The sequence below is a fragment of the Brassica napus genome, chromosome C3 (assembly GCF_020379485.1).
Source record: "Brassica napus cultivar Da-Ae chromosome C3, Da-Ae, whole genome shotgun sequence".
NCBI lineage: Eukaryota > Viridiplantae > Streptophyta > Magnoliopsida > Brassicales > Brassicaceae > Brassica > Brassica napus.
This window is the reverse complement of record NC_063446.1, coordinates 26126100-26247995: the sequence shown is the minus strand read 5'-3', so window position 1 is coordinate 26247995 and position 121896 is coordinate 26126100. Positions and strand designations below refer to the sequence as shown.

Genomic DNA, 121896 nt, shown 5'->3' with positions numbered 1-121896 from the left:
TAGTAGGGATTTATGGTTTATTGTATTGACCGATCCAACCGAATAAACCAAAAAATCGATTAATTAATATATTAGTATAGTCATATATAAATTTATAATAATTTATATTTGGATCAATATTTCTAATAAGAATCAAAGAAATTGGCTATAGTATTAGCCATTAAAATCATAAATATATAAGATAAACGTAATTATGATATTATCAGTAGATATTGTTAGCATAAATTGTTAATATCTATTTATTAATTAAATATTCAAAATATCATGATATTATATATTAACAATATCATGATAATTAAACTAATAAATTGTATTAAAATCATGGATAAGTTGACAAATTTATATATCATGTCTAACAAATATGAATATTTTCAAACATAATATTAAATAGATTAGATCATTTTATATAAAACACATATAATCTTGTCATTAAAAATAATAAAATTTTGAACTGAAATAAATTCGGCACTTTTAAAGTGCTGCTAAAAATCTAGTTATATATTAGAATTCATACTTATCAATAAATATTTGCTTAGTCTAAAAAGTAATAGTATCAGAGTGTCATTGACCAAAATATTATTTACCTAATTAAATATTTGTTGACCAAAATAATTTTTTTGACAATTCAGGCTTCTAATTAACCCCTTACAATAACCCCAAATATAAAAAGGGGGGGAGGTGTCTACTCCGTAAGAAACATACTCAAAACATAAAATTTCAAATGAATAAGAGAGAATATATGTTTTCAGTTTTAGATTTTGTTTTAGTACTGTTCTTGATCGCTACCGTTGATGCCCAGGTTCCTGGAGGTGGAGGGTTCGATGAAAACTATGTTGTTACGTGGGGAAATGTCTTGAAACTCAACCAAGGGAGAGAAGTCCAGCTCTCCATGGACAAAACTGCAGGTTGATTAATTGATTTTTTCATTTTTAATAACGCCGCGGTAAAAGGATGTGGGTGCATATGTATTGATTTCGGTAGATATTCTATATAAGGCACAATGTCGTCGATTTCAATTCAAACTTAATCTTCTAACATTTTCTAAAATTAATATAATTGAGGTTTATATTTATCTCTTTTAAAATATTACAACACACATATATCGATATAGACTAAGAAAATGATAATTTGTCATCTTTGTGGATTCAAATTATCAAGATGCATGTTAATGACAATAGAACTGAAACAATGAAGAAAAACTTACATTTTAAATTACAACAAGTATGAAAAGTCCTTCCAAATTTTTCTTTTTTTGATTTGCATATCTCCTGGTTTCAGAGTTTATAGTTTTTTTTTTCTTTTTCTCACTTTCATACATTTTAGATAATTTTAAAAACTGATTGTTTAGCTTATAATGCAAGAATTTGTCCTCATGATGTTATTTTGTATATCTAGTTCTTGGATATTTGAACTGATCATCATGTTTAAGCAAAATGTTAAGATTTTATGGTTTATGATGCAAGCTTTGGGGTTATATAGGTTTGGGATTTTCCAATTTAAATAGTTTACGTTGTTAAACTAGCTAGTATTGTAAGTGTGAATATAATTAACTATGATTTAGTATCTGAATTTATAATACAAACAGGTGCTGCTTTTGAGTCTAAACACAAATTCGGATCAGGATTCTTTCAAATGAGAATCAAGTTGCCTCCAAAAGATTCTGCTGGAGTTGTGACAGCTTTTTATGTACGTTCACGTTTTAGCTTCTTCATTACGTACATTGAACTTTCAACATAGTGAATATGTTTCTTTATACATTTTGTGTATTTTGGTTTCAGTTGACTTCGAAGGGAGATACCCACGACGAGGTAGACTTCGAGTTCCTGGGGAATAGAGATGGAAAACCGATACAAATTCAAACAAATGTCTTCAACAATGGTCAAGGAAATAGAGAACAAAAGTTTGTTCTTTGGTTCGATCCATCCACAGATTTCCACACTTATGGGATTCTCTGGAATCCTTATCAAATTGTGTATGTTTTTCTCTCTCTCTCTCTCTCCCTTTGTTCTATTTATATTTGTTTAATTTTTACACACAATTATCTAATGTGTGTCCAACCTTTCTGAATAGAAGAAACTTGAATACATACACGACTAAATTTCAATATACTCAATCACGAAAGAGTACGACATCTTTTCTTTTAAAGCTTACTAACAAGAACATGAAGCAAATAAATTGAAAATTAATTAGCGAATATTAGACTTTGTTTTGAACAGTTCTACAATATTGCTAAGTTTAAACCGTTTACCTATACATACAATGGAAAATTTGTTTTGTTTTTTCTAACATAGACGTTCCACCAACAACTTGAAACATCTAGCAATACAATTCACGTTTATATTTTCAATCACCATGATGATTTCATAATATACATTTTTTTGTTTCTCCTGATATGCTAGGTTTTACGTGGACAAAATTCCAATACGAATATTCAAAAATAACAAAAAATATGGCGTAGGATATCCATCAAAGCCGATGACAGTGATTGCTAGTCTGTGGAACGGTGAGGGATGGGCAACAGACGGTGGTAAGGCCAAAATTAATTGGTCATATGCTCCTTTTAAAGCCAATTTTCAAAGTTTTTCTGATTCTGGTTGTCACGCGGATGGTGGGAACATTAACGCGGAAGCATGTGGTTCAACAACCTACTACTGGAATACGATCCAATATAGTAGGTTAAGTGCAAATGAAACTACGGCATTCAAGAATGTGAGAGCGAAGTACGTGACATACGATTATTGTTCTGATAAGCGTAGGTTTCCTGTTCCTCCTACGGAATGTCGATTGAATCAGTGATGGGTATCTGAAAAAGATTATTAAAAAAAAGTATCAGACTAGTGCTTGCTATCTAATATATCTTTAGAATTTAAAATAATTTTCAATAAAAATGATATTACTAGTAATTATACATATTTATATTACATAGACAACTCATATATTCTTGATCTTAGTGAAGTCCTTAGACGTGTAACGCTTTATTCTTGCCAAAAGCCATATAAAAATTCACTTGTAACGTTTTATTCTTGCCAAGAACGTATCAAAATTCACTCCTACTCTAGAATATGGGGATCCCCTAGAATATGCAATGTTTAACCAGTTTTTTTTTTTGCTAAGAATGCTAATATCATATTAATTATTGTTATTACAACATGTGTAATCTAATGTCTACCCTAGAATGGTAAAAAAAGTTTAAAAAACAAGCTAGAGTAAAGGGAGGTAATAAACACAGATGATTAAGTGACCCAAGAGACATAAGGGAGCGGAAATGCTTCCTATATCTATAGGCAATGATCGTGTCCAGCACTTCTCAGTAGATGAGGCGAGCGATTTCATATGTGGTAGACCGTTCAATTATCTGCTAGTTTCCTTAGGATTGAGGGACAGACCGTTGAAGAAGTTCGGATCCAGGAGAGCAGCTTGTTCCAGTTGTGTAAAAGTCGGGTTAGAGGGTTAAGTCGAGAGAGTGAAAGGCACTAACTTCTTGGCAGTAATCACAGGTGAGCAGAAAATGGTCCCTAGTCTCAGAATCTGTGGAGCAGGAGCAACAAAGAGGGTGAAAGTTGGATGCCCTATAACAGGCAAGGCGCAGTCTGGTCATAGACGATCAGCATTTGCACCCACATTGGGAATGAATGTTTTGGAACTGATCCTTTGAACCAGACAGTATCAGCCCACTGCTTTTGCTGTTCCCTTGGTCTTAAATCTTCTCACGTGGGAGCTCCCACTGTTTTTGCTGTTCCCTTGGTCTTAAAGCTTCCCACGTGGGAGCTGGGGAGAGTGTTTTTTTTTTTTTTTGACGTCGAAAGACCATTCTATTACTCAAACTTGAGGTGGTCTGGGTACCCAGACCGGAATAGAACAACCAATAAAATGTAACTATCTATGGAAGGATCTAACAGTTTTAGCTAAAAAGTCTGAAATCTGATTGCGCGCTCGTGGAACATGAATAATGTTGAAATCCGGAAAGCATATCCGTAGCGTCTCTATCATTTCCAATTCCGTTGCAAAGGATCTGGGGAGAGTGTAGTAGACATACTTTAACTAGTAAAATGATGACTATTATATCTGGTAAATAGTGCACAACAATATATTATTCTATAAATTATTACGTTTAGATATACTTTCTAGAGGTCTTTTTTCACATTGACATACTTCCAACATGAGGCATACTTCTGATTGATGGAATGATAAAAACACCCTGCTCTGAACAAAACCTAAAACCAACTAGAATCCCTAAATCCACGATATCTTATCCCCTACGTTTTGTACGCCACCCTTCTAGAAAACTCTAAAATCCACAATGTCGTCGAAATTTTCCTCGCTGGAAAACATCTCAGCAGACACATCCCATTAAAGCTTGGCTCGTTAATCAACTTGCGATGTCTCAACCTCCACGATAATGAGCTTTCCGGTTCGATTCCGTCTCGCCTCTTCAAAGCGACGGCGCGTCACAGTCTCTTCCTCTACAAAACCAATCTCACTCCTCTCTTCCTTCCTCGATATGTACACTTCCAAGAATTCAAAACTTCCAAGGCTTCAAAACTTCATGCCTCTCTTCTACCGTCCGAGAACTCAGATCAATATCCAGTACACTGAATCTCTCATCTAACCCACAACCATCCCAGAAAAAAATTTGTCTACTCTAACCTCTGACTACATCCACTTCTAACTTGAGCCATGGCCATAACTGTCTTAAGGGGCACCAACTCACCAACTTACTATCCAAAAATCTTTCATCTAACCCACAACCAACATATTCCTATCCAACCAAACCCAACACACATGACTGGTGTCTATACATCCATTGACCACATAACCAATTCACTTACTCTAAACCCTGACCACAAAATGTCAACCTCTGACCTACTAGTCACTGCCCACAAGAATTCTTGACCATAACTCTTCATGTTGCTGCTGCCCCTGAGGAAGAGAACAAGGAAGGGTTATGGTCAGTGTTTACACTTTTGCAATATTGTGTGGTCAGTGCATATATGTTATGTGGTTAGAGGTTATTAGGTGATGGACATTTTAGAGAGAAGAAGGATTATGGTCAGTGTTCACACTTTTACAATATCACTCTCAATTTTACGATAGTTCTTTACGGAGATGAAAATATAAACAACGACGAAGAACTGGTTCATGAGGAAGAGAACAGAAAAGCTTCGTGGGGTAGAAATCAAAATACTTGTCTTTAACTTTCCTTCAGTCCACGCAAACACTGACCACATAACATCTACATCTGACCACACATTGTTTGACCCCAACACTCTACACGAGTCCTTGAACACAATCCAACGGTTATTACTGAAACCAAAAACAAAATAAACCTACCAAAAGTTAATTACAACCACAAACTTTAATCTAACAGTCCCCATCAATGCACCCTACACAATAAATCTACCAATTAATTGTAATAAAACAGTCTAACTAATGTTTACCTTTTACGACATATATAAGTCACTTTTACATCAAGGGCATTTTGAGAACATAAAATCAAAAAGCTAGTCACAAAGTACAGCTCAAGTGGAAAGTATGTTAGGATGTAAAGACAATAAGGCAAAGTACGTCAAAACATTAATTTCTCATTATTATATTTATGGACACAGTATAGTATATTACAACACTCTTCCTTCTCTATTGATATGCATAGGGTGTTTTACATTATTCCGTTAAAAAATAGTATAATATAGTTTGTCAGATAACTCGTTCTCTCCCAAGCACGGAGTTCGAGGCCGCCGCTCAGCAAGCTCCTCCACCAAAATGAAGACTTCACTCCGGCACATGTAAGGCCCCAACCCGACTGCCTAAGCCGCGGTCGATACCTCACGTCGCTCGGTCCACACACTGACCGAACCTCACAATTTTTTGCCCTTTATCTATATTATCGCCCATAGGCGAGGGCTAACTTAGACCTTAGCTTAAGACTACCTTAGTCATTCCCTAGCTTAGATCATTTCAAGTCATACGCAGCGGATATTCTCTACTTAACCATTGGTCTACAACCAATATATTACTTGTCTGGTCGAATCACCTCAGCTAATGGTTATTACACTCAACTACCAGCTAGCTCCAAGGTTGATCCTGAACCCAAATCAAGTCATACAAATCCGAGATTTCATTCCCCTAACCATTCTATCTAGATCTATGCAACATTGCTAGATCATACCTTTGCCACATCCACAGAGCTTGTTAGCTCATTGTCCCAGCTGACTTAGTTGTTTAGCTAGCTCATCCAGCTAGCTGAGCTGAACCACTTCACTTGAGGTTCCATCTACTCTCTTCCAGATGATAGAGCTGTGAGGTAGCTTCGACCAGCTCCCCGTCTACTCGTACAGTTCTCTTAGACCTGCATAAACTCTTCCCTTGGGTACATAGTTATTCAACCAACCATCCCCACATACCAAGTAACCTTTGGGAAGTTTTAGGTGCATTTCTGGCCACTTCCAAAAGTGCTCCAAAAATTAATTAAAATTTATGGAAACTCATGATAAATTCTAACTAAGAGATTTCCATAATCGGAATCCAATGAATCGACCATATCATATGGATCCCGATCATGATCAGTCCGGCCAATGCCATGGACATCATTCCTGAACCGGCCAAGGCCATGGTCCAGTGCTATCAAGTCTCAAGCGTATGCTCCCCTGGAGCCAAGTCCTCTCATGGACTAATAATGCCCATCAGATCCTAAGTCAATCAACCAACCACCCTACATGACTCAGAACTGATGAGTCTTCATACTTACCTAACCGGCCATGGAACCATGTCCCAATGAACCCGATCAATCTTGCTCTTACAACCGGTGCATCCTTTGATCAATCAGATCAGACACCTTGATCCATCACCTGTGGATCAGGTCGTCCATCCTTGCCCAAGATCAGATCACACACGGTCTTCCTTGAATAAATACACCAGCTCAATACTTGTGGTCCATGCCAACAAGTACTAGCCTTACTCATCTCCTTTGCTTGTTGTTGGTTCCAAACGAATTGGACTTTGCACTCCACATGGTTCCTCTAATACTAGGACCCCCATGTGTCTCCTCAATGAGCCGGATCAATGATTCACATCATGATCAGTCCCAACATCAATCCATAATCCATCATGGATAACTATCCAATGAATATCATCTAACCACCATCCTACATTGATGAGTTAGATCAACTAAGATCTGCCCCTTTCCTCAAGATCCTGGATCCTTAGTTTACATCACAATATATGGTCTTCAAGGGGAGTGCCATACTTGGCCTTAACCACACCACAAGAGACAGAAACATGAACTGGAAAGTAATTATAAAATCGGTTACCTTATACATGATCTGAATATATCATGTGCCTTCTTTATCATGAACGGCCATGATCATCCAAGCCACGCCTTTATCAAGCCCTTATCATATACTTCCAGTATTGATAAGATCCATTCATGGGTCGCACCCATCATCCCTTCCATGGAACTCCCATGAAACCACTTTCTACACTGCATCCACCTTTGAGGCTGTTCATGCCATTGAGAGTGAAGTCCGACCTTCTCCCTTCTTTCCTGGATATTTGCGTGTGTTCCCAAGACACAGAGGAAGCCTAGGACGTGTTCATCCATGATCAAACACCACCCAAGGGTCGTGCATCACTTCCCTCTTTGTTGCCCATGGAACTGCTTTTCCACACACATCTGCCTTCAAGGCTGTCTCAGCCATTGGAAGTGGGATCCGGCCTCCTATCTTCTTCCCTGACCATTTGCGTGTATTTTCAGGCCCTGGAGGATGCTTTGGGTGTTAATAACACAAATCAAAACCAATCAAAGGGTCGTTCATAACTTTCCCTTTGATCTCTCCCAAAACTGCCTCTTTATGGCCTTCAAACTATTCTTGAGGTTGGATGTTAAATCCGACCAACTCTCTGTGTTTTCTTTGATTTTCTTTGTGTTTCAGGGTGTATGAGGAAGCCCTGGAGTGCCTGCAAAGGCACAGACTTGCCTGCCTTTTATAGAAGAAGGGGCAGTTACCTTTCCAAAGGTTTCACCCTTTCGGTATCATTTTTGGCCAACGATTCAATCAATGGTCCAGATCACACTCATTCGCCTATGGCAGTTACCAGACGTCCTGGAACTGTCAAACCACTCCTGGACATGTCCAAAACCAGTCTACACGGATTGCCCATGCTTCTGGCTCAATCCCAAGAGCCCACCAGCCCATCGTCACACACGGGTCGCCCACATGGCCCGGCCACTGTCCGGACCCGGCCCAACTGCCCAAGACTTGAACACTCAGTTCAGCTAAGTTGAGCTGATCTCCAGCTGTCCCAGCTGACTAAGCTAGTAGTCCAGCTGCTGGAGCTGACCTACACTTCAGTGAGCTACACCGAGCTGCACTACACTTCACCTAGCTGGTCGAGCTTGCTTACCGCATCGCCCAGCTGTTATACACTACGTCTAGCTTGCTTCCTTTATCTTGTCCAATCCTTCTAAGTCCCTTAGTCTATTTCCAGACCTAAACTTAGTTTTCCCATGATCCATTATGATCATTCACTTCATCGAGCTTCACTCGGACCTCGTCCAGCTACCGGCTCGCTTGTCCAGCTCCTTTGAGCTTGCCTCTGCCTTATTTTGGTTAAGTTCCAGCTATCTAATTCCCTTAACCACGTTTTGGAACATGACATGCTTGTCTTTAGGTCGTATGACCTGGCTGGTGCGTCTCCTCGCACCATGGTCCATCCAGACGATCCTACCTAGGATCGGGGATGCTACAGCACAGCTCCTCCTTCTCGTAATCTCGAGCATCTTCCGTCGATGTCGCACACCATCCCGAAGGTCTCTCTTTCATCTTCTCCAATGGATATCCCTGTAGCTGGCGCATCTGTTCCTCCTTGCTTGCCCCCTAAACCACCAGATGCAGACCTTGACATGATGCTTCCGGTGGATCCGCCAGACCCTCCAGTTCCCCCGGACCCTCCTTCGCTGCCGGCTCTCTGGGTTTTTCACCGCCAGATCTTAACACTCTGCACCACCTTTCTCCATTACAGTGAAGAGAAAGGTCTCCAACTCCTTGAGAACTGCTCAGCTACATGGAATTTCAAGTCTAAATCCAAGAAATTAAGGGCTTTCTCGAGGAACCTAGAAGCCTATGTTCTCAGTCCAGAAAACCCACACATCAGCTCCAGCTTGATGGGATCCGATGACCAGCGGTTCAGACCCAGTTCCGTTAAAGCTTATTGGCTCCGGCACGGTAATGTCGGTGTCCAAAGCTTTGACTTAACCAAAGCCTACGCATTATCACTAAATCTCGTTCAGCTTACGTTTCTTGTGTGGTATGATGTCTTCAGTGGTACTTTAATGGTGCTTGTCCATCGTCTTGCTTCAGTCGACAGGGTTCACATAGCCCAAAGCAGTGATGGTGTGCTTAAATTTGTTCAATGGTTTGTTCAACTATCACAGGCCATTCGAGTCTACACAGTCTTTGCTCCATTTCTCATGAATATTAGTGTCAAATCTAGGCAAAGAAGGTATTTCCCAACCTCTCGTAGCTACGGTTCTCATCGTCGAATGGTTTTATCAGTTACATTCTTGTTCGTTGAAGTAAAGGAGAGTCCCCCAGGCCACGATCTAGAAGCTCCGGTCCATGGATCCCTGGGTCATTGCTACATTGGTTTTCCCCTACTCGCAAAGGCTACCGCGATACGATCGGCCCTTTGCTTGGAGCTAACCCTAGAGTTCCCAAAACTCAAGGCTTTCTCCGACAATTCAACGCTCATCAGAGCTATCTCCAGCAACCTCGAGTCTAAAGAAGTCAACGGAATTGTCTCCAACATCCGTTCGATCTTCTCTGGATTTGCATCAATCGGTTTCTCTCATCTCCCCGATCAAAGAACTCGATTGTTGATACTTTAGCCAAAAAAGCTCTTCATATTTTCTCTTCCGTGTAATGGACTCCTGAGTTTGGGCCATGTTTTGGGTCAATTCTCTATTTTTATTATTAATTAAATTTTTGTGACAGAAAAAAATATATAGTTTGTCAGATTCACATCCTGTCAACCGCATATACACCTGCGAGGAAAAGAAAATCTTGTCCAGTTTTGTGTGAAGTTTTCACATCCTATAGTTGGTTTGTCAATTTTGGTTCTCCATATTGTCATTATACAAATTCATTACCCATTACTTTAATTAACTTGAGCGTATTTCAGACATATGTAAAAGTCCTGATTAATCTCCAAAAAAAGGTGAAGCCCACGTATGGATTATTCAAATAGAATGTAGTAGTGTGTTTTTGAACCCATATTACTTAACAACCCAAAACTCTTCTGCCACCAGAGTAACATTGAGTGGTTTCACTACCCCTTATTAAAAAGTTGAAGTTGCTTTCACTAGCTAAAATAAAAATATATATGGTGATTATGTACCCATTCCAATACATACCCAACTACACGTAAAAGTTTTCATGATAATAATTTTCCAATGATATAGATGCACTCAATCATGAGAAGAAGTGAAATAAATTTTTCCACCAATCTTTTTCTCCAAATTTATTTTTTTGAATATGAAGAAGTTCAGGACCGAATCCTCTAATCTCTTCAAGCTCAAAACTATATCATGTTTGTCTCAGAAGTCACTCGAGTTAGTGACCTCTGACACAATGGTTATGATTCTTTCAAACTGAGCTAATGACCTCTTGTCTTCTCAAGACTTTATTTTTCTTGGCTTTGTTCTTGACATTGATGCTTTATAAAAATTTTGCCTTTTTTCTATTTCCATTTTATATTATTTCGTTGGACGTTGCAGTTTTAAGTCAAACTGAAGGAAACAACATATGATATGTTATGTCATTTGGTCCAAAAACACATGTTATGTTACGTTGCATGAGAAATCAATTTCACGTGGTAAGGTTACTGACCAATGACAATAGTTTGTTAAAATGAGTTAATGAATGGCTGGAAAGTCATAGAATGTGGAAATAAAAAATTTCTTGTCTGCTGGAAAGTATATAATATCTACAATTAAGACATAAACCATGCAAATTAAAATCAAACCATCCTCATTAGGTTTGCAAATCTAATAAAGACATAAAGTCCATATGTAACAATTTTTTCTATAAATAACGGGCGAGAATGCATAGAAAATTAAAGTGGTGAAGAGAGAGATGAGAGGTGTAATACCAAACTATCATCACTCTTACACCTTTATCTTTTTCGTTATATTGGTTCTGTTTCCTCATGTGTTCTCGACCAATACTTTGTCACCTAACGAAAATCTTACAATATCAAGCAACAAAACCCTTGTGTCTCCCGGTGATGTCTTCGAGCTTGGCTTCTTCAAAACCACCACAAGAAACTCTCCAGATGGTACTGATCGTTGGTATCTCGGTATTTGGTACAAGACAACCTCTGGTCATAGAACATATGTTTGGGTTGCCAACAGAGACAACGCTCTTCACAACTCCATGGGGACACTCAAAATCTCTCACGCTAGCCTCGTCCTCCTTGACCATTCTAATACTCCTGTATGGTCAACGAACTTTACGGGAGTTGCGCATTTACCAGTTACGGCAGAGCTTCTCGCTAACGGCAACTTCGTGCTTAGAGACTCCAAAACCAACGACCTAGACCGGTTCATATGGCAGAGCTTTGATTATCCGGTGGATACTTTGCTCCCGGAGATGAAACTTGGTCGGAACCTCATCGGTTCAGAAAACGAAAAAATCCTCACATCTTGGAAAAGCCCTACTGATCCATCAAGTGGAGATTATTCGTTCATACTCGAAACCGAAGGGTTTTTACATGAGTTTTATCTACTGAAGAATGAGTTCAAAGTGTACCGAACCGGTCCTTGGAACGGAGTCCGGTTTAACGGCATACCAAAAATGCAAAACTGGAGCTACATTGATAACAGTTTCATAGATAACAACGAGGAAGTCGCGTACAGTTTCCAAGTCAACAACAACCACAACATCCACACAAGATTTAGAATGAGTTCCACAGGGTACTTACAAGTAATCACATGGACTAAGACAGTACCGCAACGTAACATGTTTTGGTCGTTCCCGGAAGATACATGCGATCTGTACAAAGTTTGTGGTCCTTACGCTTACTGTGACATGCACACGTCGCCTACGTGTAACTGTATCAAAGGCTTCGTTCCCAAGAATGCTGGAAGATGGGATTTGAGAGATATGTCAGGTGGTTGTGTCAGGAGCTCGAAGCTAAGCTGTGGAGAGGGAGATAGGTTTCTGCGGATGAGTCAGATGAAGCTACCGGAGACAAGCGAAGCGGTTGTGGACAAGAGGATCGGGTTGAAGGAATGCAGGGAGAAGTGTGTTAGAGATTGTAACTGTACCGGGTATGCGAATATGGATATCATGAATGGTGGGTCGGGATGTGTGATGTGGACCGGAGAGCTCGATGATATGCGGAAGTACAATGCTGGAGGTCAAGATCTTTATGTCAAGGTAGCAGCTGCTAGTCTTGTCCCCTCGTAGACATGTATCCAATAATATGCGAGATTTTTAAAAATATTTGTATCGATTGAAAGTATCTAAAAATAAATAATATGAAACCCTTATTATTATCCATGTTTTATATAAACTAAACGTTTATTCACTCAATAATTTTATGTTATCATATCACATTTATATTAGAGCAATGAAAAATATATATATTGGGTTTTATGTATATACACAATGATACCGAGTCCTCTGCATTTAAAAAACATCTCAACTCTGTACATAGGAAAGTATGATCCTCTACAAAATGTCTGAGAGAGAGAAAGAGAACACATCTCAAGGATTAGTCGTTAAGACTCACTGCTCTCAAGAACACAAGGCAGCTCCTAAGACACTGGATAGTTTTCCAACTAACTCTTTGCATCCTATAAGCAATAATGTTGACAAGCTTGTAAGAATTCGCAGTTCACCACTTTTTACTACCACTTAGTTTTATAAATTCCATAGGCAGTTTCCAGCTGCTAAGAATTTGGACTCAGTTACGCACCACATCGAATCACTGAAGTCATGGAACTGGCGTGCTTTAGAATGCATGCTTGCAGTAGAAAGAGGGCTGATGTCCTAGTGCAGAGCGTAATGGACACGCTCGAGCAATTGTACAACTTGGTGCAGCATGAGAGGCGGAGAAGTACATTGTTTTGAACTTGCTTTTAATGAGCTTGGTGATGGCTGAGGTGTAGATAAAACTGACTCCTGCTGTCTATTTGTAAGCTCCAAGAACTGAGCAAGCATGTCACCGTCCAAAATCTTTGTCGCTTGGGACTGCAAACATTGTGAAAACAAATTATGTTTCATATTACTAATAATGGATACGAGATGATTCTTAGCAATATCTTCTACATATGTCCACGTCTACTCGCCCAATGCAGCCACTGAAGTGTGAATTCAAATCTTAGAAACACTAGAACTGCTTTTTGGTTCACTTACCGGACTCTCTCGACCTCGGAACTCCTTGTGATCATTACCAAGAACAGGAGCAGTCAGCGGATGAACCACAAGCTTTGCTTGGACGGCTTCTAGGAGCTCATATTCCTCCCTACAGAAACTTGTGGTCAGTCACTCAATTTCTGGTGCAAGCTTAACGGCAACTAAGTATAAAACAAGACCGTAAAGCTTCTACTTGGTGGAAAAAGGCCGTGAGAATGTATATTTTGCAAACACTAGTAATATATAGTCAATATATATTAAAATCATACCTTGAAATAGGAGCAAAGACGAATATACTTCCTAATAGTGTGCCAGCTATGATAGTATCATCAGCTGCTTCAGTGCTTTTACTAAGACCATAACTTCGCAGCACATCATCAGCTGGAAGTTTGTAAATGTTGCCACCCTGTTCACAATGTAGAGAGAGAGAGAGAGAGAGATATCATATTGAGAACAGAGATTGAACTTGCACCAACTTAAGCTCAAGGAATTGTTAGACATGGACCAATGCGCCAAGCAGTCGTTTTCTATAACCAAAGACTATAACATACTTATCTAAAGAAGATAAACAACATAAGATTAAGCTTTGTTATAATAACAGCACAAAACTACGTGAACAGAAAGCAATTCAGATAGAAGCACTAACTTTTCAAGTTATGGTAGTGGTTCAGTGAAATACTCACTGCAAAGTTTAGGATTTACCTTTTTGATAGCCATGGCCACCTCACCCATGTGATAAGCACAGTTCAGATTCAGGTTGGATTCCGGATTTGAATACTCTGCATCATCACAACGAGGTATTTTCAGTTCGCAAAATCTTCTAAGTCACATAACAAAGCCTCTATTAAGAGTATTTTCAAATCACAAGTTGCTCCATAGCATTTAGAAGAATCCTAAGAATAATCAGTGAAGACTAGATAATCAGCAAAGGTAAAGTGTTTCGTACCAAAGTCTGAATGGTCTTTGCAAGACAGGATAGCTATACTCCCCTTGCGATCAGATACAGCAACAGAATTGGCATCCATTAGAAAGCAATCAGCAACTAACCGCTGCGCTGGATCACAATATACTTGGTGAAGTTTCTTCACATCCTTCAATAGCATGAAAAAAAAAGAATATCAAATATTAACAGCCATTTAAGTAGGCAAACAAAGAAAAGAACGTATAAGAAAGGGACAAGATGCACAAACCTCATGGTAAGAATAAAACAGAACACCATCACGGCAATCCCCAACGACGATTCTAGTCAAGTACGTGCGCAGAGATGTTATCATGAAACGTGTCCTCCCCACCGCAAACCTCTTCATTTTATCAGGACGATCGTTCGGGAAACCGCATACATAGAACTATCGAAAAGCAGCAGATTAGCACGCTAAACAAGTGGCAAACAAAACTATATATTATCAAAAGTTAAGCTTACAGCATTGCCAGCAGACGCCAGGAAGAAACGATCAAGGTACGGACAGATCGCAAGTACCATACCCGGCCAAGTGGTTGCAGCTGCCAATTTTAAATGCCACGCTTCAGCTTCGTCAAGTTTGATATCATCATCGTAGCTGTTATCATCTGGACTGCTGCAGAGACTACTGCTTGATAGTTGTTCATCACGAAAAGGCGATGTACGTTGGGAAGTTGAACCGTCTTTTGAACAGATTGTCATCGAACCACTATCCGAGTTTTGAGTGTGTGCTAAGCAGAGAATGAGTATTCGCCCTTTTGTACTGTAAAATAAGCATTCAAAGGTATACACACAATCACTCAATGGTCAAATTAAAAAGTGGCTTAAAGAACTAGATTTTTTCAAACCTTTCTGCTTCACCGCTGGGTAGTATAGCAGGACCAGATGACAAACTCGTCCCAACCACAAGGACTTGCTCATTTCCCACGCGTACAAGCTCCATCGATTTTCCAGTTTCTCCAGGTTTGAGCTTGTAGGATGACAGCACTGATCCACTGAGCGGGTCCAAGCAGCATATATCAGACGTACCAGCATCACACAGATCAGTTCTCATCACAATCAATAGTTTGCTTTCACTATGGTAGATAACCTTTCGCGGAGTGCCTCCAAGGTGAAACTTTTGCGCATTAAGCCGTTTGCTATGCACCATCTCCACCTACAAACCAAGCTAATACGTCAGGCAACAACCATAGACGGATCAAAAATAATAGCTCCAACTGAATCCTACAAATGTCTATCGTGAATAAAACTAATAAACTATAGAAAGAACTAACTATTTTTTTGTTTGTTGCTAATAATATTTCAAGCAGACTACATCAGAAAATTAAACATTGACTGATAGAATTAGCTAGGCCTAGGTTAGTTCGGTAGGTTTTCTTAAAAACTTCGGTTTTCGGTTCAGTTGGGCAATCGGTTACCAAAACATACCAAAAACCCGAACCAAACTAACCAAGTACAGAACTGACCGAATTTATCCAAAATTTCAACAAAATTAAACAAAAATCTAACCAAAATCAAAACTTTGACAGGATTTTCACAAACTTTGATAAGATTTTCAAAAACTGAATACCAAACTTTATTTCGAGTTAGTTCGATAAGATTTATGTTAAACCGAACTTACCGAAAACCAAACTACCCGAACCGAGTAATAACTGAACTAACCAAATTTGCAGGCCTAGAATTAGCATATCGTTGTCCAAAGCACAGCGCAATAGTCAGTCTGGAACTAAAATTTGTAAAATAGAATATACTTACCAGATGTAAAGAGTTCTCTGCAACAAAAAGAATGCCTTGAGGGCATTCAGACGAGCATACAGGAGTTGCATGAGTAGAAGCTTGGAACGAGATGGAAGTGTAGGAAAGGCTCTGTCGAGCTGTGTGTAACAACCACGGCCTGTCACTAAGAGCTATGATATCTGAATCTAGTGAATCACTGAACGGAACCAGAAAAACAGGTGTGATGCCGATACGTCGTGTGGCAATTAACACAAGGTTGATGGGTAAATTCTCTCTTTCACCCACAACAATGTCCATCTCTTCTTTATTCAACCCGGATGAATGTGAAAAGGAAGGCCACTCAAAACGAAGTAGCATCCCATTCCTTAACCCAGAAAGGACATAGATTTGATCAACTAACACGAGTCTTACATCCTGAGGAATACATCCACGAATAGCCGTTCCCATTGTATTCGTTAGCGATACCATCCCAGAGGCAAGGACTCTAAGACCACCACCGTCATCTTCTGAGAAGGAGAGGACCTCAACAGAAGGCTTATGTGTGCCGATCAAAAACGTATAGCCTCGCTCCATACCAGAAGGAATTGCAGCTTTGCATCTCTTCTTCCCAGTAGATTTTTGAGGAATTGAGATGCAGGAGACTTCGTACTGCAACTCCACCCGTTGAATTTCGTAGATTTCGCAGCAGTGAGATGATACTGATCTGACCCCAAGAACAGAGAGGAAACAAGGGTTAGACGTAGACACAACTATCAGATTTTCAGCAACCGCCCCCAAGCTGATACTGACGTTTTCTGGAAACCAAGAGGAGACAAACGGTGAAGAACCATCCATGTTGGCCATGCACAGCCTTACTGCATCTTGGTGAATCTGCACCAACAAACCATCGGCAACAAGCCCACATGCCAAGGTGCAGACATCAGGCTGGAAACCAACCGAATCAGTGACATCTTTAAAACTTAATCCAACTGATAAAACCCTAGTCTCCTCAACAAAAGACAGAACAAGAAATGAATGGTACACATCAGGAAGCTTCATTTTAACAGTCCAAGTACCAGTTATTCCTTGATAAACAGGCGCGGTTTTCAGAAGCTTTTCTACATTAACGCCGCTGCGAATAATCCTTAAAGAGCCTTCAGGCGTTACGCCACAGCAAGCAAACATTTGGTCTCGTTTCTCGTTCTGGTCATCCACAACCGAGAAATCCAAGATCGGAGCAATGTTTTGAATGGAACTCATCCAATGTAACTTCTCTTTTCCCAATTTGAAAACCGTTCCATCCGCCATTTCGGCAAACGTGGCCAGGAACCCACCTTCCACCCATAATATTTCTTTGCACGGTAAGCCTTTGTACAAACACTCTGATATATTAATCTTGACACCATCATCGTCATATACGAGTCCAAACACGAAAAATTCACCATCATCTAAGCAAATAATCATCCGAGGATTATAGTTATGATCCGGTTCCCAAGTCCATGAAGAGACATGCTTAGAGCTCAACTTTCCAATCTCGCTTTCAGTATCTATGAACATTGGATCCCAATCGCTGAGCTTTAACAACGCAGATGCAGCAACGTTAGAAAGACCCTCATCGTCTCCATCTTGTACTCTACACGACTCTTCAACAAAATGTTCTTCCACTAATGAAGCAGGAGGAACAAGATCTAAGGATGTCCTAACCAAACAGCAAGGGTTTTGAGGATCTCTGAGATCCATTAAGAGAGCGTCACCAATTCTTAACAGAAAGGCGAATCCAGAGGAGTGAGGAACTTCAACAATACTATGTGCCAGAGGCCCAGCTTCAACATACTCTGATATTAAACATATGGATTCCTCTTTGATGTTCCATCTAAATAAAACCAATTCATTCAGGAGAGATCCTTTCCTATGCAATCAGAAAAAAATACTGAGGTCAGCAACTCTTGGGTCACAGACTCTTATGGAGAAAGCGCAATAACTAAAAACAAAGCTTTTTGAATTGCGAGGATTACATACCTATTAGAAACAATGGCAAGAACAGGATCATAACTCTTGGATTCATTAAAACCTTTGGAAATGAAACACATGCTCCAAATAGTACCAGATAATTCTTCTACAGAGCTAGTCTTTCCTCCGTCTTCAGAAGGATAGAAAATCCTCTAAAAGTTTTTTTCAAAAATATTGTATCACTCATGAGTCATGCCATGGTTAAAAGGATCAAATGAAGTTCCAAGATGCTCCCCAAGTTGGTGACAGAAACCAATACCTCGTGAATAATATCAGCCATAGACGATGTAGAGAGGGAAAATAGAGCGAAGCGATCATGATATGCACTGACAGCAAGAAAGAGACCACTGCAAAATGCATAATAGGACTCAATATTACTCGTTGCTATTTAAAATATATAAAATTTTATGTTCAACAATCAACATTAAGGAGTGGCTTAGAAAAGTGAACACTCCAACGAATTCAATTTTCTTGAAGAACCAATAGTGAGCACTTCAGCACTAGGCAAAATATACAAAAGAGATACAGCTAGTAACGATCCATAGGCATCAGCAGAGTCGTGTAAGTAACAAAACCATGGTTAAATAGAAACCGGCATGAAAAAACTTGCCTAGAATCTACAGTGAGCATTCTTCCAAGTTGAGTCGTCGAGTTGCCTGGACTAGAAAGTTGAACATGTTGTATGGGAGAGAACCTACACCAAATGGCAGAAAAAAAATGAGTAAGATGACAATGACATGATGTCTTCTTAGAGGAAAAACAAAGAGACAAGAAGAAGAAACCTGTGCATTTCATTGCTAAATGAGAGAAAAGAGAGCTTTCCAGAATCAGAAAGAACAGCCAAAAGGTCTTTTCCCATCTGAAAAAGATAACAAGATGAGTGACGAATCAAAACCAAAGCTAGCTTGTTACCTATTTGAAAAAAATCTTTGCACAAGTGAAACTCCTGATCACTAAAATAAACTATTCCCTGTCTAGATGTAAGAGATGCTGCTTACCTTACTCCGAGGTATAACAGCCAAATCCTTAATAGTTCCAAATGCATTCTGTTCACACACCGATTCAACAATCCCGTCTTCACCTATAACCACCAGCTCTAGGCAGGTCTCCTGATGTGAGGAAAAGAAAACAACATTCTAGTTACTGATTTTAATATAGCATTACACCCAAATTGCTCAAGACACAGAGACAGAGAATAATCCTGGATCCATGATGCCTAAGGCTTTAACTTATCCTAAATGCAAAAACATACAACTTTGTAACCTCAACACAGAAACCCAGTAAGAAGTTAAAACAAGTGGAGATTGAGGCATATCAAACTTCACAGAATCTCAATCCCTAAAAAGAGAAACATTTAAAGGAACGATTTTTCCAGATAAGTAAATCAGAATCCAAATCCTAAAAGTAGAGATAAGAGGAAGAAGGAGACACCTTTCCGAAAACGACGTCGCGGGAGGAAGGAGAGCGGAAGTAGCCATAAGCAACCTGGAGGACGACGCTGGGAGGGAGGACGCACTTAGCGAGGTAATGATCACCGGCGGAGGGAGGGGGAGGAGGAGTGGGAGCCGCAGTGGCGGCGGAAGATGATTGAGATTGAGCGGAAGATTCATCCTCCGGAGCTGCCATCATCAATCAAATCAAACACAAAAGGAAACGGCAAGGGACGTGCTTTGCTTGTTTAACTTTCTCTCTCTCTCTCTCTCTCTGGGGAGAGGAGATCTTTATCAGTGACCCTAACAAAATTCCCTGAGATAATTTTTTTTAGTTTATTCTTACAAAATTAGCAATGAATAAAATAACTAAAATAAATTTTATTAAAATTTTTATTCTAGATTTAACTAATTTATACTTATAGAATTAAGGATAGAGTTTTGGGATATAATTTTAAATTTTAAATTTTTAAAAAATAAAAAATAAATTTTAAAAATTTTAAAATAAAAAAAAGCTTTTCAATCATTTTTTTACTTAAAAATTATTTTTGTGACAAAAAATTAAAATAAAAAAACTATTTGAGAGAATTGTCCATAAAACTACCGTTCAGATTAATCATAATATTTTTCAGTGACTCTAATTTGTATTTTTCATGATATTTTCATATGTTCAGTTATCAAATTAATTATTTAATTTCGGTCAATAGAATTTGTCTACATCAAATTAATCATATATTTAGCCATAATAGTAAAGTTATTTAAATTTGTTTGATTTGGTAATTGGTACTCAATAAACCATCATTTTATATATAGAATATGATTTGGATATTAAAATGTAATTTGAAGTATTTTCAAAATAAATTATTAATTATAAAATTTATGATAATTTATCTAACCACAATCTATTATTATTAATTTAAATAACATTTAACATTTAGTGTTATTATTTGGAATTTAAACTGTTTTGTAAGTAAATTATTAAAACCAAATCTAAACTATATTAAATATTAAATATTGCAAGAAACAAATAAACCAGTTTTAAAAAATAAAAAACATTAGAAGAGACGACCAAAACGGTTCCGTGTTCGTTGCAGAATGTTCCGGTTGGTTGGGTTCAGTGTGAGTTTGCGATGGATTGGGCAAGCCGAGGTGAGAGCATGGGAGCTTCATGGATTGTAAAAGATGAGAAAGGTAAAGTTTTGGAGCATAGTAGGCGTGCATTTGTGGAGGTGGGATCATTGATAGAGGCTAAATTGCAATTGTGGTTTATGGGTTCTGGAAAGTATGAGAAGTTTGAAGAAAAGAAAGGTTAGGTTTGTCTCATCTTTTGGGGACCTGATAGAAGCAATTGAAAAACCTTCCTTCTGGCCTGCTTTGCAGTTTGAGGTGGGAGAGATCAAGAGAGAGCTGCAGGCGTTTGAAGCGTGGGAACTAAGGATTGGGTCTTGGAATACAATCAGATGTGCATCCTTCATTGCTCAGAGTGTTAGGAACTTAGGTCTCAATCAGTCTTATGTAGCTGCTGGTCATCCAAGATGGTTGGATCATATCTATGCGAATGACAGAAGTGCATCTGGTGGTAACTAATTAGTTTGCTGATTTTTTGGTATCCGCCTTTGTAGGCGTGGATGTGTAGTTGGATGAGTCTTTCTAACCCTTTTTTTGTAGTGATTGTGAAGCAAGTTGTGTTGTTTGGCTCTGTTGTTGTATGGAATCAATTTAGTATATGTATGATTTCAATTTGGGAAAAGAAAAAAAAAAGAAGAGACGACCAAAACAAAGTTGTGGTGAAAGAAAAAGAGACCGATTATTGCGCCAAAACCAAAGGTGTGTCCTCCCTCTCCCTCTCCATCTCCATCTCCATCTCCCCCTCTTCATCTTGATTCCCCTTACAGCCTCTCTACTCCTTCCCGCTGCGATCTCCTCACCGTCTCTTTCCAGCACCAATCCTAACGGTAAAGTTTGCCTTTTTAATCAATCCATCAGTTGAATTCGCTTGTAACGTGACTCAATTCCCAAACTTTCTGGATCCTGATGGTTCCTGTTGATCGAATCCAAGTCTGAATCGATCTCTCTTTCTAGGAAAAATTCAATAAAGTCTAGACCTTTTTGATCGTAGGGTGCTTAATTGAGAGCTCTTCATCTCTCTCTGTGTGTTTCATTCATCTGCAGAACACATCAATGGATCCACCAGTCTCGGATCTCGACAAAATCGACGACCAGAAAGAAAAAGCCGGACCTTCTTTCCACTGCCACCTCTACGACACGGAGCTAGTCCACAAGATGGCTCAAACCCTCCTCCCCGGACTAGCCACCGCCTGCGTAGACAACACGACCGGAGACATCTTCCGCAGCCCAGGCTCCGTAGCCGCCGACATCCGCAAAGAGATGATCGAGTACCTAACTAACAGAAGCCAAACCTTCGTCGCCGAGCACATAGTCGCTTCAGACACCGACTCTTCTCACCATCCTTTTGACATAGTCTCCGACTTCATCGACGACTTCGCAACTTCCAAGAGGAACCTCTTCAGCCGCGTCTCCGGGTGGCTCCTTAGCGAGAGGAGAGAAGACAACGTCGACGATTTCGCTCAGGAGATGGAGATTAGTGGGTTTTGGTTAACTGATCATAGGCAAGGACTCGCGGAGACGCTGCTTAAGAACGTGGACTTTAAAAACGGTTATCACTGCGAGATGAGGTTTCAGACCGAAGGGGAACTCGCTGAGCATGTCTTGACGTGTGGTTATAGGACGATGAATTGCGAGAATGAAGGTTGTAATGCTGTCTTCTGCAAGAGACAGATGGAGAATCATGATTCTGTTTGCCCGTTTAAGATGATACAGTGTGAGCAGAGCTGTGATGAGAGTATCATGAGGCGTGAGATGGATAGGCATTGTATTACTGTGTGTCCTATGAAACTTGTGAACTGTGCGTTTCGTGCTGTTGGTTGTTTGGATGATGTGCGTCAGTGTGAGATTCAGCAGCATCAGTTGGATAATGTGGGGTCTCATTTGGTGTGTGTTCTTAAGAGTATCTACAAGGAAGCTTCTCTGGATGATCTCAAACCTCGAGCTGAGCAGATACAGCAGGTGAGATATCAGCATAATACATTTAGCTTAAACATGAATTTTTGTTGCTTAAGACTTTTTGTGGTGTGTTGCAGTTGTCTACAAGGTTATCTGAAGCTCGGAATGCAAGATCGCTGACCAATCTCGTGAAGGAGATTGATGCAAAGCTGGGGCCTTTAGAGATCAAAACAAAGAGTATTGATAAAACCAAAAATGCGGAGAAGAAAGGTTTAGAAGAAGCTGAGATCAAAGGAAAGTCAGAGACAGCTGAAGTGGTTTTAAGAGAAGCAGAGCTTTTAGTAGATGATGTGAAGAAAGTTTCTGAAGCTGAGATAGCAGAGAATGTTAATGAAGAAGGGGAATTAAAAGCTCAAAAGCTTTTGGAGATAGGCGAGTTTATCAAAGAAGGGGATAACAGCTCTGGAGCTGATTTGTCAGAGAGAACTGAGACGAAAGCTCCAGAAGTTGTGGTGATGGATGAAGATAGAGAGGAGGATGAGAGTGGAGAGACAAAACAGTCGATAACAAATGGAACCAGAGGTTTAGAGACTGAAGTCAATGAGGTGATTGATGAAGAGGATAGAGAGACAAAGAAATCAGATGAACCCTCAAAAATAGTCATGGACAAGGAGGAGAATGAAGAGGGAGCAGAGACAATCAACGTAAGTGCTCGTGCTTCTGCTGAAGATAGAGAGGAGGAAGAGAGTGCTGAGACAAAACAGTCAAGAGCAAATGAAACCAGAGGTTTAGAGCAAGAGAATAGAGAGACAAAGAAATCAGATGAACCCTCAAGAATAGTCATGGAGAAGGAAGAGAATGAAGAGGGAGCAGAGACAATCAACTTAAGTGCTTGTGCTTCTGTTGAAGAAAGAGAGGAGGAAGAGAGTGCTGAGACAAAACAGTCGAAAACAAATGAAACCAGAGGTTTAGAGACTGAAGTCAATGAAGAGAATAGAGAGACAAAGAAATCAGATGAAACCAAAAGCGAAGCACTCTCAAGAATAGTTATGGAGAAGGAGGAGAATGAAGAGGGAGCAGAGACAATCAACTCAAGTGCTACTGCTTCTGATGAAGCTGAAGCGTTGTCAAAGAGCTCAGAAGGTTTTTCTAAAGCACAAGCTGAAAGCGAACCAAATCTTGCTTGACATCTTTTGTTAAGAGACAAAACTTAACATGGTGTGTGTGTGTTTCCCTTATGTTTTGTCTGTCTGAAAATATTAACCTCGGTGAATGCTATTTGAATTATCAGATGTAATCCAGTTTTGTATTTACTTAACTGATTCTTTTTACATACTTCATCAGTTGACCATGGTTTCAGCTTTTGTTCAATGTCTAATTTCTAAGCCAAATGAACAAAAAAATCGGATAATCTACAAAATAAAGTGATAAACAGAACCAGAAAGATGGAGGACAGTGGACACAAATACTTAAGAGCACCATTAATGCAGTAGCTTAGGGGAGTGCTTAGTGATTTTCGGATTTAAAAAAAAGAAAATAATGTATTAAGGGAAGCGGCGGTGCTTAATTAAGCTGCACAAGCGACGGTGCTTAATTATGCCTTCTTCTCTCCGAATCTCTCTCTCTCAACAGACATCTCTCTCTTGACGGACAACACCATTCAAACAAGGTGGCTTTGCAGCTTGTTGCCGTCGCATGTCCAGGTTCGTTGAACTTATTCAATTCCATAAACCTCGATTCCTTCTCCTTCTCCTACCCAACCAAACCCTCTCATCGTTCGCCTTCAGATCAGCCATAGAGGATGAGGTAATCGTTCTTATTTTCTTTATACAGCTATGTTTTCCGCCAGAGATTGTAAATGAGAACTTGGGAAAAAAATCTAAACTTTGGTTCTTAATATTCGACCTCGGTTCAAGATCTGATGCTTTATATGTTAATCGATTCTCATGAAAGTTAGCTTATTGGTTTTGCTGCTTGCGTGTGGTGTGTTCAATATGGTAGAGTTAGATTAGGAATCAAAAGGCAAAACAGATATGGAATCTTTGAATCCTAGAGACGTTTTTGTACATTGGAATCGCAAGGGAATAAAAGATGATGCTTTGATTTCGAAGTGTATCTCTGTTTCGAAATGGTAGAGTTAGATTAGGAATAAAAGATGATGCTTTGATGTGTGATTACCTCCTACCACATCGAGAAGTATGGTTGTTTAATCTTTTGCTTAAGATTCATAATAATGTATCTAAATGTTGGGATGATCTTTTTCTCTTTCTCTGTGAAAAAAAAAAAGAAAACTTGAAGAAACCTCCTCCGTCGTCATGAATCTGTAATGGTAACGACTAAGCTTGACGACTGCATTATCAAGAATCTGAAGGTGAAATCAAGTTATCAACGAGAGGGAGGCGACATTGTTGCTAAATAAAGTAAGGGAAGGTGTATAAATCACTTGTTTCCTGTCTCTGAAGAAGCTTATGTTTGTGTTTCCTGTCTTCGTTTATGATGAATCTAAATGCTTATGTTTGTGTTTCGGGTCAGAGTGGAGCATTGGGAGTGGAAGAATCACGGACTAGCGTTTGATCTCTCTGGTCTTCTCGATGTGGGACTGAACCGTTTGATGTAGTGTTGTGTCCTATTGTGTTGTGGTAAAAGCCCAAGATTAATCTTTTTGTTTTTGTTTTGTGGCCTGAGATGTGTATTAAAACATTGTCTTGTGTCCTTTGTTTCACAGCAATACATGGACTAGAGCAATAATGGCACAGTACATGCCACTGGACAACCAACCCGAGGTTCCAAACCACGTGAATGATGAGCGTGTCTGAGTGAGCGGAATGATGATCCATCTATTTATTCCTCGTTAAGGGCTCAAGGTGACATGTTCTTTTAACCGTTATGGCCCTTGATGCCTTTGTATCTCTGTAACTCCTTTACTAAATAGTGTGTTTGCTGAAACTTGATGTCTTTTACTTTAAATGGCTTATACTTTTTTTACTCGAATGTCTTTTACTTATGTTCATGGGACTTATGTAATAGGGAAAACTTGATTTAGATTTGGAGATTTAGAAAAGAAAGATGATAGAATCTAAAGTTTAGTTTGTTGGTTTTGTTTTTCAAGATTAGTCTTCCTGGCAAACATCCGATTCTTGTGAAAGTGGTTCTCTCTTTTAGTGCTTTAATTTGATAAATTTTATTTAAAATAAAACAATGTTTAATATTTTATTTTATTAAGCACCCTAAAATAAGCACTTTGCATTGAAGGTGCAAAATATAAAAGTTTCTTAATCAAATGCTTAACACATATTTAATACTAAAAAAATGATTAAGCACCCCATGGATAATGTTGCTCTAAGACTCCAGATGGGTCAAGTCTTCTTTTATTTATGAAAAATTAAGAGTTTTAGGCTATTACAGATAGATATTAAGAATATAGGGACCCGGATTGCAAAATTCAATCTAAGAAGGAAAAAAAAAAACTTGGTCCGTTGGTGGTGCAAGAGCCAAGTAGCAGGAGCAAAGAGTTTGTGTGGCTAGTGTCATCAATGGAGCTCTCGATCTCGCAATCGCCACGTCTTCGATTCTCGTCTGCATCGCCTCGTTTCTCAGCAGCTTCTCATCATCATCATCGAACCTCTGTGCATTTAACTGGGAAGCTTCTAATCCGTTCTAAAGATGCTGCCTTTACGAGCTTATCAAGTTCGTGTATGCGGTTGAAACTTGTTTCAACTAATTATAGAAAAATCTCGATCCGGGTATGGTTCCATTCTCTGTTTAACTTCGGTTCACAAGCATCTTAGCCGTTGCGTTGACTATTAGTCAATAAAGTTCAAACCTTTCTAGCATTTGTTCTGTTCCAATGGGGAATGTCTTCAACTCATTTGAACAATGTCTTATGTCGCAGTGTTAATTTCTATACTATTATTTAGATTTGATCAATGTTCAAAAAAATCACTACACACAGGTTAGGCACGGACCTTATAGAAGATTATTGTTTAGGCGGATGTCTATACCAATTTTTTTAGTTAAATCGTTCTAGAAATGTCGTGTTTCGTTTAGATCTAATTTGCCGACTAGGCACCAGTTTTTTAGAACACTGGTTTTGATTAATGTTTGCTTGTGTGTTTCTTTTCAATGGTACTCACAAGCTTTAGATACTACCAGGCATGTTCTCAGGTCGGTGCTGCTGGTTCCGATCCAGTTCTGGATAGAATCTCGCGTTTCCAGAACGCTTGCTGGAGATTTCTTAGGCCACATACGATCCGTGGAACAGCTTTAGGATCAACGTTAGTATATGTTTGCATACTGATTTTATTGAAAAAGGCTCTATATTTCATTTTGATTGAGTGTTGAAATTTTTTTGATGGCAGTGCCTTGGTGGCAAGAGCTTTGATAGAGAACACTCATCTCATCAAATGGAGTCTAGTACTAAAGGCACTTTCAGGTCTTCTTGCTCTTATATGTGGAAATGGTTATATTGTTGGCATCAATCAGATCTACGACATTGGTATTGACAAGTATGTGTCACCATTTGATGTACATTGGTCACTACTATTATCTAATGCAGCATCACTATGAAGCATCTTGTGTGCATATGAGTTGAATGCATATGATTAGTGTATCATCTAACTCATTTTTTTTGTGTTGCAGAGTGAACAAACCATACTTGCCAATAGCAGCAGGAGATCTCTCAGTGCAGTCTGCGTGGCTGTTAGTGATCTTTTTCGCAATTGCAGGGCTATTAGTTGTCGGATTCAACTTTGGTCCATTCATTACAAGCCTATACTCTCTTGGCCTCTTTCTTGGGACAATCTATTCTGTTCCACCATTAAGAATGAAACGATTTCCGGTTGCAGCGTTTCTCATTATCGCCACGGTAGGGGGGGGGGGGGGCTGTCTTATCCTTCTGTATCTTAATGATTCTACTACTAGTGGCTTGTGAACTTTGAAATTTCATTTAGTAACATGTCTTGTGTATCGATGTTTCCTTGTCAGGTACGAGGTTTCCTTCTTAATTTTGGTGTGTACCATGCTACAAGAGCTGCCCTTGGACTTTCGTTTCAGTGGAGGTTAGTCTTCATATAATATAATGGAGCATACATATATGTTACTCAATTTTCTATTGGGGATTTTGCAGTGCACCTGTGGCTTTCATAACGTCTTTTGTGACACTGTTCGCACTGGTCATTGCTATTACAAAAGATCTTCCTGATGTTGAAGGAGATCGCAAGTAAGTATAGCATTTTTCTTTACGGCCTTTCTTCAAAGCATGTTTGGTTAATCAAGCATGTTCCTTTGGATTTGATTTTGGAATAGGTTCCAAATATCAACGCTAGCAACAAAGCTTGGAGTTAGGAACATTGCATTCCTAGGTTCTGGACTTTTGCTAGTGAACTATATTTCTGCCATATCACTAGCTTTCTACATGCCTCAGGTAATAATAATCTGTCTGTTTCCACTTTTTTTTTGGGGTGTAATACTATCACTTGCTTAGTACGCAGCTTAATCCCATCCATCTTTTAACATTTGACAGGTTTTCAGAGGTAGCTTGATGATTCCTGCACATATGATCTTGGCTTCATGCTTGATTTTCCAGGTAATGCATCCCAAGATCACTCTTATATATATCTTACAAAGTAATGGTCAAGCTGAGATAATGTCAACTCCATATACATCAATCTCATCAGCTTATATATCTTGCAGTGTAATCTACTCTTTATAATATCACTGATGTTGGTTCTTTTTGTAGACATGGGTACTAGAAAAAGCAAACTACACAAAGGTAAAACATCAATTCCTTGTCACAAAATGATTTTAGAAGAAGATGATAATGATCAATGGAGTTGTAGCTAATGGAGTATAGAATTATTATTTTTAATTATTATTGCAGGAAGCTATTGCAGGATATTACCGGTTTATATGGAATCTTTTCTACGCAGAGTATCTGTTATTCCCCTTCTTCTAGCTTTTATGGTGAACACTTACAGTTTTCTTTGTATCTCTCTCTCTCTCTTCTTCTTTGTTGCTTGGAGTCGAAATCAGTTTGTTCATGTACATACTAAGAGGATACTTGTCCCTTTTTGAAATCTTGCAATAATAATTAACCAATACCAGTATGCAAAACATTGGTTAGCTTAAATCGTAAAAGAAAGAATAAATCAAAATATTTTGAACTCATGAATAGTTGTAGAATGGGTTTAGGATTATCATGAACATTGGTTAGCTGCAAATGTTCATGATTTCAAAATATGCCAGTGATAATTTTGTAAATATCTAGCTTTTCCTAAAAATAAAATTACCACAGAATACTGAGATATTAATTGGGAAATATTGTTCTCATGATTTTAACTTTGAAAAATATATTGTGAATTACCCTAAAATATAAGGATAACTGGGAAAATACTCTTAAATACTAGTATGTTCTTAAATGTATTAGAATATAGGTTGACATCAATTTTTCCTATGTATTACTAGCACCAACACCTAGTACACTTAAGACTTTTTTTCACAACAATTCAATTCACAATAACAATCGGTGAATGGATTATACATAGGTTTTCAGGGTTTTCAGACAATTGTTACTGAAAACTATGAACCAAGATTTAACAAACCAATGATAGAATAGATCAAACAAACTGTTTTTCTATTGGTCCAAACAGAGGACTTGATCTTTTTTGGTCTGAGATTAGTCCAACAATTATACAGGAAGTACAAACTTTTTTCGAAGCTGATTTTCTGGACAACCAGCATAACCACTTGAACATCTGCCTGATCCCAGATATATCTCCTCCAATCTCAATGACTGATTCCAGACTGAAAGCAATTTATGTACTGTCAGTTATGAAATCATTTCCAAGATTTGGTTAGCAGATGTGTGTATAGCTGTGGAATGAAGGCCCATGATAGGGTGGCAACAAAATTTCTATGAAATTTAATTTAATTAATTATGTATTTTTATTTAATCTGAAAATTTCAGTCTATAATTGATTAATTGATATCAGTTTAAAAAGAAACAAATCATAAATACTAAAATATTTAAAAGCAACATGATCTAATATATATTGTATACTAGGGTCGGACCCCCCCCCCCCTACGGGCGGGTAAACAAATGAAAATAAAATAAAAATATATTTTAAATTTTGATAAAAATTTTAGTTTACTTTTAATTAAAATTTCCTCTATTTTATTACATATTTTACTATTTATTTTTCTTTTAGAAATTATATATTTGTTACTATATTAAAACAAATATATCAATTTTACTGTGTTCACAATATTTACTTTTTTCATATTTAATAGATTTTTAATATACTTCTTCTTAAATTTTATAATTCTAACAATTAGAATAAGAAAAGCCAATTTATTATCTTTTTCTTTAAGAAATAAGCAAGTAGCATAAAATATGATATGAATTGTTGTTTTCTAATATTTATAAATAACATTTTATATTATATATTTATGAATTATTATATTCGAGAAAAAGTATTTTATGTTATTTTTATGTTTCTTAAAACTTACATCAACAAAAAAATGAAAAAAAAGAATTCTCTAATTGTTTTCCTTTTTTTTTCCCAGCTAAAAGATTTTATTAATTATTGTTAGCACGAATATTGTTGTACAAAAAAACTGGACAAGATCTAGGCTAGACTAATAAAAATAGAAAACCATAAACTATTTGATGTTTTGTTGGCTATGAAGATTAATAGTCATTGCAAAAGCAATATCAATAGAAAACCATAAACTATTTGATGTTTTATTTTGATATCCACAGATTGTTCGTCCAAAACGGTTGCCAGAGGTCCTGAAAGAAACAAATTAAATAATTAATAATGATCAATCTATCTATATATATAAAGTTGACTTTTTCCATTCTTATGACATGTGGAAGGGGGGTTTGTTGACATGTGTCCTCATGTTTTTTTTTTGTATTTAAATTCTTATTCTTTTAAATTGTTGCAATTTTCTCCATCAATTTCTAATTGTGTACTATCTAATACTTCTCACACTTATTGGTCTCTAAAATTCAAGAAATAAATAAAATAATATAAATATATTTTAAATATTTAATTTATTCACACCTAAAAATAGCAAGACTTTTCATCATTTTATTATTTTTACTAATTTTTATTATTTCATTTACAAATTATATTTATTTCATTATTAGTATCATAAGATAATCAAATTAAGAATAAGAAACTAGACAACCAACACATAAACTAAGAAAGCGGGCCAAAGGGAGAATAATAATCGAAAGGCCAAAGCCACCAAAAAACAGGAAAATATATGCCTAAAACACCGGAATCACAACCAGTAGCTAAAAAGTAAGAAACACCTCACAAACTAAACAAGAACATACAAGACGACATCCAACTGAAAAACCACAAAGCTCTGGATAGAAGGGACCAAAGCTCCAAGAGACTAACTCCGCACACCTATACCAAGGAAAACATGGAAAGAAAAGAAACAACTTGAGAGAGAGAGAATGGAAGACAACCACCAAAAATCAGAGACTAAACTTGAGATCAGAAATAACCTTCCAAGCCCACGTAGCATACACGAACGAAAACATTATCCAAATCTCGAGTGGCAAACATGGTGAAAGGGAGAGCCACCAGAGATGCGATGAAAGCTGCAAAGAGATGCAAGAATAGAGAGGGAAAGGGAGACATAGCGAAATCAGAAAACTATGGAGCCGTCCTCAAGCTATGAAATAGAGCAAAAACTAGATCTTGAAAACCAAAACGAGCAGAGACTATTGACGGTAAGCCAACGACGAGGAATACAAAATCAAAGACGAATAAACTCTGACCCAACCAAAGAGATGCAGTTCCTAACATCAGCTGAAATCTAAGGAAGAAGAGGAGCAATCAATATTGACTGGAACAACCTGCAATGCCGTGAGAAGCAACCGAACAACTGAAAACTCATAAACCCGTTCTGCAACAAATACCATATAATCTCATAGGTGAAGAAGGCAAGAAGAACAAGAGAAAATGTGAGTCTTTTTCCAGAAATGAGAACGAAATACATAGACGGTGAGGGCTCAAGTTTAAAATATGGGGAGAGGGCAAAAAACATCTTAAAATTGTAATTTTCAAAAATATGAAAAAAAATATAATACAATTTTGACGATGAAACCGTTAATCTTAGAATCAACAAATGCGTAGATGCAAAGTTATTGAAATTCAATATTAGTTTACGTTAGAGGCTCATTTGACTACTAACAAGTACTATACACACAACAACACATTATTAAAAAAAAAACAAACGCAAAATATATTAACTTATCACCTACTATATAACAAACTAAAAACATCAAATAATGATCTTAACAAATAAAAACGATAACATAATTACATTATCCAAAAAAAAATCATGCTCTTAACAATAATAAAACAATATTCCGCGCGAAGCGCGGACACCCCCCTAGTACCTAATAAAACTGACCGACATAACAACAAACAATAACTTAGACTTACAAGGGAAATTATGGGCATATACGACATCGAATTGCATATGGAGCTGTGGTGGTACAACCGTTCCCTCGGTCCATGCAGCTCCAAGCCATCAAATATTGTCTCACATACTTCATCATGCTTAATTCTTACCCAGAGGTAATTTAAGGTTCTCATAGTCCCACCAGCCTTCTATCTCGCTCACCTTAGGATCTTTCTCCTCTGCCTCCTCTGAGAGTCTTATAAGACTCAAGTTCATATGAAATATGATTTTGTGGATCCAGTTGCGAATTCAAAACTATTTGACAATAACTGAAAGAATATTCTCACCAAGTTTGGGGGTTATTGGTTTAAGAATTCTAAAAGAATTATAAAATTTTGAAAATCTATTGTTATTGGTTTAAGGAATTATAAAATTTTACCAAAATCCATTGTTATTTTTAAATTTCATTCAAATCTATTGTTATTCAAAAATTTTAGTTATCATTGATTTTGTAATTCTATTAAATTCTATTGTTATTGGAAGTTAAATTCTTTATATTTTTACTCATAATACTAAACTTTGAAAATATCACATATATATACTCGTAAAATTCTTGAAATCAATGTAGTAAAAAACATATACATACAAACTCAAAAACTAGAATGTTCTTTCAAAACTAACGATTCATGATCATCATTATTATAACAAAAAAAAACCAGACAATAATAACAAAACCGAAGAGAAAAATGTTTATTATAACGAAACAAACGTAAACACACAAGTTTTGAATGATACCGAGCAACAAAACTGATAAAAAGTCTGCCTCACCATAACACAAAAAACACACCATCGTCGTTGTGTTATGTTATTAGTATCAGATTTCCCAGATAAATGAGTACACCATACAATAACACAAAGAGCACACCATCATTGTCGTGTTATGTTATTGGTATCAGATTTTCCAGATAAATAAATACACCATCACGTAACACAAAGAACAATAACCAATAAAAATTATGCCTCACCATCATTGTTGACTTTCCATTTCTTATTGCATCTATCCATAATAATCAACTAGTTTAAGATCCGCGCGGGATCAACATTATATATAAAAATTATTTTATGTATTAAATATTTTTACATATTATGAAATAATAAATATATATTAAATAATTAAAAGTTAGTAACTATTAAAAATATAATTAAATTGGTGCGAACATATAAATCAATTTTATTAATCAAAAAAATATTTTTTTTTGTATTTGATAGGATATGTTATTAAATTTAAATGATACTAACATAGATAATATATTTTAGTATATTTTTAATCTTAATGACTTTTAAATGATGATTTCTACTCATATAGTTTTTTTGATCATTTGTATCTTTTATAAAAAAAATTTAAATTACTGATAACAAAATTTTCATTGTGGGATTAATAGTTAACTCTATTTAACTTTTAAAAGTCTGTCAACTATTAAAATCACTAAATCCCTTCCAAATTCTGATTCCAATAACCCCTCATGATTTATATAAAATTGAAAGAAATGTACACTTATTTTTAAAATCTCAAAAGTATATAAGTTTGACATACACAAAACGTTACAGTGACCCAGGCCAGAAACCCAGACATAAAAAAAAATGCTACAGTATTTCATAACTATTCTAAAACAAACCGTGGTAACACATTAACCCGGTTCTGTACTAAATAACCAAATAATACAGGCCCATATAGACAGCTCGTCCGTTAGAGCCCAAACCCATAGCCCAAATCTGTATATAAATATCTCTTAGGGTTTTGCCCGATCTCCCGAAGCTTTTTTGATCTCTCTCTCCGCCGTCACTCTCACCTGCGCGACGCTTAACGATCTCAGGTGATCATCCTCTTCCTCCGAATCCCCTCTTTACTCTCTTTCTCACATTTTTATTTGGATTTCCTCATACTCTGTTTCCACCACAGCCATGGCCGCCGCCGTAGAAATCGACGCAGAGATCCAGCAGCAGCTTACCAACGAGGTCAAGCTCTTCAACCGCTGGACCTACGATGACGTCTCGGTAACTTCCTCACCGTTTCACTCTCCTCTTCATTTCGCTCTATTTCGATTTCATTTGCTTGTCCCTGCGTGTTTCAGTCCTCGCTTCCGTCGTTTTTGATTGATCAGACTTAGCTGGAACCTAGCCTTTACTAATATGCAACTTTCTCTTTTGATTTGATGGATGTCACAATCACAATCACAATAGCTTTAGAGTATAAGTTTAAGATCAAATTGTATAACCTATGCTCCTTGTTTTGGCGGTAATACTTGTTCTAGTGATATTGATTCTTCTCATAGCTTGGTTCGAGTGTTGTATTGAGTTCTGCTGGAACCTGTTGTTTTTAAGTTCTTTATATTCATTTATGTTTCACCACGTCTGAAGTATTGCAAGTGACGTTTTTTGTATCTTTGATATCTTGTAGGTAGCTTAGTTTCAGAGTATAAGTTAAGATTGATTTATATAACCTATGCTCCTGTTTTGGTGGTTATACTTATTATGTGTATATAGATTCTTCTCCCAGCTTAGTTTGAGTGTTACATGAAGTTTTGAAATCTTGTTCTTTATATTCATTTTTGTGTCATGAGGTTTGAAGTGTTGTAAGTGACTTATCTTCTATATATGTTGTAGGTTGCAGATATCAGTCTTGTTGACTACATTGGAGTTCAAGCAGCCAAACACGCCACCTTTGTCCCCCACACTGCAGGAAGATACTCTGTGAAGAGATTCAGGAAGGCTCAGTGCCCAATTGTTGAGAGGCTCACAAACTCTCTCATGATGCACGGAAGAAACAATGGAAAGAAGTTGATGGCGGTGAGGATCATCAAGCACGCCATGGAGATCATCCACCTCTTGACTGACGCCAACCCGATTCAGATCATCATCGATGCCATTGTCAACAGGTACAAAAAGGCTTTTTGTGATTTGCAAAAGCTTTATGCTGTAACATCGTTTGCTAATATTGTTTTTGTTTTGCTTTGAGTCAGTGGTCCACGTGAAGATGCCACCAGAATTGGATCTGCTGGTGTCGTTAGGAGACAAGCTGTTGATATCTCTCCTTTGAGACGTGTTAACCAGGCCATCTTCTTACTCACAACCGGTGCTCGTGAGGCTGCTTTCAGAAACATTAAGACTATTGCTGAGTGCCTTGCTGATGAGTTAATCAACGCAGCCAAGGGCTCGTCCAACAGGTAGACACAGACTCATACACATCTCTTAGACATTGGCGTCTTTATGTATTATCGATGAAGCTAATGAACGTACAAAAAAAACTATTGCAGCTATGCCATCAAAAAGAAGGATGAGATTGAGAGAGTTGCCAAGGCTAATCGTTAAGGGAAAGTCTTCTTTTACCCTGATGGTTGTTACAATCTTATCAATGAAATTTATGTTTTGTTTCGACTAAGATTGGGAATATGTAACAGATGTTTTGCTCTTTTCGTCTTATGAAGCTTATTTCGTCTGAACTACTTTCAATAGATAAACATCAGTTTATTCAGTTTTGGTGCACTCAAGTGATAAACTTAAGTCACCGCACGAACTATACATACTGCATTTATTCGACTCGATTCATGTCACTGACATTAGTCTTCAACCACACGCTCATAAAAGCACAAAAACTTCAAACACGTACATACGACACACTTTTGCCCATACAGTAGTAGACCTTATTACTTAACTTGTTATCTCCTTTGGTGGCCTCACGATAAGGATGGGACATTTGGCGTGATGAGCACAGTAATCGCTAACGCTCCCAAGAAACGCTCTTCCAAAACGCACAAAAGGCGAACAAATTGAAACATAAGTCATAATTTTTTAGATTTGGAAGGTAAAAAATGGGAAAAAGTATTGTAATATACCTTTTGATCTTGCCAAGGCCACGACTACCGACAACAAGAAGATCAACGTGCATTTGCTCCACCGCCTGGCAAATCATGTCCTTCGCATCGCCTTCAAGCACCAGAGTTTCAGCACGTATCTGCATGTATCACACAAGATTTTATGCTTTCTTCGTATTGTATTTCTGTCACACAATTCAAAAATTAGTATAAAATTTAACATTTAAAAAAAAATGTATCACACAAGATCTGTATATATTTGTGTTTGATCCCAAATAGTGAAATCTAGTTAGTTAATGAAATAATACTTATTGTAGATCCTAAAATCTACGCTAAAAAATTTGATAGTGATCGGGAGTTCAATCTAGAGAAAAAATAATGTGAGCAACGATATCCTCAGAACGATATAATCAGGTCTGAATCGTCGAAAATGAACTATATTTGTAGGTCGAATATCATAGAGATATCGGGAGAAAGAAGGATCGTGACTAAACTCGGGATCGAACTGCCTACGTACACTCGACGAGGAATCAAGTCATAACATAGTTCGATTGTCATCATCCCGAAACAACATGATTCCGAGTCCATTATATCTTCGATGAGTTCGTGAAGTCGTTTGCCATCTTATGGCAAGATCGTGCAAGAAATATTGCATTGAGCGTTCGATCTTGGCGTTTTCGTGATCGATTGAAATATGACTTTGTCGCCACTAGATGAATTGAAGTTGTTTTAAGTTTCGTTTGATCACTGAGTGTTCGACTTCGTTTGTGTATATGGTTCCTGACGGGAGTTCGATGTAGTCTGTTTGAAATTGTTGCGGGAGAGACGAGAGTTGAATGGAGTTTCTGGCTGTATAGGTGGTGGGCCGAGCTCGCCAACATGGTTGCTGATCTTGAGAAGTGTGAAGAGTTCCCTTGATTCCTCGTGGTGGATTGGACTCGTATGATGAATATGTTTATCGAGTTTGTTTTTATTTGAATATGGTTATGTGGATTTAGGTTTATATAATTATTTTTTGTTTGTGTAATGGTGTTGGAAATATATATATAATCCCAACGAATCATCAAGTCAATGCAAAATGATTTGGTTACACATCGATAGTCGATTTTTTACTTTGGTTCGGTTATAGGAGCAATTTATATTGCTCGTCCTCGAAATGTTTGGCGAGATAGAAACTGATTAGGAATCTAACTCGTGGGGCAGTGGTGGCCTGAGGATGTGGTTTCATCGAAGTCGATAAGAACTTGGTCGTTTGAGATCGTGTGGTAAAACTTACTAAGTTTAAAGCCGAAAATAAAGTTAATGAGTTAATGAGGGTTCTAGCCGCTTGAGGCTGAAAAGTAAATTTTGATAATAGTATGAACTGTGGACAGTGCAAGAAGAGTGTATAAAACATCTTGTGGTTATACAAGTTTATGAAAGAAGCTGTGATGCGAATATAGTGACTCAATATGAACTTTGATAATTTAAAAGTCGTAAAAGTAGTGCAAGAATATATTTTCTGATGCAATATATTTATGTGTAAATTGATTGAAGATAATTGTTTACTGATTTGGGCGTGTTCTGGTTTTAATGACTGCGATCTAACGGAGAAGAAATGGTGTTGAATGTTTGATCGGTTTTTCCTTGTGTAGTTGATGAGAAGTTGATGCGGCTGTGAATTATTAACTTGATATGTGCACAACTCATAGTACGCCGTCGTGGACCATGTCGCGCTTACTGCCTCTTGCGGCTTTGCTTTTGTTTGAAAATATCATTTAGACAACAACATGTGATCTTAGAATATTTCTGCGTGGTTTGTCCATATTTATCGTTTTTCTTAACAGGAAATGGTTTCGTGGTCGGAGCCTTTTAGTGATGCTTTGGATTTTGTTCGTGATTTTCCACGATTCGTTATAGATAAAATCTATTTGCTTCTTCTACAGAAAGGGATATATTGACCCCTTAAGTAGTTCGAGATAAGTTGAAGTCAGGCGTTCGATGGCTCTTTTCATAATGAAGTGGATGGATTTGTCACTTAAGGAGTGTAGAATGCAAGGCTTGAGCTTTCTTCGCGCCTCTCCGGTATTTTTGTTTCGATCTGCTTGATATCATGCTCAATATATTTCTGGAGGCACGATAAAAGCTTGTTCAAAAGCTCACTATCGATCGGAGAGTGTAAAGTTTCATTGGCTCCTTGACTTCAGCTCTTTGGGAGTTGTGTTGGTCGAACTCGGCCACTGAGCTGCTAAGGTTCCTTAGACATATAGCTCATTGTTTTTGTGGAGCAAGATCCAGTTTCGGCTCCTCGAGCTTCAGCATCAGATTTCAAACTTGATGCCATTATTGGAGGGTTGGAGGAGGGCGACTTGTCGATCCTTCGTGTTTCACGAGCTCGTTAGAGGTCGAGTCTGTCTTATTTTTAACTCGGACGTAAGATCTGTATTTGCTTAATGATAGTGGTTATGTGTTTCATACGGTTCGTATCTGCATCATTAGGGTTTCGGGAGCTCGATAGCTCGAGGGATTTTTGCGTTGCCTTTGGTTGGTCAAATTGATTGGAGCGCGTAGTGGTAGGCTTTCGCGTTCGAGCCAGCTGATCCAGTCTTTGCCCTGCTATTGAGACTTTAGGCTGTGGTGGTTTGGTTTGGATCGTGGTGCTGTCGAGATGCTTCTACGGTCTAGAAAGGTCTAGAAATGTACGGATCGTAAAATTCAAAATTCGGGAGCACCTAGAGATTCTCTGTGGCTCGATCGTGTTACGTCGGTGGCGCTCAGATAAGACAATTCGTCGAGATGATATGACTGTAAATAATCTCTTTTTGATCTTTGGTCTTCGTAGTGGGACATTTGTCACGACCTCTGTTTGTTGGAAAAGTCTCTCGACTCTTTTCTTTCCTTTTAAACAAAACAACGGTTGAAGGTTGATGATAACCGGGTTTTTTTAATCCTTTGGCGGGATGTTGTCCCCCGTGAGGTGACGAGGTTGTAGAACGAAGAAGCCTTTAATCATGACTCCGAGCTCCTTTTTCTTTGATGAGAAGTTTTCCTCATTGGTCCTGAGCAAGCCGTCGGCTTCGTCGGTTTTGGTTAAGGAGTTCGACATCGTGATCGTGATAGAAGAACTTGTACCCTTGTTCCTCTATCATAGTTATAATATGATCTCGGCTTTTATTATAATGAATACAAAGATTTTCTTACGTTGCAGGAAGATCGTAACGAAATGGTGTGTCATCAACTTGAGATTTTGTTGGGCTATGTTTGTAATGGGAGAGAACCGCTTCCATCGAACACATGACTGTATTTGGCTCTCTTTAGCTAATGAAAGTTTCCTGGTCGTCTGTTTATAACACACATCCACTTCTCGTTTGCTTTTCGTGCGACGAATATCAATTATTGAATATCTTTCTTCTATAAACAATTAGAATCATTTAACGCCAACAATCACATAATGATAGGAGTATGGTGATCTTTTTAATTTTTTCTTTTGAGCGGTGAGAACTCTTCTTCGCTGGAAGGTGAGAGAGGGGTGCTTGTAGTCGTGGTTGCCCAACTTGTGAGCTTTCATTCATGGATGTCGCGTGGGTAGCAACCCTGGTTCAAGTCTCTTATGATTCGATTTATAATCATCTCGTTTGAGACATGCCTTGAGTCGGAAGCTTTCTTCATCGATCTTGAGTAAGATAAAAGCTTCATCGGTCTCGACTCTCGAGCAAGACATCGAGTTCATGTAAATATCATCATATGAAAACAAGCTCTTACACTCATTCATCAGTATGAGCAGGTTCGTTTTTCGTAACTTTTTTATCTTCAGCGAATAGAGAAAAACGTATTCTTTGTGAAGAGTAGAAAAGAAATGCATTTCGTTTTCTTTTCGTTGAGTGATCGAGTGGTAGGGAAAGCGTTTAACCATTATAAAAACATAATGTTTTAGTTACGTGGGAATGAAGTAATCATCAAAATCGCTGCTCTTGCTGAGCGAGAGGAATTCTCTTTAACTCACGCGCTCTTCAGCCTTGGGATGTTGTTTGCGGGAAGTCTCTCTTGTCAAACTTATTGTAATGGTGATTTACTTGTTCTTCCTTTTCTTATGAGAGCTCGTGCTCTTGTCTGGCAAGAAGGTGGAAGAAGATTCTTATTCTAAAGGTAGTAATATCGTTCTGCTAATATTTCTCTCCATTCTTGGTTTTGTCGACTTGCTTTGAAAAGTTCATGTCTTTGTTCATTGTTATAATGAAAATATGATTCGTTTCTCGTTGTAGTATGGAAACATTTTTACTTTGTGCATCATGCATAGAATCGAGTGTTCTCTTCTCAGATAGTCTGGATCATTTTGTTGTTAATAATCACGTCTAGGCATACATGGTTTAATGAATGATCAATCACACCATGTCGGGAGGACGATTTCATCAGTCTTGACCGAAACATTATTTCAGTCTCGAGCGAAGCGTTTCCCTTCATCGGTCTCGAGCAAGATGTCAGCCTTATCAGTTTCGTTGTCTCGAGCGAGACGTTGGCTTCATCAGTCTCCCAGTTTTTTTCAATTATTTCCTCGGACAATACGTTGGTTTCATTGGTCTCGAGCGACACCGATCAACATGAAACAGCTATATTCCTTCCTTGAGTTTTGTTGATAAACGTTAACCTTCTACGGCAATGTGTTTATACTGAAGGCTTGATAGAAATTTTTCTCCTTTTCATCCAGCCAATCACGTGGTGGAATAGGCTATTTGTTTATTTTATAATCCAATGAGAGAGACGTGTTACCTTCGGTGTTGTTTCTCTCGTTGAACCAAAGAAGTTTTTCGGGCTCGTGCTTCTTCTTTGGGAAGTGAAGAAGTCTTCATAGTGAAAGATGTCTACGGTTTTGGCTCCTTGAGGTCCAAGAATTCTCGTTTGTCACCTTTTCATCAAATGGTGGTGAGGATATTCCTTATTCCCTTGTCGGTGTTTTGCTCCAAGAGAGATATGGTGTAATCGTCATAAAAAGAGGAAGTCAAAACCAATTCACAGGGCATATAGGACTATCATTTTTTTGGTTGAAGAAGATCCTCATTATAATGAGATCATAATAATTTATTTCTGTTTGTTTACGATTTTCTCCATCCTTCAATGGAAAGTCTCGTTGAGCTGATTTGCTGGAGGAAAAATTTTGGTCTGGTCAAATACGTGACGTGAAGAAAATAACGAGCACTTTAGTGGTCTTTAAGATCTCGTACTCTTCTTCTTCGGAAAGTGGAGAACTTCGATCTCTAGACGTCTCTTCGATACAGATATCGAGCTCTCGAGGGTTTGTCGTACTTAGTTTTTTGTACACATTCCGAAAAGTGCTCGAGGTATTGCGTTTCGGCCTTTTTAGATTCTTCCTTGCTTTTGATCATCTATTGATTGAAGATTCCTGCTTGATTCGTAATAAGATCTTTTTCTTCGTTTTGTTCTAAAACCATCTTCTATTGATAATCACTTTGATGCATCTGGTCGGTTAGTAACCTTTCTCGTGTCGGGTGATCATTTGACTGAACCCGAACTCGGGAGGTCGGGCTATCAGAACTCGTCGTCGGTCTCCTGCGATTTGAGTGCATTATCGGTGAAATTCGACGAGATGAATTATTTTTATCAGTAACAGAGATTCGATTTGGCTGAAGTCTGAATTGAATCTCATGTTCCGTTTCTAGTTACGATCGAGTAAGAACGGTATCGTCGTGATGGGATGGTTCGTTTGTCATGATATTGGACACCATATGAGATGGATCCACTTTCGTGCTTACAAGTCTTAGATCGGATTCCTAGCAAAGATGTTTTTCGTTTCTATTCCCCACAATCGGCGCCAAAATATAGATCCTAAAATCTACACTAAGAATTTGATAGTGATCAGGAGTTCAATCTAGGGAAGAAATCACGTGGACAACGATATCCTCAGAACACAACGATATAATCAGGTCTGAGTCGTCGAAAATGGTTTATATTCGTAGGTCGAATATCATAGAGATATCGGGAGAAAGAAGGATTGTGACTGAACTCGGGATCGAGCTGCCTACGTACCCTCGACGAAGGATCAAGTCATAACGTAGTTCGATTGTCATCATCTCGAGTGAGATATTGGTTTCATCGGTCTCAGGCGAGACATCAGGTTCATCGTTCTTTAGTGAGACGTCGTTATCTTTAGCCTTGGAGAGAGTTCATTTATATATCACAGCGGCCGAGCTATAAACATTCTTAGAGATCGACGTCGGTTAATAAGAACTCTAGTCCTCGTTTATTATAATCATCAGAGTTCGACATTGCGGACTGGAACTCTCGTTGGTGGTGAATGCAGAGACGTCTTCTCACTCATGAGTGTCGTGATGTCTTTGACTTGGTGACATGATGTAAATAATCTAATGTCTCTCTTCTCGTTCGGTAATTGAATCATGGAAGAATTGTTTAATCATTACATGGACATGATAACTAAGGCATGTGTTGGGGGAGGACGAAGTGATCTTGCTAAGACCGAAGTCCCTCTTGGTTTTCATGTGTCTTTGCTTATATGCTTTTGCTCTGTTTCCGTCGAAGAATCCCCTTTGCTTGTTAGCTCCAAGACTTCTTTTATATGAGAGTAAGGGTGTTACTAGAAGCTCGTGCAACAATGCACGTGCTCCTCTTTTTTAGCTTTGACTCATTCTTTATAACTATCGATTCCAAGATATGTGGAGAATAATCTTCTTGATCTTTGACTCATTAATTCTCCAAAGAACTACGGCCGACGTCGCGCTACAAATTCTCTTCAGCCCGTTTAAGCTTAAGCCGAGATAGTCGTTAACCGGTTTTCTTATTCTTTTGGCGGGAGGGATTTATTGCTAAATCATGTATCAACACTCATCAAGATGTGTAATTCAACATTAATATTCCACTAGAACATATATATATATATATTAACCCGACGTTGCATCAAAAACGTTTTTGATAGTAGTGAATAATCATCCTTGCATTTATATGTTATTCAAATAAAACTATAACCTGATAGTAAACACGCGTATATAGGTTGTTTGTTATTCCTGTACTGCCTAACCGGATCCGACTTGCAAAAAAAAAAAAAAGTATTGGAAACCTGTTTTTGAGTCACTAGCTACGTTATTCAAAATAGTTATAGCTTATAGATACGGACACCAGGCTTATAAGTTCGAAGTAATTCATAGAATTTACGTGTGAATCAAAATTGATACGTAACTTGTTTGGCTCGACACATTTGGAGTACACGCGAGAGAAGAGCTGCAGAGGTCTCCTGTTGTGCTTTTTTGACTGACTCTATCATCGCGGTCGATGCGTAGACTGCTGCTATATGTACTCGGTTCATAGAACCAAGTTATATTTATATAGAAGCAAACTCTAAACTATATATTGATTTTTTAATGAGTTAATCAAAGGAACAAAACTGAAAAAAGGAAGTAAGCGAGATCAATTGACGGACCTGTTGCGCCTCCGGGTCCAGCCGGGAAAGCCGCAAAGTGATAAAACGGAGACTGCACATGAACCACCGTGAGCAAGTCACCTTCCGCTCCAGCTGCCTCGGTGGTCATTAAGAGGCTAGAGAAATGGTCAATGACCCATTGAAGAGCATAGAAGCTCGAATCGCTCTCGTCGATCGCAACCATCATCCTTTTTGTTGTTGTCATGACTCTTGGTGCCTCAGTCTCCGGCTGCTTCTCCACCGTCGATGTTTTCAACGTCGCCGTTGCTTGATCCTCCGCCATTGATCTCCTTTTTTTATTTATAATTTCAATTAAATGACCATGTGACAAACTTTGTTTTTCCTTTGTAATATTACATGCAAATGATGATAAGTAACGAATTTTAACGGACGCGTGGCATGCAGATTGTAACGTGGAATAAGACAGCATACCTCCACTTTATTTTTTGTTTTTCTTTTTTTCCAAAAAGAAACAATTATAATCTAAGGGCATCTTTATCCCTAAACCCCTACTAGGGATTCTTATTTTTTTATTATTTATTTTTATTTTTTTTATCTGGTTCAAAAAAAATTAAAATTTGAAAATAAACCAATCGCGGGCCGTCACGTGTCAGTGGAACCCGTGAACACTTGAAGAACCAAGCAAGCACTGTCTCTTATTTGGAGATTTTTGGAGACGTTTTTAAGTATTTGTGGGCCTTCTCTCACTTAAAAAACGCTAAAAGAAAGGCGATAAAGATGGCGTAAAATGATCCTAAATTCGAGAACTGACTGAACTCAATCAAAATAGACAATAGTAGAATACAGACAATTGTATCTGAAAATGTCTTAAATCTATGTGTTGAAAATCGGATTCCATGGTGCGACAATTTTATAAATATGTATATTTCAAAGGAAAATATTAAATTTTGAAGCTGTTATAAATATAGATTAAAAAAATTATAAAAATATTCATTCACATAATAATATGTAAACTTTATAAACAGATATTTACTTTAATATGTTTTACTTTTCTAAGTTTTATTCGCATTTCTTCACAACAAAAATTTAAGTAGTATACAAATTTGTAGGTCATTGTATTTTTTTCTTTAGAAGAAGTTAGATATCAAATGAAAAATCTTTACCACATAGAAAATTTTCTATATATATGAAGACTTTATTGGTATACACACTTTTTTATCGGTTAATATCAATTTGTTGCAAACACCATTTCGTAATATGCAAAATTTTCATATAATACATTGCCTAAATCATTTTATATTCTAAATAATATACTTCTGGAATATTTATGGCACCAATCATATTTTTGGTATATAATATTCTGCTGCAATAAAACTCTCTTTGTCCTATAAACACCATTTTTTCTTTGACCGAATGAGTCAATAGTTTATTTAGAATTAGATATAACAGTGAATGAAGTCAATAGTTTATTCTGAATTAGATATAACAGTCGACAGTCGGTTATTAAATCTTTCTTTCATACAAACTAAAGATGATTAATCAAAAATAAAATTATCTAGTCAAATATATGTAAATATAATAATCTCAAACAAGGGAAACTATTTTATTGTTCTGATAAATATTATTTTGATGAGTAAAGTTCATACTACATAATTATATGCGCCTTACGTGGAGTGAAATACTTAAAATAATGACATGTTTGCAATTTAAAATCAATTATGTATTTGCAATTTTTTTCTCTGTGTATAATAGCATGTTTCAAATTTAATAAAACATAGACATGACACTAAATATTAAATATTTGTTTTTATTGTTTTTATTTTAGTAGTTTGAGGTGGTATTTGTTTTAAAATTGAGTTTACATTTTTGTTTACCTCATCATAATTAAGGGTATCAAAATTATGTTAAGCCAAAAAATTCAAATGGACTGAGCTAAAAACATAACTTTTTCTTTCAGATCTTTAATAGAGGTAATCGAAATCATTTTATCGGCAAAACAAAGAAAAAAAGGAAATAGGGTTATGCAACCAAATTTTGCTCAAGCTATTATGTAAGATTATATGTATACAAACATGTATGCAATTTGCTGGAATCCCTACGACCTCATCTTTTTTCCAATCTTTCTTTCCATAAAAATAATAATGTTTTTTTTTCTTTTTAATACATTAATTGACCAAACATTGAAGGAAAAAAGTTGAATAATTATTATTTTTTATTCCAGTTTCATGATATATAATTAGGTATTAAGTGGTCCATTTAACGTCATTCTTTTAATAATCCTAATAAAGTTAGTCGAATTAAAAAGAGGCTGATGAACTCTTTTACCTTGACACGTAAGTATGCTATTCAAAGTTGTCATTTAATCAATGTTCCATAATTAATATATCGGAGATTTTTGTAAACAAGTACAAAACTTATAAATGAAGGTGGATGCTGTTTTACAGTATTTGATTATTTTGAGTAGATTATTCATGATTTAGATGACAGAAATCTATAGAAAATCTTAAGTATTAAATTTTATGCGTGTTTCCTGATATATATGAAAGATTTATTTCTATTTACCTTATTCTCCCCATAATGATAATCAATACAAAGATCTCCCACACCGTCACGGTCATAGTGACAGTCAAGCCACGTGGAGACTTCCAATTCGGTCTCAGCATATTAAACACCTGTCGCATTCTCATTAGCCTGTCACGTTTCAGTTTTTCACTGAAGAACCCCTCAGGAGAACCTATATAATCCGAACCCGACGAGATTTTACCATACAAACCCTCAACTTCGCGAAAATATCGTAATCGTCCCTCCAAAAAGCGAGAAGGATCGATTGATCTACTCTGCAAGTTTTCTATTTGTCTTCCTTCGCTTCTTCTCCTCCTCCTCCCTCCTCTGTTTGCCGCTCTCTCTTTTCACTCTTCGACATGACTATGATAACCCCGCCGCCGCTCGATGTAATATCCGATTAACCTTATACTTCGTTTGTATCAGTTTTTAATCGTCGCGTTCGTCGGTTTCTTCGTTGATTTCACCTGAGCCTGCTTGTGTTTCGCTGATCCGTTAGGGTTTTGCTTCCTTTGTTAAGTGTAGAATGTCGAGTAGATAGTGTTGATTACGTGTATTGAGTGACTGCGGTTTCTGTTTCGACGTTCCGATCACGGAGTCGTGAAATTAGGGTTTCTATTAGTCAGAACTCTGATTTTTTTTTTGTTTTTCCTTGTTTACAGCAGCAAGAGGACGTGGAGATGCTGGTTCCGCATTCTGATGTAGTCGAGGGACCTCAGCCCATGGAAGGTTTGGTTGAATATTCGATTCGCTTATTGTATTCTCGTCTTGTTTTTGTTTTCGCTATGATTGAATGGTGGAGATGCTATAGTGTCACTGTTTGCTAGGGTTTTTTTCAAATTATTGTTTGTTGTTGATGTATTTGCAGTTGCTCAACTCGAGGCTGCTGCTGCTGTGGAGAATCCGCCAGCGGAGGAACCTCCCTCTGTGAAGTTCACGTGGCTTATCCCAGGTTTCACGAGGCTGAACACCAGGAAGCACTACTCTGATGTTTTTGTTGCTGGAGGTTATAAATGGTAGTTGCATATACACTTTCTCGATGCAGTTTTGCAATTGATTTTGTGATTTTGTATATATTTTGTTGACATTGAGTGAGCTGATTCTTTTTATATCTTGCAGGCGAGTATTGATTTTTCCGAAAGGAAACAATGTGGACCATTTGGCCATGTACTTGGATGTTGCTGACGCTGCGAGTTTGCCATACGGGTGGTGTAGGTATTCACATTTCGGCCTGACTGTAGTGAATCAAATCAACAACAGATATTCCGTGAGAAAAGGTATCTTATCCATGTACACACTCTGAATGCATGCGTATAATAGTGGGAAAGTTTGTATTTCTCCAAGTTTGGGTTTGTAGAAGAGTTTATGGACCTCGTGACTGAGTCGAGCTACTGCTTTCTTAAGCATTGACCATGCGTTACTTGAAAACTTAACTAAGCGTGATTAATGTGGATCATGTACTTTTGAAATTTATCAACAGCTAGTGACGCTGCTACTTTTCTTTTTTGTGTCAACCTACTGTTTTAATAAGTAGATGCAGTCTTCATGGTTATTCTTCTTTTTGTATGGCTGCAGAGACCCAACATCAATTCAATGCAAGAGAAAGCGATTGGGGGTTTACATCATTCATGCCTCTCGGCGAGCTCTACGATCCCACTCGTGGATATTTGGTTAATGATACTGTTCTGATTGAAGCTGAAGTTTCTGTGCGGAAGGTTCTTGATTACTGGGCATATGACTCAAAAAAAGAGACGGGTTTTGTTGGACTTAAGAACCAAGGTGCTACCTGTTACATGAATTCTCTCCTGGAGACCTTGTACCACATACCCTACTTCAGAAAGGTGGGACACATGTCTTTTTTTTATTCTTTTCAATTTGCTACATCAGGATTCCACCAAATTCGAGATAAGACATCTCAATACTGCTCTGTTCCTGTAGGCTGTTTACCATATGCCAACAACTGAGAATGATGCACCTACGGCGAGCATCCCATTGGCGCTCCAGAGTTTGTTTTACAAACTTCAGTATAATGACACCAGTGTAGCGACAAAGGAGCTGACAAAGTCGTTTGGCTGGGATACATATGATTCGTTCATGCAACATGATGTTCAAGAACTCAACCGAGTTCTCTGTGAAAAGCTCGAGGACAAAATGAAGGTATGCCCTCTTATGCGTGGCTTTTTTTCCATTCTCACTTACTGATCTGTGTTAAAATTTTTTTTTGCTCTTTTAAGGGAACTGTTGTGGAGGGAACAATACAGAAGTTATTTGAGGGTCACCAAATGAATTACATTGAGTGCATTAATGTAGATTACAAATCCACTCGGAAAGAATCATTCTATGGTATGTAGTTTTGAACATCACCCTATCTCATGGCGTCTGGCTTCTTATTTTATCAGAAGCTAATATGCTTTATCGAGATAACTTTACATCCGTGTAATTTTCTGTTGGCAGACCTCCAGCTTGATGTTAAAGGCTGCAAAGATGTATATGCTTCTTTTGACAAGTATGTTGAAGTTGAACGCCTTGAAGGAGACAACAAATACCATGCAGAAGGACATGATTTGCAGGTCGGCTGTCTTGTTTCTTTTCATGTTTATGTTGTCAAGCTGTGTTCTTTCGTTCCTTTTCATAATTTGGTACTGGGGAATATTTAGGAATTGTCAAATTCATTATTTGGGTACCCTTCTTTTCTTTCTAGCTGACTGTATATCATATGGTATAGGCTTTGTAATGCGTCTAAAAGCTATAATGTTTTATTTGAATAATTTTATGTTGTCAGGATGCAAAAAAAGGTGTTCTGTTTATGGACTTTCCACCCGTACTTCAACTTCAGCTCAAGAGGTTTGAATATGATTTTATGCGAGACATAATGGTGAAGGTTAGTATTTGAAGTTCCTCTGAGCCAACAAAGTCAGCACTACGTGCTGACTGCGCTGACTTAATTTTAGGTTTGCACTTATATCTGTCTGTGAGTGCTGACGTACCATTATTTTATAGATAAATGATCGATACGAGTTTCCTCTTCAACTGGATCTCGACCGAGAGAATGGAAAATATTTATCCCCTGATGCTGACAAGAGTGTCCGTAACCTCTATACACTCCATAGGTATATATTTCCGTTGTATCTTTCCTTTTGTAACTTGTTACAGTAGATTCAAACAGGACTATTCATAATTGTAGTAGGATGTTCTCTTCAAGTATCAAGTTCTTTTGATTCTCTGCTTGGTTCCTCCTCAGGGAATCGGGTTGCTGTAGCGTAGCTTCCCTTAATATGGACAGTTAATTTTCCTTTAATGAAAGTGAAAGATATCATGAATTACGTTTTAGTATTTTTTTTTGTGTTGCCTGATGTGCTTGCTGATTTCTATGCAGTGTCCTAGTTCATAGTGGTGGAGTTAATGGAGGGCACTATTATGCTTATATCAGACCAACACTCTCAGACCAGTGGTATGTATCCTTCTATATTCTCCACCTCCCCGTCTCTTACTCCTTTTAATGATAAATTAAGTTTTGTATATTGTAACCCTTGAACTAGTTCTATTGAAAACTAGTTTGTTCATCTAGGCTAGCATGGTTGAAGTTATGTATTGTGTGATACTAGATATTTAATTGGATTTCTTTTGAATCTTTTACCCTCATCACTAAACTGGTATATATATTGGTTTCATACTTGAGATTCACTGTATAGGAGATCTTTATAGTTTCTCCGTGTGCCTTTTTTCTCCCAGTTTATTCATTGAAATAAATAATTGGTGTATTTTTTTTGCGGTTTCTGGTATGTGTTCAGATGGCACTTTTTAACATTTTTTATCCGTCCTAAACTTCTATTTCTTTCAGGTATAAATTTGATGATGAACGGGTGACAAAGGAAGATGTGAATAGGGTACTGGAAGAGCAATATGGTGGCGAAGAAGAGGTAGGGTTGTCGTTCTAGGTTTTATATGTTTGCCTTACAAGTCATATTTTTTCTCACTTCATGCACTCTCAAATTTGGCGTCTCTGCAGTTACCACAGAATAATCCTGGTTTCAACAATCCACCTTTTAAATTCACAAAGTACTCGAACGCATACATGCTTGTTTATATCCGGGAAAGCGACAAGGATAAAATAATATGCAACGTTGATGAAAAAGACGTCGCCGAACATTTACGGGTAAGAAATTCAGTTAACGCTTTTTCCTGTGTTTATCTGTCTTGGTTTTGCCTAAATGAATTGAGTTTAACATGTTCTGACAGGTGAGGCTGAAAAAAGAACAAGAAGAGAAAGAAGATAAAAGAAAATACAAGGCTGAAGCTCACCTTTTCACGACAGTCAAGGTTTTCTGCTTTTCTTAAACTGGATCTCAAAATTTGTTCTTATCTCATCTAGTTCTTGTATAGATTGATACTGATGTTACTAATGCAATTTATACTTTTATGAAGGTCGCAAGAGATGAAGACATCACAGAGCAAATTGGAAAGAATATGTACTTTGATCTTGTTGATCATGAAAAAGTCAAGAGTTTTCGAATCGAGAAACAGACCCCCTTTCTGCTTTTTAAGGTAGATACCTCTATCTTCCTAATCTTCAGCAGGAAATTGGTTTGTGAGTAAATTTCTTTCTGGTAAAATAAATCTATCTTGGAACAGATGAATATGATCATGATTTTGGTGAGAAAAATTATGCTCTTCGGAGTCTGGTTTGTATAAGTTTTCTTATAAGATGCTGTCTTTGATGGGAACTTTCCAGGTGTTGCTAGTTATCTAGGTTCTTGTATACTTTAGCTATAACAATCTGTAAAATTTATCCTCATGTAGGAAGAGGTGGCCAAAGAATTTGGTGTCCCTGTTGAGCTGCAGCGGTTCTGGATTTGGGCAAAGCGGCAAAACCATACTTATCGTCCCAACCGCCCCTTGTTATCCCATGAAGAATTACAGATGGTAGTTATCCATCTTTATATAAATAATCCTTTTCATGCATATAGGTTGTCTCTTTCATTTGGGATCATTTATCTACTAGACATTTTTGATATACACCACCTTAAAACCATCACAGATTTATCTCTGTATAATTATCTGCGTTAAGACATATTTCTAGTTGGGATTATTCTTGTACTAGGTGTGGAGCATTTTTGGGTCTCATCATAAACTGCCTTGCTTCTCGCAAGCTGGGCTATGTATTACTAGTTTCACACTCATTATAGTGGACTAAGACAAAACCCCTTCCCAATAACTGTATATCTGTTTAAGCCAGTTTTGTTACTTTATAATAGTGTCTTTGCTTTAAAATATATAATTCGGAATATCTTATTGCAGGTTGGACATATAAGAGAGGCATCAAACAAGGCAAACAATGCTGAGCTAAAGCTGTTTCTGGAAATTGTGCGTGGACCGGTAATACTTCCTTGTTGCCTTGTTTAATTGTTGAGTCCAATTTCTTGAATGAAATTCTGAAACCAATTTGTCAACGAAAAAAGCAAATAGTTTTGCTAATTATTAAAATATATAGGATGAGCGTCCTATTCCTCCCCCAGCCAAGTCATTTGAAGATATTCTTCTTTTCTTTAAGCTCTATGACCCTGAGAATGGAGTACTAAGGTAATTCTAGCATCCACCCATTTCTACTTTGACATCTGTTCAAATAAAGGTGGTATACTGCTGCTATAATCTTTACTCTTAAAGTACTGTCTCTATCTTTCGTTTTCCTCTTGAATGAAATATCTGTCACCCTTGCTCCTTTCTTCTTTTAAATGTTTTATATTCACTGGAATCTGTATCTTTCATTATTGTTACAAAATTTGTCGATATGGTGCAGATATGTTGGCAGGCTCATGGTGAAAAACTCCAGTAAGCCCATGGATATAATAGGGGAATTGATTCAAATGGCTGGCTTTGCTCCTGATGAGGAAATAGAACTTTTTGAGGTAAGTGCTGGTGCCATTTAATTCTATCTTTTCACATAGTTATGGCATTAAACGTTCCATTGGATTACTTGTCGTGCCCATTTCAGGAAATAAAGTTTCAACCTTGTGTAATGTGCGAACATCTGGATAAGAATACGTCTTTTAAACTATCTCAAGTAATGTTTCTCTCATTGTATTAACTGCAATTATTCATGGCTTGGTGTCTCTTCTTCTGAAACGGGCTTCTTGCGTTCAGATTGAAGATGGTGATATCATTTGCTATCAGAAAGCTCTTTCTATCCAGGAGAATGAATGTCCATACCCGGATGTGCCATCGTTTTTGGAGTATGTACAGAATCGAGAGGTATGATCAAGTTGCGGAATAAGCATTTATTAATTTATCATGGCAACTTAAAGTGAAAAGTATGATACAAAGTACTATTTTTTCTGGTGAACAGTTGAAAAATTTCAAGCATTTATTAATGTGGTTTGTTAATCCGCGCAGGTGGTGCGTTTTCGTACTCTGGAAAAACCAAAAGATGATCAGTTTACTATGGAGTTGTAAGTACCTCTATGGACAACATTAAATCCTGTATCTAGTTTTGGAATTCATAATGCTTCTACTTTCAGGTCAAAGTTGCACTCATATGACGATGTTGTGGATAGATTGGCTGAGAAGATTGGCCTTGATGATTCATCGAAAATTAGGCTTACTCCTCACAATTGCTACTCCCAGCAACCCAAGCCTCAGCCTATTAAATACCGTGGAGTTGACCATCTATCAGACATGTTAGCTCACTATAATCAGGTGATTGACGTAGGTTTGAGTGAAGGTTATATATTTTAATTTCTATGCCAATGCAGATTTGCTTATATAAGTTGCTTTCCGTTTTTTCAGACGTCTGACATTTTGTATTACGAAGTTTTGGACATTCCTCTACCAGAATTGCAAGGTCTTAAGATTCTAAATGTAGCTTTTCATCATGCTTCAAAGGACGAAGTACGTGTTGAACTTAGATTTGTGCAACTTAGCTCTCTTCAATTCTTGTAATTATCTTTCAAGCCTTATAGCAATTAAATTTGCAGGTGATAATTCACACTATCAGACTGCCTAAGCAGAGTACTGTGGGAGATGTTATTAACGAGCTTAAAACAAAGGTGGTTCTATCTACTTGCAATCTTGTTGTTTTAATGCTGCATGCATATCTACGTAGCAGCCACATTAAAGCCTTTTTCTCTTCGTGACGGTTAATGTTTTTTGGGTTTAAATAAAATATGTACTTGTGCTTCAGGTGGAGCTTTCACATCAAGATGCAGAATTGAGGTTGCTTGAGGTGTTTTCCCACAAAATCTACAAGGTAACAAGCTTAATTTTTGTCTTTGACATTGCTATTATCTTTTTTACCTTTTTAATATGATGGCTTGTAGACTGTACCAAATTTGATCCAACCTGCTTGGCAACGTTTGCAGACCTTTGTATCTACCGAAAGAATTGAGAGTATCAATGACCATTACTGGACTTTACTAGCAGAGGAGGTAAATTACCAGGCCTCGCCTTCTTTGTCTCTAGTTCTGTCATTGTCTAGATGTATTTTCCTTGTGGCTTTTTGTTTTTGGATTTATCCCCCTTGTTTCTATGAACTTTTTGCCTATATTCTTTCTATAAGGTCAGAGTTGACAAAATTACAATGATGTGATCTTGCTATGGTTGAAGTATATTTGTAAATTGAAGGAGACAATTTCTTTGCAATTGGCGATGTATAGATCACATGGATGGCTTTAGAAGAGCGCACACCACATTGTACCTAGAGATGTATAGGCTAATTGAATGCTTGAGAGGAATAGTTGTGTTTGAGCTATATACTGCATAAGATAGTTGCAGTTCTGTACGCTGGTTAATGATTTCAAAGATGCTAACTTTCTTCTTTTTCTATCTTGTGAAATCTCAGATACCTGAGGAAGAGAAGAATATTGGTCCCAATGCTCGGTTAATCCATGTGTACCATTTTACTAAAGAGTCTGGACAAAATCAGGTGGTAGTCCCTATGAAGCTTAAATTTCTTATAAAAAAAGTTACTTGAGGTGTCCATTACTTTTTTCTTAACCATTGTTTCTTTTGCAGCAAGTTCATAATTTCGGGGACCCCTTCGTTTTGGTGATCCACGAAGGTGAAACTTTGGAAGAAATCAAGACCCGCATCCAAAAGAAACTTCATGTACCTGATGAGGACTTTGCCAAGGTATGCACGTCTTTGTCTGATTTGATAATAGCCTACTGAGATGTTAACAAGGTGGTTGTTATTAATGGTTTTTTTTCGCCGATGTTATCCAGTGGAAGTTTGCTTTTTTCTCAACGGGACGCCCCGACTACTTGCAGGACACAGATGTTGTTTACAATCGCTTTCAGGTAAAAAAAGCGACTTCTTATCCTTTAGTTCTCAGAAAAAAGAAAAAAAAAACCGAGATTTATAACCCTCTCTTTACTTTTTGAAAACTGAAATGTTTGGAAAACAGAGAAAGGATGTATATGGTGCGTGGGAGCAGTATCTTGGGTTGGAGCACGTTGATAATGCTCCTAAAAGGGCTTATCATGTAAGAAGCTATCTCTGTCTATTTCTCTCTCTAAGCACTTTCTCATTCTATGTAGACTTTGCTAATAATATGTTTGAACGCTCTTGTTGTAGAACCGGCACGCATATGAGAAGCCGGTGAAAATATATAATTAGGAGGAGCAAGAGAGGAGACGTGGTGGCCATCCATGGAGGAATATTTTAAAGGGTGGTTTTGGTGTGAGGATTTTAGGATGTAGAGACTCGAATTAGTTTTTCATGATAACCACAAATGAAACATATCTGCCAGGAGAATGGTTTTATTTAGGCCCTGATGGTAGTAACTGTGGTCTATTTTGGCTTCCAAACACTACTACTCTTTTTGGTGTTAATATGCTATTGTCTGAGACTATTTTTTACCGACCCTCGGTTCTTCTCTGCAAACATTCTCATTTTTATGACAGAAGAAGCCCCTTTCTTGGATTTGGGAGGGCGTTGGCTTTTTTTGGTTCTCAAAATAGGATCTGTATTTTCAGGAACAGCTTTTTCTATGATTCAAAATATTTTAGTCTATGCTTTTCATGCTGATTTTTGCTGTTATTACTTCCTCTTGTGTCTCTTTAAATTCGGGATTCTAATACGTTCCAGGCCTTTTTATTTTGAGGAAGAGTAAACACAACAATTAAAAGCCTGTATTAGAATCATGTATTTATATTATCTCTTTGTATATACTAGATAGTTCGGTGAATCATGCACATGCCATATATAAAGTTCTTAGTGTAGAATGGATTACGTTCGTTTAAGACACAGTGTTAAGCGAGGTGGGAAGAAACATAGAAAACCATAAACGAGAGTGAGAAAGATGAAAGGTTAAAGGGAGAGTAAATATAGAATACTAAGATTTCAGTCTTATTGCCAACAAGTTGCGCCTGTAGCTCAGTGGATAGAGCGTCTGTTTCCTAAGCAGAAGGCCGTAGGTTCGACCCCTACCTGGCGCGTATTTAATTTTTCACGCTGTTTCTTTTTTTAGCATTTTCAGACTTTACTCTGTTTAACATGTTTCCACATTTAAACAGGACCAAGCTGCATTTGCGAAATTTAAAGCTGTCATTATCATACAACAATTTGGATTTTCTCAATCCAGTATCTTTCGATTTCGGATTCATGTAAAACCTATACATCCTTGTTCTTTGGTCTGAGATTCTTGACCAACTTTCTGCTGCCGTGTTCGTTTTACACAGACTCCCTTGTTACACTCCAACGATTGTGTTGTATGTACCATAAACAGCAAAGAGCAACCCGCAAATTACGATGAACACATCAACTGATTTGCTCCATAGACTTAGCGATGGACCGAGCAGCGTGAGGTGATAAGAAGCCGGCAACACAAATGATATGAGTGCACACAGAGTACTTCCAACCAGAGATGCAAATGTACCAAATCCCGGTACTAGTGACGCTATTGCTGCCAGTCCTACCACCAAAAGCGTCCTCGTGGTGAAGATTACATAGTTAGAGACCGAACTTGTTTCGTTGCTGTAGTTATGATTATGCTTTTGAAGCCAATCTACCCTTTTCAGTTTCTGCTCTATGATCTCGTTAAGCGGATGTACCATGATCGGGAACGTAAACGTCAATCCCACACATAAGCCAATCTGTTCAAACCAAAGTATACAAGAAAAAAAAGATACATATAAGCTAACAATGGTCAAGAAACATCAACATTAAAAGATAATGTCATGCATATGAATCTAAAATCATAATTATAAAATCAGAGCCAGTCATGAAACACTAACTTTGGACCTCTAAATTTTTTAGAGTTAATATACATACAAAAATGTTTATTAAAAGTTTTTAATAAATTGTCTCAAAATCTCAGGACCGGCTTTGGATTTGAGAAACATTTAAGTTTATATAGACATTAAAACATTGGCAATGGCATAGTTATTACCTGTACGGCAATGGCAGACCAATTCTTTGGGAGGTTGAGTGTGATAATATCCTTTGTTTCATCTCCATAAGCCATATAACCACAGAACCCAAACAACACATAAACAAACGTAATCCCAGCAAGCACTTTAGCCAAAAGCTTAGGGAAAGCTTCTCTATCCTTCATAGAATTCTCAAGAGCCAACGTCATCGCAAAGCCCTCGAAACAAAACACAGCAACACCTCCAGCAAACGGCAACCCTCCAATAGTAGACGAAACAGCCGTTCTGTCACCAAACGAGAAGTCTCCTTCGATCACCATCTCCACGTTTTCTTTCACGACGAAACACATGGCTATGATGTTGCATATATCGGCAAAGATGCTGAAAGGCGAGAGAGCCGATAGAGAAGTGATCCATGACAACGCGACCTCGATTGGGACTAGGATCAAGATGAAAGAGACCATGCTTAAACCGTATGATGTGAAGATGGATGACATGTTCGTGCCTATGAAGACTAGATAGGCTACTGATCCACCGCATTGAGCGGTGAAGATGAGGAACTCGGTTAGGTAACGACCTTTTGTTCCCATGCATTTGAATCCTAAGTCACCGTATGTTTTGGATTCTTCTTGTCCTTCTTCCGATTCTAGCTTATCTCTGCATTGAATCTGCAAAAAAAAAATATATCAAAAACAATTCACAGTGTATAAACATTGAGATTCCTAGAGATTAACGAACACTTTGACATTTGCACATAGGAGTCAAATCTTCTCGGAATTGTTAGATAATTCCATAGAGACTAGGATCTGTATCTAAACCGAACCTAAACCGAAAAACCTGGATCTATATCTGGATCTATCCAAATCCAATCTATCTGAACTCGAACAAATATCCAGAAAAAAATACTTAATTTGAATATCTGAATTAATATCCTAAATAAATATTCAAAACCTAAACAAATAACACAAATACTTAATTTCATTTTTTGTTTTGATATGATATTGAAAATCTTCGAGTTTGAAGTATTATTAATCAAAACCAAAATGAATTCGGAATAAAATCTACCTGAATTCAAAATATTATTAACCAAACTCGATCCAAACATATACAAAACCCGAATAAAATCTAGGAAATTGATCCGATCCGAATGCCATAGAGAAACCAAATCCAGTTTCATTTTCAAGTCAGGAGGTTAAAAGAGAGGGGAACTAACGAGAAGGAGCATGCAGTAATAGGTAGCGAATCCAACGATAATGACACCAAGTGATCCAGCAAACCATCCTGCGATGCGGAACGCGTAAGGGAGTCCAAGGACGCCTGTACCGACGATGGAGACGATAATGTTCCCGAGCGTCTGAATAGCCGATGTTCTATCTCCCGTCGCTGCAGACGGTGGAGGTTTTATTAGAGGGAGAGATGCATCATCACCGTTCGCAGCCATCGCGCCGAGATTCGCTCGCTCCTCTCTCGAAAATAATGGAGACGTAACGAAATACTCCGCCGCAATTCTTTTATAACGCGCCAAAGATTCCTTCCTATGACGTCGCACGTCGAACGTAACCTTACATGTGGCGAGTGAGGAGCACGCGATCCGTGGATAGATAGATCTCTCTGTGAACATGGGAGCTTAACTCCATATGCCCTCTACCCTCCAAAAAAATCCCCATTTATCTCTTTATTATAATATAATTTTTTTTTCATTTTTTTTTAAATAGAAAACGTGACTAAAGACGGATTGCCCTAAAATAATTGAGTTATTTACAAGATCCAACCAGAAAGATCCGATCCATACAATAAAAACCCTAAAACCCGATCCATCTAAACCAAAACGATGTCGTTTTGAATTACTCAACATTCTCTTCTCCAAAATTTTCAATCATCGGGTCTGTCTCTCCCCCAACCTTCCCCTTGCGACACTCTCTATTGCGAAATCGGAGATTGAAACCCTAGAGTATCCATCTTCGTTCTTCCTTGTTCATTCTCCATCTAATTCGAAAATCCATCTTCGTTCTTCCTTGTTCGTTTGTGTCTCAACTATCTCTTTGTCTCTCTTGTCTGAAACCCTAAAGTCGAGACCGCTTCATTTCTTCTTCTTTCTTTGTCGAAATTGTCGAAATCGAAGCTCCATCTTCGTTCCTTGTGGTAAGTGATTAGTTTCCCTTTATTTGGTAGTTATTTGGTCGAATTTGTATGTAGATTTGAAAACAAATTTGGGGAAAACTTTGAATGTGTCTTATGTTTAGATATTGGCTTTGAAATTGGATAAGAACTTGGTAAATCTATTGTTTAGGTATATATTACATCGAATCTGTATGTAGACTGATGCGTTTTTTTTTTGTGTGTTTCCGATTTGAGTGATAAATTGTATTTAATTTTTGTTAATAAAATTGTATTGGGGAAACTTAGTTGATGTTGTGTTGTTGTTTTGCGGTTTGAATTTAGTTTCATTGAGTGTTGTAATGTCTTGTACAGGGAAGTTATGAAGGGAAATCAAAAAGGAGTCCCCAATGAAAGGCGTCGTCAATCTCTTAGAATCCAAAAACCGGACTCAATTGCAAAAAGGCCGGAGCCGAGAGTTCACAAGAGCAGTAAGAAGAGTAAGAAGAGTAAGAAGAGTAGGCCAGTGAGAGAGCCAGTGAGAGCACAGAGTGTAGAATCGCTCTCAGCCTCAGATGAGTCCGAAAGGGAGGGGTCCGAAAGAGAGGTATATATTTTCTATTCATTGTTATTTTTAGTGAGAAATGCTGAGTAGTAATTAGTAGTACTACTAGTACTTCTTGTATTACTAGCATTATTAACATGTATATATGTATTTTGATTGCAGGAAATGCAACCAATGCAACCCCTTGAGTTCTACTTCAAAAGCAGTGAGTTCCCCAAGAGTTCCAAGATACAAACTAAGTGCTTTGTAACCAAGACAGTAAAGCTCATTAAGGGTAAGCCTGAGGCTGAATGGTCCACAAGCCATCCTCAGTTTCAACATTTCTTCCACATGCCAGACGAAGATAACCTGAAGCTCCAGGGGATGTGGATGTTACTCTTGCGCACCATTTGTACTCCAGAAGATGATGTTGCATGGTTTGCGGTTAATGGTGTACCCATCCGCTATTCTATGAGGGAGCATGCCCTCATTGCGGTGATTATCCACCAAACTACGAGAAGTTGGGGGGTTATAAGTTTGTGGATTATTACTTCCATGACAGAAAGAAGATCACCATCAGCGATGTGAAGCAGAAGATGTTGTCTATGCCACCGTGCCCAGATAGATTGAAGATGACTGTCTTGTTTTTTCTTGGTCGGGTTATCAGAGGAAAGCCGAAGGATTCTGGACATTTAGACCTCTTCATATTAAGGATGATTGATGATTTAGATGCTTGCAGATCATTTCCCTGGGGTCGTCTAACATTTGAGGATGCAATAAAGGAGATTAAGCACGTGATGAACAATCTGAAGGGTGAAGTGAAAGAGGCATGCGCCTTTCCTAGATTCATAATCCCTTTAGAGGTAAATCATATAGTTTTGTAAATTTTTAGTTGTTATATAATTGAAATCTGACACTGTGACAATGGATGTACTAGGTTTTGGCTTTTGAGTGTATTCCGGATTTGGGGAAAACGTTTAGAATCTATTCAGACGACTGTAGTGAAGACTGTCCAAGGATGTGCAAGAGCCGGTTTACAAAGTCCAGTCTTAAGGGTTATCCTTTGGAAGACATATATGCTGCAGTTGGAGACACAAAGGTACATGTATATAGTTATAGTAGAAGCTAGATGAACATAAAATTTAACTGATCTAACTTATTGTTTTATTTTCAGGTTATCAACAGTGTGTTAGTTCCAACTATTGGTGAGCAAATTATGCTGGCTCGTATCATTGATGAGGAGCGAGAGTATGACCGTCAGGGCAGCCCAAGTGATACTTGGAACTACTGGTTAAATGTGAAGCAGAAGAATATTTGGTGGAAAGAGCTATATGAGTTAGATCAAGCTGCACGAGGAGTGTTGCCAAAAAATAAAGACAAAGAAAAGGTGACGTTTGCAGAAGGATCATCCTCTAATTCTGGTTTAGATTCGAGGTTGCAAGGTCTGGAAGAGAGGATTTTGGAGTTCATGGGAGAAGGATTTGTTGGACTTCACGTAACGGTGGAGACAAAGCTAGAGGCTCTAGGCTCAAGGATGAGTCATATTGAAAAGAACCAGCGGATTTTGAAAAGAAGGGCTAAGAAAATGGAAGACAAGCTAACTTCTATTGAGAGTAAGGTGGAGCCGAGTCATGGTGAAGACATGGATTTTCGACAGTGGGACTATGGTACATATGAAGAGAAGGAGAAAGCTAATTCTGAGAAGGACAAAGCTAATGCTGAGCAAGAGGCTGGGAAAGAGAACGATAACATCGAGAATACTGAGCAAGAGGCTGAGAGAAAAAATGATGAAGAAGGGGAAGAGAAAGAGGCTGATGACAATGCTCAGCAAGAGGATGAGAAAGAGAAGGAAAATAGTGAGGCTGATGAGCAAGACAAGGAAGACAGTGAGAGTGAGAGTGAGACTGATGAGTTGAAGCAATTGAAGGAGATATGTAGAGTACAAGCTGATAAACTGTGGAAAGAAATTGAAGCGGAAGAAGAAGAGGTTGGAGGGAAACAAGATGAAGAAGAAGGTGAAGAGAAAGAGGCTGAAACCAGTGACGAAGAGAAAGAGAACAGTGAGGATGATGAGAAAGTTGAAGAAAAATTGGTGGAATCTGAGGCTGAAGGCGAAGATGATCAAGCAGAGGTTGAAGGGAAAGAGGATCAAGAAGAAGAAGTTGAAGGGAAAGAGTCTGAAACCAGAGAGCAAGATAAGGAGAAAAGTGAGACTGATGAGGTGGAATCTGAGGCTCGGGAGGCAGAGATAGAAAAAGGAACTCCGACACCACCACGTGGGAATCATACAGAGGAAACTCCCAAAGATACTCACAATGAGCCTCGGGTTGAGACGAATAGAACCGATGAAACTCTCACACCACCACGTGGTAGGACTAAGGCAATGGCTGCGAGGAGACTAGTGACAAGGACTATGGAGGGAGAACCTGGAAAAGGTGTTGAAGTTGTTGCGGAAGAGGCTGTGGAAACAGAGGGAAAAAACAGGAAGAAAGTTGCAGAAGAAGAGAAAAAACAGGAAGAGGCTGTGAAAGTTGTTGAAGAACAGGCTGGAGAAGTTGTCGAGGAACAGGCTGGGGAAACAGAGGGAAAAAGCAGGAAGTAAGTTGCAGAAGAAGAGAAAAAAGAGGAAGAGGCTGTGAAAGTTGTTGAAGAACAGGCTGAGGAAGTTGTCGAGGAACAGGCTAGGGAAATTGTTGAGGAATATACTGAGGAAGAAAAGCAAAGGTTGATCATGGTTGTTTACAAGGAAGCACCGAGTCCTTGGATCATGCATAGGTGCAAGGAGAACGCCGCTGTTGCTGTATCTAAGAAGAGTGGCAGGACTAAGAGGAAATCACAGTGGGTGCAGACTCCTTTCACGGAGGGGAAGAAGCGTAAAACAAAGCCTTAGGCTTATGTATTTATTAGGAATCTATGTTTAAAACTTGGTAGTAGAATGTTAAGTATTTTGGATGTTTAAAACTTGGTAGTAGAATGCTTTTGAATGTTTAAATCTTGGTGTGTTGCAACAGGTTTGGGAAACTAAGTTTACAGGTGTTACCAATCCCAAAAATGAGTAAGATGGATAACTAGATTTACTGGGTTTATTACGCCAAAAAAACACTATAAAAGATATACAAAAAATTAGTAAACACATGTAAAACACTAAAATATATATATATTATTAAAAAACGAATTGAAAAATGCATTTCACATTTAAAACGTGCAGCCGTCATAAATATTTTAATATTATTTTTAACACTTAGTAATACCTATGGTAATCTTTAAGGTAATAGTAATACCACCATACACATAATAATACTTTGGCATTTTTTACGTTTTTGTAGTAAATTCATCTCAAAAAGAATGTTTGGTAGTAGAACCAATGATTTTACCCTATTATTATAGTCAAAGAAGACATTTACGTAAGCAATTTACGAGAAATATGTATTTTGTAAACTTCTACTTACTATATTGTTAACTATTCACATACTAACAATGAAAGTTAAAGAAGTTTTTTGGGAAACCGTTAAGATTTTCTTAAACTATTGAAAATAATTAACAAAAATAGTCTAATCTATATATTTATTATATACGTAGCCTACGAATTGAAAATAATCATATAAAGATAGTCTAAATTGCACATAACGTAGTGATACATATTGGTTTCGAATTGCACATAATAATACCAGTAAAACCCAGTAATCCAAATTGCACATAATAATACCAGTAAAACCCAGTAATCCAAATTTCACATAATAAGCCGAGTAATCTCTAGTAAAACCTAGGTTGTACCTGAACCACTCCCACATTCAAAATACGATGCCATACCTTCTCCTCTGCCTCTTCCTCTGGCTCCTCTAGCTCCTCCTCTGCCTCTTTTTCCTCTTTCACGGGATTCTCCTACTGATGGAAATCTTGTTTGTTGTGGTTTTCCTTTCTTCTTGTCAAAATCTGGAGGAAGTATTTTCTTTGCTTTAACATCTTCTGGTATAACCCAATCAGACATATGAGGAACATGATATATGGTCCTGTGATAAGCCAAAGCCCATTGCTCCACCAAATAGTATTTTGAACAATACTCTGATAGATGGAGTTCCCTTCCCGCTGCCTTAGACATGAATGTGGCAGCAGCCACTCCATGCACTCCATGCACACAAGGGTATTTGTCTTTATCAAATTGTTCACAACTGCAAGTATTCCTAGCCATATCAACAGTATAAACTTTGCCGTCAGTACCATGCACACTGTACTCAAGATGGAAGCTGTTTAATTCGTCAATTGTAAGAAACCCCGCATCAACACATCTTTTAGACATTTCGGTTTCCAAAATAGGCACAAGCTTCAGTGTGTATGGTATTTCAGCTGCCTCCTTCCTATGGTTGTTAAACCATTCAGACATTTTCGCAATGATAACATCAAACATTGATAGTAAGGTATACTTTCTCGCTTCCTTAATAACACCATTAAAAGATTCTACTGAATTGGTGGTGTCAACATTGTACCTATCTCCTCTGAAGTAACATCTAGCCCACTTCTTCTCTTCAACACTTTTGTCAAGATACGCTGCTGCACTAGGATACTTCCGGCGAAAAGCATGATAAAGGTACTTGAACTCAGCCTCCGTATAAGCGTGTGCGCATTCTCTAAACTTGAACGCACAAGTATCTTTGTTGTTATGGACGTGGGTTTTAACATTCTGAGACAAATGCCATATACAATACCCATGTTCGGCCTCAGGGAACACTAGACGTACTGACTTGATCAAGCTTTTGTTTCTATCTGAAAGAAATACCAATCCCGGGACATCGGATATCACTGATTTCAACTGTTCCATAAACCATATCCAGCTTTCATCATTCTCACCATCTGCTACACCAAACGCAATTGGGTAGTGGTGATGATCAGGATCCTGAGCAGTCGCAACGAGGAGAACTCCACCATAAACATTCTTCAGGTGTGTTCCATCCACAATGAGGACTTTCCTCATCGCACTGAACCCTTCTATGCTAGCTCCCAGGGCAAAAAACAGATACTTAAATTTGTTGGCCTCATCCACTACCACACGAGTTCTTGTGCCAATATTTGTCTGCTCCAGCATGTGCATATAACAGTATAATAAAGTAAAACTCTCTTCTGGACTTCCTCGCACTTCATTAGCAGCTTCTCTTTTTCCTCTCCATGCTGAGGTGTATGAAACATGCACACCAACCTTTCGATGAACCAAATCGATCAGAACTTTGGGAACTGGTGTGTCAAATGTACCAGGATAATCTTGAGCCAAAACAGATGCAACGATTTGTGATGTGCCTTTCCTTCTATCAGGCAGTGTTCTTGTAGTAACAACAGAACATGTATGCTGCTTGATGTAACTTCTAACTGTCCAAAGATCTGTATTCTTTAGCTTTGCAACTCGCACAAACCACTTGCACCCGTCTTTGGCTCCTCGGCATTTAACGACAAATCTCTGAGTATCCGACTTAGTTATATCAAACTCAAAACATTTCTTATGTGAAGCCGTCTGAATATGGACTTTTGCTTCCTCCTTGGTTCTAAATTCTTGACCTAAAACCAAACCTGTACCATCATCCCGTGGCTGATAGACAACTGCTGGTCTTACTTCTGTATCTTCAAACACATGCTCATCTCTTTCCGTGACATTCTCACCCATCTCAATCTCTCCGTGAAAAGTGAGCACACCACCAGTACCTTCATTACCAGTTGCATCATTCTCAGTACCATCTTCATCACCAACCTCTCTATCAGGCAGTGTTCTTGTAACGACAGAACATGTATGCTGCTTGATGAAACTTCTAACCGTCCAAATATTTGACGTCTTTAACATTGCAACTCGCACAAACCAATTGCACCCATCTTTGGCTCCTCGACATTTAACCACAAATCTCTTAGTATCCGACTTAATTATATCAAATTCAAAAGATTTCTGATACGACGCTGCTTGAATAAGAACTTTTGCTGCCTCCTTGGTTATAAATTCTTGACCTATAACCAAATCCATACCATCATCCCGTCTCTGATTGACACCATCATGCATCTCAATGTCTTCGTGATAAGTGAGCACACCACCATTACCATCTTCATCACCAGCCTCTATAGCCTCTCTATCAGATAGACCGACATAGACATCAGTTTCATCATTCTCAGTACCATCCTCATCCTCTTCCGAAAGTTGCACTTCTTCATTGATGAACTCCACATGTAGAACACTTCTACACTTCTCATGATTTACTTGCAGTAGATAACCAAAAACGTCTTCATCATTCCAGATGTATGATGGCTTGTACGAATACAATACCATTGGAAAGTAACTAATCTTCACTTGCACCTTAGATTCATTTACCCTTATCTTTCTGCAAATACGCTCAACCAAAGCATAGTAAGTGATATCCTCCATTGATTTCCTCAACACAATCGTGTGGATTTCATCTTCTCCTTCACCACCTCCCGAGATCCATTTTATTTCAGCCCCATCTTTCATATAATATCCCCCATAATCAAAACAAATGATTGTGCAATTCAGATTTTGCATTTTCCTGAAATAAAATAGAATATCATTAGAATTCTCATTATTAAGATGTTTATAATTAATTATCACACCGTACAATCTTCTCTTACTAATACTAATTTAATTCAGTACTATACATAGTAATACTAGAAATCACAGTAAGAAATATCAATATAGTAATCCTAGTATTTCCAGTAAACCTTTTTTTTAGTAAAACTAGTTATACCAGTAATACCCAGAACTTATCATTGTACTAACTAATTCGCTTTTAGGACCCTATTGTTAGTATTTTACATCAACCATGATGTATAATTTATCTTAAATGAAATTACACACAGAAAATCATCGAAACACACATAAAAATACCCAAAATCTATAAACACAGTTTTCAAAATCTTTTTAAATCTCTCATAATTTTCATTGGATCTTCTTTTTTTTACACTAGCCGAGATATAAACTTGTTTTAATAACATTTCAGCAAAAAATTCATCCAAAACGGACGTTAAAAATACCCGATAGCCCTAAACACAGTTTTTGAAATCGTTTTTAATCTCTCAAATTTTCATCAAATCTTACTTTCTTAACGTTACCCATCATATACACGATTTTTAAATGTAATATCACAAAAAAAATCATCGAAAACGAACCTGAATTGCCTATTTTTTTAGCTTCAAAAAATGCTAATGGAGGATGAGAGGAAGAAACTTGTACGATGAAGAAGGAGACATGTGGGTTAGGAGAAATCTGATTGGTTAAGGTTGTTTTGTGGGCCATGTAGATTGTTGAATTATGGTTGGTTTATTTAATTGGAGAATAAATGAAAGGCTAGTTTGGGGAGTGTAAGGATAAAAAGGTAAGAAGAATAGAGAAGGGGCAGTAAGAATTCATTTAAGCGGGTATGTGGTATATGGAGTTAATCTCCGTGAACATGTGTAAGCCTACATAATTGTTCGCGTAAGGTATCTTCTATTTTTACTGACTAATCTCTGTCGTTTAATGTAAGTAATATTAATGAGGAACGGTGGGGTCCACTGTTACTTATCAAGTTATCATGTCTGCAACAACTCTCCTCAAATAAAAGTGTACTGTTTTAGTCGTGTACTTTACAAATAGACATATAAATATACTTGTATACACAAAAGCACACTATCTTTTTTTTTGGGTCAAACATAAAAAAAAGCACACTATCTTTAAGATAACACATTAATTAGAATATGCTGCGATATTTTGAGATTCACTGTGTCACGTTAGCTAGTTAGCACATGTCACGCTAGCTTTACAGATAGACATATGTATAGTACGATTAGTTACGTCATCTATTTATCAAAATAGTGACAAATCTGCATTTCATACTTGCAATATTACACGCTACGATACATAACTAAGATGTTGACATCGTTGCACTCGCCACATTTTCCACGTTACTCTAGATATTCCATCTACTTTCAATAATCTTGATTTGATTCATTAAAAACACTTGGGAGCATCTAAAGAACTTAGGCCTGATGTTTTTGTTGAATTCCCAAGGTTTGAAGGCATCTCCGACCTATAAGTCTATAACATTATTTTAGTGTGAAACCAACGGAGATTATTCCCATTAGAATTCTTAATATATGTATATATTATATATGTATAAGTAATTGTGGGATCCATAATTTTTGTGGAACTCCATAGATAAGGGTTGTTAAAAGAGTTTTAAGAGCACTTCCAATAGGGGTTCTATCCATTGGAGTTCTAAAGCTTCATATGTGTATAAGTATATGTTGTATATGTGTATGTATGTGTGGGGTCCATTATTTTGCGGAGAACTCCACCCTTAAAAACAAAGCTCCATTGGAGGTGCTCACACATACATACACATATACAACATATACTTATACACATATGAATCTTTAGAACTCCAATGAGTAGAACCCTCCATTGGAGGTGCTCTAGGAATCCTTAAGAATTCTTATTTATGGAGTTCCACAATAATTATGACCCCACAATTATTTACACGTATATAATATATACATACATATATATACATAATATATATATTAAGAACTCCAACGGAGAGAACCCCCATTAGAGATGGTCTAAAAAACTTAGGCCTGATGTTTTTGTTGAATTCCCAAGGTCTGAAAGCATCTCCGACCTATAAGTCTATAACATTATTTTAAAGTGAAAACTACACTATTTTTTTTGTCAAAACTACGCCATTTTAGTGTAATTTTAGCACCAAATTTTTTTTCTTCTCCAACCATAGCACTAAAATTTACACCAAATTGTATTTTTTATTTAATATTATTAAACAAAAAATTAATTATTAGTTAATATATATATATATATATAATAAACAAAATTTGTTGTTTAAATATATTGAACAAAAATATAACACACATAATTAGTTTTTAAATAAATATTTAAAATTTTAACATATAACAACACTAAAATAATAAATTAAAATAAATTATTTAAGTATATATAATATATTTATTTTACTTTTTTATATGCATTTATTTTGGCACTAACAATTATTAAACTAATGTTTTATTAGTAAAAATAAGTGAATAGTATTATATTGTGAATAGATGTGCGTAAAAAGTGTTTGACGTTGTGAACAGTAGCACACCAAATATAGTGTGGTATTGTAAATTTACACTAAAATGGTGTGATTTTTGCAGTTAGGTTAGAGAGATTTTAGTGTAAAAACTACACTAAAATAATGTTATGCAGTTAGGTTAGAGATGACCTAAAGAAGTAGCAAATGTCTTATACGATGAGGATGATAATGCTAAAGATGACCTATTTGAAATAGGAGAGACATGAATGATAGATTTTATACCATTGACTGTGTCCATTACAGTGTATCTCTCATGCAGAGCCGGCCCTCGGACCAAATAAAAAAAATCCATGCTTCTAACTTTTATTTAACGAAGTTAATTAAGCCAACATTCTAAGTTTTCTTTGTATAGTGGTTGAGTCTACCAAAAATAAACCCCATCGCACTCCACTCTTTTAGCAACAATTTTTTTTCCTCCTAAAAGTGGCACATTATCATTTTTGCTTCTAGTTATAAATTTACAGGACCGGCTCTGCTTTCATAGTGGTGTGACTGAGCAGAAGCTCGAGGCTGAAAATTCCGAAGGCAATATTGGTGATAACGAAACTCTATATACGAGGCTTCAAGCAGTAGAAGCTGACAAGGAATCGATGAAACACACGCTTCTTTCTATGAGGACCGAGAAAGCCCAAATGATACTGTTGGAAAGAAACTGCTCAGCATTTGTCAAAGGAGGTAAGTTGTCCCTCATCGAGGTTGCCTCTACGTAAAGCATCCACTACTGGGCCATAGACTTTCACGTCATGCCAGTCTTTAAGGTGAATCTTTATCCCAATTCTTGGGTTGTCATATTTTCTTTATTAACAAAAAACATAGTGATAAGAAACATCTTCTTCTAAAACTTTTTCTTTTAATTATTATTCCTATGCAGTGGATCACATCTTTTGTTACCTGAAGAAGAAATTAAAGGCTCGTCGAAGCAAGTAAGTATTTTGTAAACAAACTTTTGGTTAGTTTGTCTTTAACATCACTCATTGCACGAAAAAGATCCTTGTGCTACATAAATATTTGCCTGAGAAAATACTTGATAAAGACGTAGTTGATCTCTTACACTAGAATCTCCTCATTAGAGTAGATACTTATAAGCTGTTCCACTGAAAATATCTAGGTGCATGTATGGGATGTCAGCAAACAACATGGGCCTGCAAATGATTCTAGAAAAAGGTCCCTCGATCACGGCAATGGAGATGTCTCAGGAGCAAGCAAGTGTGAAACATAACATATCCAATCCATTCATCAAACAAAATCATTCTCCTGGCTCTAGAATTCCAAGGACATATATATCAAATACTAATGGATTAGATTTCGAGATGTGTTACTGAGAGGTAAGTCTGTATTAAGAATGGGGGTTGAATAATGATTCATTAGTGTGTGTTTAGATCTCTCGCTAGACTTGCCACTCAATGTTTAAATCAACATACTGCATAGTACTGACAAAAAAAACTCTCAAGTACATGTTTACTATCTTAATTCTACAGAGTATATTCAAGGAAATTGCATCGTATAATGTCAATTTTTTTAATAATTCACTCTATATTCAATTGCCCTACTATACCTATACACTACGTGTCTTTTAAAATCTTTATTTTCTTTTAAATTGATATGAAGTCAACTCAGAATTCAATATGAATTTCACTACAAGAAAACATAAGTTCTACGACGGCGGTATCTTCGTGAGTTCGTCGTAAAAGAGGGTTTACGAGGAATTAGCGAGGAAATACGTTTCGTCGTTATTCGTTCGTTGTAACGTATATTTCTTCGCCAATTCGTCGTAACTTATCCAGGAAAAGGTTTCGTCGTAAAGACGAAGTAATATATTTCGTCGTAAAGACCACGTAAATATTCCTCGTAAATACCTCGAAAGCATTTCCTAGTAAACTACACGTATTTATCTCGAAAGTAATTCCTCGTAAAGTACACGTAAATACGTCGAAAATAATACCTCGTAAAGTACTCGTTAATTCTTCCTGGTTATTTCCTCGTACACTTTCCACGCAAATAAGTCGTAAAGTAGCTACATTCACTTCGTTTTATTATTTTACAGAATTTAAAAATATAATTAAAAAAATAATTAAAATTATTTAATTTATTAATAAAATTTAAATTTAAAAACAAAATCAATACAAAAATATTTTATATATAAATAAGTTTTGAATTTATAAATACAACAAACCGAAAAAAAGAACTAAGAGTCGTTCATCGCCCGGTAGAATTCATCACTCCTCCTCTCTACATTCGCCTCGGCATGTGTGTCGGATGATGACTCGCCTAGAATGGGATTTTGTCGTCGCATGTTCCTCAACAAGGATTCTCATTCCGGATTTGTGGCTACTATAACGTCCAAGAAGCCCTCGACTCCACCCATACGAGCTGTGAACGCAGATCGCGTCGAGTCCAACTCGTTACGCAGCTAAGCGGACTCTCTACGCAGCTGAGTGACTTCATCTTCCCGTGTCTGACCATAAGACGATGTCGCTCTCGGAACATCGTTGACGGAACCAATCCCCAAGGTACGTCCCTTTTTCTTAGGGACAACCTTAAAAACAAAAAATAAATATTGTTAGTAAAAATTTAAAGTTCAATTAAACAATAATAAAAAAATTAAATTTTTAAAAATTTACCTCCTCATTAATCTTATCCACTTCAAGTGTGGATAAGGTGACGGGTAATCCGTCGGTAGACTGCTGGGTCAGCTGGGTCTGGCGGTCGTCAACCTGAGCAACCAAGTCGTTGAAGATTTGTTCGGACTTTCCATCTAGAAATTGGCCCGCCTTATTCTTGTGCGTCCTCTCGTAAAGTTGCATAAGAGACGGAAGTTATATTAAATAATTAATTAAATAAAATATTTAATTACCATTTCCAAACGGACATCGGAGGAGGCATCGTCGGAGGAGCCATCGAAGGAGGCACAGGAGGAACCGATGGTGCACTAGAAGAAGGCTGAGTCTCCGGGACAGTCTCCGGACCCGAAGAACCGAAAGCTGAAGAAGAACCGGGAGCTGAAGAAGACGACAGGTCTAAACGACTACCAGGCTCACCGAACATCTATCTGTAATGGGGAGTAAGTCTGTTCTTTCGAATCGTCTGGAAAAAATATTTAATTTTTAAAATTAACATCAACAGTAGTTAACAAATTCTATAAATAACAAATTCTATAAATCTAGCTAAATTCCCTACATTAACTACTTAATCAACACTAATTAACATAAAATCAGTAAACCTATCTAAATTCCTTACACTAACCACCTAATCTACCCTAAACTAATCAAATTAGAGAGGAAATAGAGAGAGAACGTACCATAGCTACGAAAGAGAGAGGAAGTGGAGAGGAAATGGGAGAGCGAGCTCGCGTGTTTATATAAGAAATTAGTTATCATCGTAATTTCCTCGTAACTTTACGAGGAACTAGCGAGGCCCGCGTTATTTTTTACGAGGAATTAGCGAGACCCGCGTTTTGTTTCCTCGTAACTTCCTCGTTGTGTAACGAGGGATTAGCGAGGCCCACGTTTTCATTTACGACGTCTTTATGACGAATTGTGCTTATGTGGAATTAACGAGGAATTAGCGAGGCCCGCGTTTTCTATAAATATACACATGTTTGCTTCTTAAATCAAAGATAAACTCTGCAAATTAGAGATAATTACTCACCAGTTTGCTTCTTAAATTAGAAAGATTTGAAAAAAAAGAAGGGGAGAAAGATATGGGAACACATGTGGACGGAGACAAGGCTAGACTTACGTATGTCTCGCCTTGTTTCTTCCCTCCTATGATTCCGGTATCTTTCTTCTCTTTCTTTTTTTTTTCTTCTTTTTTATTGGTCGCTCATGTACGAGGAAATAGCAAGGCCGGTGTTATTATTTACGAGGAATTCATGTGGCCCGCGTTTTCCTCTTACGAGGTCTTTACGACGAATTGTGCTTACGTGGAATTAACGAGGAATTAGCGAGGTCCGCGTTCTTTTCGTCGTTATATTACGAGAAAATTACGAGGAATATGTTTAAATACCTAAAATCCCCAAACCCCATCTTCCTTATCTTCTACTTCATATATTCCAAACCCCATCATCCCTTTAACCTCAATCTATTCTTTCCATTCCAAACCCCAAATTTTAAAACCACAATTTCAATCTCAATCTCTTATTTTTAATACAAACTCCCATCACCTTAAACAAAGTCAAATTATATAAATAGTTTTTCATGATTAAATCCATCAAATCACATGCATTAAGTCTGAAAATCAATCTTATTAAAAACAAAAACATCAATCGGATACATCGACATTCTCGTCATCACTAGAAACATCATTTTCATTAAACTCGTCTTCAACAGCTTCGTCTGTGGCATCGTCGGTAAGATCTTCGTACTCATGATTATGCGGATCAATGAGAAGGATGTCATCAATTTCTTGTTCAGGTTCCTCGACTTCATTTATCTGTTCTTCTTGCAATGGTGGGTCTTCTCCACTGATGATTCGTCCTCGAGGTGTAACTTTGATCACAGCTAACCAATTTATTCCCAATTCTCTCATTCGAGGGTATGGAAGGAAGCTAACTTGGTCTGCTTGTGAAGCTAAGATGAAAGGCTCGAATTTGTTGTACCTGGAAAAATAAAGAAAATATAGAAATTAATTTATTTTCCTAGCTCATGTATGGCAAAAAAAGAATTTGTTGTACCTTCGTCCACCATTGACATCAACTACACCGAATTTTTTAAACCGAACACCTCTGTTGACGACGGGGTCGAACCATTCACATTTGAAGAGGACGCATTTCAGCTTCAATATCCCTGGGAATTCGACTTCAATAATCTCCGTCAAGATCCCGTAGAAATCTGTTTCTCCTTTCACACATATTCCATAGTTACTGGTCGCCCGCTGTACACCATACTCATATGTGTGAAAAGTATAGCCTCATGTAAAATACATTTGTGATGTGGTGACCTTTACAAATGGAGATTAAATTACTTCATGTAACCACTTAGGATAATCTGCATCGTCGTCATAATCAACCTGCGAAAATAAAAAGAACGTTGAAATACAGATCATGTATGAAAAAAGAGTTTGATCGACCCGAAAAAATTAAGAGTTTGAGTTAATACCTGATTCTTCAACCACTTAATAAAGTGTTGATCTTTCCATTTGTCAACGTCACTTGTGGATATACCTGAGAATGTTTCTTCGACTTGAGAAACAAATAGGCTGTAAAATCATATTTTATATTAATTAATCTTTGGCAATTATACAATTTATACTTATAGGTGTTTGTTCATATATGTTACCTTTCAAAATAACGCATCAATGGATCATCGCAATTGAGTAGAATATAGGTGTGTGCACTATGAGCGTCTTCTTCACTAGACCACCAAACCTCTTTTAATTTTCCACCGAGCCGCCCAATTTGGCTAAAGATGTCTGGAACACCAGCAACTGCATATGTTGGCGCGACACCACCATCATCATATCTTCTTGGAGCTCTTTTCCGGGTATGTACTTTTGACGCAAAATAGTACGATGTGAAGTGAGAAGTTTCTTCCGTCAAACTTCCAGCAATTATAGAACCTTCAACTTTTGCGAGGTTATTTGCTTTTCCCTTCAAATATTTCATGGCTCGCTCATACTGATACATCCATCTGTAATGTACAGATTCACGAAGCAATGCTTCATATGGGAGGTGGATAGCTAGATGCTCCATGACGTCAAAAAATCCCGGAGAAAATATCTTCTCCAAGTTGCACAATAAGATGGAAATGTTCTGCTGAAGCTGTTCCACGACTTCTTCTTCAAGAGTGCATGTGCTCAGATCCCTGAAAAATGCTCTAATGCCTTGTATATTCCAAAAACAATTTAACACATTATATTAGTCATATATTATTACAAATTAAACCATTATAAAATTAATGCGTTATAATATACTACCTGCAAGTGCTTCATGTACGTTTGTTGGAAGTAGCTCCGCAAATTTAAAGGGAAGTAGTCGTTGCATAAAGACATGACAATCATGACTCTTCATCCCGAAGAACTTTTGACCCTTTTCAGCACATCTAGAGAGATTTGAAACATACCCATCGGAGAATTTCACTTCTGATGTCACCCAGTTGAACAACACCGACTTTTTTTCTGAAGACAATCTGAATATCAGAACGGAAACTTGTTCATTGCTTTTTATATGTAATTCACATCTTGAGCAAATATCCGGCAAGTCCAACCTCGATTTTATGTTGTCTTTTGTCTTTCCTGGGACATTCAATATTGTATTCATGATGTTCTCAAAGAAATTCTTCTCTATATGCATCACGTCGAGGTTGTGGCGCAGAAGAAGATCCTTCCAATATGGCAACTCCCAAAATATACTCTTCTTGTGCCAGTTGTGATGAACACCGTAAGAATCAGGCATATTACGAGGGACATGCCAATTACCACCACAACGAACTGTTTCGTTAGCTCTGTAGTAATCAATTTGCGCTTCAATTTGCTCTCCAGTTAGATATGGAGGATGAGTGTCTCTCACTACCCTTTTGTGCCTAAATAAATTCTTGTTTCTTCGGTACGGATGTCCAATGGGAAAAAATCGACGGTGACAATTGAACCAACTTATCTTCCTACCATTCTTCAGTTGAAACGCATATGTCGTTCCATTACAATATGGACAAGCTAATCTCCCATGTGTAGTCCATCCAGACAACATCTCATAGGCATGAAAGTCACTTATGGTCCACAAAAGCATCGCTCGCATCGTAAAATTCGTCTTCGTTGAGCAGTCATACGTCCTCACCCCTGTTGACCACAAATCCTTCAACTCTTTTATCAGTGGTTGTATGAAAACATCCAGAGACCTTTTTGGATGGTTCGGACCTGGTATTAATATGGTCAAGAATAGCAACTTTCGTTGCATGCACATCTCCGGTAGCAGGTTGTATGGCGTAAGAAAGACTGGCCACAATGAATATTTTCTCCCTGACATTCCGAATGGACTAAATCCATCTGTGCATAATCTGAGATACACATTCCGGCTATTGCTAGCGAAATCCGGATGTACTTTGTTAAAATGTTTCCAGGTTCTTGCATCTGATGGATGAGTCATCTCACCATCCGTCTGAGTATGCTCGGCATGCCATCTCATCTTTCCAGCAGTCTACTCTGATTGGTACAATCTTTTCAATCTGTCTGTAATTGGTAGGTACCACATCCTTTGGTACGGTACCGTATTACGTCCCCGTCCTTGTGGCTTGAATCGTGGCTTCTTGCAGAATCGACATTCTTCTAACTTCTCATCATCTCCCCAGTAGATCATGCAGTTGTCGATGCAAACATCTATCATCTCCGAAGGCAACCCAAGACTATTAACCAGTTTCTGAATCTCATAATAAGAATCAGCAGACACATTGTCTTCCGACAAATACTCTTTAAACAAGTCTGCCCATTCATTCATGCAACTATCAGGTAGATTGTGATCAGTTTTAATATTCATCATTCTAGCAGCCAACAACAATTTAGAGAGACCTTCTCTACAACCACTGTAAAGTGGCTGATTCGCCGCATTTAACATTTCATAAAACTTTTTTGCATCTATATTAGGTTTTTCATCTTCATCATGAGCTACGAATGCATCAGCTACCATTTCATGAACCCTATCATAATCTACCATCTGCTCTTCCTGATGGTAACTATGTTCATTATGCAAATGATGATCAACCGGTTCTTCCTGAAAATTGCTATTACTACTACTAGCTTCATTCTGATCATAATTATAATCTTCTCCATGTTGAAACCAGATATAGTAATTTGGCATGAAACCTCTATTTTTTAAATGCTTCCAAACATTTTCACGATTTGCCAATTTCGAATTGTTGCATTTCCGACAAGGACATAACATCTTACCACTTTCTTGGGCGAGCGGTGTGGAATCTGCTTAATTCATAAATGTCTCCAGCCCCGCAAGGTATTCTTTCGTCACTTTCCCGTTAGCATCTCTATGCATATACATCCACCTCCACAACTCAAAAATATTCCCGGAGCCCGACATTTTTTTTTTCTTTCACGTTTTTTTCTTGTTGGTGTGTTTAAAATGATGTTTAAATGTCCATATTTGTAGAAAATTTTCAAATCTTGTAGTTGTAATTTTCCTAGGAATTTACGACGAAATTTAGTTAGGTGGCCGAAAAAAACGTGTTACAACTCAAATTTCCTCGCTAAGTTGACGTAAAATATTTCCTCGTAAAGTCCACGCTATGTTTACGTCGAGCTTACGAGAAAATCGTAATTCCTCGTAAAAGCCACGTGATATTACATCGACTTTACGACGAAATAATTTCGTCGTTATTTTACGAAGAAATAACACTGATTTTATATTTCCTCGTAAGTTGCTCGTAAAGTCGATGTAAAGTTACGACGATTACTTTTCCTCGTTAAATTTCCTTGTTAAACTTGTGTTTTCTTGTAGTGTTTTGTTAAACAACATAAAAGTTTTATCTAATACTATGAAATTTATATTTGTATTTTTAACTAGAAAACTCTATTAAAACACTCAAAAATAATTAAAATAATTTTAGAATTCACATCAAAAATATATTTAATACCATTAATTGGATCTCAAAATAGCTAATCAAATAATTAATTAAATATATAACACTGAATTTCTTCCAAGAAAATAAAAATTATATTTGAATAGTGAATTTTTCATATATTTTTTTGAGTGAATTTGTCATCTCAATACACACTATTTCAAACTTTCAATTGAATACACCCATACATTTAGAATTTGACTAGTTCAAACGATTGATCTTATAATTATTACAAGGGTTGTCCTAACATTCGATTCTCAATCGTCAGGCGCATACAGCCACAAGTGGTGGGGGTTGGACCAAAAACCCCACGTGAATGGTGAAATAAATACCTATCTATGTGGTCTAATAAAGACTATCGAGTCTCGTTATCTGTCGTATAGTTAAAAACAAAGTGACTCAATTGCAAGCACTTTCAGAATGTTCTACATGTACCTTATACAAGTCAGTCATATATGATGCGTACATATACCAGACAACCGATAAGAGTCACGAGTGTTCGTGAGCCACGGTTCGACACCAACGCAATTTCTTGATGTTGACGTTTTCTTGTAACTTGTGAAAGAAGATACAATGTATATAATATTGCAGCCTTTTTTTTTTTGATAATCCAGTATCCGACCACTTTTGCGTGATCGACTAGCCCACCGGGCCTAAGCCCATGCCATTACAGGATTTTTAAACGTCCACTTAAGGGCCACTGGTTACGCGAAGTGGTCTGGAGGGCGAGAGGCAGCCGATGTAAAACCCCTCGTGGCCGGGGCTCGAACTCGGGTGGCGGACACCTCAGCCGAGGTTCTTTTACCACCAGACTACGAGGCCCGGTTATTATTGGAGCCTTTTTTACGTTTTCCACGACGAACGTAAAATCCAAAACTTCTTGTTCTATGATATTTGCAATCGTCATGCTCAGTTTTTTAACAGAATATAGAATATGAAGAATTTAAGGAATGGACTTCTACGTTTTAGAAAAGTCAACTTTGTTATTTTGTTGCTATATATTTAAATTGTTGACGTTAAAATTAAACAAACATAAAATTTCTGTGAGTTTTAATAGATTTTTTCTAAAAAAATATTAAATATATAACTATAACTTGATAAATGATAATAGCTTTAGAAACCCAAAACACTTTCTATTTTTTCGATTCAAGCACTTTCTAATCTTTTCGGTTTTCTTTTAACTTGCCTAGGTTCAGCTCAATCACACGTTTCGTCTAGCGAGCGAGTTTCCGAACAATCATAGTTGCAGTGTCGTGCCACAGTGTTGAAAAAAGAAACCTTCCCTTATGGCAGCAAAAAATAAATAAAGATCCAAGGGCATCATCTGTTAACTATTACCATTCATAATATAACCATTAGAATTGGAGTATATACAACGAAAGCAAGATAATAATTTTGATTAAAAACATGAGCCTATAATTAACGAATACATGAGTTTCCTAAGTAAGAAACAATGTAAACAACGGTTAAATAACTAAAATAATTAGATATTAGTGATTATAGGTCTGAATCCATTTTTGAAATATTAAAGATAAAGTTAGTCAAATTTTATCTTTGTTTGATTATAGCATAAAACATTGAGTAATTTAATTATTTTATCTTAAAGTTAACTAGAATATTTAATGATGAATACTTGATTAATATTTTTAATAAATATAAAAAAAATTTGTTGTATAATTACAATTTTTTTATTAGTTTAATTATTTATATGTTCTTCTCTATTAAAATAATTATTTTTATTGTTGAGATTTTTATGATTGGTTTAGGGCAACTATAAATGCTCGCACGACTCTGTAGTAGGTTAGTGTATTTGCAAAAAATGTTACATACTGTAGCAATAGCCTAAATAAATAAAACTAGGAAAGAGCATATAGAAAAGATGTAACTAATTCAAACTATAACATCCATGATTGCATTGAAAACTAATGCACGTGTATGTGTTTGATAGTGAATATTCTTGTTTGTGGAATTCAAAGTTCGACAAAGTCTGTCCTCAAGTAAACGCAGCCGCCACCTCTTACCCTCCACCTCCAACACATCATTATGGATATTTATATACACACAATGCTAATACAAAACCATACGTTAATTTTTCAAATGGATCATGAAGATGAGGAGATAGAGATCCCTAATTACTTCATCTGCCCAATTTCACTAGACATTATGAAAGATCCAGTCATCGCCGTTTCTGGCATCACTTACGACCGTGAAAGCATAGATAAATGGCTTGAGAAGGTCTCTTCTTGTCCCGTGACGAAGCAGCCTCTTCCTTCTGACTCCGACCTTACGCCTAACCATACGCTTCGCCGTCTTATCCAACATTGGTGTGTCGAGAATGCGACGCTTGGTGTTGTTAGAATCCCTACGCCTAGAGTTCCTCCGGGGAAGCCTAACGTTGTCGAGGAGATCAAGAATCTCAAAAAGTTTGGAGACGAAGGTATTGTGTCGGGTTTTTGGATAACTCGGTTTGGTCAGGTTATTTCAGTATTAGGTTTGATGTGGCAAAATTTTAGTTTGGTTTTTCTGGTAAATTTTCATTTTTCAAAGAATTAAATATAGGTTTGGGCACTTTTTTTTTAGAGGGTTGAAGTTAAAAGTGCCGAATCTAAGTTTGGATATATATCCGATCTAAATCCGATTCAATATATAAAAGTGTTTAACTTATATAAGTAGCTCAAATGCTTAATTTTATGTTTATTTTCAATATTTGATCATATATTATTTAGTGTTTCAAAAAAATAGTTCAGATATTATTCAAACTTTTATATGTTGGTTATTAAACTTTGTTGTTTTATTTTTGACTTTCAGTTCTTTTGGGATTACTTAATAAGTATTTTAGGTAAAGATATTTGAATCATCCAAAAAATCCAGAAAAAACAAAACAAATCTGAAAAACCTTGATGAATTCTAATGGATTCCGACCCAAATTTTAGAAAACTCTTATGGGATTATACCCCCACACTTTTAGAACACCTTCAATGGTAGTTTCGTTCTAAAGTTATATACATATACCAAATATATAATTTTAGAACTTCACGGTAAGAAACTACCATTGAAGTTACTCTTAAAACCTAATATCCAACAAAAAAATCCAAATGGTTACGCAAACACCATGTCTAGTTACAGAAATCGGTTTGGCTGGACGAAATTTAAGTTCGATTCGGTTTTGTTCACCTTGAATTTTCATATACCAATTGTTTAAGGCACACATTTGCTTCTATTTAAATTGAACAGCTTTGGGAAGAGAAGATACCTTGAAGAAGCTTGAACTTTTGGCTATAGATGGAGAGACAAATAGGAGACTGATGCATGAAGGAGGCGTACATAGGTCACTGATCTTGTTCATAGTTAAGTGTACTCGTGAAGAAGAGGAGGAAGGACAACGTCGCATCAAAGAGCAGCTAGATGAGTCTCTACGTCTTCTTCACTTGATCGGTGTTCCATTAAACGACGCAAGAACAATCTTGATGGAAAACGACAGGATCTTGGACTCATTGAGTTTGGTCCTAAACCAACAAAACTTCCTCAACAAAGCTTACATAATCGTGCTCTTGAGGAATCTAACTGAAAACACTTCCTCTCATATCGTGGAGAGATTGAATGAAGAGATTTTAAAAGGGATCATAGGTTTCCTCAAGGAAGTAGTAAGTAGTTTCAACCGAGCTAGCCCTAACGTGAGTGACACGGCACAGTCATCAAACCCTAGAGTGAGAAACAAGGTACATTCAAAACTTGATTATACCTTAGTTATTAAACAAGCTGTGACCGCCGCGCTGATGATTCTTCTAGAGACCTCTTCGTGGAGCCGCAACAAACATATCCTTATTGAACTCGGTGCGGTTTCCCAACTCATCGAACTCGAGATAAGCTCAGCAGGCGAGAAGAGAGCCACGGAGCTTGTGTTGGGAGTCTTGTCTCGTCTATGTTGTTGTACAAACGGTAGAGCCGAGATTCTTGCTCATGGAGGTGGACTCGCTATAGTGACAAAACGGTTGTTGGGAGTTTCGATTGCAGCTGACGATAGAGCTCTCTCTATCCTAAGCACGGTGTCTAAATTCTCTCCGGAGAAGGCGGTGGTGGAAGAGATGGTTTGCGTCGGGACGGTGGAGAAGCTTTGTACCGTTCTGAGAGTGGACTGTGGTTTGAGTTTGAAAGAGAAAGCGAAGGAGATACTTAGTGATCATTTTGATGAGTTGAAGAAGTTTCCATGCATTGACGTAAGATTACTTACTAAGCTTTTAAGCTCTTCACAAGAAGATCTACTCGCCGAGTTTTACTCAAAACTTAATGTTTAGCTCTTTTTTTTTCCTTTGTGTACTCCTTAAGTAATCAATCTGCTGAACAAATGAAAGTATTGATTCAATGGCAACTTTTGCTATCACCAAAATGATGATGTATAGTTGGGCATGCGGGTTCAGTTAATCTTAATCTTGCCGAATTAATCCAAAATAAAAGTTCAGTTCGCTATTTTATTAATTCAGTTTTTGAAATTTCTAGTAGACTTAACCGAAGGTTTTGATTTCGTTACAAATCGAGATAAGTGCAGTTAATTACTATAGCTCAGTTGAAAATTTAATTAGTTTGAATTAGATTTTTGATTAGAGTCGGTATGGGTAGGTTACAATTTTTTTTGAAAAAATAGAAAACTGTAACCAATTACTGAACTAAACCGAACCGATAACCATCCCAGCTGGATGTGCTACAGTTTGATTCATCTCCGTCTTGATCCAATAAAGCAAATGTAGTTTCTCAAGTGTAACAAAAACCCACACTGAAATTTCAATTTCACAAATTGTATGGACATGAGTCAAATAAACACAAATACACTAGCTCCTTGATTTCAAAACAAAATTCAACAAAACTAAAATTCAGAGAAGAAGCTTGCAAGTTTTGTCATAAGACTAAAAAAATAACAAAACTTATCGCCTCCTCATACCACGGCCACGACCTCCACCGCGTCCTCTTCCCATAGCACCTGTGGCAGCGTCTCCCTGTGCGCTCTCAGACTGCATTTTTATATTTGATACAATTATCAATACAATACATACTTCACAATATCAAAACATACAACAGAGAATGAGATAAAATATTAATTACTTTAGGATTCTTCACAGTTTCGTCCACGCTGAGAATAAGGCAAGCTGCTTCAGTCGCAGCGTTTATAGCATTAATCTGCCACAACAAAGGGAAACAACCCATCATCAATAAACCTTTCTATGAAAGATAGTCACACATAATAGAATATTTTTATAACTAGCACAATAGTCTCCCAAAAAAGAAAAGAGTACAAGTTTATAGAATTTTGCAATACCTTTACAACTGCTGGTTCCCAGACAAAGTTAGCATAAGAATCAGCAATTCCACCAGTGTTAATGTCCACTCCATAAGAAGCTCCTTCACCTGCTATAACACAAACATGGTAGCATCATCACATGAAATTACGCTGCCTATCAAAAGACTAATACATCAAGCTTGTGACCGTGAAAGAAAAGGCTTACCGCTTTGCATGGCGTGTTTTTGTCTTAACTTATTTAGGACATCCGTTGCATCAAATCCAGCATTGTCACACAATTGCCGTGGAATAACCTGTAGTACACACCACAAATCATAGTTAATTTAAAACCAACAAATTTCAAGTCCGGGTCAAATATTAATCTTGGAGTTTCGGACCCTCCTTACCAGATTTCTATTTTACACAATGACGAGTAAACAGAAAACATCTCTACTCTATCAATGCCTTATAATACAGAACACAGCTACGAAGCTCATTTGTTATGCGCATAGCAGTTATGGGATTTTCAGAAATCAGAGGAATAAAAGCAAAACATCTAAGTCAACTAGAAGTGTACCTCCAAGGCCTTTGCATACGAGTTGATGAAAAGCTGTGATTTCCCAGCAATTGTTCTTGAATGCTGCCTCAGGTACTTGCTTACCTCCATCTACAGCAAGGAGCATTGTCAATGTTATTAACTTATGTGTAACCATTTGAAAACAAACCATGGTGGATGAAGGGCACTCACATCTATCGCTCCACCTCCAGGAACAACAGTTGAGTTCTTCACGGCTCTTCTCACTATCATAATCGCATCATGTAAACTACGCTCAGCTTCTTCGATAAACTGCCATTAACGTTTCAAAGGAATTCATATTAATACGTTTTTTTTTTCTGTTTCCTTAAGCCTTCCTATATTTAAATTTTGAAGTATACCTGATCAGCTCCACCTCGGAGGACAATAGTAGCTGTACGTCCTGAAGGACAACCACTGAATATGTTAAATCTCTCCCCACCAACTTGTTTTTCCTCAAATATCTCACAAGTTCCGAGAACCTGCACAAAATTAAAACGAATCTCTAATTCAAAGGAACATAATCAACAAGCGCTTAAAACTTGTAAGCATATCTAGATAGCAAGCAAAGAAGTTCATTTCACTAACCTCGGGTATTATATTGTTAACACTTGTCTGAACTGTTCCTCCAGCCGCAGCAGCCACGCGGTTAAGATCTTCTTCTGCTACACGGCCAGCGCAGAAAATATCACGATCGGCAAAATACTGCAAAGAATGCCAACTGTCTTCAGTTAAATGAGTAAAAAACGGTAAAACTCTTGATTAACACGAAAATTAAACAATAAGATGCAACGTATCGTTCTGAACAATATTGACTGACAAGAGTAACGAATATGTTAGGTTTCTGACGAAATAAAACATCTTCATAAGCTAGAACATCGTACCCTATAGCCAACCAATGTAATAATGCCTCAAAGCTTCTCTATAGAAATAAAAGGGCGTCAATAGCCAATCGGGAAAAGGAATGACAAACCTGAGTGGCTAGATCACCAATAGCCAATCGAGAAAGAACAACTTTAGCTCCACTTTCGACACATTTGTCTAGCTTGTCATAAATGATGTTCCATTCTGCATCAACTATTGACTGGTACTGTGATGGATCTGACAGTCTGTGAACAAATGACAAGACTCAAGTCAAATAAGGCCTAAAAATGCCTAAACAAAGGGAACATTTAACGAAAAGAGCCCGAATTCAAACCTAATCTCAGCGTTTTCCTTCTCAGATTTCAACTCCAATTCGATGTTAAGCAAGAGGATTTTGGGATTAAGAAACTTCTTTGGCTGTTGTTCAAAACCCGCATATGAGAATGTCTTTTTGAAAGCCACACCATCAACTAGGAAAGAGTCTCGCATGTTACCACCAGGAACCTGCAGAGCATAACATAAAATAGCTTAGAAGCATCACTGACCAAGCACAAATGGAAGTTTCATTTACACGACCTGGATTTTAAAAACTCCCAATCTAAGACAATCTACCATAGATGTCAAATTGCCAATCATTTGTACCATGTAGCACTATGCCCGTTCTCACTTCCCCAAATCTAACTGGAACTCGAAAATGAATTCAGTAAATTGATGCGGAATGAAGCAGATATACAATTGTGGTACATGTCTACGACTAGAAAACTGCGTGAAACAATAGAAGTGCTATCCTATTGGACTGTGAAGAAGCGAAGTGGAAATCCACTAATAGCCAGAGTTTAAAATGGCACGATAGAGTCAGATAGAACACAGCACAAGTTTGGACATAGATGCATAGTCGATAAAAAAAATCAAGTAACATGAACTTAACAACCAATGCAAAGTTAATTAACAAAAAAACTTTTCAGTATACTAATAGTTTGAAAGAAATAAAATGATTTACCTTTTTGATTCCGATCAAATTGAGCCTGTCGTCATCCCCAATGGCCATAACAGCATCAACAACCATTGTAGCAAAGAACTCCTTCTCTCCACCAATAAGCTTAGAGGAAAGAGTGGTAGCAGCACATTTAGCCAACAAACCTTTCTTCTCCTCTACACTTTTCCCCTCAATACTAACAGCGAGTTCTTTAACCTTCTCAATTGCCTACATCGTCAAACAGTAGTGATTAGGATAAAAAAAAAAGATCCAGCAATCAAAAAGAATTGCAATTGCACTAACGAGAAGAAAACACAAACCAAAGTGCTTGCAGTGCGGTAACTCCTAATCAGATTCTGGGAGTGAACACCATCTTCAACAAACGGCTTAGCCTCCTTCAAAAACTCAGCAGCAAGAAGAACAACCGTAGTTGTTCCATCACCAACCTAACCAACAACCGTGGTTTAAGTACTGGTCATCGTATTGAGTAAACCAGGAACAAATCCACACTATATAAGAACTTCATTGTACACATTTTCAGATAAGATCAATATAGAAAGTTAGTTACATCATCTTCTTCGCTTAGCTCAACTCAAGATTCACTAACAACGGATTATAAGATCTGCATCCTAGATCGCTTAGCTCAACAGCAACAAAATCACTATTCAATTTTGCGAAATCGCACCTCGGAATCTTGCGATTTGGCGATATCGACGAGGATCTTAGCGGCGGGATGGACAATGTCGAGGAGCTTCATGATGGTAGCGCCGTCGTTGGAGATGGTGACGGATCCCTTATCGTCGTGGATGAGCTTGTCCATCCCTCGTGGACCGAGCGTGGTTCGAACCACATCGCCGACCGCCGTGACGGCATTGATGTTGCTCAGTAGCTGCGCTTTACCCTGGGAAGTGTCTGTGCCTTCCTTCAGCAGTATGATTTGCGGTTGCTGAAGAGAGAGAGAGAGAGTGTAGATTCGCGTTAGTTAAGAGTTTAAACAGATATGCATATGCAGAGAGAGAGAGAGAGAGTGTGTAGATATGACATACCATCATGGACGCCATCGTAGATGCGTGAAAGAGCTTACGGAGAAATGGGAGGGAATGGTGTGTAGGAGTGAGTGATTTAGGGTTTTTTAATTTAGGTCTTGTGTTTCATTTTCATATACGAGTGACGAGGATGAGCAGTGATTTCAGATCTAGACCGGCCGGTCGAACCGATAAATCTGGAACCTAGCGATAGCGGAGAGTTTGATACGAATCACTTTCACGTTTGCGCCCATCGAGATTTAAATGATTTTGTTCCAAGTTAAATGAGTTATTTGATTTTATTTAAACTAACATATAAATAAATAAATACAGGCTGAAGCAGCTTCTTCATGTATATAATAAGATTCGAACCAGACTGATATTTGTATATGATCCAATCTGTATAAATACTCAATCGGTCTTTTAAATTGATATTTAGGAGATTAAATGTTACACACTACTTTTGAATTGTACAACATATGTTTTCCTCTCCTGATATTTAAGAAGAAAACAATTGCAAAGGATCGATACGTTAAAAACCCTTTTCTCTCTCCTCTATCCTCTCAAGTTGCAAGCAAACGTAAGGTCTTCATCTTCTCCGGCGTAGTTCGGCGCGCGTCCGGCCGCCGGAGGTTTCCCTCTCCTCTCCTCTGGTTTTCGTCTTTGCTCTCCGGTCATTTCCCCTCTTCTATTGCTTTGTTCCGGTCTCTGGCTTGTCGCGTCTCCGTCGTTAGGGAATCACGCGCAAGGTTTCGTCGACGGCGGTTAAGACTAGGCTCGATCTGGAGCGGGGACGCGGTGGCGTGCAGGGGTTTCTGATAGGGGAGTCGGCTTTTTACGGCTGAGAGAGAGGATCGTGTTTCACTTTTAGATCCTCTCTTGCGACCTCTCTGCTCGTGGTTGTGTGTTGGTGCGCTGTACGGCTAGGCTGCGAGTCTCTGCTGCTTCTGTCTGGTGAGGCGTGTGGCTTCGTCGAGTGGAATTGGGAGCCCTTACGGGTCGTCGGGGTTCGTCTCCTTTTCGGCGGAGTCAAAGTCAGCTTCGGTGGTGGTTCCATCTCGGAGGCGAGTCTGGGTCGGGTATGCAGGCGGACTTGATGGTACCTGGCCATTTCCGTCTCGTGTTGGCGTGCTGAGCGGAGGCCTACACAGTCGTCTATGGCTGTTTCAAGCTCTGCTATGGTGTTCCACTTGTCTTTCCAACATCTATTCCTCGTCACCATTTCGAGGCCTTCGGTTGGTCTGTGGCCGCATCTCAACTGGAGACTTGGGCTCTTGTGTTTCATTTTATTTTTCACTGTCGACACAAGTGAACGTTTGCAAGGCACACTCACTGTTACTTCGGTTCTCGAAGGCGACAAGAGGCGTCCCGGCTTTGTCATGATGTGCCGGTGTCTCTCTTGTCCTCAGCTACCATCCTAGTGCCGATGATTGGTCTTTGATTCATCATTGGTAGTGTAGCTGGCTGATTGTGTGCAGGTCGTTAGTCTTCTCGGATTGGTGTGGCATAGAGGTCAGGTCCTTTTATGTACAGATTCGGTGGCGGCAGTAGCAAGCACTTGCTTGGTTGGGAGGAGGTTTCAAACGCTGTGTGGTGTTGTGTACAAGCCAGGCTTTGGTGGCGCTTGCAAGGCTCATGGTAAGTATCCGGAACTCTCCCCTATTTGTCGTGTGGAGCTTCAGAGATAGTGATGGTTACAAGTTCGGTGGAGTTCGTTGGGAGCTAGCTACTCCAGAGACGACACGAAAAATCCCGGCATCCGAGGCAACAAGGAGAACCTCACCTTCTAGTGATTCTCATTGATGGTTGAGAACGGTAACCGATTCTGAAGAATTTTGAGGACGAGCTAGCGGAATGTGCCGGGTTTAGTGGGCGGGCGAAGCTAGTTTTTGTGTTAGATTGACTTTGGATATTTTGTTCAAAACCTGCTTGTAACCGGATCTAAATTTCCGTCTTTACGGGCTGATTTTAATATATCAATTACTATTAAAAAAAAAACATATGTTTTCCTTTTTGTGTTGCGTTTAAAGGAAATCAAACTTAGAATCTCTAATTGTCTTTTTAAAAAGTTTGGAACATTATATTCAAATATATTTAGAGTTTAGAATATTTTTTTTTTTGATTTTTTTTATATATTTGATTAAGAAATTTTTGAAAAATTAAACAACTAAGTTTGCAACCCAGTTGAAAGTGAAGTTACATTACATGGTTTGATTGAAAAGCCCCATACAGTAGCTCAAAAACCTTTTCTTTCCTCTGAAAATTGTATGTAACTGATGAAGTCAGAAGGCACCAATAGAAGTGAGAATGGACAACGAAACCGCAACAATTGCTAGTTTTTTAACATTTTATCCCTCAAATCAGAGAGAACTATAACTTATAAAGCTTCCCTCATTTGCCCAAGAAAGAAACACAACTGATGAGTGACCTAAACCGTAGTCTGTAATGATCTCAAGTTCATAATAATGTTCCATACCACTATTGGGTTTAAATTCTGCAGCATCGTCAAAAAACTTGTATGTAAAATACTTTAAGTAGCATCCTGTAAGAAATCTCTAGCTTCATGACATTCACAAACTAATACATGCTGGAAATCAGGGTGGACAGGATGGTTGATGGAAGCTTGAATGGATCGACCAAAAAGATGATCGGGTGGACGATATGGATGGAATCAAGTTGTAAACCTGAAACAAATGGAAATGTGATTAGATGCTGATGATGAAATGAATAAAACAAAAACAATAAACTAAAGAAATGGATAGATATGGTGGAATTAAGCTACTGCATGTGTATCACTCTCAGCTTGATCAAATGATGGGTTTTGAAGTGGATTTGCGGATGAGGGTTTAATTGAATCTCTCAATCTGATGATGTGATGGAACGATGTGATTGACTCTCTCAATATGTGTACTAAGCTTGTTTGATTTGCACAAACAAACTACTAGACTCACGAAATCAATAAGACAACAAAAAATCTCTTTTTGAATCCTAAAGACTGATATTTTATACAAAGAACAACTTTTGATAAAACTGAATAAAACTTTTATTAACTTGGTGATTGAGGGTACTCTTTACAATGGACATCTATGAGCTTATATAATGCTCAGATACAAAGATCCTAATGTTCTAAAAAGATAAGAAAGGAAACAAAACAAAAACAAAGCAAGAAATCGAAAACTAGCCGTTGGAGCCTTTTGTGGGATTTGTGGCTCCAAGTGAGAAACTTGATTCTTCTTGAATCTGGACGGTTTAAGGGGATAAGAGAGCTTCCTTGGGATCTTCTTGGATGCTTTATATGTGCTGATTTCGTCCATAGGAAAGGAGCTTGATAGGAAAGGAGCTGTTGGACATTGATGTCGGTTTGCTCCATATAAGGCAAGTTGAAGTGCAAGAGGATTCTCCTAATCCTGTGGGTGCTGGTGTAGCTAAGGACGTCTTGGATGTCTTCTGGGTGGTTAAGATGATCTCCTGGCTTCCATAGATAAGTTTGGGTCGAACCAAATTGATTTGGTTAATGACTTTTCTTAAATGATGTCAGTTTGGCCAATTGATGCAAACTGGCTTGATCTCTTGGTTTGATTGTGATCCACCTGATCCAGTGTGGCATGGTGCTTACTAGGATGTTGTGGAGTGCCTCTGAATGACTTAGAAATTAAATAATATTGTCTTCTCTTTGAGCGTGGATTTTAGAGATTCATCCCTTCGCAGGAAGTAATGCAAAAGATGGGACGTTTTGAACTACTCATAATATTGATAAGTAGTTTTGAAACATGCAGAACATAGGATGTTTCACATCAAGTGTCGGTTGTATCAACTTGGTGCGTGAACTTGCCACACTCAAACTCCTAACCGTCCATGATCATAGAACCACAAAATTAACACAACAATGAGATCAAGAGACCAACAAGAACAAACCTCTCTCATGTTGCAGCATCTTCATTTGTAGCTTTACCTACCAAATATGTGTTTTGTTCCCTTAAATATTGGGAATCTGTTCTAATAGTATGTAGTAGATACCAACTGACATAGCATCTTCATCAAACCACCGCTGTAAACATCAACGCATAGATCTTAAGAACCTATTCTCTAATATCATTTAATAAGTACTTAATTGTTAGTAAAATGATACCACTTGATTATAAAACCAAAATATGAATCAATTTTAATTAACAAATTATTTTTACGAGAAACCAAATATATAAGATAAAACAGTAATTTGACCATAACTTAAGTTTAATTAAGTTTTCATTAATTTCAATTTTTCTCACTATTCCATACGTATATTTCGGATTTTTTCAATAAACTTTGTTTTTTAATCATGGTTTATAATTTTATATTATGATCATAATATGTATGTATTATTATCAACTATAAAGATATTTGTCCAAACCCGGACGTAGCCCGGGAAATTCATCTCTAGTTTTTAATAAAATGCATATAGGAAACCATCTAAGATAAGCATAAATTTTCTCTAACGTAGATTGGACGTATCATCTGAAATTACAAGTAACGTGATGACAAATGCAAAATCGACATATGGATTAACTCTCACCTTGAAGCTGTAATTTCCTATTATAAGTCCTCCCCATGAGAAATCATGAACCACCTGAAGAATTCAAGCTTTGTTATATGAACATGATTATAGTGTAGATCCTAATATGTGTCAATGGTGGTTAGCTAAATAAATAAGCTGAATAAATCTAAAGCTTGACATAATCAACTAAGACCATCTCCATCGGGAGATTTAAGAAGAGGTTCTTAAGGAAAAAGGAAAAAAATTAAATCAAAATGCTCTCTCTCTCTCTCTCTCTCTCTCTCTCTCTCTCTCTCTCTCTCTCTCTCTCTCTCTCTCTCTCTCTCTCTCTCTCTTTCTTCGTCGTCGTCGGTTGGTCTCTCTCTCCGATTCTATCTCTCGCAAGCTCGATTATGTCACTCGCAAGCTCGATTATGTCTCTCTCGTTGGTGATTCTCTTTATTCGCCGAAGTTCTCCTCCAGTTCCGTCCATGCAATCACCTTGAAGGTTCAGATTATTTTATTTTGTTCTTCCCGTGAATTGGAATCCTTCGATTATAATCAATAATTTTGTTTCGATGATGAGATGTGACTATGTTAATCTCCTCTCTTTGTCTCTCTTATTATTACATCGATTTGGTAGTGTTGATTCCAAACCTCTTTGTATTTGAAAGAGCCGCGAGAGAAAGAGAGGTTTTGTAGTGTTGATTGAGCTTATCGGTTTTGTAGTGTTGATTTTCTGTTATGGTTTTACTTGTTAGCTTTCAGGAACCTTTTGATGATGTTTTGTTTGTCTCTGCTTTTGTACCATATGAGACTTGAACTTTAATGACAAGGGTTTGATCCTCTTGTTTCTTCATGTGTAATTAACTTGGTGATGGATAAAGTAGCAAATAGACCAAGACAGTTTGCTTTCCTGAGGTATGAGACTGAGGAGTAGTCTATGAAAGCTATTCAAGGGATGCACGGAAAGGTAACTCTCCTCGACATCACACACACACAGTTTGATGTATTAGTTTTCGCACAACCGGAATCAAACCGAAGTTCACAAGTGGATTTCACGTATTCTACAGATATGCCTTCAAATCTCGGCAATATGATGAGCATTCGGAATCGAGTTCGTGATAGAACATCAACAATTGAAAGCTAATTTGGTTGAGAACATATAGAAAAAATTTGGAACAAATCAAGATTTCAACTAATCGACTTTTTCTCGTTTACGATTTGTATCTGTATTTTTAATATGTTTTTATGTCATTTTTATTAAAAAATTTATGTATGCTTTTATTTTAAATCATTCTACTTAAAAAAAATTATTTAAAAAACCCTACGAGGTTCTTCCATTGAAAGATGAAAAAATTATTTGTACTAACAAAAGTTTTTAACTTTTCAAATCACCTTATTAACTACTAATTTAATCATAAGAGTCTATTAGATGTTCAAAACCTTAGCAAGAAGTTAATAAGAATAGCTAGTACAGTTAAGAGTAGCTAGTGAGGTACCTCAGCAAGCTTTTGCTAAAAAACAAAAACGTAGCAACATAGCATCGATATAAGTACCTCCAATCCTCCAAGCAATTAACAGAATTACGGAACCACTAAGCCACTGCTAACTTTCTTTAACCTGTGCCCTTTAATTTGTATATATATCTCGGTCTCTAAAGCTTGTAGGGCCGGCTCAGTTTAACCGAACGACGCCAAAAGATAGATAAGCGTGTCCACATCCACAAAAAGATGCTTCCTCCACGTGTCTCTTTCACAGTTCAACTTTTGTTTTTGTTGTTTACGTCACAATTACATTTACTAAACTATATATTATTTTCCATTACATAAAGGTTAACCATGCTAGATTTTAGTAGTTTTTAAACCCATGCATGCATGGCAGAAAACTTTTTTTTTTTTTTTGAGAATGCATGCTGGAAAACTTGGTTCGCACTTATTCAGGAACATCAAACTCCCGGAATAAACTGAACTCTAATGTATATAACGCAACCTAAAAGGAAATAGTTTTGCATTGATTTGATCAAGGATCCACGTATATAAACGCAACCTAAACGGAAATAGTTTTTTTTTTCTGATCTAAATTCTCTATATACCCAAGTAAAACCATATAGAAACAACAATGAGAGATACAATATTAATCAGTTGCACAAAAAAAGATACAATATTAATCAAGGGGTATAAGTGTTTATATATATTTACAATTAAGACTATTAGCTAATTCAAAATATGTGATAAGTTTGTCAATCAAACTGTTTTTTTTTTAAAAGAACTTGTTACTCAAACTAAAAACAAGTAAAACTACACACAAACTCAGAGAAGAGTATGAGCCACATCAGGCATCGTTTTATTCTGTCAACATATGCAGACCTTTTTTGTGATATTGAATGCTGAATTACTCGTAGTATAAAATTATGGAACATTCTAGAATCCAAAAAGAAAATGTTCTTATCCCAGTTACAATATAACCAAGGAAGAAGTTATATCTTTGTAAAGTCCTCGTTAGGCAAAATTAAAGTTATACATACACAAATCACAGCTAATCCACTCAATATGAGCCATTTGCAAACAAATACAAAAAACTTATCGTACCGTAAGACCATCATTAACGCAGGGTTCTTAGTACAGGGTTCTTAGCAGAATATAAGAACCCGACTCTTAACTTTTAACTGAAAAAGTTAAGAGTCGGCTCTTAAATCTCTTATTTAAGAACCGACTCTTAGCATTTTCAGTTAAAAATTAAGAGTCGAGTTCTTATATTCCACTAAGAGCCCCATCCTAAGAACCTCCGTTAATGATGCTCGCAAATAAGAAAACAAAAAAAACACAGAAGAAGAACACGCGACGCGACGCTCAGCACGGTACCCCAACAGTCCCACAACAACAGACCAACCAGAAACCGACGCGTAAGCAGCTTTATTTAGTTGTTATTATTTTTAACTATCTTGGCTGTTACTTTATCCCGGACTGCGGATAAAATTTGTCAGTTAGAGTGTAAGCAAAAAGCAGTCACCAAATAAAAGAGTCAGCAAAAAGCAACCGTAAGAAACCGTACTCTTCTCTCTCTGGCCATGGCTGACGAACAGAACGAATCTTTGCAGCAAGATCAACAAGGAGCTGAGCTAAAAGGAGTAACTCCGTTGCAGAAAGATCACACGTCGGAGCTAAAAGGAGCAGCCCCGTTGCCGAAAGATCACGCGTCGCCGTTGCCGAAAGATCACTCGTCGCCGTCGGAGCTAAAAGGAGCAGCCCCATTGCAGAAAGATCACACGTCGGAATCATCTGTGGATGAGAACGTCCCACCGGCTGAGACCTTGCAAAGTGCAACCGTTCTCGACGGTCATGCGATCGAGGAAGTCGCACCAGTGAATCCGGATGGTACAGGTAAAATATAATGTAATGTATTGATCTTATTGAATGACCCAACATGGGTTTATATACAAAGAGTAACGTACAAGCTAACTAAGATTAGGAATACAGATAAACCTAAAGTATAGGATATAACTATCATTATCATTATCCCATAATTAACAGGGCCAGGGAATGAAGTGGGGGCTGGAGCAGCTGGGAATGATGATCAAGATGGGGTCCTTTATACGTGTTGCAGGGATCTTTGGAATTGTCTGTACGGGGAGCAGTTCGGAAGGCCATACTTTCTGATGGCCCAGGCGGTGGTAACCTTCATCTTGGTGCTGTTCTGTGCTTATGAAGCCAGGGGAGTGAGCTCTGCGGACGATAGTTACCAGTGGGAGATCGCAGGCCCAGTTTTTGGCTCTTGCGTTTACGTTGTTGCTTCTGTTATACTTTTCGGGCATAAACAACAGCTGAAGACAACGTATGAGAACGCACGTACCAAGCTAGCTAACTACCTCTGTTGCTTCAAAGGTCTAAGAGCCCTTCTCGTTGTGGGTATGCTTCGCGTCTTTGTGCATGTGTCCGATATTTGGGTGAGAGGAAGAATCTTTATGCATTCGGCCTTGCCTTCTATTATCTTTCGGCCTTACATGTCATTACCGTTGCGAAGCTCTTCACGATCGAAGACATACTTTGTCTCTCGGACAGCCTGATTGCGGTTGGGGTACTCGTATCTTCAAGGATTGAAGTAGAGCCGCTAGGGAAGGATGACATGCATGGTGCTTTAGTAAAGAAAGTGGCGGTCCTAGTCTGTGGCTATGTATTAGTTATCCTCGTTCTCTGTTTTAAATACGCCACCGTACCGTATGGTAATCAGCCCGAAGAACCTGCAGCAGGGGCTAGGGCAGATGAGATAGGGCAGGCAGGGGATAGAGCAGCTGTGACAGGGACTGGCGGGACAGAGGTTGATGCTAGTGATAACGCGTGATGAGGAGGTTTCTTGTTTGTGAGTTTGGTATTTGAATAAAATTTGTGTGTACTGGACGTTTTGTTTCAAGTTTATGATTGTGTTACTTGAGTAAGTTTCTCTATAACTTTGCGTTGTTTGTGGTTTTGTTTTTTCAATAATATTGCATACATTGGTGCTTCGCTACTTAGACTGTATACATTGGTGCTTGCCTAGTGTTCAAAATACCTGGTGATTCTTTTCTTAAAGGTTGGTAGATATTTGTTTTAGAACTATAATTGTCAATTATGTAGCGCTCTTGTTCTATGAAGAGAGTGAAAGAGTTCCTCTCGGTTAGTCTTATATTAAACTCTATAGATGAGACTCAACATGAACATGTATTGAAAGTAAGGTTTTTATGAGTTGTACAATTTATATGAAGACTGTACAATCAAGTATGAGCTTTAGGAAATGTGAGAGGGCGATGCAAGTGTTACATATAACGTTCCAATTTTCTTCAAGAGTCAGACAAAAGAAACGAACAGAATCAATAAACCATTATCGACTTTTAACCGTTAATAGGGGGTGTAACATGTATATATATATATGCTCTCAGTTAATCATATATTTCTACTCTATCCACTACAAAATACGTTCACATATGGTTGCCCTTTATCAAACTCTCAGATTGTGTCAAATTAATTATTTTTATATACAAACTCAGTCAGCAACAAAATACATAGAGTCAAATTAACCGAAAATGTATTCACGTGTCCAACTGTAATTTTACCACAGCTTTCTTTAACATCTGAAATCCGAGTAACTAGTTTAGATTCACAATCAGCATCCTCTTGCTTCCACACAAACATCACCACCGAGAACCCCCTTATCATCAACAGTACACACCTCAGACTGACTCAACGTGCTAGTAAACTCAGAGACAGGGAAGGTAAGCCGAGCCAAGGGATCGAACATAACCTTAGCAGCTTCTTCTGCGGTAGGAAAAGTGCCAAGCCCAAGCCTACTACCTCTGTTAGGTTCTTCGTATCTCAGCAACACAATTACCACCAAACCCTTCTTTGTTTAACTCCTCTGAAACTACAATGACGATTCTCTGCCCCTCCTTGACCTTTCATACAAGCCTTTCGCATGAACTTTCCCTCTAGGTTTATTCTATCCTTCTTTAACATAGTCGTTGCACTCTTTCCACCTATGTTGCACCGAGACGGATACGGGGACAGAAACGGGGACGGGAAACGGCAAAACTAAAAATGTAAAGATACGGGTACGGCATATATATGTGTATAAAAAAATATATAATATCTATAAGTTTAAACTATAAACAAGTCAAACTATAAATTTCAACGTAAAAGTAGAGCAAAGAACATAAATTCACAACCATAAACTAAAAAACAGAGCAAAGAACATATAGACACGATCATAGAGTTAACAAAACAGAGAACATTTGATATAACCACGAGCAGTAACCATTAGGTAATTAAAATATTGGAGTTATAATAGAGAAATGTCACGGAAACTTTTCTCGCCGTCCCGGCCGTGTCCCCGTCTCGGAAACGTAACGGGTACATAAGACGGCTATGAATTGCCGTCCCCGTGCTTCATAGCTTTCCACTGCTTTAGCCTGTCTGCTCGAAAGCTTCTTCTTAGCCGCAAAAATAATCTACAAGAGACCAAAAGAAGCTCTCTTTAAGTCACAAAGATTATATAACTTTTCAGGTAAATGAGTTTGTAAAGGCACATAAACTACTTTGCTACCAAGGTTGTTTAACTTGCTCTCCAAGTTTCCATATTTTAATAGCAGATTCGTGGGGGCAAACTGAAAATAAAAACCCCGAATTTCTCTCAGAACTATTACACAAATCAATAACACAACAACAATATCTAAAACCCTAAAATCAATAATCCAAACCCTAGAAGAAAAAATAAATTTATCGTGAAATGTCAGTTCAGCTAAAAAGCCCAGGAATAGAAAAGAGAAATCGAAAATCAACATATTAATTGAGATTGATATCTCCAAAATTCGATTCGAATCTCTACTTCAATTGGGGGGGGGGGGGGGGGGAGACAATCGCTTTTCCTTACGACGATGATCTAATTGTTTGCGTGGATATCTTCTTTTTAGAGCATCCGCAATGGTGAGATTCACCGCGGAGTCCTTAGCATTATTAAAATAATTTTTTTTTGAATAGTTTAAGGATCCTAATCCAAAAGATATGTGCAATGGTGTTCTCCAATTTGGAGTCCTTATGATTAAAAAATAATAATTTTTTTTATAAAAGTGAAATTAATATTTTTTATTTATCGCATGATTAAATAGAAAGATACAACATTTATTAATCTTCAATCACCAAATTTGTTCCAAATATTTTCAATTAAATCATTTTTCAATTGTTGATGTAAACGCTTATCGTGAACATCATCCCGAATGCCGAGCAGATTATGGATATTTGTAGGCCTCTCGGTATCCACCCGTGAACTTCTGCTGTTGTCACCTTCTTCAAATTCATATAGATCGTACCGAATGTATCCATCTCGTTCATTTTCGACTATCATATTGTGTAGTATGATACATGCTCGCATAATGTTTCCTATCTTTTCTTTGTCCAATGAAAGAGCCGGATTTTTCACAATCGCAAATCAAGCTTGCAATACTCCAAAAGCCCGTTCCACGTCTTTTCTGGTTGCTTATTGAATTCCAGCAAATAACTCTGCTTTAGGACCTTGAGGGTGCGATATAGATTGGATAAATGTTGACCATTTGGGATATATACCGTCTGTGAGGTAGTACGCCAACTTATACTTGTGTCCGTTGACCACGTACTCTAACCTGGGAGCTCGGCCTTGGAAAATGTCATCAAAAACAGGAGACCGATCGAGGACATTAATATTGTTTAAGGTACCTGGAGGACCAAAAAAAGCGTGCCATATCCAAAGATCTTGTGAAGCCACAGCCTCTAAGACAATTGTCGGTTTTCCTGATCCACGTGCGTACTGTCCTTTCCAAGCGGCTGGGCTAGGCCTGGGCATTCGGGGTCCCAATCGGGTTTCGGTTTTGTCCAATCGGGTCTCGGTTTTTCGGGTTTATCAAAATCAGCCCCATTCGGATTATATAAAAATTTGGTTCGGGACCGGTTCGGGTTTTATCGGGTTCGGATCGGAGTTAGTAAATCTTCAAAGAACCGGTACAACCCGGTGTACTTTCGGGTTTTGGGTTCCATCCGGTTCTTCGGTTTTAAAGTACTTGATTTATACCTATTTTGTAACCAAAACATAAGTAAAATCGGTTCTTCGGGTTTAAAGTACTTGATTTGTACCTATTTTGTAACCAAAACATAAGTAAAATCGATTCAGAAATAAGAAAAAAACATCAAACATGATCATTCAAAGTCAAACGAAAGGTATATGTTGTTATTGATAGAAAGAAAACCAATAAATGAAATCATAAAACGAAAAATTAAGTTATCATGAAATGAAAAAAATTATTCAATGAAAATAAAACCAAAATCTAAAAATTTCAAGCCTCAACCGCCACTTTCAACCATCAACCTTCATGTAGTAGATAGTTATTGTAGATGTTTAATAATATCTTAGTGTATTTTGGCTACATATCAGGAATTGAAATCATGTTTGGTACAAGTTCTTTTTTGGCATTTTGAATGTTTCGGGTTCTATCGGATATCCATTTAATTTCGGGTTCGGTTCGGATAATACCCATAACCCGAAATACCATAAAACAAGATCCATTCGGTATTTATGTCGAGTTCGGATCTGTTCGGATTCATTTTCATCGGATCGGGTTCGGTTCGGATTTTCGGGTTCGGTTTATTTGCCCAGCCCTAGGTTGGGCAATTCTTCCACTCCCAATGCATACAGTCAATGCTTCCTACCATCCCAGGAAACCCGCGTTTGTCTCTCATCTCGAGCAGTCGTTGAAGATCATCTGGTGTGGGTCTTCGTAGATACTCATCTCCAAATAACTGTATTATTCCGTCAGTGAAATGGTGTAAACATGAAAGTGCCGTGCTTTCACCAAGTCGGAGATATTCGTCTACCGTGTCAGCCGCAGTACCATAAGCAAGCAGAGGAATAGCTGCTGCACATTTTTGTAGTGGAGAAAGACCAAACCTCCCAGTTGCATCTCTTCTTTGTCGAAAGAATGGAACGTTCTCGGAGACGCCATGAACAAGACGCAAGAATAAATCCTTATTCATGCGGAAACGGCGTCTGAATAAATGTGTCGAGAATGTCGAATCTTCGGTGAAGTAGTCATCCCATAAGCGGTTGTGTCCCGCTTCACGGTTTCGTTCTATATAAGCCCGTTTCCTTTGCTTACTGGTTTGGGCCTCCACTATGTCGTTGTATGTATCTTCCAAGATATCGTCGAAAATTTCGTTCAATCTTTCTTCGACTTCATCGGACGAAGATGATGTCATTTTTAGGTATCCTCCTTGAAAAAAATATTAAACAAAAATAGTTCCAAATTTTAGTAAAGAATTTTAGTTCTTTATTTTTTGTGAAGAATTTTAGTTCTATATTTTACTAAAGAATTTATCTATACAAGAGTTTATCCAAAAAAATATATAAACTGGCCAAATGATTCGATGAAATATTTTTATTTTTTTTAAATATCTATTTTTTTCAAATATTCTATAGCAATTCCATATTCATTTTTTTTTTAACAATTGCATAATTACCAAGACTATGGCCACCAGAAATTGTAATTTGAATCAATTATTTCATTTCAGACATATATTTTGGACATAAAAATATATATGACAATGTAGATGTTTTTATGTGCAAATCACTTCACATATCTCGACTAGTTTCTATACGAGATTAGTAAACAAGAAGTGATAGTAGTTACCTATTTAAGTGAAGCAGTACTTCTTGATTACAACTTGTAGCAACTGGTAAACAAGAAGTGATAGTAGCAAAAGCTTACAACAACTTGATAGCAAGAATATTACAAAGGAAACGAAATACGGCAGTAGCAAAAGGAAACGAAAGGAAAGAAGAACTTGTGGAAACTAAAGACGAGCTGGAGTGAAACTTATAGAACATAGAGTGATACAGTCACTCCCGTGAGTTGGTTCACATGAAGCTAAACAACAAAACACTTTCAGAAATGCACACGTGACTTGGTTCACATGTCCTACTGCTTAACCTGAAACAACACAAAAGACAAGAGTTGGCTAATTATTAAAGTTATATGACATGTGACTAGATAGCTAACTACGCAATACAACATGTCTACCTAATACGCCAAGAGTTAGCTAACTACTCAGGACTACTCCAAACAAGATAGCTAACTGCTCAATACAACATGTCTAATACGCCAAGAGTTAGCAAATAACACAATACCTAAACTCATAACATCTCAGACATAAGTTTGAGTTTAAGAGATGTTTCCATCTCAGTGAGTGGATCTTTTTTGGAAAGTAAACGGTCGAGCAGTTTCTGTTTAGAGAGTTTTTCTTTCATTTCCATGATGGCATGTATATGTGACAACTCCTCTTCTTTACCACTCTTCTTCCTCTTAGTAGCAGCTTTAGCAGCCTTGACCCCCACGGGTCTAGCCTCTGGTTCTCCCACTTCATCTTCTGTGTCTACCTCCAGCACTTGTTTGCGCTTTTCCTTGCCACCGTGATTAGCCAGATAGGTAGAGGACCATTTCTGGTCATGCCTCAGTTCCCTCCAGGCATGTTCCAGGGTGAACTTGTAACTGTGATCATTGTAGAAGTAGTCTAGTTCAGCTTTCATCACATCATCATCATTTTGACCACTTCTCTGCTCCCTCAGAGCCGCATCATAGCATCCAACGAACTTGGACACTTGCTCGTTAATCCTAGCCCATCTTTGCTTGCACTGACCAACCTCTCTAGGTATTGTCCCAACCAGCTGAGGGCTTGCATTGTAGTAGTCTACAATCCTCCTCCAGAACACACCAGCTTTCTGCTCATTGCTCACCACCGCATCTTTACTGGTGTTAAGCCAAGCACCAATAAGGATTTTATCCTCTTTCGGAGACCATTTCCTCCTCTCTTTCACAACAAACTCGACAACAGACTCATCAGGACCTTGGCTACCCAACCAAAAAGGTTCGGGTGAATCAAGGTAAACTGGAGATTGAGATTACGTAAACAGTAGGTTAACATAACTAGTCTTCTTATCCATGGTTAGAGAAGTGGTCTGTGTCACTCTAATAGCAACACAGAGCCTTAAGTAGGCGAGCTTTACCTAAGAAACATTTAAAGGCAATAAAATCCGAGCAGTTAGGAAGGTAGAAAGAAAACTAGTTGCATTTAACACCAATCAAATCAGACTAACACCGAATTCATTAGGTTGTAAAACATTTAAAACAATCCAATCTGAGGCGGTAGGAAGGTAGAAAGCAAAACAACTAGCATTTAACACCAATACATTCAAAGAAAAGAGACTACTAATATTTTTGACGTTTTAATTTTTATTATTCAAAGAAAATACAGTACTATATGTTTTCTTTAATTCAAAGAAAAGCCACTAGGAAGTTGTAGTTTCGTACCTTATTATACAGACACTCTCGAGGTTTTAGACACTCTGGTTTACTTCTTTGAAGCTCTTGCTGCAAAAACATGCGATCAAACAGTCAAAAGTTTTACAAAATTGCCTAAAGGACAACTAAAAGCAGAAGAGATAAACTTACCAGTCAGAAACATGACCGCCAGACCTAAAAAAACTAATACAGAGACCAGTAGCCCAACTTCCAATGCAAAGCCATTTCTAACCCCTGATTTCTTCTTAGATAACTCACAGACGGTCTTCTGTAGCTTAACCAGCTTCTGGTCACACTCAAAACCTTGATCCTTAAGCTGCCTAAGTTGTCTCTGAATGTCACTCATCTCCTCTGTAACAGCCACATCCCACCATTTCCATATGTGGCAGTCCCCATCATCGATATTGTCGCAGGTGAAGTACCTTCTCCCTGGGTCTTTACGCGTGTAAGATGTTGCAACAACAGCCTCACCACCACAGTAGCATGTCGTCGGGATTCCATCATCACCCTCAAGTTGAGGTGGGTACTGAAACGGCTCAGCAATATGGTAGCTACTCTCAGCTCCATCGGCGTACAGTTCAGCTTCTGCTTGAAGAAGGGACGTTATGTCATACTCGTCTGATGAAGAAGGCTGGGTGTTGAGTAATCTTGTCCCATGATTCGTTAACCTGAAAGAAATCATGTAAGCGAAGAAGATAACGCGAAGAAGATAAAGCGAAGAAGATAACGCGAAATATAAACTAACACCAAACTCGTCTAACAATGCTAATAAGAAACTTTAAGAACAGAACAGTCCCATATATATCAAACCGTAAAATACAATCTCAGAGCACAACAGTTACAAAAATTATAGAGATCAACAATGTCAGTATAGAGATCAAAGGTAAACCGTTACTACTAAGCTACAATATGAATAAGAACAGAAGACTATGACTACAAACGAAGAAGATAAGGCGAAGAAGATAAAGCGAAGAAGATAATGCGAAGAAGATAACGCGAAGAAGATAAAGCGAAGAAGATAAAGCGAAGTGGATAATAAACAACAACAATCACAGAGCATTAGAGAAACAAGCACCGATTGAACAAAACAGAGGGATCGAGTTAACAAAACATGACAAAAGAGTAGATCCCCAAATTGACAAAACATGACAAAAGAGTAAGAAATCAAAGGTAAACCGTTACTACTAAGCTACAATATGAATAAGAACAGAAGACTATGACTACAAACGAAGAAGATAACGCGAAGAAGATAAAGCGAAGAAGATAAAGCGAAGTGGATAATAAACAACAACAATCACAGAGCATTAGAGAAACAAGCACCGATTGAACAAAACAGAGGGATCGAGTTAACAAAACATGACAAAAGAGTAGATCCCCAAATTGACAAAACATGACAAAAGAGTAAGAAATCGATTGTAAGAACAAACGAGTAGATCCCCAAATCGTTTGAAACCAAAATCATTTTCAAACCCTAACTACAAACTCAATAAACCCCAAATCGATTGAAAACCCAATTTTTCTAAACCCTAATTTCAAACGTAAATATCCCCAAATCAATTGAAAACACAAAACCGAACACTAAATTGAGAGGAAAACAACATCAAACCTAATCTAAATCCATAAATCTGCACGAGAAGGCTTCGATTTACCTTCGTATCGGGACGGATCGAAATCGCCTTTCCTCGAGAGCTTTTCTTTTTTTCTCGGCTTCGGTCGAAAATGAAATCTTTTTTTTTGGTATACGAAAGACGAAAGCGGACCGAACGTATCACCGGCTGCCACGTCTCTAAGGATCAACGCCTTTAAATCCTTAGTTACGGATTCATCCTTAGCTTATTTAGCTCAAATAATATTTTTATAATCCGATAAGCATATGATTAACCGCTAAGGACCATCAACGTTACCCCGTTGCAGCTGCTGTTAGCTTTCGTCTCTTTTATTTCCTTTGCATCTTAACTTATTCAAGAATCGAATTTCTCTGAAAACTGAGGGGTCGATGGGGGTATTTATAACTTTTTCTGGATAATTCTGATATTTTTATGAAATATCTCTTTGTTAATTTTTCTAAAAAGACAAATTCAGTTGGGTTTAAAGTAACTTTGTATTAAAAAGATACAAGTCTAAAAGAACATTTTACTATTGATGGGAATTTTTGTTTAAAGAATATTTCATTTTCAATATTTCCAATAGATTTAGCAAATGTTGTTTTTTTAGCAAAACAAAACTCTTGGCTTTGAAATGTGCATTTTGTAATGAATCCATTATGCATAATAAATATAGAAAGTAAAATCTAGACAGTTTATTAGTTATATAAGACTTTCTAACCAATTAGTCAGATCTTTGACAAAATGATGTCACTGATTTTCCCGGTTAGTTTTCGTAATATGTTTAATGCAAAATCTCCGGTTATGATTTTATTTAATTAATATACTACAATTGAATCTTTCTTTCTTTTTGATAGAATAATTGAATCTATCCAAACATGTTTTCAATCATCTGTTTAAACTTTTCTAACCACTAAAATTATATAGAAGAATTTCTAATCAACTCTAAAATTGGTAGCTTCGTCTTATTTATTTTTTGTTCATTTTATTCAGCTATCAAAAAGGTAGTTGTTTGGTTTTTCAATCATTTGGGTTTCTTTGACTGTATCTTTTGGACTTTCTTCTGATATGGGCTTTACTGGATTGGGATAAAAACTACTTCCCTACGGGCAGTTGCATTTTACACTTTTTATTTTAATTTAAAAACCAGCTTTCAAAAAATCAACACATCAGATTCTCATATATGATCGAAACCTATTATTTTACAAGGAAAATGGTCGACATCTCATTTACTTCTTTAAAAACCATCAATGCTATTCCCAAGTTTGGCTTTTCAAAACCGGTGCCTTCTTGGCTCTTGGACCTCTTATGATTTAATCCTTGTTCAGAAATTCGCTTAGCGCTACGCGTACGGTACACTAGGTCTAACGATTTATTAAAAAATCAGAAAAAATCAGAAAGTATGCGAAGAAGAATTTTTTATACTTTTATATGTATAATACCTTATTTATATGTATAATACAAAATATTCTTGGTACTGAAATTATAGATTTGTAAATACATACCAAATTTTTTCACAACAATACAATTATGTTATTTACAATTCAAATTTAGTATTACAAAATATAAAAACAAATCACATATAGGAGAAAAAAAAGTTGTTGGAACACTTCCATAATTGAAATAATGGGGTCAAATACTAACAATAAATACTTTATCGGGATCAATATGCAAATTTACATGAAACAATTGTCACGTGTTACGTAGCTACTGACACCACACGCTTCAACCATAACTTTATGACTGGAGTTACCTTCTTCTTCTTCTGTATTTTCTAGTGATTTTATTTTGACTGAATCTTGTTCTTATGTTAAAACACATAAACCTAATCACGGGCAAAGAAAAAAAGCTTTTGTTTCAGGCCAGTCCTCTCACCAAAAATGCTTTGTCAGCCTCCGTTAACTATCACTGCGTATGAAACGAAAATTCACCGTGGAATAACCGATTTTAACCAAGCGATTTTGTCCATTACGCGGCCGATTTTATAAATCTACACATTCCACGCTCGTTACTCGGCTCACCGCGTAATGCAACCGAAGTTGTCCATTTCACCACGGTGCCTAACCGAATCACGTGTAATCGGCCGATTAAACGTCTCCGCGGCCGAGTTTTAGAACAAGGGATTTAATATATGATGATCTCTCCAAGGGTTGCAGATAATTTCAGAGCACTTTGCACCAGAGAGTAGAGAGTATGTGATAGAGCTGCTCCACGATCTTCTTTTCATTGTGTTATCTACTGCATAAATTTTTGAGATGGAAATCCCAAAAGGAAGCATAATGTTCATGAAATCTTCTCGACACCAACGACACTGCCAACAAAACAAATCTCAATGATAAAATATAATAATTTCACGGTAAAATGTGTAGCCGACCATGGTCAATATTAGAGCTTGAGCTTTAGTAAAAGAGACGATCCAAGTTTGTTACAGATCGGAAAATATGAAATGTATTTACTCAAACTCAATGTTTACAATGTACCAACTCCTATATATATACATGACCGGTTTAGTAAAAGGAAGCTAAACCAATCACTTAACTACATGATTGTACTTAACCATATGATTCTCATAATCTAATACCCTCCCCTCAAGATGGAAGACACAAAGTGTGAATTCCAATCTTGGATATGAGACTCTTGAAGATTCCTGGTTGCACCGGTTTGGTTAGTGTATCAGCAAGTTGTAAGTCGGATTTAACGTGAAGCGTCTTCAGAAACCCACTCTGCAACTTCTCACGCACAACATGACAGTCGATTTCCACATGTTTTGTCTGCTCATAATAGATTGGATTGGAGGCAATGTAGAGCGCAGATTGATTGTCACAAAACATAGTAGCAGGCAACTATGTTGGACAATGCATTTCACTCAGCAATGTCGTTAACAAGATCAACTCGCAAGTAGCATCTGCCATTGCTCTGTATTCAGCTTCTGAACTGCTTCTTGACATTGTCTGCTGCTTCTTGGAACGCCAAGATATTAACGAATCTCCAAGAAAGACACATGAGGCAATAGAATAAACCTTGTCCTGGATCATTGATGTCTTGCATTTTTACACCTTTTAAGCATTCATTTTCATCACATTCTAGCTCACTTAGATTTGATTTAGTATTATATAGTGCATTTGCATGTTCATTTGTATGTTTTCAGGTTTTGGAGTGGTTATAATGATTTTGGAGGAGATTAAGCCACAAAAGGTTGAAATATCAACATGGATGAAGGTCTTAAATATATTCTCTGAAGCTCATATTTTGCAAGGGCATAGTAAATTGAGTTAGCTTTCTAATGGAGGTAGTTTCAAGTAATTTGGAGCTGTATTGAAGAAGTTATAACCAATTTACTAGAGTCATATCAATCATACCGCAAAGATAGGATGGACCGCGGGTGGAGGCCACAAGCCGTCCACGTATTTGGGCCAGTGAGGTCGAGTAAAGAAGGCATGGGCCGCGGGTGGAGGCCGCGGGATGAAGCCGTCCGCGGATTCAAGGCAGTGAGGTCGAGTTTAAGCAGAGATGGCCGTGGGTATGTGTCGCGGACGAGACCTGGCCGCGGAATTGGAGCATATCCGACCGCAGACTACGGCCGCGGACCGAGCCAGTCTGTGGTCAAGACCCAGAAATCACTTTACCCATTTTCTATCCGGTTTGTCCCGGATCGACCCGGTTCGATTATATTGTCTATAAAAGGTATTTTAAGGGATTGAAAACCCTAGACTGCCTAAGCTATAGTTTTGTAATTTCTCTTGTTTCTAAATTTGAATCTTGTGAATCTTGTTTGGTTTAAGTATTTATTTTGTTAACCTTTGTTTATCTATCTCTTAATCTCTTGTTTATCCAACAATCTATTATGGGTTTGTGTGGTTTCATGGAGATTAGTGAGTAGAACCTTTAGAGTTCTTGGATTTAGTAGACTAGAATGATTAGTGCTTGATCTATGATGCTATGTGCTTAATCTAAATGATCTTTACTTGATTGGTGTGTTTAATGCTAAATATAGGTTGGGAAATCATATCTTGATAATAAGTTATTTCATGCCCGGAAGGTGTTCGATGAAAAATATCAATCAATGTGCTTTACTTGCTTACCCAACGGGAGTTGATGCTAAGGTTGTTTAGTGGCTATTAGAACTTGTGATTCATGCATGCTTGATGGTAATTAACCAATGGGAATTGATGTTTAAAACTTGATTAGGAAAGGAGTTATTGTCACGAGAGTGGATTAGCTCAAATTAGTGATATTAGGCTTAAAGATTAGCAATTGTTGATTGTTTGAGCATCTTGAGATAGTATTTTATCACTCTAGTCAATAACTTGACCCAAGAGCTTGTCTTTATTTGCTTGTATTTTCTTTTAGGTGTCTTTCTATTTCACTAGTTTTAGATCATAAACCTCTTTCCTTTTGCTTAGATTAAGAAAGCTTGTGTATTCTTGGTGTTATAAGTCTCTAGTTCTCTGTGGATTCGATCCTAAAATGCTACAATGACATACCATTCGATTGTTGTATTGTTGGCACATTAGGTTAATTGACTTGTGCTTAAACGCTTAATCAATTTGGCGCCGTTGCCGGGGAACTTGTAGATTTGTCATTAGGATTTCAAACTTTTTTGAGACTAAGCTTTATTTTCTTATGTTTTGTTTTGCTTTGTTTGGTTACTAATTCTCTTCCAATGGTTGTTCTTTTGCAAGGTACATTCACAAGAGAGGAAGATCATATCTCTTGACTTGGAATCAATGCTCAAGGCTATTTTGGAGAGTCAAGAAAGGATGATATCTAAAAGCTCCACATCTTGTGAAAGAGCTTATGAACCAACCACCTCATTGGAGTATCAACCACATGGAGACTTTGGTCAAGGACACCAATATAGATATGGTGAGAGACACCAACCTTGGGATTTAGAGTATGAAGAAGAAGAAGCTAACTTTCCTCAAGCCTCAAATGAAGAAAACATCACCAACATGCTTGAGAAGTTGTTGGAGAATCAAGAAAGGGGAAGGATTGAGATGGAAATGCAACTTGATTCTCTTTCCACCAAGATAAATGCTAATGGCAAAGCTCTTAGCTCAAGGTTGGATGGAGTTATAGCACATGTGAAGTCTTTCAACAACAACATCTTTCACATGAATGAAGATTAAGAAGAAAGCATCACTCTTCTTTACAACACGAACACTTATGAAGAACACACCATGGATTTGGAAATTGATGTTGAAGAGGATGTTCAAATCAAGGATGGATTTCAAGAAGAACCTGAAGACTCTATATATGAGCTTGAAGTACTCCTTGGATGCATGGCAGATGAGAAACTTGTGATAAGATATGAAGAGCAAGATGAACCAATTGCATCCATGGCTTATTCAACAAGGAGCAATGATAAAGAAGTAGGCTTGGTTGAAAGAAGCCTTGAAGATCTTTGTGGTGATGGTTTAATTGTTGAGTGCATGAAGAAAACAAGAGAGATCTCATTGGTTATGGATGAGTTCTCAACCAAGGAGGAAATGTATGTGAAGCTTATTTCTAAGAAAGGAACAAGGGGTGAAGAGTCTAAGGAGAATCAAGTGATTCACATTGAAGAATCTCCCAAAGAGGTGCAAGAAGGAGGCTTTCCTATGGACAAACCCTTTGACAAGCATCTTGGTATTCTCTCCACCAAGAAACTCATTGTTGATGATCCAAGGAAGGTAACCTTTGAAAAGATTAGAATGAATGAGTTTAGGGGTTGGTTCTATGATGAGTATGATCCCGGTGATCTGAGCTTTGACAAGAGGGTCTTCACTACATGGGTAAAGAGCTTGAACACATTCCTCCTTCACTTCTCCGCTTCAGCCCGTCTATCCCAATGGAACAAATCTGAGGCCAAGGGTCCTCTACCACCCAATTCAGCCAATAAATCCAAGTAAGTGTCACTCCAACCTTGTACATATTTAGTTTTCATGTTTATTTCTTCCCCATAGATCTCTTCTTTGAGCTTACTCTCACACAAGAGACTGTGTGAAGTAAGTTTGGGGGAGACTATATCACATCATTTTCTGTTTTGTTTACTTGTCATGAGTTTCATGCATTGCATTGTGAATACTTATTTGCATAGAAAAACCACAAAAATTGTTTTTTTTTGAAAAAACACCAAAACAAGCATTTAGATTCATATCTTGTTCCATTTTGATCTTTAGGATTTAGTCTATAAGCATTTAGTTTCCATTCATGCATTGGGAAAAACCTTGTAAGGAACACATGTCTAGAACTCAATTTGACATGCTAGCTAAACATAGCAAGTAGCTTAAGCATCTCTTGAAAAAGCTTGTAAGCTTCGCGCCTTGAAAACTCTTCTTGAAACATGTTGCTTGCTTGATGATTGGCATTGTTCTTGAAACCAACTCCAAATGAACTAAGGCTTAATGAACTTAATCTCTCTTGCATATGGACATTTGCATACTTGATCATGGGTATTATACACATTTTGGTTATCTTTCTCTCTTTGTACCAATCTTGTTGGGGTCAAAATCGGTCACGACGGAATCGATGTCCGAAAGTCCTTAGAAAAACCGAATCTCGGTCAAAACTTCAAAAGCCAAGAAAACGAACAGCTGAAACGGATCGCCCGGCAAGCTCGGCCGCGACACAAGCCAGCTCGCCCAGCGAGCACGGCCGTGTTGCCGGTCGACTCGCCGGCGAGCTCGGCCGTGACACGGGCCAGTTCGCCCGGCAAGCACGGCCGTGTTGCCGGTCGACTCGCCGGCGAGCTCGGCCGTGACACTGGCCAACTCGCCCGGCGAGCACGGCCGTGTCGCCGCTCGACTCACCGGCGAGCTCGGCCGTGACACGGGCCAACTTGCCCGGCGAGCACGGCCGTGTCGCCGGTCGACTCGCCGGCGAGCACGGCCGTGTCGCCGGTCGCTTCGCCGGTGAGCACGGCCGTGACACGGGCCAACTCGCCCAGCGAGCACGGCCGTGTTGCCGGTCGACTCGCCGGAGAGCTCGGCCGTGACACGAGCCAGCTCGCCCGGCGAGCACGGCCGTGTTGCCGGTCGGCTCGCTCGATCGTGCCACAGATCGGCTCGCCCGGCGAGCGCGGCCAATTCTCCGTGGATCATTCCGAACCCGGTCCCATCCCATAACCATGCATCTTTGTCTGAAGTTTCCGTAACTCAGTCTTTGGGTCCGTGGATACGACACCAATGTTCCGTCTAAAAAACATCGTCGAAAGTTTTCGGGAAGTTAGGAAGGTTATGTCTCTCGAACGGTTTCCTATTCTTCATAGTAGAGTAGGTTACGGTTAACTTAACACCAACTGCCTCGGCTATGCGAAGAAACAGGGTTCCGTTGGAAGAACCATGCCTATACCAACGGCTACTTCGCGAGTAAAATCGTAAAAACGCTTAAGTCTCGATACGGCCCAAAGAGGGTCCGAATTGCGGACAACGGTCCATCTATGGTCCCAAAAGACTTGAACCCAAAGACTGGTATGACGGTTTATCTCATCCGCGGGAAGAGATAAATGTCAAATTTCCGAAGATAATCACAAAGAAGAAGGAAATATGGAAAAACCCACTTCGCGACAAATCCGGCCCAAGAAGAGGTAAACCGACCTAAGGAGGAGTATATAAGGAGGACCTAGGACGAAGAGAAAAAGATTTGAAGAGCAAACTTAATACTTAGAGCAATTTAGGCATTTTTCCGTTTTTACTACCGAGCTGCGACTCGACTAGGTTAGAACTTAGGTGGCTAGACTAGCGAACATACCGACAGCTCTCGTGGCCTAGGATCATACCTGTTGTTCACGCTCAAACGCGAATTCGGAAATAAGACCTCTTTGTTCCTTTTGGCTCTTTTACGATTTATTACTTTCGAATCTTTCATATTGATTGTGTTGTGCGTGGCCCAGCAGATAACCTGGACCTTCAGGGAAGGCTAGGTTAACTTGGCTTTCCTCCGATTAACAAAACTCGACGGTGTGAATTTTGGTTCCCACAGTTTGGCGCTAGAAGGAGGGGGGTACGGATCTATCTCTCTCGCAACCACACACGCTCAGTCCGATATGACGACCAACGCCGATAAAGACCCGTAAACGCACGACGGGACTCCCGTCGATGCCAACGCTGATAAAACTCCAGTTGGAAACATATCAACGGTCACTGCCGACACCGCGATACTAGACCAGATGAAGGAAATGTTCACCTCCGCTCAGAAAAAGTCGGACGAACAAGGAAAACTCGTGGCCTCTCTCGCAAAACAGGTGGAAACCTTAACGGCGAAGACCAGGAGGAAAGCCCCGTGCGGGACCACAAGAGCCCACAGCAGTAGAAGACTTGATTTTGAGACTCCGGGCAATCGAGCTGCACACGCGGACAAGGCTTCCTCAGGCCAAAACCCTGATGAAACACTCCAGCCAGATGCACAACCAACTGCGGAGAACCTTCCACCTCCTACCGGGAGCAACGAAGGAGAAGAAATCGAGCGCATCGACCTGGATATAAGCGACCAGTCCGATCACTCGGACGACGGTGCTGACATCCACCCAAGAAGAATGCGAAGCCAGTCCACTCGGCAGGACGCGTCCTTCGAAAAACCCATGACCGAAGAAAAAGAAAACCTCTATTGGGTAGAACAGGAGGAGCTGGCCGAAAAGTAGGCCATGATCCACCGCGGCCAACACAGACAAGCTCGCAAGGCTGCCAGAACTCCTGATGAGATCCACGATCTCCGCGAGTACATCGCGAAAACCGCAGCGGAGTTGAAAGCGGTGAAATCACAAATCCACCACGCGACAAGCGCTGCGCCCGAGATCGACAGACTTCTCGAGGAAGCACGCAAAACCCTGTTCACTGCCCGGATTACTGAGACCAACGTCTCGGAATCGGGGAAGATCAAAATTCCCATCTACGATGGCACCACCGACCCGAAAGCGCACCTGCGGTCTTTCCAGATCACGATGGGGAGGTGAAAACTCAAGGAACGCAAACGAGACGCCGGCTACTGCCTCCTCTTCGTCAAAAACCTCAAAGGAGCCGCGCTCGAATGGTTTTCTCGCATAAAACGAAATTCCATCGGAAGTTTCTGCCAACTTGCTTCAGAGTTTCTCAAGCATTATTCCATGTTCATGGACAGAGAAAACTCGGACGTCGATCTCTGGAGCCTGTCTCAAAGAGAAGACGAGCCACTTTGCGAGTTCATGAACAGATTCAAGCTAGTAATGGCAAGAGTCACCGGGATCAGCGACAAAGTGGCGATCGATGCTCTGAAGAAAACTCTCTGGTACCGGTCAAAATTCCGGCAATGGGTATCCCTCGAAAAACCGAGAACGATTCAGGATGCTCTTCATAAGGCATAAGACTTCATCATAATGGAAGAGGAGATGAAAATCCTCTCCCAGAAGTACAACCCGCAGAAGATGCCCACGAAAAAGAAAAGCTCTCGAAACGACAAGTATGTCCACCACGAGGGAGAAGATATCCAGGGCGAGCACAACTACACTATCAATTCCGAACAAGGGAAGACCTCCGGAAACACCTGGTCCAGGAACCCGTATAAGGATAAATCCTACTGCGAGTTCCACCCGACCAAAGGTCATTCCCCTACGAACTGCAAAGCTCTCGGCGCAAGGCTAGCCGTAAAACTCCTCGATGGCGACCTCTCGAAGGTCACTAGCATAAAAGACCTCATCTTGGATTTCGACCGCCCTCCCAGGACTGATAAAGAGTCTCCTGAGAGGGACGAATGCGCAAATCAGTCTGGCAAAAAACGCGGAAGAAGGCAGGATGACCTTGGAGACAATAGTACCCGCCGGAGGATAAACATGATCATTGGAGAATCGCAATTCTACTGTGACTCTGTTTCATCCATCAAGGCCTACGGAAGAAAAGCGGAAACAAGTTCTAACTGGACAACCCGGTCCCTGACCGTCAACACTCCAAACGATACGATTGTTTTCGAGGAGGAGGAGACCGTCGGACTCGATAAACCTCACTGCGACCCGCTAGTCATCAACTTGGTGATATGAGACTTCGAAGTGGAAAGAATCCTCATCGACACAGGCAGCACGGTCAACGTCATTTTCCGTGACACTCTCTGGAGAATGAACATCGAACTCGTAGAAATCATCCCAGAACCAAAACCGCTGACCAGTTTTTCTGGCATGACATCAATGACCCTCAGATCGGTCAAACTTCCGGTCATGGCAAAGGAAGTCACGAAAATCGCTGACTTCACCGTAGTCGATAACCCGGCCATCTATAACGTTATCATGGGAACCCCATGGATCAACGCAATGAAGGCGGTACCGTCGACATACCACCTTAGCATCAAGTTCCCAACACCAAACAGAACAGCAGTAATCTGGGGATGCCAGAAACAATCTAGGCTCTGCCTTTTGGCCGAGCATAAGCTACGACAAAATCGGAATACCCCTGCGGTTAGGCCGAAGCGAGTCAAGAAAACTCAAAGTACTCCCGAAGGTTCCACAAAGAGCGATTCAGAATCACTCGCCCAGGCAATGGCTCCGGACAGCGACGCGATCCCGGAGTCCATCGCCCTACCAGCGGAAAACCCGACTCACGAAACGACCGCCGATTTAACTAAAGCCTCAACGGCCAAATTTATAAAAACGGCCCTATCCAACGAGTAGAAACGCCCGTAACAACAAAGCAGAACTACTAGATGGCTTGATCCTCGAAAGAGGTACGTAGGCAGCTTGTCCTATTGACAAGTTCAGCTATCCTCCTCTCCAAAAAAAGGGGGGGGGGAAGTGGGTACGTATACTCGTATACTCCCACAAAGTTTGAAATATCCACACATGTACTCGATATTTTCGAAACTTTTCCAATAAAACTCATTTTATTATAGTCTCCCGATTCACTTGCAATAAGCCACAACAATCGGAGATTAACCTGAGAAACACCCAAGACAAGGGTCTCCAAACACGCATACCTTTCAAGTAGTCCTTGGATGGGAACTAACTTAAACAACAATCACTGCATATCAATGGTCAAGCAAGACCAAATACATCTTCTCTAAAAACGATCGAAGATCATAACTTTCTCACTACAAAGGATATACCTTTCGGAAAAAGCGAGACGTCGTAAATATTTTCGAGAGATATTATCCAAACACACGGTCCGTCTGCGACTCTAAAAATTGCCCGTCGATTGGCCCCGACGGACAAACACAAAACGTTCTCAAAAAAGAACTCGTAGTCTAACCTTTCGTAAAAGTAAAGGTTCTCCTACATCCGACGAGGATACCATAGCGCGTTATACATGAAATCCAAAATTTTGGTCAGCACTCCAGACGGTCTCTGGAGAGTGCTCGGTTCGTTCCATACAAGTCATATAAGCCAGCGCCAAGTCACGGACTTTAAATCGGAAAGAACCAGGTGGAAATCGCCCACAGGTAAAACAAGAGCCGATCAGTCGTCGCACAGCCTTAGAGCCGAAAGTAAACCTAGGTCTTGCCCTAAACCCAGTCCTACTGGTCCACTAACATCTGAAGACATGATACGAGATCTTAAAAACATGTCCCATCGTCTATATCAAATACGCTCACAAAACTTCGCGAAACTCCTAAACGTTTCCGAACGCCCTCGTTCAGTAAGAGCAAACAAACAAGACGATAAACTAAGAGTTAAGATACGAAGTGACTACTCGTATCTTTCCCTCACACTTGGCAGAAGTATAAACTAAAACGCACAGAATGTCAATGATTCATTATATATATAGAAGCCGCAAAAAACGGCTAGGACCCAAAGCCACCAAACGGCCGGTCTCAAACACATAGTTCACATAGCCTCGCAAGGCCATAACACACATAAATCGAATACGACCATACTCGGCCTAGATACATCAAACCTCGAAATAAAACTAAGGGAAATAATTCCAACAATCCTCAAAGCTCGAAGTCGAGGAACCCGGACATGGAGATCCCGAACGAGCTCACGGGCTTATCCACCTCTCTGTCCGCGACTCTGGCACGTTCATCACCGACACCGGTTCCCGCTTCCGCCGTGTCCTCCGAGACCTCAATGGAGTCCCAAAGCTGTCGGAACCTTCCTTCGATCGGAGGAACCAAGGATTTAGCATGGGCACACCCGTTCATAAGACCCGACATCTCGGCGACCTCGGCAGGAAAAGAGAAGTCCTCGTTCTGCGACTCGTAGAGGGTAGCAACCGAGCCGCGGCACTCGCGAAAATCGCCCACGAATTTTTGATCATCCTTAAAGCTCTTGAATTCGGAGGCAAACAAAGCAGCCCTCCGCTTCATTTCGGCGACAATCGCTCTCTTTCCTCTCCTCTCGGCACGAACAAGGGCTCGAGAATGGAGCTCAGCCTGTCTCCAGCTCTGTTCTTCGACCTCCTTCCGAAACCGAAAGAGTTCCCTTTCAGCCTCCTCGGCTTTGAAGTGAGAGATACGCGACTCCCAGAAACTTCCGTCGAGCGCCGCATTGAACACCCTAATCCCCTACATGAACTTAAGATCGGAAAGTGAAACAAAAAAAAGTATAATTTAGACAAAAGTTCAAAGGATAAACCTCGTTGATTAAGCTGGAGCCTTCGGCTACTACTTTCTCCTCGACTCTTCGTCCAGCGACTTATGAGTAGTAAAATCGGGAGGGAGGTCGGCAAAAAAGTCGCTGGGAAGGGGAACCTCGCTGGTTCCAATCCTTTCCCCTGGGGAGAAACCAGGGTTCCATTCTGGCAGCGGAAGGTTCCCAAGACGTTCTCGGAGGCAACTCCCTTGCCTTTCCGAGACCTGATTCTCTGCCTCTGAGCAGGCAAGACATCAATGACCGGTTTCACGCCATACGGAACGTCCAGAGGCTGAGAGACGACTCGAGATCGATGGAGCACCACCGTGCTTCGAATCCGTTCGACGGTGAAGGAATTCCAGAAGAACGGCCTGCTACGGAGAAGATCTGCTTGGCAAAAAGATCGGCAGGAATCGGCGGAAAGATCCTGTTCACTGCAAGATAAAAAAAAAAAATCATCTTCGCATGTTTTCAAGGTATCAAAACGAAAAATATAGCTATTCGTATTACCACGTATGAAGTTCCACTCCTGACGGAATAGGTGGAGGTAGCTCTCCTCGACAGACTCCCCATCTATCCGGATAAAGAAAAAGCGCTCGAACCATGCCTTAGGATGTGAAGTGTGCCCATGAATTATAGCCATACCCTTCTTTGGCGCCATGCGGTATGAGCCATCGATCCCCGTTCCTCTCTTAAACCAAAATCCCTCGAAGTCGCCAGGGTTAAGGTCCATTCCTAGCTCGTAACTCAAGATCAACACGCCGAGCCAATGCTGCAAGGCCAGAACGCTTAGCTAGCTGATCGAAAGCCCAAAGTGGCGAAGCACGCGGACGATGGTACCAGAGATCGGAAACCACATACGACAATACACCAGGAAGGCGTCGTAGCAAGTAAAGAAACCTTCCGGAGGGTCCTTCGCACTCTCGTTGCCACTCGGGATCCAAAATACGACTCCACTTGGGATTTGGTAAAAGTCCCTGAGAGTCGTGAGGTAGTCGGAAGAGACCATGCTCGGTGCAAAGGGTGCGTTTGGCGACCTCACGGGCCTCTTAGGAATCGGAATGTCTTGTGAAGGCGGAGGCGAGCCACAAAGAGCTTTGTAGTACGCATCCTTTATTTCTTCCTCAACTTCAAACTCTTCTTTCGGGGCGATCACCTCATTGGCAGAAGATTCACCCAAGATGAGTGTGAGGAAGAATTCCTCTTTGAAGATCCTTTTCTTGAAGACATTTTCTTTGAGCAAAGAGAGATCTTGGAGAAAAAACTCCTATCTTGGAGAAATCTTTTCTTAAGGGAAGAAGTGAGTAAAGAATTTGAAAAACTTACTTCCCGTACTTATACAATTTTTTTTTTACTATTCACCTTCGATCTTTCGACAAACGATTACGTCTAAATTCCACCTAGAACAGACCATACCGCAAGCTAGGACCTAACACCCAGGTCCACGGATCCTAGCTAGCTGGGAAGCTAACTGTTGGGGTCAAAATCGGTCACGACGAAATCGATGTCCGAAAGTCCTTAGAAAAACCGAATCTCGGTCAAACTTCAAAAGCCGAGAAAGTGAACAGCCGAAACAGATCGCCCGGCGAGCTCGGCCGCGACACGAGCCAGCTCGCCCGGCGAGGAATATACAAAACATCAAGCACTCGTGAACTAAGTTTGATTGTGCCAGAGAGAGTTACTGAAATGCGACTTCCATCAGGTAAAGTGACAAAGGTGTTGCTAATTGAGTTAGTATGAAGAAACATTTTTAAGTCAGAGCACACATGGCAACTAGCACCAGTATCAATTATCCAGGTAGGAGCTAAAATAGTAAGGCCGTTCTTCATTCCCGCAGAAACAAAATGAGAGTTAGTTGTGGTACCTGATGGTGGAGTGTCAGAGGACATATGAGTAAGAAGATGAGGTTGTGGTTTAGACGTAGAAGCTGTTCCAACCGAGAGATGTATTTTACTACCAGAAATCTGTGAAAACGTGTCTGTGGAAGGAGTAGATTGAGTACTCAAGACACTGAGAAGTTGGTGGACTTGTTCCTGTGTAACCGTGCCCAAGAGAACACCCTGTTGAGTGTGTAGAGAAATACCACCAGTGTCCTGAAGAACCATATTGGAAACATTTTCCTTACGAGGAGGCCAATTCTGCGTAGATTTCTGTGAGCCTGAAGGTTGAACTTGATTCTGCGACTTGTTGTTGAATTCATGAGGCTTATACCCTTGTGGATATCCATGTAGCTTATAACATCGATTGATAGTATGACCCGCCAGTCCACAATGAGAGCAAATGGGGCGAAACCGATTCTTATTGTAACCACCATTGTAAGCTGCCACAAGAGAATCTTCAGTATTATTCTGAGAGACATTAAACGCAACAGTACTTGCACTCTTCATCGACTATTGCCTTTCCTCCTGAGAAACAAGGTTGAACACCTTAGAAATGTTTGGCCTTGGCTCCATCATCAGTATCTGACCTCTGGTCGCAGTAAATGTATCGTTGAGACTAGTCAAGAACTTCAAAATGTGATCTTGTTCTTCTCTATCAACTATCCTCTTAAGACTAGCACAGTCAGGACGACCACATCAACAAGTATATGGACTCTCATGGTTCTTCAACTCTTCCCAGAGCTGCTTCAACTTCGTATAGTAGTCACTGATACTCTGAGATCCTTGTACTTCAGCAAATATTTGTTGCTTTATCTCTGCAGTCTGTGGTCCATCACTTTGCTTGAACTGATCATGTATATCCAACCACATCTGGCAAGCCGTATCCAAATACATGATACTCTTGGCAATCTTCTTCTCCACAGCATTAACAATCCAAGTAAGCAAAATATTGTTGCAACGAGACCACGATGGATAATCAGGATGATCCTCAGCTAGTTCCGGATAGGTTCCAATAACAAAAACAGCTTTATTCCTAGCTCCTAAAGCCATAAGCATCGATCTACGCCAAGTATTGAAGTTACCTAATCCAGCTAGTTTCTCAGAGACAAGGGAGATACCAGCGTGATCGGCACTATGAGCGTAGAGAGGATTTAAGTTTGGATCTTGCAGAGTCGCCGCCGGTTGTCGATTCTCACCAGACATAGACGGATTACGAACCTCCAGTACATTCGCCATCGAAACAAAAAATCAATATCAAGAAACAGAGAAATCGATTGCGCGAAAAGAGAAACGCAAATCAAAGTTCAATGAAAGGAAGAAAACGAAATCAGAAGTGTGATTGTCACAGATATGAACTGATAGATCGCAAAAACCTCAAGAAAACACAGCTCGACGAAGAGATTCACCAAATCGCGGAGAGAAAGACTCATTTGAGATTCGGAATCAATAAGAATCGCCGAGAAAGAGCTGATTTTCTGAGAAAAAGAAGTGGGAAAGCGAAGATTCACTTCTCTGATACCATATTAGAGCTTGAGCTTTAGTGAAAGAGACGATCCAAGTTTGTTACTGATCGGAAAAATGAAAATGTATTTACTCAAACTCAATGTTTACAATGTACCAACTCCTATATATATACATGACCGGTTTAGTAAAAGAATGACCGGTTTAGTAAAAGGAAGCTAAACCAATCACTTAACCACATGATTGTACTTAACCATGTGATTCTCTATATATATATGACCGGTTTAGTAAAAGGAAGCTAAACCAATCACTTAACCACATGATTGTACTTAACCATATGATTCTCATAATCTAATAGTCAAAACGCTTTTACGTGATGAAGGAAATCAAGATTCGAGAAGTTCATTATTTGTAAATATGTCGAAGCATGTGGTTGTTGCCAATTGTGGTTAACTTTCTTACATCATAACTTCATTTATCCTCTCCTTCTATGTTTCTGAAACTAAGGATTAATTAGGAGGCTAATAGAGATATTGCCTATTGCCCCCTCTGTTATTACTACTGGTCATGTGTCTCGGCTTTTGCGTTTGTTTTCCTTTTCGAGTCTTTGTAGTTATAAGTTGGTAGATATTAGTCATTGTAGGATCAACTTGACTTCTTTGAGAAAAAATGTGTAAGAGGACAAAAGTAGGATCGAAAAAGAGTGTTTCACTCGAATTTGTTGTGTGTTAAAGAAGAAAATCTTGGAAGATTGGAGTTTAATAATTCTTAAAAGAGCACCTCTTGAAGGCAAGTAGTAAGAAAAAGAAAATATTTAAGCAAGAGCTTCAAATTATACAAAAATTTTTTTTTTTTAAAAGAACATAGATTCCACTTTTTGATATAGTTTGACACTTTTGAGTAGAGCTTTATCTTTTCGAAGCATGGTGACAATTGTATTTTGGAAACAAACTGTAGTTGAATGCTTTCAGGTATTGTTTTTGGATAATATCTAGCTAATTTTGTTTATTTGATTATATAAGATATATACATAATTATTGTTTTTATAGGATGAACACCGTATACGAGTGAGGAAAAATTAACGAATTCAATAACATGATAGGATTCGTCTATTATAATCATAATCTGGTACAAAAACAAGTTAATTTTTCAAAAAACAAATGTACTCTAAAAACACTACTATAGATCACTTATTATTATAAAAAATTATATACATATAGCTTACATATTATTTTAATATTTTGAAAAAAACATTTATCTCTAGCTTATATATTATTTTACTACACTGAATTTCTATTTTTATAAATTAGAGATGTTTTCACATGAAATTTGATATTTTGAACTAATAAATTTCTCATTTTTAACAAGTCACAGTTTAATATATCTATAGATGAGAGAAGCTGTTAATGGAATGATTAATTGTTATTTTGAGGTAGCATTTGATGTTTTGTTCTGTAAATGTAAGACAAAGTGTTTGGAAAAGGATGAACTTGGAAACTTGTCCTTTTAATCGCAAGTTTGGTGCAGTGCATGATTCTATGAACTACCAAATTTTAGCAAAAAAAAAAATGATTCTATGAAATATAAGATTTGGAAAAGAGGGGAGGCGTATATAAACAAAAAGGAGTTTGTCTTTGTTTCAAAAACGTATTTTCTATATATGGGTTTCAACATTTTTGAAAATACATGTCTAATTCTTACATATTTTGAAGCAAAGACAATTTTAAAAAAAATAAGCTTACAAGTCTAAAACAGCATAAAAGGTTATTTTCACAAACTCATTGCAGACAAAAACATATTTAAATTCTAAAATGAATAAAAAAAACAGTTTTCAAGTGTTATTAAACTTTTCAAGAGGAGATGGAGAAAAACTAACAAGATACATTACAAACATATTTAAAGTAATGATTACAGAATAAAATAAATCATCACAAATGATATCATACCATGAATTCAATTATTTTATAAAATTTATATTTTTTATCTCACAGCGTAGCGCCCAATAGGGGAGTCAATTCGGGCTGGCCCGGCCCGGCCCGGCCCAAACCCGCTAAGCCCGTAAATATTTGAGCCCGGCCCGGCCCGGCCCGAAAATTATTTGGGCCTAAAATTCAAAGTCCGGCCCGGCCCTTATAGGGCTATAGGGCTTTTCGGGCTTTTGTGGGCTTTTCAAAAAATAATTTGTCATTGCCACTTCCATCGTTTTAATACATGTGAATTTTCATTAAAAAAAGAGTTTCATTTTTAAAAAATAAAAAATTTATAAAGTGAGTGTAAAATTTTCTTCTCTATCACAATTTTTTTTATTTTTTCGTATGCTTTAAAAACATTTTATACACAAACCAAATTTAATAAGATTTAAATAATCAATTATCAATTAAAACAAAAAATATAAGAGAACAAAATTTATGATAAACATGGTCAAACGTTTCATACTTTGTATTTTGAAAATAAAAACATGTTGTACATAAAAGAAGAAGGTACTTTTGTAAAATTTAAAATGTAACACTTGTAATGATGAAACAATAAAGTGCATTAACAACTTTTATATTTGCTTTATTAGAGTTTGGATAAAAATATTAAAATAATATATCAATACTAATAATAGTTTCAATTACAAGAAAAAAGGATAATATTTACGCTAAAATATAAATTTCGGGTTTTCGGACCGGCCCTAGCCCAAACGGGCTTAAGCCCAAAATACCCAAAGCCCAAATGGGCTTAGCCCGAAAGGCCCAATTTTTTTTGGGCTTATAAAGCGAAGCCCAAGCCCGGTAATTTTTAGGGCTAGGCGGGCTCGGGCTACGGGCTTCGGCCCTAATTGACATGTCTAGCGCCCACATTTATCTAGGAGAAAAGGGCCTTTTTCGACTTTAAAAATTCCGGTCGTGCATTTTCAGACCTGAACAAAGAGCAAGTGTGATTTTATGCCCAAAGTGTAAAATTATTTGAAATTCCTACCCAAACTTTACAATGTAACACAAGATCCTACTTTGACTAACTAACCGTTAGTCAATCGTTATTTTTTAGTGTAAATCTTAAAACAACGTCGTTTTATAATTCGAATTAAAATAATTAATATTCTAAAAAATGACATACTTGTGTTTGATCCCTGGTCTCACTCAAGCAAAAGACGAAATAGAAACCACTGTGCTACTGCAACTACATCGATAGTATAATAGATTATTATTAACTTTAATACATTTCTAACCTTTTGAAATATATTAATAACTAATAACTCATATATCATCTCATAATTAAATATATATATCATATTAATAAGAAATGTATATATGTATACAAAATCTAATATATAAAATGTATATTAATAAAACATTAATTTTGATAATATGATATACATATATAAATCACATATGTATACATATATACATCATTAAATATATATATATATATATACTCATTTTATCAAAATTGTGAAATAAAACATTAATTTTGAAATAAAAAGATTATTTTGATACAACATATATACATTTTAACATTAATTGCGAAATAAAAATTAATTTTGATGATATGATATACATATATAAATCAATGTATATATGTAATTATATTTATTTTTTATTAATATGATAACATACATAAATCAATGTTTCATGTTTATAAATTTAAAATTAATGTTTATAAGAAAAATTTGTAATGCACATTTTGTATACATATATACATTTTATCATTAGTTGTGAAATAAAACATTAATTTTGATAAAATGTATAAAAAATATAATATATAAGTTGATGTAAAAATTATATTTGTAATTATATTTATTTTTTTTCATTAATATGATATATATTTATATAATTTTTAATGATGAGATGATATATGAGTTATTAGTTATTAATATATTTCAAAAGATCATAAATGTGTTAAAGTAATTAA

The 121896-nt window shown here is 38.1% G+C and overlaps 14 protein-coding genes and 1 non-coding gene across 20 annotated transcripts in view; 8 read left to right on the top strand and 7 right to left on the bottom strand.

Moving 5' to 3' along the window:
* The first annotated feature begins 267 nt into the window (after nt 1–267).
* LOC106400399 (xyloglucan endotransglucosylase/hydrolase protein 2) lies at nt 268–2903 on the top strand. Its single transcript, XM_013840764.3, has 4 exons — nt 268–905; nt 1586–1686; nt 1779–1972; nt 2400–2903. The coding sequence occupies exons 1-4, from the start codon at nt 722–724 to the stop codon at nt 2794–2796; spliced, it is 876 nt and encodes a 291-aa protein (XP_013696218.1). The 5' UTR covers nt 268–721; the 3' UTR covers nt 2797–2903.
* Nucleotides 2904–11093: 8190 nt separating this feature from the next.
* Nucleotides 11094–12555, top strand: LOC106399834 (S-locus-specific glycoprotein). The gene has a single exon (XM_013840285.3). The coding sequence runs from the start codon at nt 11130–11132 to the stop codon at nt 12462–12464; it is 1335 nt and encodes a 444-aa protein (XP_013695739.1). The 5' UTR covers nt 11094–11129; the 3' UTR covers nt 12465–12555.
* Nucleotides 12556–12619: 64 nt separating this feature from the next.
* Nucleotides 12620–19845, bottom strand: LOC106401173 (spliceosome-associated protein 130 A-like). Its single transcript, XM_013841634.3, has 15 exons — nt 19531–19845; nt 19098–19208; nt 18882–18958; nt 18710–18793; nt 18359–18446; nt 18109–18251; nt 16129–17998; nt 15222–15529; nt 14836–15136; nt 14606–14761; nt 14362–14506; nt 14118–14194; nt 13685–13821; nt 13416–13524; nt 12620–13250 (listed from the first exon to the last, which is right to left on the bottom strand). Exons 1-15 carry the CDS (start codon nt 19726–19728, stop codon nt 13050–13052), a joined length of 4005 nt encoding a protein of 1334 aa, XP_013697088.1. The 5' UTR covers nt 19729–19845; the 3' UTR covers nt 12620–13049.
* Nucleotides 19846–21222: 1377 nt separating this feature from the next.
* Nucleotides 21223–23915, top strand: LOC106401812 (reticulocyte-binding protein homolog 2a). 2 transcript variants are annotated; one of them, XM_013842412.3, is made up of 3 exons: nt 21223–21484; nt 21702–22616; nt 22691–23915. In XM_013842412.3, the coding sequence occupies exons 2-3, from the start codon at nt 21711–21713 to the stop codon at nt 23738–23740; spliced, it is 1956 nt and encodes a 651-aa protein (XP_013697866.1). In that variant the 5' UTR covers nt 21223–21484; nt 21702–21710; the 3' UTR covers nt 23741–23915. The 2 variants fall into 2 exon arrangements, with proteins under 2 accessions (XP_013697866.1, XP_013697865.1); XM_013842411.3 differs by having other exon boundaries at nt 21274–21484; nt 21649–22616.
* Nucleotides 23916–26007: 2092 nt separating this feature from the next.
* On the top strand, nt 26008–28666 carry LOC106401877 (homogentisate solanesyltransferase, chloroplastic-like). The gene is made up of 10 exons (XM_013842488.3): nt 26008–26296; nt 26706–26827; nt 26912–27058; nt 27192–27417; nt 27537–27610; nt 27679–27771; nt 27858–27975; nt 28075–28137; nt 28291–28323; nt 28432–28666. Exons 1-10 carry the CDS (start codon nt 26087–26089, stop codon nt 28504–28506), a joined length of 1161 nt encoding a protein of 386 aa, XP_013697942.1. The 5' UTR covers nt 26008–26086; the 3' UTR covers nt 28507–28666.
* Nucleotides 28667–33713: 5047 nt separating this feature from the next.
* On the top strand, nt 33714–35511 carry LOC106401527 (40S ribosomal protein S5-1). Its single transcript, XM_013842062.3, has 5 exons — nt 33714–33853; nt 33940–34034; nt 34644–34915; nt 35000–35203; nt 35294–35511. The coding sequence occupies exons 2-5, from the start codon at nt 33942–33944 to the stop codon at nt 35346–35348; spliced, it is 624 nt and encodes a 207-aa protein (XP_013697516.1). The 5' UTR covers nt 33714–33853; nt 33940–33941; the 3' UTR covers nt 35349–35511.
* Nucleotides 35469–43623, bottom strand: LOC106401528 (universal stress protein PHOS34). Of its 2 annotated transcripts, none has more exons than XM_048752997.1 (4): nt 43278–43623; nt 43038–43144; nt 35873–35991; nt 35469–35778 (listed from the first exon to the last, which is right to left on the bottom strand). In XM_048752997.1, exons 1-4 carry the CDS (start codon nt 43558–43560, stop codon nt 35688–35690), a joined length of 600 nt encoding a protein of 199 aa, XP_048608954.1. In that variant the 5' UTR covers nt 43561–43623; the 3' UTR covers nt 35469–35687. The 2 variants fall into 2 exon arrangements, with proteins under 2 accessions (XP_048608954.1, XP_048608955.1); XM_048752998.1 differs by having other exon boundaries at nt 43038–43141; nt 43278–43620.
* Nucleotides 43624–45978: 2355 nt separating this feature from the next.
* On the top strand, nt 45979–54806 carry LOC106401244 (ubiquitin C-terminal hydrolase 13). Of its 2 annotated transcripts, none has more exons than XM_013841716.3 (32): nt 45979–46189; nt 46463–46529; nt 46669–46816; nt 46920–47077; nt 47376–47641; nt 47739–47957; nt 48035–48143; nt 48255–48370; nt 48583–48681; nt 48801–48910; nt 49177–49251; nt 49642–49720; nt 49810–49956; nt 50040–50120; nt 50226–50345; nt 50601–50723; nt 51099–51176; nt 51292–51380; nt 51598–51706; nt 51793–51861; nt 51942–52049; nt 52191–52246; nt 52316–52493; nt 52584–52685; nt 52772–52843; nt 52978–53043; nt 53156–53221; nt 53635–53718; nt 53808–53924; nt 54017–54091; nt 54199–54276; nt 54369–54806. In XM_013841716.3, the coding sequence occupies exons 1-32, from the start codon at nt 46160–46162 to the stop codon at nt 54408–54410; spliced, it is 3336 nt and encodes a 1111-aa protein (XP_013697170.1). In that variant the 5' UTR covers nt 45979–46159; the 3' UTR covers nt 54411–54806. The 2 variants fall into 2 exon arrangements, with proteins under 2 accessions (XP_013697170.1, XP_013697171.1); XM_013841717.3 differs by having other exon boundaries at nt 46005–46189; nt 46466–46529.
* A 352-nt stretch (nt 54807–55158) lies between these two features.
* On the top strand, nt 55159–55231 carry TRNAR-CCU. The gene has a single exon. It is a non-coding gene; the product is annotated as a tRNA-Arg (tRNA).
* A 69-nt stretch (nt 55232–55300) lies between these two features.
* Nucleotides 55301–57815, bottom strand: LOC106401499 (amino acid transporter ANT1). Its single transcript, XM_013842030.3, has 3 exons — nt 57378–57815; nt 56185–56832; nt 55301–55888 (listed from the first exon to the last, which is right to left on the bottom strand). The coding sequence occupies exons 1-3, from the start codon at nt 57783–57785 to the stop codon at nt 55484–55486; spliced, it is 1461 nt and encodes a 486-aa protein (XP_013697484.3). The 5' UTR covers nt 57786–57815; the 3' UTR covers nt 55301–55483.
* Nucleotides 57816–67741: 9926 nt separating this feature from the next.
* On the top strand, nt 67742–81228 carry LOC106399969 (E3 ubiquitin-protein ligase PUB24-like). Of its 2 annotated transcripts, XM_013840399.3 has the most exons (4): nt 67742–68838; nt 69024–69240; nt 77664–78910; nt 79708–81228. In XM_013840399.3, the coding sequence occupies exons 3-4, from the start codon at nt 78517–78519 to the stop codon at nt 80766–80768; spliced, it is 1455 nt and encodes a 484-aa protein (XP_013695853.2). In that variant the 5' UTR covers nt 67742–68838; nt 69024–69240; nt 77664–78516; the 3' UTR covers nt 80769–81228. The 2 variants fall into 2 exon arrangements, 1 of the variants encoding a protein (XP_013695853.2); XR_007321406.1 differs by lacking the exons at nt 77664–78910; nt 79708–81228 and adding an exon at nt 76742–77641 and having other exon boundaries at nt 68696–68838.
* On the bottom strand, nt 81228–85438 carry LOC106397108 (T-complex protein 1 subunit eta-like). 2 transcript variants are annotated; one of them, XM_048752993.1, is made up of 14 exons: nt 85206–85438; nt 84845–85105; nt 84480–84605; nt 84184–84387; nt 83518–83687; nt 83293–83428; nt 82908–83024; nt 82682–82801; nt 82494–82592; nt 82323–82412; nt 81972–82059; nt 81785–81876; nt 81571–81645; nt 81228–81479 (listed from the first exon to the last, which is right to left on the bottom strand). In XM_048752993.1, the coding sequence occupies exons 1-14, from the start codon at nt 85218–85220 to the stop codon at nt 81393–81395; spliced, it is 1680 nt and encodes a 559-aa protein (XP_048608950.1). In that variant the 5' UTR covers nt 85221–85438; the 3' UTR covers nt 81228–81392. The 2 variants fall into 2 exon arrangements, with proteins under 2 accessions (XP_048608950.1, XP_048608951.1); XM_048752994.1 differs by having other exon boundaries at nt 81785–81873.
* Nucleotides 85439–97371: 11933 nt separating this feature from the next.
* Nucleotides 97372–101231, bottom strand: LOC106398184. The gene is made up of 5 exons (XM_048749503.1): nt 100746–101231; nt 100559–100618; nt 100255–100309; nt 98882–100136; nt 97372–98464 (listed from the first exon to the last, which is right to left on the bottom strand). The coding sequence occupies exons 1-4, from the start codon at nt 101229–101231 to the stop codon at nt 99385–99387; spliced, it is 1353 nt and encodes a 450-aa protein (XP_048605460.1). The 3' UTR covers nt 97372–98464; nt 98882–99384.
* A 16006-nt stretch (nt 101232–117237) lies between these two features.
* On the bottom strand, nt 117238–117777 carry LOC106398185. Its single transcript, XM_013838774.1, has one exon. It carries the CDS (start codon nt 117775–117777, stop codon nt 117238–117240), a length of 540 nt encoding a protein of 179 aa, XP_013694228.1.
* A 3946-nt stretch (nt 117778–121723) lies between these two features.
* Nucleotides 121724–121896, bottom strand: part of LOC106398187 — a 2820-nt gene continuing 2647 nt past the window's right edge. The window contains exon 1 of the mRNA XM_048752995.1: nt 121724–121896. This exon is cut by the window's right edge and continues 2647 nt beyond it. The gene's annotated coding sequence lies outside the window, so the exon portion shown is untranslated.

Excerpts from the sequence above, each read along its gene's own strand:
- LOC106400399 (XM_013840764.3), top strand. The coding sequence starts at position 722 with ATGAATAAGAGAGAATATATGTTTTCAGTTTTAGATTTTGTTTTAGTA. Across the intron at positions 1,687-1,778 it reads GAGTTGTGACAGCTTTTTAT|TTGACTTCGAAGGGAGATAC; the intron begins GTACGTTCACGT and ends TTTTGGTTTCAG. Across the intron at positions 1,973-2,399 it reads TGGAATCCTTATCAAATTGT|GTTTTACGTGGACAAAATTC; the intron begins GTATGTTTTTCT and ends CTGATATGCTAG.
- LOC106399834 (XM_013840285.3), top strand. The coding sequence starts at position 11,130 with ATGAGAGGTGTAATACCAAACTATCATCACTCTTACACCTTTATCTTT.
- LOC106401173 (XM_013841634.3), bottom strand. The coding sequence starts at position 19,728 with ATGATGGCAGCTCCGGAGGATGAATCTTCCGCTCAATCTCAATCATCT. Across the intron at positions 15,137-15,221 it reads CCCAGCGGTGAAGCAGAAAG|TACAAAAGGGCGAATACTCA; the intron begins GTTTGAAAAAAT and ends CTTATTTTACAG. Across the intron at positions 14,762-14,835 it reads TGGCGTCTGCTGGCAATGCT|TTCTATGTATGCGGTTTCCC; the intron begins GTAAGCTTAACT and ends GCTTTTCGATAG.
- LOC106401812 (XM_013842412.3), top strand. The coding sequence starts at position 21,711 with ATGGATCCACCAGTCTCGGATCTCGACAAAATCGACGACCAGAAAGAA. Across the intron at positions 22,617-22,690 it reads GAGCTGAGCAGATACAGCAG|TTGTCTACAAGGTTATCTGA; the intron begins GTGAGATATCAG and ends GGTGTGTTGCAG.
- LOC106401877 (XM_013842488.3), top strand. The coding sequence starts at position 26,087 with ATGGAGCTCTCGATCTCGCAATCGCCACGTCTTCGATTCTCGTCTGCA. Across the intron at positions 26,297-26,705 it reads ATAGAAAAATCTCGATCCGG|GCATGTTCTCAGGTCGGTGC; the intron begins GTATGGTTCCAT and ends AGATACTACCAG. Across the intron at positions 27,976-28,074 it reads TAGCTTTCTACATGCCTCAG|GTTTTCAGAGGTAGCTTGAT; the intron begins GTAATAATAATC and ends AACATTTGACAG.
- LOC106401527 (XM_013842062.3), top strand. The coding sequence starts at position 33,942 with ATGGCCGCCGCCGTAGAAATCGACGCAGAGATCCAGCAGCAGCTTACC. Across the intron at positions 34,916-34,999 it reads ATCGATGCCATTGTCAACAG|TGGTCCACGTGAAGATGCCA; the intron begins GTACAAAAAGGC and ends GCTTTGAGTCAG. Across the intron at positions 35,204-35,293 it reads GCCAAGGGCTCGTCCAACAG|CTATGCCATCAAAAAGAAGG; the intron begins GTAGACACAGAC and ends AAACTATTGCAG.
- LOC106401528 (XM_048752997.1), bottom strand. The coding sequence starts at position 43,560 with ATGGCGGAGGATCAAGCAACGGCGACGTTGAAAACATCGACGGTGGAG. Across the intron at positions 35,992-43,037 it reads AAATGTGTCGAGCCAAACAA|ATACGTGCTGAAACTCTGGT; the intron begins GTTACGTATCAA and ends TGATACATGCAG. Across the intron at positions 35,779-35,872 it reads GGCCTTGGCAAGATCAAAAG|AGCGTTTCTTGGGAGCGTTA; the intron begins GTATATTACAAT and ends GCGTTTTGGAAG.
- LOC106401244 (XM_013841716.3), top strand. The coding sequence starts at position 46,160 with ATGACTATGATAACCCCGCCGCCGCTCGAT. Across the intron at positions 50,724-51,098 it reads CCCATGAAGAATTACAGATG|GTTGGACATATAAGAGAGGC; the intron begins GTAGTTATCCAT and ends ATCTTATTGCAG. Across the intron at positions 52,247-52,315 it reads GATCAGTTTACTATGGAGTT|GTCAAAGTTGCACTCATATG; the intron begins GTAAGTACCTCT and ends TTCTACTTTCAG.
- LOC106401499 (XM_013842030.3), bottom strand. The coding sequence starts at position 57,785 with ATGTTCACAGAGAGATCTATCTATCCACGGATCGCGTGCTCCTCACTC. Across the intron at positions 56,833-57,377 it reads ATTACTGCATGCTCCTTCTC|ATTCAATGCAGAGATAAGCT; the intron begins GTTAGTTCCCCT and ends TTTTTTTTGCAG. Across the intron at positions 55,889-56,184 it reads GGTCTGCCATTGCCGTACAG|ATTGGCTTATGTGTGGGATT; the intron begins GTAATAACTATG and ends TGGTTTGAACAG.
- LOC106399969 (XM_013840399.3), top strand. The coding sequence starts at position 78,517 with ATGGATATTTATATACACACAATGCTAATACAAAACCATACGTTAATT. Across the intron at positions 78,911-79,707 it reads CAAAAAGTTTGGAGACGAAG|CTTTGGGAAGAGAAGATACC; the intron begins GTATTGTGTCGG and ends TAAATTGAACAG.
- LOC106397108 (XM_048752993.1), bottom strand. Across the intron at positions 83,429-83,517 it reads AAGGAAAACGCTGAGATTAG|ACTGTCAGATCCATCACAGT; the intron begins GTTTGAATTCGG and ends ATTTGTTCACAG. Across the intron at positions 81,877-81,971 it reads AAAACACGCCATGCAAAGCG|CAGGTGAAGGAGCTTCTTAT; the intron begins GTAAGCCTTTTC and ends TTTGTGTTATAG.
- LOC106398184 (XM_048749503.1), bottom strand. The coding sequence starts at position 101,231 with ATGATTTCTTTCAGGTTAACGAATCATGGGACAAGATTACTCAACACC. Across the intron at positions 100,619-100,745 it reads CATTGGAAGTTGGGCTACTG|CAAGAGCTTCAAAGAAGTAA; the intron begins GTCTCTGTATTA and ends ATGTTTTTGCAG. Across the intron at positions 100,137-100,254 it reads TGCCTTTAAATGTTTCTTAG|TTTACCTTGATTCACCCGAA; the intron begins GTAAAGCTCGCC and ends CTCAATCTCCAG.
- LOC106398185 (XM_013838774.1), bottom strand. The coding sequence starts at position 117,777 with ATGGCGAATGTACTGGAGGTTCGTAATCCGTCTATGTCTGGTGAGAAT.